This window comes from Dendrobates tinctorius, unplaced genomic scaffold (assembly GCF_039654945.1).
Source record: "Dendrobates tinctorius isolate UK_male_01 unplaced genomic scaffold, ASM3965494v1 ptg000158l, whole genome shotgun sequence".
Taxonomy (NCBI): domain Eukaryota; kingdom Metazoa; phylum Chordata; class Amphibia; order Anura; family Dendrobatidae; genus Dendrobates; species Dendrobates tinctorius.
In genome coordinates this window covers 29,605,205-29,749,383 of record NW_027361825.1, presented here as the reverse complement: position 1 = coordinate 29,749,383, position 144,179 = coordinate 29,605,205, and the positions used below count along the sequence as shown (strand labels likewise).

General features: G+C 43.6%; 4 protein-coding genes across 4 annotated transcripts; 3 read left to right on the top strand and 1 right to left on the bottom strand.

Moving 5' to 3' along the window:
• Positions 1–10,481: 10,481 nt before the first annotated feature.
• LOC141051701 (interferon lambda-3-like) lies at positions 10,482–12,148 on the top strand. Its single transcript, XM_073548693.1, has 5 exons — positions 10,482–10,622; positions 11,240–11,317; positions 11,460–11,603; positions 11,713–11,793; positions 12,059–12,148. Exons 1-5 carry the CDS (start codon positions 10,482–10,484, stop codon positions 12,146–12,148), a joined length of 534 nt encoding a protein of 177 aa, XP_073404794.1.
• Positions 12,149–20,713: 8,565 nt separating this feature from the next.
• On the top strand, positions 20,714–22,369 carry LOC141051700 (interferon lambda-3-like). The gene is made up of 5 exons (XM_073548692.1): positions 20,714–20,854; positions 21,461–21,538; positions 21,681–21,824; positions 21,934–22,014; positions 22,280–22,369. The coding sequence occupies exons 1-5, from the start codon at positions 20,714–20,716 to the stop codon at positions 22,367–22,369; spliced, it is 534 nt and encodes a 177-aa protein (XP_073404793.1).
• A 20,758-nt stretch (positions 22,370–43,127) lies between these two features.
• Positions 43,128–44,806, top strand: LOC141051699 (interferon lambda-3-like). The gene is made up of 5 exons (XM_073548691.1): positions 43,128–43,268; positions 43,899–43,976; positions 44,119–44,262; positions 44,373–44,453; positions 44,717–44,806. Exons 1-5 carry the CDS (start codon positions 43,128–43,130, stop codon positions 44,804–44,806), a joined length of 534 nt encoding a protein of 177 aa, XP_073404792.1.
• Positions 44,807–67,075: 22,269 nt separating this feature from the next.
• Positions 67,076–130,688, bottom strand: LOC141052035 (cytochrome P450 2G1-like). The gene is given in 11 exon segments (XM_073549214.1): positions 67,076–67,544; positions 67,652–67,721; positions 67,723–67,794; positions 69,493–69,680; positions 75,672–75,813; positions 87,224–87,400; positions 88,036–88,196; positions 95,038–95,187; positions 95,312–95,474; positions 96,602–96,809; positions 130,579–130,688. Coding segments are annotated over 10 exon segments (1,458 nt in total). The 5' UTR covers positions 96,782–96,809; positions 130,579–130,688; the 3' UTR covers positions 67,076–67,389.
• Positions 130,689–144,179: the final 13,491 nt, after the last annotated feature.

The following is a 144,179-nucleotide window of genomic DNA, read 5'->3' as shown; positions in this document are numbered from 1 at the left end:
CAATTCTACACTTGGCATAGTCTAACAGTACGGAGGAGACAGATAAGCAGTTGGGGTGAGCCCTAGGTCCAGTATCTCTCTGGGGGCAACGTTGAACAATCTCCTTAAGCTTATGGGGCGTAATACCATGTTATGGAGCTGGACTGAACGCCTTAGAGGGATGATGAAGATGCACCCCATGACATGATAGAGATGCCAGAGATTCAGTCATGTTACGACCCCCCAGAGAGTGATACACCTATAACAAGGTGCTTCAAATTTTGGAGGACACCCATGCGGACCATGTACATGAACGCTCTTCAAGAGATCCATACTGCTATCATTAGAAAAGACGGCATAGGCGTAGGGCACACTGACGCATTGCTGCGAGGTCAATTAGTGACAGGTTTCTGGGACATGCTGACGAAACAGGCTTTACGGGAACGTTTGCGGGTGAATCTTCGCATGACCTTTTCAGAGAAAGGCAGTGAACACGCACGCAAGAGCAAGGGATGACTGTCCCGATAGGGAAGGTCCAGAGTGGAGAGGTATCTGTAAACATGATCACCGAACCACAGTGGATGGATGAATTGCAGAAAGAAATCCAGGATATTCGAGGAGAGTTGGCTGATGGAAAGAAGAAGCCAGTAGGTGCATTGAATCCGCCAGGGGTTAGAGATGGCCCCGAACCTTGCCGAGAGACAAGGATGTTCCGTCGAGAGAGACCTCGCACCTGTTATAACTGTGGAGAGATTAGACATATGGCTCGGGAGTGCCCATAACGGGGTAGGCCCTTTTAACATTACCCATTAAACTAGAGTGCTCCGAGCCCGGGGGACACCGCCCAGAGTCTGAACAGTCACGAAGGAGTAACAGAAGTCACTCTCTACATGCCTTCTCATCTTGGCCGAATTGGTCGGTCGAGCAGTACGTTGTCTGGTGGATACTGTATATATATATATATATATATATATATATATATATATTTGCACATTTCCAAACTAATTATTGTATTATATTTATTATATTTTTATTTTTTCTATTTCCATATTAATTTCATAGAAATATTGGAATAAAATTATTTATCATAAACACTGACCTGATGGTGATTATTACTGATAACATGCTCTTTTTCATTTCTATTGATACATAAAGTGTATCCCTAAAGAATTTTCTCACTTCTGCAATTTCATTTTCTAATTCTATTTTTTTTTTCAAAAGACCTTTTATTATACTCACCTGTGAAGCTGCCCAGTCTGAGGGATGTCGCTGTTCTTGGTCCGACCCCTGAGCGTCTCCCTTCCTCCTGCGATGTCATGTCTTGATTTTTGAGAAAACACATACCAACCTCATTCACACAGTCTAGCCAGAATCACGATCCTGCACATACCTCACTACGCCAACTAGAGCAGAGTAAAGTACTTCAGTGCGAATATGCGGGGGCTCTTTGACTTTTCCAGGCACCTAAGTACTGCATTACTTTGCTCTGACCTCATCAAGGCAGAGAAGCATGCCTGCCCAGGAGTGAGATGCCGGGGAGACTGTGTGGATGATGTAGGGACGTGTTTTCCAGAGAAAGAATGTAGAGAATGGATGAGTTGAGCTGAATGGAATTTTATGGGAAATTATTCCATTAGTGCTTAGACCCACAGCAGAATCTTTTGGTAGTTTACTGGGTTAGTCCTACTTTGCCAAAACCACTATTCGGCTGCCATCTTGAATTCAGCATACACCATAGAATTGCTTTTTCTTACATACTCACATCTCCTCCTGCAAAATCTCTGGAATCATCTCAATTTAACATTGACTTCTTAACCATTTCTCAATTGGAGCTTTTCTTTTTCGCATAATTTCAATAGGTAAATTAATTTGCTTTTATTAAAGTTACAATTTTCAGAACAGAAAACTAGAATTCAAATAAATATAAATTACATATTTAGTCTCATGAGCCCAATATCCAATAACTTTTACCACCAGCGAGATAAGACTCAGTAGCACTGCTTCCTGGAGACATTGCAAGGATTCCTATAAAATGATATGAAAAATGTTTATTAATAATAATAATAATAATAATCTTTATTTTTATATCACGCTAACATATTCCACAGTGCTTTACAGTTTGCACACATTATCATCACTGTCCCCAATGGGGCTCACAATCTAAATTTCCTATCAGTATGTCTTTGGAATATGGGAGGAAACCGGAGTACCCGGAGGAAACCCACGCAAACACAGGGAGAACATACAAACTCCTTGCAGATGTTGTGCTTGGTGGGATTCGAGCCCAGAACTCCAGTGCTGCAAGGCTTCAGCGCTAACCACTGAGCCACCGTGCTGCCCATTATGCTTGTTATGGATTCCGCATTACCTACAATTTCTACTACACTATATAACATTAAATATATGTATATACCAATGGCGCTAAAGCGTACACCCACAGAACACAAAGCAGCAAGTAATAAGACAACACACCACTCAAGTTGTCTCCATAAAATAATAATAATAAATAAACCTGATAGAAACTTGCGCTAATTAAATGTGTCTTGGTTAAATAAAGATATCTTATGAAGAAATCTATTACCTTTACTGAAGCTAAAAACTGGCGAGGCAGGGAAAAGGGTCTTCAGAATGCAGGGTGGATTTCCAGGTCCTTTCCCAATAATACTCCCCTACACAGGTATATAAAAAGTTACTGGAGCTAAAGGGTGCTACCTCCTAGCATGCCGCCGTCCCGGCCGGTGACTGGCGCGCAGCTGGAGGTGTATATCGGCAGGCTGTAAGAGTACCAGCCGCCGCTTGCAAAAGCAGGCCTGCAAGGTCCAAAAAAGCTGAAGGACCTTGCGTGACGTCACAGTCACGTGCTAGATCACGTGACAGGCAAGAAAGCCCTATGGGGCGCTGATGGGGCCAGAAAGCAATGGCAAATCCTACGCGTTGCGGAATTCACTGATTCCTTCTTCAGGGATGGCCCCCTAGAGCAAGAGGAACCCTTATATAGCCTCCAGTATATAGCAATGGAGCATTATACTATGCATTAAAAGCAAATAGCTCAATCTCGCTATTTAAACCATTTGGGATCAGAGTATTCAATTCAAATATCCATTTACTTTCCACCCTGGACATCTGATGGATAAAATTACCTTTCCTGATACTTCTTTTAACTATTTGAATCCCAGTCACTTTAGTGTCCCTTAGGGAGCTCCCATGATGTGTAAGATAATGATTAGAGAGAGGGTGACCTGTGAATTTCTTACAAATATTCCGTAAATGTTCCTCAATTCTGACATTTAAGGGACGTATCGTTCGACCTATATATAATTTATCACATGGACATGTGATACAATATATCACCCCCTTCGTGTCACAGGTGATAAAATCACGAATCTGAATCTCCATGGATTTATTTATAATAGAGAATTGTTTCTTACTGCCTAATTTTCTGCAAGATACACATTTTTTGCAGGGAAAAAAACCTTTTAATTGCTGTTGTGAATGAGAATTGGGGCCTTTTTTAGATATTGAAATAGAATGGGCTACCAGGTTACCTAAATTATTTGCCCTTCTAAAGACAAACCTAGGGCGGGCTGGTAGAACTTCCCCTATGATTTTATCATTCTTCAAAATACCCCAGTGTTTATTTACAATTTTTCTGAGAATTTGACTATTTGAATTATACTGGGTGATGATAGGAATCTCGTCTATACTAATATTTTCTTTATTTTTTATTTTATGTCTGAGGAATTGTTCCCTTGGTATATGTCCAATATATTCCCTGGTTGCTGGCAGGGATTGGGTATCATAACCTTTTTGACAAAATTTTTTGATTAGAGTTTCAGCCTCAGTTAAATAGTCCTGTGACTTGGAACAATTTCTATGAGCCCGTATGAATTGGCTCTTTGGAATATTAAGAAGCCAACTTGGGAGATGACAGCTTTCTAGCGAAATATAATTGTTTGAATCAGTGGGTTTGTGAAATAGTTGTGTCTGAATGGTGTTGTCCTCAATAAAGATTTTTAAGTCTAAAAAGTTAATCTCCGTGAGACTAGTAGTTGCGGTAAATTTTAAAAAATAACAATTTTTATTCAATTCATCAATAAAATCTGTTAAAAGAGTAGGCCCACCAGACCAAATAAAAATAATATCATCTATGAAGCGGTGCCAGAGTACCAGATTCGCGCGCAGCCTGCCCTCAGGAAAGATGGTTTCATGTTCCCACTTGCCAACATACAAATTTGCATAACTGGGCGCGAATCTGGTACCCATAGCGGTCCCCCACTTCTGGGAGTAGTAGTTCGCTCCATAGTAAAAATAGTTGTGGGTGAGTATAAAATAAATACAATCGACAATAAAAGCAATTTGGTCGCTGGGAAAGCTTTTAGCCTCTGACATAAAGAATTCCGCAGATTTGCAACCCTTTTCATGTTCAATAACTGTGTAAAGGGAAGTTATATCTAAAGTCCCTAAGATGAAATGATCTTTCCATTCTATAGTATTTAAAACCTGTAAAACATGAGTAGTGTCCTTCAAATAGGCTGGAAGGGCAGGGACTAATTGCTGTAAATGGTAGTCCACAAACTTAGAAAGATTAGCCGTCAGGCCGCCAATAGCCGATATTATTGGTCTGCCCGGGGGTTTGATCAAACTCTTATGTATCTTTGGGATGTAATAAAAATATGGTATCCTAGGGTGAGTGGTGTTGATAAAGTCAAATTCCTCTTTCTTAATGTACCCCTTATCGAAACCACATTTGATGAGGACCTGCATTTCTGCAAGGTACCTTTCTGAAGGGTCACTGTCCAATAATTCATAGGTACGTGAATCCGATAGTATCCTCAAAGACTCTTCCTCATAGTCAGAAGTGTTCAAAATTACTATGCTGCCCCCTTTGTCAGCCGGTCTTAGTGTAATTGCATGATTTGTCTGAAGCCGTTTAATAGCTGAACGTTCACTGCTAGATAAATTATATTTAAATTTTCTGCATCTTTTATCAGATATACTCCTAATATCCTGTATCACGTTATTCTGAAATGCCTCAAAGGCTTCTGAGTATTCTTGAATCGGATTGAAATTGGATTTCTTCTTTAGACCGGTATGCTGATAAGGGTCTATAATTTTCAAACGGATTCGTGACGTCGCTAGAAATCACTCTTTTTTTCATATAGAATTTTTTTATGGCTAATCTCCTCATAAAAGTTTTGATACCAATAAACGCCTGGAACTTGTTAAAACCCACACTGGTTGCAAATTTGAGGCCTTTACTCAGTAATCTTTTCTCATTATCCTTTAAACTGTAGTCACTAAGATTAAAAAATTTTTGTTCTGAATGGCTCACTTGATCCTCTGGTATTTGTTGTTTATTCTTTTTTTTGGTAAATTTCCCGCCCCTACATCCCCTCTGCCATATTTTTTTGGACCCACCTGAAAAAACGGCAAATGGCTTTGTTTAGTTTTAGGTTTATTTTTTGTGAGAAGAGGACCCTCATTGAGGTCTGGGGGTAATTGATTGGGATTGTTATTAGAAGTAGAAGGATGGTTAACTGTACTTGCAAGAGGAGAATATCTATTTTGGGTGGGATTAGCTTTTTTTCCCTGCAAAAAATGTGTATCTTGCAGAAAATTAGGCAGTAAGAAACAATTCTCTATTATAAATAAATCCATGGAGATTCAGATTCGTGATTTTATCACCTGTGACACGAAGGGGGTGATATATTGTATCACATGTCCATGTGATAAATTATATATAGGTCGAACGATACGTCCCTTAAATGTCAGAATTGGGGAACATTTACGGAATATTTGTAAGAAATTCACAGGACACCCCCTCTCTAATCATTATCTTACACATCATGGGAGCTCCCTAAGGGACACTAAAGTGACTGGGATTCAAATAGTTAAAAGAAGTATCAGGAAAGGTAATCTTATGCATCAGATGTCCAGGGTGGAAAGTAAATGGATATTTGAATTGAATACTCTGATCCCAAACGGTTTAAATAGCGAGATTGAGCTATTTGCTTTTAATGCATAGTATAATGCTCCATTGCTATATACTGGAGGCTATATAAGGGTTCCTCTTGCTCTAGGGGGCCATCCCTGAGGAAGGAATCAGTGAATTCCGCAACGCGTAGGATTTGCCATTGCTTTCTGGCCCCATCAGCGCCCCATAGGGCTTTCTTGCCTGTCACATGATCTATCACGTGACTGTGACGTCACGCAAGGTCCTTCAGCTTTTTTGGACCTTGCATGCCTGCTTTTGCAAGCGGCGGCTGGTACTCTTACAGCCTGCCGATATACACCTCCAGCTGCGCACCAGTCACCGGCCGGGACGGCGGCATGCTAGGAGGTAGCACCCTTTAGCTCCAGTAACTTTTTATATACCTGTGTCGGGGAGTATTATTGGGAAAGGACCTGGAAATCCACCCTGCATTCTGAAGACCCTTTTCCCTGCCTCGCCAGTTTTTAGCTTCAGTAAAGGTAATAGATTTCTTCATAAGATATCTTTATTTAACCAAGACACATTTAATTAGGGCAAGTTTCTATCAGGTTTATTTATTACTATATAACATTGGCTTCTTTCTTGCATCTTTGTTCTGTTGATATTCAGTTGTATAATGTCATCAACTTTAGTCTCCATTCAGAACATTATGGGGTCGCTCAAGTCAAGGTTAACCCTCATCTATTGTTCAAGTCCAGTGTCAATTATGGTATTTCCTCCTTCAAGAAAAGACGGGATGATATTAGTGCATCTGTAGATTACGGTAGTGTAGGACACTTACCTCTTCTATAAAGTGCTGGAGATGATGCAGCCATGGCTTTAGCTCATCAGAAAGTGTTTTACTGTGTCCTAGTGATTCTTTCTGAATGTGAAAAATGCAAGATAATGATTAGTTATGAATCAATATTTCCAATATCAGCAAAGAAACATAAAAGCACAATCCATGCTGTCAATGAACAGGAGGACCATATGAACTTACACAGATCAAAAGGTCTTCTCTGATTTTGAGGAACATCCCGAGTGACTATGATGCCAGGTCACGTACAACAGATGTGGACAGATTTGTCAGAATTTCTGTAGTTACAGTAACTCGCTCCAGTGTCAGAATGAGATGGTCATTGGTCTGTAGAAGTGAAGAAGAGGGAACTATTAGGTGCATCTAAATATCTGACTAGGTAAGTTGGGTTTTACTTTCAAGAACTATTTCAAGGCCAGTAATGGAATAAAGTGACAGATCTGCATTTACCTTTAGGTCACATACAGATGGCTTGTGTCTCATCATTCTTCTGTAACATTTGATTGCACTGGTGGATATGGTCTTCTCTTGTTGACAGATAAAGCAGGTTTTGTTTTAGATGTACTGTACATGTATATAGAATATTATAAATTAACTCATGCAGAATATACTTCCGTACAGTGTAATAATTGATGTCTACTGTATAGAGTGAGTCAAAACGTCAAGAACCAACCATAAATGGATCATCTCATCATGTACCAGATCAACAGTAGTACTAATCAATTAATCAATTTAACCTACAATTGTACCACCAAAAGTTATCAAGTAAAACATAATGGAAAAGATTAGATTAATTGTCTTTTACACTTGTTGTGGTTCTTCACTTGTAACAAAACACATGTCAAAGCACCCTGACTTCTGACTCTATAGATGTGCATCTACAAAAAATATATAAAACAGTCTCCCTTCTTACATGTTCATTCTGCAGTTGTTTGATCATCCTCATGTTACCAGAAGATACTGATTCATATATGGACATGGGGCAGTGTCTCCGGTGTGGACGTCCGGTGACTGCGGCAAGTAAGACTGAAGACCACCAATCTGATTTCCATGGCTGGCTTATTGGGGCTGGTCTGGAGACTTTCTTATCTTCCAAAGGATCAGTGTGTAAGATATATACATGCATAGAACATTATTATTTTATATAAACTTATCATGTAGACGTAAACAGCATTAATATTTTATACAAGCATCCAGAAGAAGAAGCTCACCTGCCCATTTGTGTTGCGTCTACCTGCTGCTTTGAGCTCTGACTTTTGTATTCTCATGTTTCTCCTTTTTTGCTTCAATGTAAAGTAACAGGAGAGAAATTTCTTCATTTTCAGGATGTGGAGAAAGCTTCGCTCTGCGATTAGAATTCAAGTGACAGAAGTCATGGGAAATCCTTACAGCTTTCAGTTTCTTTAGTATGTAGCTATGAAGATAACGTCAGGTAAGTGGGAGGAGACTCCTCCACTACTACAGGTGACTGGAGGAATCCCTACTATATGCAAAGATATTACGTTTAACAATGTAAAACAGATTATTCGACTGTTTATGTCATCTATCCTCCCATCACTCAGTAATTTCCTCATGCTGTTATATGTAATATCTCTGTATACAGCAGGGATTCCTCCAGTCACCTGTAGTAGTGGAAGAGTCTCCTCCCAGTTACCTGAAGTTACATTCCTACCTACATACTAAGGAAACTGAAAGTTGATAGATTTTCCCACAGCTGTAGACACTTTTCTCATGTCATTTCAATTCAGAACATAGAAAGAAAATTTCTCCATGAGAATGAAATATAAAAGGAGAAACATGGGAAGACAAGAAACAGAGCTGAGAGCACCAGAGAGACGCAAGTCAACCGGACAGGTGAGCATCTTTTATTTGGTGTATATGCAGAACAGCATGGAGGAGGGGAGAGGATGCACCACCAGTCAAGTAACATATAGAAAAATGGTGCTATATCATGTGGAGAGAGGAAATGGCAATAAGAGAAAAGGAAAAGACAGCACATGAAGATATGCATACCTAAATATCATAGCAAACCCCAGGCAATAATATGCCAATTCAATATGCAGCATTGCACATCGATCATTATTTGAAGGTAGATTTATCCAGCCAATAGGACAAACATGGTAACCGGAACCCCAATGTTGTTACCGAAGAATATATATTTCTGTTATACCAACAATACATTTTTCTAATGAAATGTATACCATATGCATCTAGACTACATATGTGGAAAAAGGTCCATATGTGTGCATAGAAATCCCCCCAATGGAGAAGAAAGGTACAATCCGAAGGGTAATACTCAAGGGAATACCAAAAAAACAGTAAATTCCTCCAATATATGGCGCCATCTATTTAATGTGTCCGGGAGATCATATAGGAGGACCATAACAAGTATACACCAATAAAGTACATGTTGTAATATAAGCTGATAGAAATAAGTATATATGAAATCATTATGACAAAATAGCTAAAGCAGAATTTCTTTAGAGAACAAAGAAGTAGAAGCCCATGGTATGAGTCTCAGAGTAAAGAGAGAGATGCCATGGAAGCACGATGTTAAAGCATATAGTGAAGGAGGATCAAGTTATATATGATGTTGTGATTTGGTGTGTGGGATATCATTCTGTCTGTGATCATATCTTTACTGATTTTAGGGGTGTTGCCTCGTTGTTCTGCATTATTCTATGTATTCCCTCTAATGTGACGACACATAATTTAATGTTAATTATCCTGACGTCTTTTTTCAGTAGATGAAGAACCATAGACTGCTGTCATTTGAGTTTTAAAAGTTTATTCTTGATATTTTTTAATGGCTGCCGCTTGCCTCTTACATCATCTCCTATAGGGTATTGTCTACTGTCTTTGCAAGACAGGGAGGCAAGATCATTGAACAATGTCTGATAATATGTTGATTGACTATTGTGTGGTTCCCTATGGATTGTTGACCTGCAGAGCAAGGACAAACTATGCATATTGATTAACTTCTCAAACAATGTGACATGAACCCCTGCCACCTCCCCCTGACCTGTGGAGAATGACCTGTAACAGAAATGTGGGTATAAAGAGAATATTTCTCTCCTTCTGAGGAGAGAGACAAGTAAGATAGATCCTATGTGGGATGCTGAGGCTACGACCAGCACCCCAGAGAGACTTGGAGAAACCTGGATTTCCCTAGAAATACTGCTAGTGGAGCCTATCTGGAGATGTATCTGGAGCTAGATTGCCATATGGATCTCTAAGAGGAGGATTGTGACTCTCATTCCCTGGGGCATTTATCCCATTACTAGTACTCCTGGACTATTTTATCCACTGTGTTGTGGATTGTTTTATGGACCTTTCGGTTTGCATGTAATAATGGTTCTTGGGACTGTTCACTCATCTCTCGCTCTGTGTGATACCAGAGTAGGACCCTGCGACAGTATACCTGCTGGCACATATACAAAAGCCCAGGAGGGGTCCTGTATCAATCATAGGGGATGCCAAAAAGGGCCCCATGCATATCGCTGTGAGCCTGTGACGCGCACAGCTTTGTCAGGGGAATATAATATATGATATGTGCATATCTTTAAGTATTGTCTTTTTTTTTTTTCGTATATGTAGAAGAGGACATTTGCATGATGAGTTTATGTGCAAGAATCATGTTCTATGTTTTATTATTGTATACACAGATTCATAGGAAGAGAATAAATTCTCCAGGTCTCCACAAATACTTTAGCCATGGACTTCAGATTGGTGATCTTCAGCATTGTTCTTGTAGCAGTGACTGGACATCCACACAAGAGACGCTGCCCCATGTCCAGACATCAATCAGTATCTTCCGCTGACATCAGGGTCATCAAGCAACTGCAGAATGAACATGTAAGGAGGGAAATTGTTTTATATTATTTTTTTATAGTTTTACATCTATAGAGTCAGAAGTCAGAAACTAAGGGTGCTTTTACTTTGTGCTTATCTTCACGATCATGGGTCGCTTTGGGGCATGCGTTTGAATACCTCCTCAAAGCGAGCAGCGGACACCCAGACATAGTCTACTATGTATGACTATCCACCTCCAGTAGGTGTATACATCCACAAATTATGCACTATAGAGCTCATATTCGCTCTTCCGACACCATTTTAGTCTATAATTGGTGAAGACATTCGAATCCTGTTTTGCAGTGGAGTTTGGACGCAAGCCCTAATGGGACTGTTGATTGTGAAGATAGGCACCTTGCAATACAAATCTTTAAAGAAATTGATCTCCTCTTTTCAATTAAAAATTTATAATATATGAAGGTTTTTAATATTGTGGTAGGGTAGGTTAAATTAAGTAATTGGTACTGACATTTGTCTAGTCAATGATGAGAAAAAGCATTCATGGTGGGTTCCTGACTTCTGCCACACTATATAGAAAGATATTCTGGATGACTTTATTTAAATTCAGTGTACTTAATATTATTTAAAGCTTCAACAAATTCTGCTCAATCTGTCCACAGGAGAAGAACATGTCAAACAGTGCAATCAAATGCTACAGAAGAATGATGAGACACAAGCCATCTGTATGTGACCTAATGGTAAGTACATATCTGGCATTATCTTCTATTGTAGTGTACACCACTTTCTTTTATAAACGTTCTGTGAAATAAAATGTTCTTACATCCTAATATACTTGAGGAACCATTGTTCGACACATATTTTTCTTATTTCTTTCTTCAGGCCGGTGATCGTCTGATTTTGACCTTGGAGCGAGTTACAATAACTACAGAAGTTCTGGCAAATCTGTCCACATCTGCTGTACCCGACCTGGCATCACAGTCACTCGGGATGTTCCTCAAAATCAGAGATGATCTTCTGCTCTGTGTAAGTCCATATGGTCCCCTCTTTATATTTATTATTTTCGTAGTACATGCTTTTTTGTTTTTGTACAAATACCTATAACTTATAACCATCTTGTATATCTTGTAATCAGAGAGAATCACCAGGACACAGTAAAACACCTTCCGAGAAGCTGAAGCCATGGCTTCACCATCTCCACCACTTTATAGAAGAGGTAAGTTTCTTTCGGTAACAAGTAGATGTGTGATCCTGTCCTCCATACTGGAGTAGATAAGTGACCCTGTACATAAACAGTCAATGAGGTCCTGCTCATGTCTAGAGAGGATCATTTTTACAATAATCTGTTCTACATAGACAAGACAAAAAGGAAGAAAAAAAACCCATAGAAGGCAGACAGAGGAGATAACAGAAAGACAATATTTGTTGTTACTGGTGAATTTTCAACATGCATATTAATCACATTACATATTATTTTGTAGGCATCTCGACAATGTCTCCAGGAGGCTGTGTTACACAGTCTCATCCCATTAGTCGTGGAAGATATTGGGTGCTGGGCTCTTGGGAAGTAACTACAAAGAAGCTTCAAATGAAAAACATAAATCTACAATATGTTCCTCAAATGTGGAAACAACTCCTATGCAAATCACCAATATTTCCCTTCCTCCAATGATTCATGATCATTGTGAAGAACTGGTTAAGAAAATACAAGAAAAAACCAATAAGTTAACACTACAAGTGGATTTTCAGCCACCTGTCGAGGAGCTTCAAAATACGACCTCAGAATCCAGAAGAATATCCCTCTATGAACTTTCTTAAACCTGAATACTCTAGAAATGTTTTTAGAATTTGAAATATATATATTTATTAATATTTATTTAATTACATATATAATTCTTAATTTAAGTTATTGGATTTATTTCTATTTTGGTTTTCTGCTGAATAAAATTATATTTTTTTATGTAAGAAAAGTATGAGTTTCTGTATTATACTCTTCTCAAAAAGTTAAACTTTGTTTGACAACTTGTTAAAAAGTTTATCTTGATTTATTGACAATCCCACTCAATGTATAAGAAATAACCAGAGATATAAGAAAAACATAAAAAGTGAGCATCATCTGCACAATATGAACATTAGGTACCACAGACCCAAATATTCGACAAAACATATTCAGCAACGCTAAGAAAGCAGAGCTACTGTATATAGTTTTCTTGCAGTATGAGGTATTCTCTTGAGTGTGAGCTCATGGGTAAATTTTCTGACATTTTCCTTTGCAATTTGCTGGTGTAATTCAGATTTCACTGTGTTATCATTGGTGACAAGCTGTCCTACCCGAGATGCAGCAAAACAGGCCCAATCTACCACCACCATGTTTTACAGATTGCATGGAGTTTATATAGTGTAATATAGTGTTTTTCTTTCTCCAAACATAATGCTTCTCATTTAGAGGAGAAACCTTTATTTCATGTCAACATTGCACTAATACCCTTCTGACTTATCCAAGTGATCTTTATCAAACTGCAGACAGGCAGCAATGGTCTTTTTGGATAAAAGCAGCTTTCTCTTTACAATCCTACCATGTTCACCATTGTTTTTCCGGGTCCTCCTGATGGTGGACTCATGAGCATTAAAATTAGTTCATGTGAGAGCGGACTAGTTGCTTAGATGTTATCTTGGGTTCCTTTGTGACCCTGCAGACTATCATACACAGAGTTCTTGGAGTTATCTTTGTTGGTCGACCTCCTCTCGGTAGTGTAATTTACTCTTGAATTTACTCCATTTGTATAGAATGTGTCTGACTTGGATTGGTGGGGTCCAAATTCTTTAGAAAATGATTTGTAACATTTTCCCACCTGATGATTATGCCCATGTTTGTTCTGAGGTCCTCAGATATCTCATTTCTTCATGCCATTATACACTCTCACAAACATGTATTGTGAAGACTAGACTTTGAAAGGTACCTGTATTTATGGTTCTATAAATATGGGCACTAATGTTTAGTTCTAATTTGTATGCTCTTTACCAAGGGGGCGTTGCTCACAGGATTCTCTGGGGGGGTTAGGTTGCTCTACATTATTGGCCTGTGAGCACCACTACCCATAGTTTCCATGTCTCTGCAACTATATGGTGGACTTAAAAAAAAACAAAAAAAAAACACATTTTCAGGGGAGCAGCGGGAGGATTTAAATAAGATCAAATATGTCCCACTTTTGACTTAATGGTTGGTCCTCTTTAAATATAAGGCTACTTTCACACATCAGTTTTTTGCCGTCAGGCAGGATCCGGCTATTTTTAGAAAAAACGGATCCGGCATAAATTTTGGAGAACTGTAGAAACGGATCCGTTTTTTTGCTGGATCCATCTAGCAGGTTATATCTGTTTCCTGGGGGCTGGCCAATTGGATCTGAGAATGCGCAGACTTAAAAAAACGGATCCGGTGGCTGGATCCATCTTTTTCTGGATCCGGCGCATTCCGGCGCCCATAGACTTTCATTGAAGCAAAAAGCTGGAAGCGCCGGATCCAGCGCTTCCGGCTTTTTCGCCGGAGACAAAAAACGTTACAGTAGCCGTTTTTTCCAGACGCCGGAATGAGACAAGTTGCCGGATCCGGCAAAAAACGGATGAAACGCAATGCCATCCGGCGCGATCTGGCGCTAATGCAAGTCAATGGGGAAAAACTGGATCCGGCATTGCATTTTGCCGGATCCGGTTTTACAAAAAAAAGCCGGATCGCGCCTGACGGCAAAAAACTGATGTGTGAAAGAGGCCTTAGAGGTCACCCACTCACACCTGATTGTCATCCTGTTGATTGAAAACATAAATCTCTAACTTCATCTTCACAGTATCTGCTAATACTAAATATTCACATAGTTTTGACACTCACATGATATCGGATATTTTTCATTACGTAAAAAATTATAAAGTCTATTAGTTTGACCCATTTGTTCTATTTGCTTCTCATTATCTAGTTTTAGAATATATTTGAAAACTAATGTAGTTTGAGGCCAATTTAAGAATTTATGTAAACATTTTAAGGGGTTCGCAAACTTTCAAAGACAATTGTATATTACTAGGTGACAATGGCTAAAAATGGGTTGACCCCAGCTAAAACCAGGTACAATTTATTTTAACTTCTGTAATGTCTGTGAAAACAGGGGACCCTAAGCAGGTTCACACTACGCATGAAAAAAAAGGAACTAAGCAGAGAGGTTCCACACACTCAATGCTACACACACTATTTGCTCCCTACTCCATTGCATATTTAATCCCAAAGTAGCATTTATGAACTATAATTATGTGTATGCCAGCTTGGCACTCTCCACAAGGAGAAACTCCCTTTATACGTTAAATCACTAAACAAAATCAAATCTCCTGCTTTGCCCTGAGGAGGGGCACACGCCTCCAAATACATGTGTGCAAATAGATTACATGGTTTGGCTTCTTATCCAAAATCATGTGGCAAGGCTTTGTAAAGGTGTCGTCACACACAGTGAGATCGCTGATTTTGTGATGCCACAGCGATCTCGCCAGCGATCTCACTGTGTGTGATGTGCATCAGCGACTGGCCCCCCCGCTCCCTGCTGGGTATCGCTGATCGTGCTGGAACGTCCTGGGCCATTTTTTGATTGTTGGTCTCCTGCTGGTCAGCGCGCATAGCTGCATGTGACAGCGAGAGACCAACGATCAAAAAATGGCCCAGGACGTTCCTGCACGATCAGCGATGCTGGGAGCTGGTATCCAAGGTAAACAGCGGGTATCTAAGAGCCGCAGCAGAATCCTTTGGTACTTTACTGGGTTTGTCCTACTTTGTCAAAACCACTATTCGGCTGCCATCTGGAATTCAGCATACACCATAGAATTGCTTTTTCTCCCATACACACATCTCCTCCTGCAAAATCTCTGGAATCATCTCAATTTAACATTGACTTCTTAACCACTTCTCAATCACAGCTTTTCTTTTTCAGATAATTTTACGAACAATAGGTAAATTAATTTGCTTTTATTAAAGTTATAGTTTTTAGAACAGAAAACTAGAATGCAAATAAATATAAATTACATATTTAGTTTCTTCGCATGAGCTCAATATCCAATAACTTCTACCACTAGCGAGATAACACTCAGTAGCACTGCTCCCTGGAGTCATTGCAAAGATTCCTACAAAATAATATGAAAAACGTTTATTATGCATGTTATGGATTCTGCATTGCCTACAATTTCTCCTAGACTATATACCATTGGCTTCGTTCTTGCATCTATATTCTGTTGATATTCAGTTGTATAATGTCATCAACTTTAGTCTCCATTCAGAACATTATGGGGTCGCTCGAGTCAAGGTTGACCCTCATCTACTGTTCAAGTCCAGTGTCAATTATCTCCTCCACCAAGAAAAGACAGGGATATTAGTGCATCTGTAGATTAGTGTAGGACACTTACGTCTTCTACAAAGTGCTGGAGAGGGTGCAGGCATGGCTTCAGCTCATCAGAAGGTGCTTTACTGTGTCCTAGTGATTCTTTCTGAATGTGAAAAATGCAAGATAATGATTAGTTATGAATCAATATTTCCAATATCAGCAACGAAACATAAAAGCACAATCCATGCAGTCAATGAACAGGAGGAGCATATGAACCTACACAGATCAAAAGATCTTCTCTGATTATGAGTAACATCCCGAGTGACTATGATGCCAGGCCACGTACAGCAGATGTGGACTTCAGAGCTTCTGTAGTTACAGTGAGGGCGTGTGCACACTTTGCGGATTCTGCTGCGGAATTTTCCGTGCGGATTTGTCTGAATCCGCAGGTAAATCCGCTGGTCAAAAGACCGGCGGTTTATCTGAGGATTTTCTGCGGATTAACCTGCGGTTTTCCCCTGCGGTTTGACACCTATCATGGAGCAGGTGCCAAACCGCAGCGGAACCTGCACAAAGAAGTGACATGCTGCGGATTTAAAACCGCAGCAAATCCGCGTGGAAAATTCCGCAACGTGTGCACTGCGGTTTTCATTTTACATAGATTAAAAGGTACAACGCAGCAGAAACTGCTGCAGATCCGCAGCAGAATCCACAGCGAGTGCAAACTGTGCACAGACCCTAACTCACTCCAGTGTCAAAATCAGATGGTCACTGGTCTGTAGAAGTGAAGATGAGGAAAATATTAGGTGCATCTAAATATATGACTAGGTAAGGTGGGTTTTATTTTCAAGAACTATTTCAAGGCCAGTAATGGAATAAAGTGACAGATCTGTATTTACCTTTAGGTCACATACAGATGGCTTGTGTCTCACCATTCTTCTGTAACATTTGATTGCACTGGTGGATATGGTCTTCTCCTGTTGACAGATAAAGCAGGATTTGTTTTAGATGTACATGTATATAGTATATTACAAATTAACTCATCCAGAATATACTTCCTTACAGTGTAATAATTGATGTCTACTGTATAGAGTGAGTCAAAAAGTCAAGAACCAACCATAAATGGATCATCTCATCATGTATCAGATCAACAGTAGTACTAATCAATTAATCACTTTACCCTGCAATTGTACCACCAAAAGTTCTCAAGTAAAACATAATGGAAAAGATTAGATTAATTGTCTTCTACACTTTCTGTGGTTCTTCACTTGTAAAAAAACACATGTCAAAGCACCCTGACTTCTGACTCTATAGATGTGCATCTACAAAAAATATATAAAACAACCTTCTTACATGTTCATTCTGCAGTTGTTTGATCATCCTCATGTTAGCAGAAGATACTGTTTGATATCTGGACAGGGGCAGCGTCTTCGGTGTGGATGTCTGGTCACTACAACAAGCACAAGACTGAAGACCACCAATCTGATTTCCATGGCTGGAGTATTGGGACTGATCTGGAGACTTTCTGATCTTCCAAAGGATCAGTGTGTAAGATATATACATGCATAGAACATAATTATTTTACATAAACTTATCATGTAGACGTCCACAGCACTAATATTTTATACAAGCATCCAGAAGAAGAAGCTCACCTGCCCATTTGTGTTGCGTCTCCCTGCTGCTTTGAGCTCTGACTTTTGTATTCCCATGTTTCTCCTTTTTTGCTTCAATGTAAAGTAACAGGAGAGAAATTTCTTCATTTTCAGGATAAGGAGAAAACTCCGCTTTGCGATTAGAATTCAAGTGACAGAAGTCATGGGAAATCCTTACAGCTTTCAGTTTCCTTGGTATGTAGCTGGGAAGATAACGTCAGGTAAGTGGGAGGAGACTTCTCCACTACTACAGGTGACTGGAGGAATCCCTACTATATGCAAAGATATTACGTTTAACAATGTAAAACAGATTATTCGACTGTTTATGTCATCTATCCTCCCATCTCTCAGTAACTTCCTCATGCTGTTATATGTAATATCTCTGTATACAGCAGGGATTCCTCCAGTCACCTGTAGTAGTGGAAGAGTCTCCTCCCAGTTACCTGATGTTACATTCCTACCTACATACTAAGGAAACTGAAAGTTGATAGATTTTCCCACAGCTGTAGACACTTTTCTCATGTCATTTCAATTCAGAACGTAGAAAGAAAATTTCTCCATGAGAATGAAATATAAAAGGAGAAACATGGGAAGACAAGAAACAGAGCTGAGAGCACCAGAGAGACGCAAGTCAACCGGACAGGTGAGCATCTTTTATTTGGTGTATATGCAGAACAGCATGGAGGAGGGGAGAGGATGCACCACTAGTCAAGTAACAGATAGAAAAATGGTGCTATATCATGTGGAGAGAGGAAATGGCAATAAGAGAAAAGGAAAAGACAGCACATGAAGATATGCATACCTAAATATCATAGCAAACCCCAGGCAATAATATGCCAATTCAATATGCAGCATTGCACATCGATCACTATTTGAAGGTAGATTTATCCAGCCAATAGGACAAACATGGTAACCGGAATCCCAATGATGTTTCCGAAGAATATATATTTCTGTTATACCAACAATACATTTTTCTAATGAAATGTATGCCATATGCACCTAGACTACATATGTGGAAAAAGGTCCATATGTGTGCATAGAAATCCCCCCCAATGGAGAAGAAAGGTACATCCCGAAGGGTAATACTAAAGGGAATACCAAAAAAACAGTAAATTCCTCCAATATATGGTGCCATCTATTTAATGTGTCCGGGAGATGATATAGGAGGACAATATCAAGTAAACACCAATAAAGTACGTGTGGTAATATAAGCTGACAGAGATAAGTATATATGAAATCATTATGACAAAATAGCTAAAGCAGAATTTTAGGGGAGAGGATGCACCACTAGTCAAGTAACATATAGAAAAAAGAGTGCTATATCATGTGGAGAGAGTAAATGACAGTAAGAGAAAAGGAAAACACAGCACATGAAGATATGCATACCTAAATATCATCTAGTATAAAAAAAAGTCTATTGAGACCTAAAAGACATTTAAAACCATCAGTACACTATAAGCAAACCCCAGGCAATAATATGCCAATTCAATATGCAGCATTGCACATCAATCACTATTTGAAGGTAGATTTATCCAGCCAATAGGACAAACATGGTAACCGGAACCCCAATGATGGTTCCGAAGAATATATATTTCTGTAATACCAGTACATTTTTCTAATGAAATGTACACCATATGCATCTAGACTACATATGTGGAAAAAGATCCATATGTGTGCATATAAATCCCCCCCAATGGAGAAGAAAGGTACAATCCGAAGGGAATATCAAAAATCAGTGAATTCCTCCAATATATGGTGCCATCTATTTAATGTGTCCGGGAGATGATATACGAGGACCACATGAGGACCATATCAAGTATACACCAATAAAGTACATGTTGTAATATAAGCTGACAGAGATAAGTATATATGAAAGCATTATGAAAAAACAGCTAAAGCAAAATGGCTTTAGAGAACAAAGAAGGAGAAGCCCATGGTATGAGTCTCAGAGTAAAGAGAGAGATGCCACGTAAGCACGATGTTAAAGCATATAGTGAAGGAGGATCAAGTTATATGTGATGTTGTGATTTGGTGTGTGGGATATCATTCTGTCTGTGATCATATCTTTACTGATTTTACCGGTGTTGTCTCATTGCTCTGTATTATTCTATGTATTCCCTCTAATGTGACGACACATAATTTGATGTTAATTATCCAGACGTCTTTTTTTCAGTAGATGAAGAACCATAGACTGCTGTCATTTGAGTTTTAAAAATTTGCTCTTGATATTTTTGAATGGCTTCTCCTTGCCTCTTACATCAGCTCCTATAGGGTATTGTCTACTGTCTTTGCAAGACAGGGAGGCAAGATCATTGAACAATGTCTGATAATATGTTGATTGACTATTGTGTGGTTCCCTATGAATTGTTGACTTGCAGAGCAAGGACAAACTATGCATATTGATTAACTTCTCAAACAATGTGACATGAACCCCTGCCACCTCCCCCTGACCTGTGGAGGATGACCTGTAACAGAAATGTGGGTAAAAAGAGAATATTTCTCTACTTCTGAGGAGAGAGCCAAGTAAGATAGATCCTATGTGGGATGCTGAGGCTACGACCAGCATCCCAGAGAGACTTGGAGAAACCTGGATTTCCCTAGAAATACTGCTAGTGGAGCCTATCTGGAGATGTATCTGGAGCTAGATTGCCATATGGATCTCTAAGAGGAGGATTGTGACTCTCATTCCCTGGGGCATTTATCCCATTACTAGTACTCCTGGACTATTTTATCCAATGTGTTGTGGATTGTTTTATGGACCTTTCGGTTTGCATGTAATAAAGGTTCTTGGGACTGTTCACTCATCTCTCGCTCTGTGTGATACCAGAGTAGGACCCTGCGATAGTATACCTGCTGGCACATATACAAAAGCCCAGGAGGGGTCCTGTATCAATCATGGGGGATGTCAAAAAGGGCCCCATGCATATCGCTGTGACGCCCACAGCTTTGTCAGGGGAATATAATATATGATATGTGCATATCTTTAAGTATTGTCTTTTTTTTTTTTCGTATATGTAGAAGAGGACATTTGCATGATGAGTTTATGTGCAAGAATCATGTTCTGTTTTATTATTGTATACACAGATTCATAGGAAGAGAATAAATTCTCCAGGTCTCCACAAATACTTTAGCCATGGACTTCAGATTGGTGATCTTCAGCATTGTTCTTGTAGCAGTGACCGGACATCCACACAAGAGACGCTGCCCCATGTCCAGACATCAATCAGTATCTTCCGCTGACATCAGGGTCATCAAGCAACTGCAGAATGAACATGTAGGGAGGGAAATTGTTTTATATTATTTTTTTATAGTTTTACATCTATAGAGTCAGAAGTCAGAAACTAAGGGTGCTTTAATTTTGTGCTTATCTTCACGATCATGGGTCGCTTTGGGGCATGCGTTTGAATCCCTCCTCAAAGCGAGCGGCGGACACCCAGATATAGTCTACTAAGTATGAGTATCCACCTCCAGTAGGTGTATACATCCAAAAATTATGCACTATAGAGCTCATATTCGCTCTTCTGACACCATTTTAGTCTATAATTGGTGAAGACATTCGAATCCTGTTTTGCAGTGGAGTTTGGACGCAAGCCCTAATGGGACTGTTGATTGAGAAGATAGGCCCCTTGCAATACAAATCTTTAAAGAAATTGATCTCCTCTTTTCAATTAAAAATTTATAATATATGAAGGTTTTTAATATTGTGGTAGGGTAGGTTAAATTAAGTAATTGGTACTGACATTTGTCTAGTCAATGATGAGAAAAAGCATACCTGACTTCTGCCACACTATATAGAAAGATATTCTGGATGACTTTATTTAAATTCAGTGTACTTAATATTATTTAAAGCTTCAACAAATTCTGCTCAATCTGTCCACAGGAGAAGAACATGTCAAACAGTGCAATCAAATGCTACAGAAGAATGATGAGACACAAGCCATCTGTATGTGACCTAATGGTAAGTACATATCTGGCATTATCTTCTATTGTAGTGTACACCACTTTCTTTCATAAACGTTCTGTGAAATAAAATGTTCTTACATCCTAATATACTTGAGGAACCATTGTTCGACACATATTTTTCTTATGTCTTTCTTCAGGCCAGTGATCGTCTGATTTTGACCTTGGAGCGAGTTACAATAACTACAGAAGTTCTGGCAAATCTGTCCACATCTGCTGTACCCGACCTGGCATCACAGTCACTCGGGATGTTCCTCAAAATCAGAGATGATCTTCTGCTCTGTGTAAGTCCATATGGTCCCCTCTTTATATTTATTATTTTCGTAGTACATGCTTTTATGTTTTTGTACAAATACCTATAACTTATAACCATCTTGTATATCTTGTAATCAGAGAGAATCACCAGGACACAGTAAAACACCTTCCGAGAAGCTGAAGCCATGGCTTCACCATCTCCACCACTTTATAGAAGAGGTAAGTTTCTTTCGGTAACAAGTAGATGTGTGATCCTGTCCTCCATACTGGAGTAGATAAGTGACCCTGTACATAAACAGTCAATGAGGTCCTGCTCATGTCTAGAGAGGATCATTTTTACAATAATCTGTACTACATAGACAAGACAAAAAGGAAGAAAAAAAACCCATAGAAGGCAGACAGAGGAGATAACAGGAAGACAATATTTTTTGCTACTGGTGAATTCTCAACATGCATATTAATCACATTACATATTATTTTGTAGGCATCTCGACAATGTCTCCAGGAGGCTGTGTTACACAGTCTCATCCCATTAGTCGTGGAAGATATTGGGTGCTGGGCTCTTGGGAAGTAACTACAAAGAAGCTTCAAATGAAAAACATAAATCTACAATATGTTCCTCAAATGTGGAAACAATTCCTATGCAAATCACGAATATTTCCCTTCCCTTTCTCCAATGATTCATGATCATTGTGAAGAACTGGTTAAGAAAATACAAGATAAAACCAATAAGTTAACACTACAAGTGGATTTTCAGCCACCGGTCGAGGAGCTTCAAAATACGACCTCAGAATCCAGAAGAATATCCCTCTATGAACTTTCTTAAACCTGAATACTCTAGAAATGTTTTTAGAATTTGAAATATATATATTTATTAATATTTATTTAATTACATATATAATTCTTAATTTAAGTTATTGGATTTATTTCTATTTTGGTTTTCTGCTGAATAAAATTATATTTTTTTATGTAAGAAAAGTATGAGTTCTTTATTATACTTTTCTCAAAAAGTTAAACTTTGTTTGACAACTTGTTAAAAAGTTCATCTTGATTTATTGACAATCCCACTCAATGTAAAAGAAATAACTAGAGATATAAGAAAAACATAAAAAGTGAGCATCATCTGCACAATATGAACATTAGGTACCACAGACCCAAATATTCGACAAAACATATTCAGCAACTCTAAGAAAGCAGAGATACTGTATATAGTTTTCTTGCAGTATGAGGTATTCTCTTGAGTGTGAGCTCATGGGTAAATTTTCTGGCATTTTCCTTTGCAATTTGCTGGTGTAATTCAGATTTCACTGAGTTATCATTGGTGACAAGCTGTCCTACCCGAGATGCAGCAAAACAGGCCCAATCAACCACCACCATGTTTTACAGATTGAATGGAGTTTATATAGTGTAATATAGTGTTTTTCTTTCTCCAAACATAATGCTTCTCATTTAGAGGAGAAACCGTTATTTCATGTCAACATTGTTCTAATACCCTTCTGACTTATCCAAGTGATCTTTATCAAACTGCAGACAGGCAGCAATAGTCTTTTTGGATAAAAGCAGCTTTCTCTTTACAATCCTACCATGTTCACCATTGTTTTTCCTGGTCCTCCTGATGGTGGACTCATGAGCATTAAAATTAGTTCATGTGAGAACGGACTAGTTGCTTAGATGTTATCTTGGGTTCCTTTGTGACCCTGCAGACTATCATACACAGAGTTCTTGGAGTTATCTTTGTTGGTCGACCTTCTCTCCGTAGTGTAATTTACTCTTGAATTTACTCCATTTGTATAGAATGTGTCTGACTTGGATTGGTGGGGTCCAAATTCTTTAGAAAATGATTTGTAACATTTTCCCACCTGATGATTATGCCCATGTTTGTTCTGAGGTCCTCAGATATCTCATTTCTTCATGCCATTATACACTCTCACAAACATGTATTGTGAAGACTAGACTTTGAAAGGTACCTGTGTTTATGGTTCTATAAATATGGGCACTAATGTTTAGTTCTCATTTGTATGCTCTTTACCAAGGGGGCGTTGCTCACAGGATTCTCTGGGGGGTTAGGTTGCTCTACATTATTAGCCTGTGAGCACCACTACCCATAGTTTCCATGTCTCTGGAACTATATGGTGGACTTAAAAAAAAAACAAAAAAAAAACACATTTTCAGGGGACCAGCGGGAGGATTTAAATAAGATCAAATATGTCCCACTTTTGACTTAATGGTTGGTCCTCTTTCAATATAACAGGTCACCCACTCACACCTGATTGTCATCCTGTTGATTGAAAACATCAATCTCTAACTTCATCTTCACAGTATCTGCTAATACTAAATATTCACATAGTTTTGACACTCACATGATATCGGATATTTTTCATTACTTAAAAAATTATAAAGTCTATTAATTTGACCCATTTGTTCTACTTGCTTCTCTTTATCTAGTTTTAAAATATATGTGAAAACTATTGTAGTTTGAGGTCAATTTAAAAATTTATGGAAACATTTTAAGGGGTTCGCAAACTTTCAAAGACAATTGTATATTACTCGGTGACAATGGCTAAAAATGGGTTGACCCCAGCTAAAACCAGGTACAATTTATTTTAACTTCTGTAATGTCTGTGAAAACAGGGGACCCTAAGCAGGTTCACACTACGCATGAAAAAAAAGGAACTAAGTAGAGAGGTTCCACACACTCAATGCTACACACACACTATTTGCTCCCTACCCCATTGCATATTTAATCCCAAAGGAGCATTTATGATCTATAATTATATGTATGCCAGCTTGGCACCCTCCACAAGGAGAAACTCCCTTTATACGTTAAATCACTAAACAAAATCAAATCTCCTGCCTTGCCCTGAGGAGGGGAACACGCCTCCAAATACATGTGTGCAAATAGATTCCATGGTTTGGCTTCTTATCCAAAATCATGTGGCAAGGCTTGGTAAAGGCCCCGTCACACACAGCGAAATCGCTAGCAAGATCGCTGATTTTGTGATGCCACAGCGATCTCACCAGTGATCTCACTGTGTGTGACGCGCATCAGCGACCGGCCCCCCCGCTGGGTATCGCTGATCTAGCAGGAACGTCCTGGGCCATTTTTTGATTGTTGGTCTCCCGCTGGCCAGTGCGCATAGCTGCATGTGACAGCAAGAGACCAACGATCAAAAAATGGCCCAGGACGTTCCTGCACGATCAGCGATGCTGGGAGCTGATATCTAAGGTAAACAGCGGGTATCTAAGAGCCGCAGCAGAATCCTTTGGTACTTTACTGGGTTTGTCCTCCTTTGTCAAAACCACTATTCGGCTGCCATCTGGAATTCAGCATTCACCATAGAATTGCTTTTTCTCCCATACACACATCTCCTGCAAAATCTCTGGAATCATCTCAATTTAACTTTGACTTCTTAACCACTTCTCAATCGGAGCTTTTCTTTTTCAGATAATTTTACGAACAATAGGTAAATTAATTTGCTTTAATTAAAGTTATAATTTTTAGAACAGAAAACTAGAATGAAAATAAATATAAATTACTATTTAGTTTCTTCACATGAGCCCAATATCCAATAACTTCTACCACTAGCGAGATGACTCAGTAGCACTGCTCCCTGGAGTCATTGCAAAGATTCCTACAAAATAATATGAAAAACGTTTATTATGCATGTTATGGATTCTGCATTGCTTACAATTTCTCCTAGACTATATACCATTGGCTTCGTTCTTGCATCTATGTTCTGTTGATATTCAGTTGTATAATGTCATCAACTTTAGTCTCCATTCAGAACATTATAGGGTCGCTCGAGTCAAGGTTGACCCTCATCTACTGTTCAAGTCCAGTGTCAATTATCTCCTCCACCAAGAAAAGACAGGGATATTAGTACATCTGTAGTTTAGCGTAGGACACTTACGTCTTCTATAAAGAGCTGGAGATGGTGCAGCCATGGCTTCAGCTCATCAGAAGGTGCTTTACTGTGCACTAGTGATTCTTTCTGAATGTGAAAAATGCAAGATAATGATTAGTTATGAATCAATATTTCCAATATCAGCAACGAAACATAAAAGCACAATCCATGCAGTCAATGAACAGGAGGAGCATATGAACCTACACAGATCAAAAGATCTTCTCTGGTTATGAGGAACATCCCCAGTGACTGTGATGCCAGGTCACGTACAGCAGATGTGGACAGATTCGTCAGAACTTCTGTAGTTACAGTGAGGGTATGTCCACACTTTGCAGATTCTGCTGCTGAATTTTCCGTGCGGATTTGTCTGAATCCGCAGGTAAATCCGCAGGTCAAAAGACCTGCGGATTATCTGAGGATTTTCCGCGGATTAACCTGCGGTTTTCCCCTGCGGTTTGACACCTTTAATGGAGCAGGTGCCAAACCACTGCGGAACCTGCACAAAGAAGTGACATGCTGCGGATTTAAAACTGCAGCAAATCCGCGTGGAAAATTCCGCAACGTGTGCACTGCGGTTTTCATTTTACATAGATTAAAAGGGTACTGTACAACACAGCAGAAACTGCTGCAGATCCGAAGGGCCAATTCCGCTGCGGATCCGCAGCAGAATCCGCAGCATGTGCACAGACTCTAACTCGCTCTAGTGTCAAAATCAGATGGTCACTGGTCTGTAGAAGTGAAGAAGAGGAAACTATTAGGTGCATCTAAATATCGAACTAGGTAAGTTGGGTTTTATTTTCAAGAACTATTTCAAGCCCAATAATGGAATAAAGTGAAAGATCTGTATTTACCTTTAGGTCACATGCAGATGGCTTGTGTCTCACCATTCTTCTGTAACATTTGATTGCACTGGTGGACATGGTCTTCTCCTGTTGATAGATAAAGCAGGATTTGGTTTAGATGTACTGTACATGTATATAGTATATTATAAATTAACTCATCCAGAATATACTTCCTTACAGTGTAATAATTGATGTCTACTGTATAGAGTGAGTCAAAAAGTCAAGAACCAACCATAAATGGATCATCTCATCATGTACCAGATCAACAGTAGCACTAGTCAATTAATCATTTTAACCAACAATTGTACCACCAAAAGTTCTCAAGTAAAACATAATGGAAGAGATTAGACTAATTGTCTTTTATACTTGCTGTGGTTCTTCACTTGTAGCAAAACACATGTGAAAGCACCCTGACTTCTGACTCTATAGATGTGCATCTACAAAAAAATATATAAAACAGTCTCCCTTCTTACATGTTCATTCTGCAGTTGTTTGATCATCCTCATGTTACCAGAAGATACTGATTCATATATGGACATGGGGCAGCGTCTCCGGTGTGGATGTCCAGTCATTGCGGCAAGTATAAGACTGAAGACCACCAATCTGATTTCCATGGCTGGAGTATGGGGGCTGATCTGGAGACTTTCTTATCTTCCAATGGATCTGCGTGTAAGATATATACATGCATAGAACATTATTATTTTATATAAACTTATCATATAGACGTCCACAGCACTAATATTTTATACAAGTATCCAGAAGAAGAAGCTCACCTGCCCATTTGTGTTGCGTCTACCTGCTGCTTTGAGCTCTGACTTTTATATTCCCATATTTCTCCTTTTTTGCTTCAATGTAAAGTAACAATAGAGAAATTTCTTCTTTTTCAGGATGTGGAGAAAACTTTGCTCTGCGATTAGAATTCAAGTGACAGAAGTCATGGGAAATCCTTACAACTTTCACTTTCCTTGGTATGTAGCTGGGAAGATAACGTCAGGTAACTGGGAGGAGACTCTTCCACTACTACAGGTGACTGGAGGAATCCCTGCTGTATGCAAAGATATTACGTTTAACAATGTAAAACAGATTATTCGACTGTTTATGTCATCTATCCTCCCATCACTCAGTAACTTCCTCATGCTGTTATATGTAATATCTCTGTATACAGCAGGGATTCCTCCAGTCACGTGTAGTAGTGGAAGAGTCTCCTCCCAGTTACCTGATGTTACATTCCTACCTACATACTAAGGAAACTGAAAGTTGATAGATTTTCCCACAGCTGTAGACAATTTTCTCATGTCATTTCAATTCAGAACATAGAAAGAAAATTTCTCCATGAGAATGAAATATAAAAGGAGAAACATGGGAAGACAAGAAACAGAGCTGAGAGCAGCAGAGAGACACAAGTCAACCGGACAGGTGAGCATCTTTTATTTGGTGTATATGCAGAACAGCATGGAGGAGGGGAGAGGATGCACCACTAGTAAAGTAACAGATAGCAAAAGGGTGCTATACCATGTGGAGAGAGGAAATGGCAATAAGAGAAAAGGAAAAGACAGCACATGAAGATATGCATACCTAAATATCATAGCAAACCCCAGGCAATAATATGCCAATTCAATATGCAGCATTGCACATCGATCACTATTTGTAGGTAGATTTATCCAGCCAATAGGACAAACATGGTAACCGGAACCCCAATGATGTTTCCGAAGAATATATATTTCTGTTATACCAACAACACATTTTTCTAATGAAATGTATACCATATGCATGTAGACTACATATGTGGAAAAAGGTCCATATGTGTGCATAGAAATCCCCTCCAATGGAGAACAAAGGTACAACCTGAAGGTTAATATTCAAGGGAATACCAAAAAAACAGTAAATTCCTCCAATATATGGCGCCATCTATTTAATGTGTCCGGGAGATGATATAGGAGGACCATATCAAGTATACACCAATAAAGTACGTGTGGTAATATAAGCTGACAGAGATAAGTATATATGAAAGCACTATGACAAAACAGCTAAAGCAAAATGGCTTTAGAGAACAAAGAAGTAGAAGCCCATGGTATGAGTCTCAGAGTAAAGAGAGAGATACCACGGAAGCACGATGTTAAAGAATATAGTGAAGGAGGATCAAGTTATATGTGATGTTGTGATTTGGTGTGTGGGATATCATTCTGTCTGTGGTCATATCTTTACTGATTTTAGGGGTGTTGTCTCGTTGTTCTGTATTATTCTATGTATTCCCTCTAATGTGACAAAACATAATTTAATGTTAATTATCCTGATGTCTTTTTTTTAGTAGATGAAGAACCATAGACTACTGTCATTTGAGTTTTAAATGTTTACTCTTGATATTTTTTAATGGCTGCTGCTTGCCTCTTACATCAGCTCCTATAGGGTATTGTCTACTGTCTTTGCAAGACAGGGAGGCAAGATCATTGAACAATGTCTGATAATATGTTGATTGACTATTGTGAGGTTCCCTATGGATTGTTGACCTGCAGAGCAAGGACAGACTATGCATATTGATTAACTTCTCAAACAATGTGACATGAACCCCTGCCACCTCCCCCTGACCTGTGGAGGATGACCTGTAACAGAAATGTGGGTAAAAAGAGAATATTTCTCTCCTTCTGAGGGGAGAGAAAAGTAAAATAGATCCTATGTGGGATGCTGAGGCTACAACCAGAACTCCAGAGAGACTTGGAGAAACCTGGATTGCTCTAGAAATACTGCTAGAGGAGCCTATCTGGAGATGTATCTGGAGCTGGACTGCCATATGGATCTCTAAGAGGAGGATTGTGAATCTCATTCCCTGGGGCATTTATCCCATTACTAGTACTCCTGGACTATTTTATCCACTGTGTTGTCGATTGTTTTATGGACCTTTCGGTTTTGATTTAATAAAGTTTCTTGGGACTGTTCACTCATTTCTCGCTCTGTGTGATACCAGAGTAGGACCCCGCGACAGTATACCTGCTGGCACATATACAAAAGCCCAGGAGGGGTGCTGTATCAATCATGGGGGATGTAAAAAAGGGCCCCATGCATATCGCTGTGAGCCTGTGACGCGCACAGTTTTGTCAGGGGAATATAATATATGATATGTGCATATCTTTAAGTATTGTCTTTTTTTTTTTCGTATATGTAAAAGAGGACATTTGCATGATGAGTTTATGTGCAAGAATCATGTTCTATGTTTTATTATTGTATACACAGATTCATAGGAAGAGAATAAATTCTCCAGATCTCCACAAATACTTTAGCCATGGACTTCAGATTGATGATCTTCAGCATTGTTCTTGTAGCAGTGACCGGACATCCACACAAGAGACGCTGCCCCATGTCCAGACATCAATCAGTATCTTCTGCTGATATCAGGGTCATCAAGCAACTGCAGAATGAACATGTAAGGAGGGAAATTGTTTTATATTATTTTTTTATAGTTTTACATCTATAGAGTCAGAAGTCAGAAACTAAGGGTGCTTTAACTTTGTGCTTATCTTCACGATCGTGGGTCGCTTTGGGGCATGCGTTTGAATCCCTCCTCAAAACGAGCAGCGGACACCCAGACATAGTCTACTATGTATGAGTATCCACCTCCAGTAGGTGTATACATCCAAAAATGATGCACTATAGAGCTCATATTCGCTCTTCCGACACCATTTTAGTCTATAATTGGTGAAGACATTCAAATCCTGTTTTGCAGTGGAGTTTGGACGCAAGCCGTAATGGGACTGTTGATTGTGAAGACAGAGGCAATGTGAAAGCACCTTGCAATACAAATCTTTAAAGAAATTGATCTCCTCTTTTCAATTAAGAATTTATAATATATGAAGGTTTTTAATATTGTGATAGGGTACGTTAAATTAAGTAATTGGTACTGCCTTTGGTGTCTAGTCCATGATGAGAAAAAGCATTCATGGTGGGTTCCTGACTTCTGTCACACTATATAGAAAGATATTCTGGATGACTTTATTTAAATTCAGTGTACTTAATATTATGTAAAGCTTCAACAAATTCTGCTCAATCTGTTCACAGGAGAAGAACATGTCAAACAGTGCAATCAAATGCTACAGACGAATGATGAGACACAAGCCATCTGTATGTGACCTAATGGTAAGTACATATCTGGCATTATCTTCTATTGTACTGTACACCACTTTCTTTCATAAACGTTCTGTGAAATAAAATGTTCCTACATACTAATATACTTGAGGAACCACTCTTAGACACATATTTTTCTTATTTCTTTCTTCAGGCCAGTGATCGTCTGATTTTGACCTTGGAGCGAGTTACAATAACTACAGAAGTTCTGGCAAATCTGTCCACATCTGCTGTACCCGACCTGGCATCACAGTCACTCGGGATGTTCCTCAAAATCAGAGATGATCTTCTGCTCTGTGTAAGTCCATATGGTCCCCTCTTTATCTTTATTATTTTCGTAGAACATGCTTTTATGTTTTTGTACAAATACCTAACTTATAACCATCTTGTATATCTTGTATTCAGAGAGAATCACCAAGACACAGTAAAACACCTTCCGAGAATCTGAAGCCATGGCTTCACCATCTCCACCACTTTTTGGAAGAGGTAAGTTTCTTTCGGTAACAAGTAGAAGTATGATCCTGTCCTCCATACTGGAATAGATAAGTGACCCTGTACATAAACAGTCAATGAGGTCCTGCTCATGTCTAGAGAGGATCATTTTTACAATGATCTGTACTACATAGACAAGACAAAAAGGAAGAAAAAAAACCCATAGAAGGCAGACAGAGGAGATAACAGGAAGACAATATTTTTTGCTACTGGTGAATTCTCAACATGCATATTAATCACATTACATATTATTTTGTAGGCATCTCGACAATGTCTCCAGGAGGCTGTGTTACACAGTCTCATCCCATTAGTCGTGGAAGATATTGGGTGCTGGGCTCTTGGGAAGTAACTACAAAGAAGCTTCAAATGAAAAACATAAATCTACAATATGTTCCTCAAATGTGGAAACAACTCCTGTGCAAATCACCAATAATTCCCTTCCCTTTCTCCAATGATTCATGATCATTGTGAAGAACTGGTTAAGAAAATACATAATAAAACCAATAAGTTAACACTAAAAGTAGATTTTCTGTCACCTGTCGAGGAGCTTCAAAATACGACCTCAGAATCCAGAAGAATATCCCTCTATGAACTTTCTTAAACCTGAATACTCTAGAAATGTTTTTAGAATTTGAAATATATATTTATTAATATTTATTTAATTACATATATAATTATTAATTTAAGTTATTGGATTTATTTCTATTTTGGTTTTCTGCTGAATAAAATTATATTTTTTATGTAAGAAAAGTTTGAGATCCTGTATTATACTTTTCTCAAAAAGTTAAACTTTGTTTGACAACTTGTTAAAAAGTTCATGTTGATTTATTGACAATCCCACTCAACTTATAAGAAATAACTAGAGATATAAGAAAAGCATAAAAAGTGAGCATTATCTGCACAATATGAACATTAGGTACCCCAGACCCACATATTCGACAAAACATATTCAGCAACTCTAAGAAAGCAGAGCTACCGTATATAGTTTTCTTGCAGTATGAGGTATTCTCTTGAGTGTGAGCTCATGGGTAAATTTTCTGCCATTTTCCTTTGCAATTTGCTGGTGTAATTCAGATTTCACTGTTGTATCAATGATGAAAAGCTGTCCTGGCCGAGATGCAGCAAAACAGGCCCAATCTACCACCACCATGTTTTACAGATTGTATGGAGTTTATATAGTGTAATATAGTGTTTTTCTTTCTCCAAACATAATGCTTCTCATTTAGAGGAGAAACCTTTATTTCATGTCAACATTTTTCTAATACCCTTCCGACTTATCCAAGTGATCTTTATCAAACTGCAGACAGGCAGCAATGGTCTTTTTGGATAACAGCAGCTTTCTCTTTACAATCCTACCATGTTCACCATTGTTTTTCCTGGTCCTCCTGATGGTGGACTCATGAGCATTAAAATTAGTTCATGTGAGAGCGGACTAGTTGCTTAGATGTTATCTTGGGTTCCTTTGTGACCCTGCAGACTATCATACACAGAGTTCTTGGAGTTATCTTTGTTGGTCGACCTCCTCTCGGTAGTGTAATTTACTCTTGAATTTACTCCATTTGTATAGAATGTGTCTGACTTGGATTGGTGGGGTCCAAATTCTTTAGAAAATGATTTGTAACATTTTCCCACCCCTGATGGTTATGCCCATGTTTGTTCTGAGGTCCTCAGATATCTCATTTCTTCATGCCATTTTACACTCTCACAAACATGTATTGTGAAGACTAGACTTTGAAAGTTACCTGTATTTATGGTTCTATAAATATGGGCAATAATGTTTAGTTCTCATTTGTATGCTCTTTACCAAGGGGACGTTGCTCACAGTATTCTCTGGGGGGGGTTAGGTTGCTCTATATTATTAGCCTGTGAGCACCACTACCCATAGTTTCCATGTCTCTGGAACTATATGGTGGATTTAAAAAAAAAAACAAAAAACACATTTTCAGGGGAACAGCGGGAGGATTTAAATAAGATCAAATATGTCCCACTTTTGACTTAATGGTTGGTCCTCTTTAAATATAACAGGTCACCCACTCACACCTGATTGTCATCCTGTTGATTGAAAACATCAATCTCTAACTTCATCTTCACAGTATCTGCTAATACTAAATATTCACATAGTTTTGACACTCACATGATATCGGATATTTCTCATTACTTAAAAAATTATAAAGTCTATTAATTTGACCCATTTGTTCTACTTGCTTCTCTTTATCTAGTTTTAAAATATATGTGAAAACTAATGTAGTTTGAGGTCAATTTAAGAATTTATGGAAACATTTTAAGGGGTTCGCAAGCTTTCAAAGACAATTGTATATTACTCGGTGACAATGGCTAAAAATGGGTTGACCCCAGCTAAAACCAGGTACAATATATTTTAACTTCTGTAATGTCTGTGAAAACAGGGGACCCTAAGCCGGTTCACACTACGCATGAAAAAAAGGAACTAAGTAGAGAGGTTCCACACACTCAATGCTACACACACACTATTTGCTCCCTACTCCATTGCATATTTAATTCCAAAGGAGCATTTATGATCTATAATTATATGTATGCCAGCTTGGCACCCTCCACAAGGAGAAACTCCCTTTATACGTTAAATCACTAAACAAAATCAAATCTCCTGCCTTGCCCTGAGGAGGGGAACACACCTCCAAATACATGTGTGCAAATAGATTCCATGGTTTGGCTACATATCCAAAATCTTGTGGCAAGGCTTGGTAAAGGCCCCGTCACACACAGCGAGATCGTTAGCAAGATAGCTGATTTTGTGATGCCACAGCGATCTCGCCAGTGATCTCACTGTGTGTGACGCGCATCAGCGACCGGCCCCCCTGCTGGGAATCGCTGATCGTGCAGGTGTAGGGTCGGTGGGCCGAGCAGGGGGGTGTTTCCTCTTCTTACCGCGCAGAGATAAAAACAGCGACAAGATGGAGGCAGAATCTGGGTGCAACAGGTCCAAGTTTATTTCATTCGCAGTCCGTCTGACGGCCTCAGAGGACACTGCACTTTCTTTACCTCACGGCCCTCCGTTTCCAGGGCCGCTTCTCACACACCGTACGTTACACTGGGGACGTGTATGCATACACCGTCCCCCCTTCGCTCGTCGACGCTCCTGACAGGTTCCATCACTGTGGCCGCATTAGGCCCGTAAACCAACAGCGCTTCCACTGATCAGTCGTCGTGTCAAATATGGTGTCTCACACCCAGTGCCTCGTCCCTTCTGCGGTTCTTCCTGTCAGGACCACCCCCCTGACGTTCTCTCTCCTCAGTCCCCCTGGTTTAGATTCTCCTCACAGCGCACAGGCTGTCACAGTCCTCCTATCACTGGAGCTCAGTATTTATAGCTCTCCCGGTCCCCTGTCACTGTAACCCCGCCCCCATGACCAACGGTTTCTAAAGCCCTAAGCTGTTGTCAAGTCCTTTGCTCACACTCCTCCCTGCCATCTAATGGTCAATCCAAGGTACTGCACGTCCACTACACTTTCCTAGCTGTTTCCCCACTGTAATAACTGACACCTACCTACACTGTGCAAACCTTTCCTTCTTCACTCTGACTAGTCCGTCCGTCCATCAGGTCACCTTCCCTACACTCTCCCTTCCTTTGTCCATTGTCGTCCTCGACAATCGTCATCCCTGCCTTCGTTGTTCTGAAGCTACACCTGCACTCTGTTGTCGGACAAGTTGTTGGGCCAAACCCACTATCTGCGGGGGGCCGAACCATACTGGGAGCACTATGCTCTGAGCAGCCTTCTGCTACTCACCAGCGCGCACGCCACATGACAACATCTTTCAAATTGGGCTAGGTACACCCATATTCTCTCTATGGCGTGTACCTTCCCCTACTCTCCCCTACTGTCACCTTCCACTATTCAGTATGCCATGATCGAGGTCTCATACCTTCCAGATCATTACCAGCACCCGCCTTCCTCCTTCAGGGGTGTCCGTGTTGTTGGGGACCTGACCTAGGACGGCTGTCTCTCTCACGTCTTCCAACTCATTTACCCTTCTTTCAATTACATATCATGGTCGGCGTCCCGGTCTCCCAGACCTCCTCAACTCTTAGATCCCTACCGGATCTCACACTTTCCTTTGGTCCCGCAGACTTTCCCTTACCCGGACCTGTTGCATTTTACTTTGGCATATTATACATTAAACAACTTTATAATAGCACAAGTACCCATTTTTATATTTTTTTTTTTCATTTTCTTTTGCTCATTTTAAAACCAACATATAGCAACATAACATTGCAGATCCCCTTTCGTCCTCCCCCTTCCTTGGACCTGGACACTCCTCCGCTTTTCTGTATCCCCGTTCTGTCAGGCAAACATATTTAGGTATACTTTCCATACAAGGAACATAGAAAGAAGAAAGAAAGAGAGAAAAAATAGTTGCATCAGATAAACAACAACAAAAACATTTTTTTTTTAAACGCAACTGTTATTATAACCTGCACAACGCTGCTACGAACTCCTGACAGTTCAATCAACCTTCTAGTGGTCAGTAGTGAGGGACCCCACAGCTGTGGAGTTCTGGGAATACTGAGGGTGTCCATTCAAGTCCTCTTTACGGGGGTTCGCTTCCTTCGGGCTCCGCTAGCACTGCCACCACATAATACCCGCGGGGGCAGTAGTCTTTATAGTAGGAAACCAAGTCCCCTTCCTTAAGCGCCTGACCATGCCGTATGGAGGCCACATTCACATATACCCTCTGGGCGGTCGTGTCACGGATGAAGCCGTACCCCCTGTCGACGTTGGTGTATACCAGCCGTCCCCGTGATCTCTGCACTGCCATGCCAGCCTCCCCCTTTGAGTGGAGCAGGCTCCATACCTCCTGCTACTGAACTTTCTTCTGTTTGATCACCTCCGCGACCTGAACGGAGGGTGCTGTGCCAGTCCCAGAGTCCGATGGGCGGGACTTCGCTGTAAAAGCGTGTGGGGCAGAGGTGGCCGATGATATCTGCGGCCCACCAGCCACTGGGGCCAGGTGGCAAATGGGGACAGCCGGGTCTTTGAGGGCTGGAGTCACAAGGCCTGTCAAACAGGGCGCAGCTGGTTCTAACACTGGCATAACCACGGCCGCAGGGTAGGCCGCATCCAAAACTTCCAGCAGAGCCGGAGTGACGGCCGGTACTGGTGATGGAGTTTTTTCCGGCCGAGGGAGCACAGCCATGTCTTCTGCAAACGAGCTCCGCCCTGGTGACTCCAGGCGGGATGGCTCAGGGACGGGGGCAGGGGCCTCGCTCAACTCCGCATATACCATAGGGCCCTCTGCAGCCAGACCTTCCGGTACGCCGGAGACTGCTTGCTGTGGCAGAATGATAGGGGCCGCTTAGGAAGCTGCCAGCAGAGCCGGGGGAATTCTCACCTTCCCCAGCGCCGCGGTCTCCGTCACGTCACCACGTGGCTCCTCCCGCAGTCTCCGCTCTCCAACTCGGTGTTCAGCGGGCCTAGCCTCCAGGCTCAGGAGCTCCATGGGGAAGTTCTCCGCCGGTATCAATGGCGGCCGCTCCTTCTGGCTCCGCACGGGCTCCGCACCAGCTCCGCTTCTTGTCCAGGGACCCGAGAATGACGTGTTCTGGCGCAGTCCATTCTCTCGCCGCCATCGCCACTCCAGGCGGCAGATGCCCCGACACCCGTAGCGTCTCATACTGTCCGGTGGGCAGCAATCAAATGGCGCCAAGCAGCCGCACCCCAGCTTTCCCTTGGGGTCACTCCCTCTGTGGGGTGGGGCATCGGCAGGCCTTTCCACCCATCTGCCAGGGTCCAGTACATGGGAACGTCAGCCTCCGGGCACATACTGCTGTCCACCGGGGTACGTTGGAGGGGGCCCCAGTCCATTCAACACGACTGTAAACACTCGGACCTCTCCCCTGCGTTGTAGCCATGCCGCCATCTTGCGCAGCACCTGGCACCACCCCGGATCTTCTGTCAGCACCACGGAGACACCACAGCGCTCCCAATTTGCAATCCACAGGTAAGCCAGTTGTAATCCACAGACGTTTATAATCCAAAATAGAGCAGCCCAAGTTTTTCTCAGTCCTTCAGACGCAGGCCTGCCGCAGAAGATAGCGTATTAGCGGCGGCGATCTTGCCGACTACTCCAAATGTAGGGTCGGTGGGCCAAGCAGGGGGGTGATCCCTCTTCTTACTGCGCAGAGATAAAAACAGAGACAAGATGGAGGCAGATTCTGGGTGCAACAGGTCCAAGTTTATTTAATTCGCCGTCCGTCTGACGGCCTCAGAGCACACCGCACTTTCTTTACCTCACGGCCCTCCATTTCCAGGGCCGCTTCTCACACACCGTACGTTACACTGGGGACGTGTATGCATACACCGTTCCCTCTTCGCTCGTCGACGCTCCTGACAGGTCCATCACTGTGGCCGCCTTAGGCCCGTAAACCAATAGCGCTTCCACTGATCAGTCGTCGTGTCAAATACGGTGTCTCACACCCAGTGCCTCGTCCCTTCTGCGGTTCTTCCTGTCAGGACCACCCCCCTGACGTTCTCTCTCCTTAGTCCCCCTGGTTTAGATTCTCCTCACAGCGCACAGACTGTCACAGTCCTCCTATCACTGGAGCTCCCCCTGGGGACTGGAACATTCGGGAATCCTCCCTCAGTATTTATAGCTCTCCCGATCCCCTGTCACTGTAACCACGCCCCCATGACCAACGGTTTCTAAAGCCCTAAGCTGTTGTCAAGTCCTTTGCTCACACTCCTCCCTGCCATCTAATGGTCAACCCAAGGTACTGCGCGTCCACTACACTTTCCTAGCTGTTTCCCCACTGTAATAACTGACACCTACCTACACTGTGCAAACCTTTCCTTCCTCACTCTGACTAGTCCGTCCATCCATCAGGTCACCTTCCTTACACAGGAACGTCCTGGGCCATTTTTTGATTGTTGGTCTCCCGCTGGCCAACGCGCATAGCTACATGTGACAGCGAGAGACCAACGATCAAAAAATGGCCCAGGACGTGCCTGCACGATCAGCGACGCTGGGAGCTGGTATCCAAGGTAAACAGCGGGTATCTAAGAGCCGCAGCAGAATCCTTTGGTACTTTACTGGGTTTGTCCTACTTTGTCAAAACCACTATTCGGCTGCCATCTGGAATTCAGCATACACCATAGAATTGCTTTTTCTCCCATACACACATCTCCTCCTGCAAAATCTCTGGAATCATCTCAATTTAACTTTGACTTCTTAACCACTTCTCAATCACAGCTTTTCTTTTTCAGATAATTTTACGAACAATAGGTAAATTAATTTGCTTTTATTAAAGTTATAATTTTTAGAACAGAAAACTAGAATGCAAATAAATATAAATTACATATTTAGTTTCTTCGCATGAGCTCAATATCCAATAACTTCTACCACTAGCGAGATAACACTCAGTAGCACTACTCCCTGGAGTCATTGCAAAGATTCCTACAAAATAATATGAAAAACGTTTATTATGCATGTTATGGATTCTGCATTGCCTACAATTTCTCCTAGACTATATACCATTGGGTTCGTTCTTGCATTTATGTTCTGTTGATATTCAGTTGTATAATGTCATCAACTTTAGTCTCCATTCAGAACATTATTGGGTCGCTCGAGTCAAGGTTGACCCTCATCTACTGTTCAAGTCAAGTGTCAATTATCTCCTCCACCAAGAAAAGACAGGGATATTAGTACATCTGTAGATTAGTGTAGGACACTTACGTCTTCTATAAAGAGCTGGAGATGGTGCAGCCATGGCTTCAGCTCATCAGAAGGTGTTTTACTGTGTCCTAGTGATTCTTTCTGAATGTGAAAAATGCAAGATAATGATTAGTTATGAATCAATATTTCCAATATCAGCAACGAAACATAAAAGCACAATCCATGCAGTCAATGAACAGGAGGACCATATGAACCTACACAGATCAAAAGATCTTCTCTGGTTATGAGAAACTTCCCCAGTGACTGCGATGCCAGGTCACGTACAGCAGATGTGGACAGATTCGTCAGAACTTCTGTAGTTACAGTGAGGGTGTGTGCACACTTTGCGGATTCTGCTGCGGAATTTTCCGTGCGGATTTGTCTGAATCCGCAGGTAAATCCACAGGTCAAAAGACCTGCGGTTTATCTGAGGATTTTCTGCGGATTAACCTGCGGTTTTCCCCTGCGGTTTGACACCTTTCATGGAGCAGGTGCCAAACCGCAGCGGAACCTGCACAAAGAAGTGACATGCTGCGGATTTAAAACTGCAGCAAATCCGCGTGGAAAATTCCGCAACGTGTGCACTGCGGTTTTCATTTTGCATAGATTAAAAGGGTACTGTACAACACAGCAGAAACTGCTGCAGATCCGAAGGGCCAATTCCGCTGCGGATCCGCAGCAGAATCCGCAGCATGTGCACAGACCCTAACTCGCTCCAGTGTCAAAATCAGATGGTCACTGGTCTGTAGAAGTGAATATGAGGAAACTGTTAGGTGCATCTAAATATATGACTAGGTAATTTGGGTTTTATTTTCAAGAACTATTTCAAGCCCAATAATGGAATAAAGTGAAAGATCTGTATTTACCTTTAGGTCACATGCAGATGGCTTGTGTCTCACCATTCTTCTGTAACATTTGGTTACATTGGTGGACATGGTCTTCTCCTGTTGATAGATAAAGCAGGATTTGTTTTAGATGTACTGTACATGTATATAGTATATTGTAAATTAACTCATCCAGAATATACTTCCTTACAGTGTAATAATTGATGTCTACTGTATAGAGTGAGTCAAAAAGTCAAGAACCAACCATAAATGGATCATCTCATCATGTACCAGATCAACAGTAGCACTAGTCAATTAATCACTTTACCCTGCAATTGTACCACCAAAAGTTCTCAAGTAAAACATAATGGAAAAGATTAGATTAATTGTCTTTTACACTTGCTGTGGTTCTTCACTTGTAAAAAAACACATGTGAAAGCACCCTGACTTCTGACTCTATAGATGTGCATCTACAAAAAATATATAAAACAGTCTGCCTTCTTACATGTTCATTCTGCAGTTGTTTGATCATCCTCATGTTAGCAGAAGATACTGATTGATATCTGGACAGGGGCAGCGTCTCCGGTGTGGATGTCTGGTCACTACAACAAGCACAAGACTGAAGACCACCAATCTGATTTCCATGGCTGGAGTATGTGGGCTGATCTGGAGACTTTCTGATCTTCCAAAGGATCTGTGTGTAAGATATATACATGCATAGAACATTATTATTTTATATAAACTTATCATGTAGACGTCCACAGCACTAATATTTTATACAAGCATCCAGAAAAAGCTCACCTGCCCGTTTGAGCGGCGTCTACCTGCTGCATTGAGCTCTGACTTTTGTCTCTCCATGTTTCTCCTTCTATGCTTCAATCTGCAGGAGAGAAATTTCTTCATTTTCAGGATGTGGAGAAAACTTCGCTCTGCGATTAGAATTCAAGTGACAGAAGTCATGGGAAATCCTTACAACTTTCAGTTTCCTTGGTATGTAGCAAGGAAGATAACGTCAGGTAAGTGGGAGGAGACTTCTCCACTACTACAGGTGACTGGAGGAATCCCTGTTGTATGCAAAGATATTACGTTTAACAATGTAAAACAGATTATTCGACTGTTTATGTCATCTATCCTCCCATCACTCAGTAACTTCCTCATGCTGTTATATGTAATATCTCTGTATATAGCAGGGATTCCTCCAGTCACCTGTAGTAGTGGAAGAGTCTCCTCCCAGTTACCTGACGTTACATTCCTACCTACATACTATGGAAACTGAAAGTTGATAGATTTTCCCACAGCTGTAGACACTTTTCTCATGTCAATTCAATTCAGAACGTAGAAAGAAAATTTCTCCATGAGAATGAAATATAAAAGAATAAACATGGGAAGACCAGAAACAGAGCTGAGAGCACCAGAGAGACGCAAGTCAACCGGACAGGTGAGCATCTTTTATTTGGTGTATATGCAGAACAGCATGGAGGAGGGGAGAGGATGCACCACTAGTCAAGTAACAGATAGCAAAAGGGTGCTATACCATGTGGAGAGAGGAAATGGCAATAATAGAAAAGGAAAACACAGCACATGAAGATATGCATACCTAAATATCATCTAGTATAAAAAAAAGTCTATTGAGAACTAAAAGACATTTAAAACCATCAGTACACTATAAGCAAACTCCAGGCAATAATACGCCAGTTCAGTATGCAGCATTGCACATCAATCACTATTTGAAGGTAGATTTATCCAGCCAATAGGACAAATATGGCAACCGGAACCCCAATGATGGTTCCGAAGAATATATATTTCTGTAATACCAGTACATTTTTCTAATGAAATGTATACCATATGCATCTAGACTACATATGTGGAAAAAGGTCCATATGTGTGCATATAAATCCCCCCCAATGGAGAAGAAAGGTACAATCCGAAGGGTAATACTCAAGGGAATATCAAAAATCAGTGAATTCCTCCAATGTATGGTGCCATCTATTTAATTTGTCCGGGAGATGATATACGAGGACCACATGAGGACCATATCAAGTATACACCAATAAAGTACATGTTGTAATATAAGCTGACAGAGATAAGTATATATGAAAGCATTATGACAAAACAGCTAAAGCAAAATGGCTTTAGAGAACAAAGATAGAGAAGCCCATGGTATGAGTCTCAGAGTAAAGAGAGAGATGGCATGGAAGCACGATGTTAAAGCATATAGTGAAGGAGGATCAAGTTTATGTGATGTTGTGATTTGTTGTGTGGGATATCATTCAGGTGTGAAATTGAGTCCTATGGTTAGAGATTGAAACATAATTATAAATTTGAACTCCCAGATTTTTCTTTCTCTGTCACTATTAAAATGACCTTTCAATATTAGGACTTTTAGATCTGCCAAGCTGTGTCCAGGTCTAGAGAAGTGTATCCCTAGAGGTGTGTCCAGCTCATTTTTATTAGTGTGTCCATGCAGATTCATCCTTGTTTGTAGTTTTTGCTTAGTTTCCCCGATGTATGTCCCTGTATTGCACCTTGTACACTGTATCATGTACACTACATTGGAGGATGTGCATGAAAAAGAGTCCATGATCTTATAGTCCTGATTTGTGTTGAGTATGGAGACTTTATCTGTTGGTGATATGTGGGTGCAGGTTTTGCATTTCTTACTGTTACAAGGGACTGTATCTATGGATTGTTGGCCTGCAGAGCAAGGACAAACTATGTATATTGATTAACTTCTCAAACAATGTGAGATGAGCCCCTGCCACCTCCCCCTGACATGTGGAGGATGACCTGAAACAGAATTTAAAGATAATTTTTCTCTCCTTCTGAGGGGAGAGACAAGCAAGATAGATTCTATGTGGGGTGCTGAGGCTACGACCAGCACCCCAGAGAGACTTGGAGAATCCTGGATTGCCCTAGAAATACTGCTAGAGGAGCCTATACGGAGAATATCTGGAGTCATATCGATCTCTAAGAGGAGGATTGTGACTCTCATTCCCTGGGGCATTTATCCCATTACTAGACCCTATCTCTACTCCTAGACTATTTTATCCACTGTGTTGTGGTTTGTTTTATGGACCTTTCGGTTTGCATGTAATAAAGGCTTTTGGGACTGTTCACTCATCTCTCGCTCTGCTGATTGTGTCATACCAGAGTAGGACCCCACGACAGTATACCTGCTGGCACATATACAAAAGCCCAGGAGGGGTGCTGTATCAATCATGAGGGATGCAAAAGAGGGCCCCATGCGTATCGCTAAGTCGCGCACAGCTTCGTCAGGGGAATATATTACATGATATGTACATATCTTTAAGTGTTGTCTTTTCTTTTTTCGTACATGTAGTAGAGCAACACCTTGGACATTTGCATGATGAGTTTATGTGCAAGAATCATGTTCTATGTTTTATTATTATATACACAGAATCATAGAAAGAGAATAAATTCTCCACGTCCCCACAAATACTCTAGCCATGGACATCAGATTGGTGATCTTCAGCATTGTTCTTGTAGCAGTGACCGGACATCCACACAAGAGACGCTGCCCCATGGCAAGACATCAATCAGTATCTTCTGCTGACATCAGGGTCATCAAGCAACTGCAGAATGAACATGTAGGGAGGGAAATTGTTTTATATTATTTTTTTTCTAGTTTTACATCTATAGAGTCAGAAGTCAGAAACTAAGGTTGCTTTCACTTTGTGCTTATCTTCATGATCATGGGTCCCATTGGGGCATGCGTTTGAATCCCTCCTCAAAACGAGCAGAGGACACCCAGACACAGTCTACTATGTCTGAGTATCCACCTCCATTAGGTGTATACGTCCAAAAATTATGCACTATAGAGCTCATATTCGCTCTTCCGACACCATTTTAGTCTTCAGTTGAATCCCGTTTTTCAGTGGAGGTCGGATACAAGCCCTAATGGGACTGTTGATTGTGAAGACAGAGGCAATGTGAAAGCACCTTGCAATACAAATCTGTAAAGAAATTGATCTCCTCTTTTCAATTAAGAATTTATAATATATGAAGGTTTTTAATATTGTGGTAGGGTAGGTAAATTAAGTAATTGGTACTGTCATTGGTCTAGTCCATGATGAGAAAAAGCATTTATGATGGGGTGGGTTCCTGACTTCTGTTTAATAGTCACACTACATAGAAAGATATTCTGGATGACTTTATTTAAATTCAGTGTACTTAATATTATGTAAAGCTTCAACAAATTCTGCTCAATCTGTCCACAGGAGAAGAACATGTCAAACAGTGCAATCAAATGCTATAGAAGAATGGTGAGACACAAGCCATCTGTATGTGACCTAATGGTAAGTACATATCTGGCATTATCTTCTATTGTACTGTACACCCCTTTCTTTCATAAATGTTCTGTGAAATAAAATGTTCTTACATCCTAATATACTTGAGGAACCATTCTTAGACACATATTTTTCTTATTTCTTTCTTCAGGCCAGTGATCGTCTGATTCTGACCTTGGAGCAAGTTACAATAACTACAGAAGTTCTTGCAAATCTGTCCACATCTGCTGTACCCGACCTGGCATCACAGTCACTCGGGATGTTCCTCACAATCAGAGATGATCTTCTGCTCTGTGTAAGTCCATATGGTCCCCTCTTTATCTTTGTTATTTTCGTAGTTCATGCTTTTATGTTTTTTGTGCAAATACCCATAACTTATAACCATCTTGTATATCTTGTATTCAGAGAGAATCACCAGGACACAGTAAAACACCTTCCGAGAATCTGAAGCCATGGCTTCACCATCTCCACCACTTTATGGAAGAGGTAAGTTTCTTTTGGTAACAAGTAGATGTGTGATCCTGTCCTCCATACTGGAGTAGATAAGTGACCCTGTACATAAACAGTCAATGAGGTCCTGCTCATGTCTAGAGAGGATCATTTTTACAATAATCTGTTCTACATAGACAAGACAAAAAGGAAGAATAAACCCTTAGAAGGCAGACAGAGGAGATAACAGGAAGACAATATTTTTTGTTACTGGTGAATTCTCAACATGCATGTTAATCACATTACATATTATTTTGTAGGCATCTCGACAATGTCTCCAGGAGGCTGTGTTACACAGTCTCATCCCATTAGTCGTGGAAGATATTGGGTGCTGGGCTCTTGGGAAGTAACTACAAAGAAGCTTCAAATGAAAAACATAAATCTACAATATGTTCTTCAAATAGTGAAACATGTCCTATGCAAATCATCAATAATTCCCTTCCCTTTCTCCAATGATTAATGATCATTGTGAAGAACTGGTAAAGAAAATACATGATGCAACCAATAAGTTCACACTACAAGTGGATTTTCAGTCACCTGTCGAGGAGCTTCAAAATACAACCTCAGAATCAAGAAGAATATCCCTCTATGAACTTTCTTAAATATGGATACTATAGAAATGTTTTTAGAATTTGAAATATATATTTATTAATATTTATTTTATTACATATATAATTATTAATTTAAGTTATTGTATTTATTTCTATTTTAATTTTCTGCTGAATAAAATTATATTTTTATGTAAAAAAGTTTGAGTTCATGTATTATACTGTTCTCAAAAAGTTAAGCTTTGTTTGACAACTTGTTAAAAAGTGCATGTTGATTTATATACAACCCCACTCAGAAATAACTAGAGATATACAATAGCATTGAAAAGTTTAGGGTCACTTAGAAATCTCCTTATTTTAGAAAGAAAAGCACACTTTTTCCAAAGAAGCTAACACTAAATGATTCAGAAATATACTCTATACATTTTTAATGTGGTAAATGACTATTCTAGCTGCAAACGTCTGGTTTGCAATGCAATATATTCATAGGTGTATAGAGGCCCATTTCCAACAACCATTACTCCAGTGTTCTTATGGTACTTTGTGTTTGCTAACTGTGTAAGAAGGTTAATGGATAGTTAGAATACACTTGAAATCCCTTGTGCAAGTATGTTAGCACAGCTGAAAACAGTTTGGCTGATTAGAGAAGCTATAAACCTGACCTCCCTTTGAGCTAGTTGAGAATCTGGAGCATTACATTTGTTGGTTCCATTAAACTCTCAAAATAGCCAGAAAAAAAGGACTTTCATGTGAAACTCAACAGTCTTATCTTGTTCTTTGAAATGAAGGCTATTCCATGCGAGAAATTGCAAAGAAACTGAAGATTTCCTACAACGATGTGTACTACTACCTTCAGATGGGAACACAAACAGGCTCTAACCAGAGTAGAAAGAGAAGTGTGAGGTTCCGCTGCACAACTGAGCAACAAGACAAGTACATTAGAGTCTGCAGTTTGAGAAATCGATGCCTCACAGTTCCTCAACTGACAGCTTCATTAAATAGTACACAAAAAAAATGCCAGTGTCAACTTCTACAGTGAAGAGGCGACTCCGGGATGCTGGCCTTCAGGGCAGAGTGGCAAAGAAAAAGCCTTTTCTGAGACAGGCTAATAAAAGGAAAAGATTAATATGGGCAAAAGAACACAGACATTGGACAGAGGAAGATTGGAAAAATCTGTTATGGACAGACGAATCCAAGTTTGAGGTGTTTGGACCACACAGAAAAACATTTGTGAGATGCAGAACAACTGAAAGATGCTGGAAGAGTGCCTAACGCCATCTGTCAAGCATGGTGAAGATAATGTGATGGTCTGGGGTTGCTTTGGTGCTGGTAAAGTGGGAGATTTGTACAAGGTAAAAGGGATTTTGAATAAGGAAGGCTATCACTCCATTTTGAAATGCCATGCCACACCCTGTGGACAGCGCTTGATGGGAGCAAATTTCATTCTACAACAGGACAATGACCCAAAGCACACCTCCAAATTATGCAAGAACTATATAGGTAATAATCAGGCAGCTGGTATTCTATCTGTAATGGAGTGGGCAGCGCCATCACCAGATCTCATCCCCATTGAGCTGTTGTGGGAGCAGCTTGACAGTATGGTAAGCAAAATGTGCCCATCAAGCCAAACCAACTTGTGGGAGGGGCTTCTTGAAGCATGGGGTGAAATTTCTCCACATTACCTCGGCAAATTAACTGCTGGAATGCCAAAGGACTGCAATGCTGTAATTGCTGCAAAGGGAGAATTCTTTGACGAAAGCAAAATTTGAAGGAGAAAATTATTATTTCAAATATAAATTTTTTTTTGAACCTTGTCAATGTCTGGACTAGATTTTAAATTAATTTGGCAACTCATTTGATTAATAAAAGTATTAGTTTTCATGGACAACACAGAATTGTCTGGGTTACCCCAAACATTTGAATGGTAGTGTAAGAAAAACATAAAAAGTGAGCATCATGTACACAATATGAACATTAGGTACCACAGACCCACATATTTGACAAAACATATTCAGCAACTCTAAGAAAGCAGAGCTACTGTATATAGTTTTCTTGCAGTATGAGGTATTCTCTTGAGTGTGAGCTCATGGGAAAATATTCTGACATTTTCCATTGCAATTTGCTGGTGTAATTCAGATTTCACTGTGTTATCATTGGTGTCAAGCTGCCCTAGCTGAGATGCAGCAAAACAGGCCCAATCTACCACCACCATGTTTTACAGATTGTATGGAGTATATATAATGTAATATAGTATTTTTCTTTCTCCAAACATAATGCCTCTCATTTAGAGGAGAAACCTTTATTTCATGTCAACATTGCACTAATACCCTTCTGACTTGTCCAAGTGATCTTTATCAAACTGCAGACAGGCAGAAATGGTCTTTTTGGATAACAGCAGCTTTCTCTTTACAATCCTTCCATGTCCACCATTGTTTTTCAAGGTCCTCCTGATGGTGGACTCATGAGCATTAATAAAATTAGTTCATGTGAGAGAGGTCTTTAGTTGCTTAGATGTTATCTTGGGTTCCTTTGTGACCCTGCAGACTATCATACACAGCGTTCTTGAAGTTATCTTTGTTGGTTGACCTCCTCTGGGTATTGTAATTTACTCTTGAATTTACTCTATTTGTACAGAATGTGTCTGACTTGGATTGGTGGGGTCCAAATTCTTTAGGTAAGGTTTTGTAACATTTTCCTGCATGATGATTATGCCCATGTTTGTTCTCAGGACCTCAGATACCTCATTTGTTCATGCCATTATACACTCTCACAAACATATATTGTGAAGACTAGACTTTGAAAGGTACCTGTTCTTTTAAGAGAACCTGTCACGAGGCCAAAAGTGGGCAATTTTACTCTTTTTTTTAATTACCGCTTCTCCCATAAGTATTTCACATTATATTTTAAATATTCCATATGGTTCTATAAATATGTGCACTTATGTTTAGTACTAATTTGTATGCTCTTTACAAGGGGGCGTTGCTTACAGGATTCTCTGGGGGGGGTAGGTTGCTCTACATTATTAGCATGTGAGCACCACTACCCATACTTTCCATGTCTCTTGAACTATATGGTGGACTTAAAAAAAACCAAAAATACACATTTTCAGGGGAGCAGTGGGATTTAAATAAGATCAAATATGTCCCGCTTTTGACTTATTGGTTGGTCCTCTTTAAATATAAGAGGTCACCCACTCACACATGATTTTCATCCTATTGATTGAAAACATCAATCTCTTACTTCATTTTCACAGTATCTGCTAATACTAAATATTCAAATAGTTTTGACGCTCACATACATGATATCGGATATTTTTCATTACTTTAAAAATTATAAAGTCTAATAATTTGACCCATTTGTTCTATTTGCTTCCCTTTATCTACTTTTAGAATATATTTGAAAGCTAATGTAGTTTGAGGCCAATGTAAGAATTTATGGAAACATTTTAAGGGGTTTGCAAACTTTCAGAGACAATTGTATATTGCTAAGTGACAATGGCTAAAATGGGTTGACTCCAGCTAAAACCAGGTACAGTATATTTTAACTTCCGTAATGTCTGTGAAAACAGGGGACCCTAAGCAGGTTCACACTACGCATGAAAAAAGGAGCTAAGTAGAGAGGTTCCACACACTCAATGCTACACACACTATTTGCTCCCTACTCCATTGCATATTTAATCCCAAAGGAGCATTTATGATCTATAATTATATGTATGCCAGCTTGGCACCCTCCACAAGGAGAAACTCCCTTTAGATCAGAGACCTCTCATTAAACAAAATCAAATCTCCTGCTTTGCCCTGAGGAGGGGCACATGCCACGAAATACATGCGTACAAATAGATTCCATGGTTTGGCTTCTTATCCTAAATCATGTGGCAAGGCTCGATAAGGATCAGTGTTTAATTTTAGAATTGCTGATTTCAATAGGTGGCACAAGAATTCAATTCATCTTCCTCTCTGATGAAAGAGGCTACTGAATTCTTAATATTCCACAATCACATTTAATGTTACACACACAATCCATGCTTACATATACACACACAAACACCTTGTTACATGCACACAAACACATACTTTACGTTATACACATAAACACATCATGCTACACACTATAGGCTTCACATACTATCTTACAGCCATCTACACACACACACCCGCACACACTGTATTTTGTATGTCATACACACAGGCTAGCTTGCTATGTCACTGTCACTACTGACCAGGTTGTACCCTTTTGGTCATGTTACGTATTGGACATATACAGTACAATTGAAAGAAAGTAGAAGGTGATGATATCAAACACACATAGCCAACAGGTAATTTAACCCCTTCATGACATGCGCCATATATGTACGGCATTGCTTGAGCTGCGTTACCTCCATAAATATACAGCATGATGACGGCGCGTGCCCACACCAATTAGCCCCCCTGCAGCAATGCCCCCCTCAGTGGGCATTGCAGAGGGAGCTCCCTTTCTGCTCCCATCACCACAAAGCAATTGCGATCGTGTTGTGTGAATGGTCTCCATGGTGACCCCAAGCCAAAAGATGGTGGCAGAGTCACACAGGAACGGTAGCCTGTATGCTCCTGCTCAGAGCAGGAGCTGACTCATCTCTTTACTGCCTGCAAGATGCTGATCTACTGCACTGCATGCAAAAGCATTGTAGAATATTAGATCAGTGATTATGGCAGGAAAAGTAGATGTCCTATCTTGGGACAAGTTAAAAAAAATTAAAAAACAAATTATAAATAGTTGTAAAAATATAAAGAAAAATCAAAAAGTAACGAGCAAAAAAGATGAAAAAAATTAATCCAATAAATATATTTATTTATTTAAAAAAAATAAATAAAAGAACGTACACATATTTGGTATCACCGCAACTGGAATGGCGTGACCTATAAAACTGTCACATTTGTTAATTCCTTAATTGGACACCGTAAAAACAAACAAAAGAAACATGCTTTTTCATCATAATGCCAAACAAAAAATGAATGGAAAAAAATGCAATCGAAAAGACAAATCTAAATAAAAATGATATAGCTGAAAACTTCATCTTGTCCCTCAATACAGCTCCTTCCATGAAGATATAAAAAAAGTTATCGCTCTCAGAATAAAGTGATGCAGAATCAATTCTTTTTTTGCAGAAAATAGTTTTTATTGTCTAAAAGCACCAAAACATTAAAAAATGATATAACTGAGGAATCGCTGTAATAATATTGACCCAAAGAATAAAGCTGCTTTATCAATTTTACCATATAGTGAATGATATATATAAAAAAACAATTTGAATTGCTGCTTTTCGTTCATTTTGTCTTCCAAAAATCGGAATTGATAGTGATCAAAAACGTTGTGACCAAAAATGTAAATTCTTCCCACAAAAGACAAGCCCTCACATGACTCTGTTGGGAGAAATATAAAAAAATTATAACATTCAGAGTATGGCAAGCCAAACATAAAAAACAGTATAAATCCATTATCGCTGTAATCACACTGACCCGAAGAATAATGTCACCTAATCTCTTCTACTGCACCAGGAATGGCATAAAAAATTAAATAAAACCAATTCTTTACATGCTGTTGATTTGTTCATTCCTCCTCACAAAGATTGCAGTAAGGCTCAGCGCACAGTTATCTTGCGCTCTGCACTGAGCACTAACAACGGGGTTTTAATGTAAATCTATGAAATATGTGATTCCGACTGAACCCTATAATGATTCAGATGGGGATGCCGTCTGTTTCATGATCCGGTAATGTCTATCTTTTTAAGTGTGCATAAAAGCACTGTAAACTACAGTTTTGTGCGCCAAAAAAGTACACCGTTGAACACAGGCCAGACAGATTTCAAAGTAACTCTGCTGCCTCATTATAGTGAATGGATCCCTCACGGTTTTTTTCTGAATCATTTTACTTGGAGATAAAGATTAAATCCCTAATACAAGTGCTCAGCATAGAGAGCAGGATAAATGTGGTCCCAAATGTTATGTAAAATGTTCCCAACTAGAGCTTGAACTCAATCCACAAAAAATGGAAAACAAAAAAGTGAGACACAACAATGCCCAAATAGTAATTATACAATCTTTTTTAAAAATTATATAAAAACGTGTTAAAACTGAGGAAAGTGCAGAAGTGTCTGTGCCATTGAAGTCACCACGTAAATTACTGACCTCTAGTAGTCAATCAGAATAGAGAAGCAACTTTAATGCTAAAAAAGCTGAATAACAACAATACAAGTCTATTAGCGTGCAAAAAAAGTTTTGTTGAGAAAAAAACAGGGAGATTATGCATAATAAACTTTCCACTGCATAAATATAAAGTGGTAAGCACACTACCCAAGCCCATTTCCTTCACAGAGGAGTGAGCCACACTTTAAATATCAATAGAACATACTGATCCATGTAGAAATTAAACTACATGCAGATCAAAAAAGTGTGATGGAAACAGTAATTAATTAAAATACAATTTTTTTTATTTCAACAACATATAAACATTTAATAAAACAAGATGCCTCATACCATAGAAAAATCAGAGTTTAGCATATGCACAAGTTAGGAAACATAGGAAAAATAAACAGCATATTTTTATCAATATATATCTGTCAGAATTTTATGTATACAGTCATGATAATAAGAATATTTCCTTTTAGCGCTCAAAAGAAATAAAAAACCCCATGGCCTCATAAGATATGATTTGCATGCCACTGAATAATTAGAATGGCACTTTAATACAAAAGTATAATATTGCAAAAAAACCCGCAGGGTCTCCCAAACTGCATTTGCATAATTTTGCACATAGGTAAAGGGCGCACCATTCAGCTGCAAATACTAACAAAAACAACCGGAGAAAAGTCTCCTCCTTTTATTTTTTATGTGTGCTCATAGTATTAGAAAAAATTCATTATTTAGCGCTCCTTTTTTAAATTATATTGCAACATGCCACATGACCTCATAAGTTATAATTTGCATAACATGCACTATTAAAATTAGCTCTCCAATACAAAACATAATATTGCAGTAAACCGCATAGCTTTATGAAGTGCATGCCTTGCACATGGGCTAATGAGCGCACTTAGACAGCTGCAAATACTGCCGTGTGCTTCACATATTACTGAGCCATATCGCAGCTCACCAACAGATGTATTGAAAACACTTTTTTATCTCATAAAATACATATTACCTGTTCCCAACTTTTTGCACGTGTAGATGCCAAGTGGCCCGCTCAAACTCCTGAACCCCGATGCGCATTTCGTGGTCAATGCTTCCTCCAGGGGGTGTCATTAAAAATATAAAATGTGCATAGAAAGGTTATTAGTGTAAAGGAAAAATGTATGCCTCCTTATGAGTAATATGGTATTTATCAGACTTGGAGAGTAGTTATATCAGCAATGACAATGACAGTACATTGAAAGTATTACCTTAGTGTCACTGTCATTGCTGACATAACTACTCTCCAAGATTGATGAATACCATATTACTTATATGGAGACATATATGCTTGCTTGACACTAATAATCTTTCTATGCACACTTTATACATTTATTGCACTAGCACTTTATATTAATACAGTGGAAATTTTATTAAATGCAAAATCTCCCTCATTTTTGTCTTGACAAACCTCTTTTTTGCACTGGCAGTCTAATAGACTTGTCTTCTTGCTATTCAGATTTTTTTGCATGAAAATTGCTTCTCTATTCTGATTGACAACTAGAGGTCAGTAATTTATGTGGTGACTTCAATTGCACAGACACTACTGCACTTTTTTCATCAATTTTAACATGTTTCAGTATGTTTTTTCAATAAATATTATAGCTTTTACTATTTGGGCCTTTTTGCTTTCCATTTTTTTTGGTTTCTCGTGTATTTATGGAACTGCCCACTACTTACTATACACATGGGAAGGATAAACAGATGCTACAATTACTTACTAAATGGGAAACTGCTGGGGAAATCAGACAATGAAAAAGACTTAGGCATCTTAGTCAATAAGAAGCTAAATTGGAGTGTCCAGTGTCAGGCAGCTGCCACCAAAGCAAATAGGGTCATGGGATGCATTAAAAGAGGTCTGGGGACACGAGATGAAAACATAATTCTCCCTCTGTACAAATCACTCGTCAGACCACACTTGGAGTATTGTGTGCAATTTTGGACGCCGGTGCTCAAGAAAGACATTACTGAACTTGAAAGGGTTCAAAGGCGGGCTACTAAAATAATAAAAGGAGTTGGTTCATTGCAATACCCAGAAAGGTTATCAAAGTTAGGTCTATTTACTCTAGAAAAGAGAAGACTTAGGGGAGACTTAATATACAGTATATGTACAAGTATATCAGAGGGCAGTCCAGAGATCTCTCCAATGAACTGTTTGTACCAAGGACTGTGAAAAGAACAAGGGGGCATTCTCTTCGTTTGGAGGAAAGACAATTTCTGCACCAGCATAGAAGAGGGTTCTTCACGGTAAGAGCAGTGAGGCTCTGGAATTCTCTTCCTGAGGAAGTGGTGATGGCCAACTCACTGAATGAATTTAAGAAAGGAATGGATGCTTTTCTTGTGATTAACAGTATAGAAGGTTACGAATAACAGAATATTATAGGTAGATGGTTGACCCAGCTTAGGGGAAGGAATTTTTTTTCCCTATGGAGAAAATTGGCTTCTACTCTGTGGGTTTTTTGCCTTCCCCAGGATCAACAATGCAGAACAGCTGCTCTAAAAATAGGCTGAACTAGATGGACATAAGGTCTTCCTTCAGCCTTCAAAACTATGTTACTATGTCACTATGTATGTTACTTTTGGTCTTGCATCGCTTGATATCAATCCACAAAAAAGCAAGTCCCCACTCAGGTCAGACATCTGTCAATGGAGATATAGGGGACTTCCACCTTACTGGTAGTACAAAGGCTTTGGAAAAGCAAAATGGCTTATCGCCCCCCAAAAGAAATCCAGAAAATTCTGCAATTCCAAATCCAAAACCCCCCACAGTTAATATCCACATTTGGCTTTTCTGTAGCGATGAGAGCCAGCCTAACTTACAGGTGCATGTCTCCAGAAGCTCAAGCTGAGTACAATGTACAGGCACTACAATGTATAGGCACTACACTGCCAGAAGTAAGCAGCAGTGAATATTGCTCAGTAAAAATTGCAAATCTGCCAAACACCCATGGAGAGAAAATGGTCACTACACCTGTAGATAAATTGTAATTTCCCAAATAAGGTCACTTGAGGGGGGATTTTCCTCTTGTGGCACCTAGGGGCATTATATATGTAGCCCGCTAACTATTTTACAACAATTTGTTATCCAAGAGTCAAATAGCTCTCCTTCCTCCCCAGCCTCGCCATGTGGCTAAGCAGTACAATACAACCACTTATGAGGCATTGCCACGTTCACCAGAAATTGTGTGAGAAAATTTGGTGCCATTTGTACTCATTTCCTTGTGTGGAAATGTAAAATCTGGGGCTAAAATAAATATTTTATGATAAAAATGAATTTTTTTTTTTATTCACCACCCAATGGTGTACGCTTCTCTGACACTCGTTGTGTCAATCTAAACACTGCACTCCTAAATAAATGCATTGAAAGGTGTAGCTTGTAAAATGAGGTTACTTATGTGGGGTGCTGGGTGTGATGACATAGCATTGTATCTTAATTACTCAGATGACTATTTTTAGCAAATCAAGAAGAATAGGCTACCTGTATGTTGATGTTTGAATTTAAGCATTTCTTTCTGGCTGGTCAACAGAACAGACTTTTTGTGGTGTAAGCCTGAAATATTGACTTGTAAGCTGGTATCTGATATAACATAATGTGCTCTTATCCTTAATGACTAGTGATTAGTGTTGAGCGATACCGTCCGATACTTAAAAGTATCGTATCGGATGGTATCGGCCGATCTAAAAAAAATATCGGGTATCGCCGATTCCGATACCGGAAGTTCCATTCAAGTCTATGGGACTTCCGGTATCGGAATAAGAAAAACCCTATTTTTGCCTTGTACAGCCTCTCTGGGGTCTGTACGGGCCCTTCGGGGGGCTGTGCCGGCCTGCTGGGGGGTCTGTGCAGGCTCCGGTGGTCTGTGCCGGCCTGCCGGTGGTCTGTGCAGGCTCCGGTGGTCTGTGCCGGCCTGCCGGGGGGGCTGTGCCGGCCTGCCGGTGGTCTGTGCAGGCTCCGGTGGTCTGTGCAGGCTCCGGTGGTCTGTGCCGGCCTGCCGGGGGGCTGTGCCGGCCTGCCGGTGGGCTGTGCAGGCTCCGGGGGTCTGTGCCGGCCTGCTGGGGAGCTGTGCCGGCCTGCCGGGGAGCTGTGCAGGCTCCGGTGGTCTGTGCCGGCCTGCCGGGGGGCTGTGCCGGCCTGCCGGTGGGCTGTGCAGGCTCCGGGGGTCTGTGCAGGCATCGTCCGATGGGACTACAAGTCCCATCGGGCGATGCCTGCTACCATGACAGTGATTGACACATTAGCCAATGATGGGACAGTAGTAGTCCCATCATCCGGCTAATGTGTTGAATGTAAAAAAAAAAAAAAAAAAAAAAATTACATGCTACATACATGCTACATACATGCTACATACATACAACATGCATACTATATATATACTACATGTAACATAAATACTACATGCAACATGCATACTACATACATGCTACATACTACATGCATGCTACATACATGCTACATACTACATACATGCTACATACATACTACATACATAATACATATATACTACATGCATGCAACATACATACAACATATATACTACATGCATGCAACATGCATACTACATATATACTATATATACTACATGTAACATACATACTACATATATACTACATGCTACATACATGCTACATACTACATACATAATACATATATACTACATGCATGCAACATACATACAACATATATACTACATGCATACTACATATATACTATATATACTACATGTATCATACATACTACATGCTACATACATGCAACATACACACTACATGCTACATACATGCAACATACACACTACATACATGCTACATACATACACACTACATGCTACATACATGCAACATACATACATGCTACATACTACATACATGCTACATACCACATGCATGCAACATGCATACTACATATATACTGCATATATACTACATGCATGCAACATACATATATACTACATACAATACATACATATAGACATACAGTACATATAACATAGAGTACATACTCACCGTCACTTGTCACTTTGATCCCCGAAGCCATTGTCCCCTTGAGGAATAAATATCAAAATAAAAAAACACCAATATACTTACCCCGATCCGCAGAAGTCCACGAGGGTCCCACGTCCATCTTGCGTGGAGAACAGCAGCATCAGCTGATGCTACCATTCTCTACCAGCTCCAGGAATAAAATGACGGAAGGTAGGTATCCTTCCGCACTGTATTCCTCCACCACTGTAAAAAAAAAGTCCCTAGTCTCACTTTATGCCATTGCTGCATGGGAATTTCACAGCCCCCCCGAAGGCCCGAACTGACGGCGCATCATGATGCGCACAGACAGCGCATCATGATGATGTCATTTCGGCAGCCAATCAGAGCCACAAAAGTGGCTCATTGCATTTTGGAGTTCCGATTCCGGTATCCGATACGAAAAAAGTATCGGTACTCGGTATCGGAATTCCGATACGGCAAATATCGGCCGATACCCGATACTTGCGGTATCGGAAAGCTCAACACTACAAGTGATGTATACTGATATGCTAATTATGCATTGGGTAGCCCAAATAGTGTGTTGGTTTTTAAAAGAGAGGAGGAAAATCTATGCAAATAGATTACATAATCAAACAAAACGACTTGGTTGTCACCATTCTTCCCCTTTTCTGTGATGCTGGACTGAAGGACACTTGTTAAATACAAAAAGAGATGATATTCCTTTGTTTAGTCTGACAGAGACTCAGAGACAGAGAGAGACAGTAGGAGATTCTGCCAAGACATACATACATCCAAAAGGACCAAGAGACAGGAGAGCAGCCAATTCACCAGGGCTCAATACGAGGGACACATATCTATCACTCCACAGGAACCAACCTAGGGGTTCTCGGCTCCGGTTGGTAGAATACAGATCTGCTCCATTGACCATCGCTGAACCATGGATATGTTTGGAGAAAGCCAGGAGGATTGGGACCTGCCAGTCGCCTGGCTCCATGGAGATGTTTGGAGAAGCCAGGTTGTGACCCTCGGGTCAACTGGCCTTGTACCTCAACAGACTGTCATCTTCCTAAGCTTGTCGTTACCTTCACTCTGTGTGTGTGCTACAGGTGGGGTAGTCGACCCTGAGAGCTCTGATGTAACAGCTGCCATTATCCCAGCGAGTCAGCAAAAGGGTGAGACTCTGTAATGTGCACCATCTTGGAGTATTTTGCTGGGAGTGTTCTATGTGTTTTCCGCTTGTTTTGAAGTTCAATAAAGCATTGCCACTCTGTTTTAACCTCTCCCTGTGTTGTCTGAGTAGCATTATGCCCACATTTAAAGGGAGAGTGGGCGTTCGTCGGGTTGATCCCTGGTCCATGCGGTTCAGGCTAGCAGACCGGAGCGCCCGCCAACCCCTGGTGTTGCCAGCAAAATGTGCTCTACAATATAGTGATCCTTTCATTCAGAGCTTTGCACTTGTGCATTAATGCCTTAAAAGTAGTTTTCGTTCACATATGAAGTACTGACACACTCAGGAGAAATTGCATAACATATTTTGAAGTCAATATTCTACTATTATTCTTGAATACTGAAAGTTTGATGCCAAAATAAAATTTTATTAGAAAAATTAGCAATTTTCCATTGACTAAGCCCAATGTTACATAATTCTGTGAATCGTTTGGGGGTTAGAATTGCACAATACACCACTAGATGATTTCCTCAAGACATGTACTGTATATACTCATGTATAAGCCGAGTTTTTCAGCACATTTTTTTGTGCTGAAAATGCCACCCTTGGCTTATACATGAGTCAATTGTCACAGAGGGACGGCGGGGCAGGGGGAGCAGCAGAGCAGCAGGTCACAGGAGGCAGGAGCCGGCAGCTGTAATGGTGCCCGCTGCTAAAAAGAAATGAATATTCAGTTCTCTTATAGCAGCGCACAGTGACAGCTGCCGGCTTCAGGAGACAACCTACTCACCCACCAGTGTGCCTTCGCAGTATCATGGTGATCCCGACGTCTTTGCAGCATTTCCATGGTTCCAACTTCCAGCAGCTCTTGTGGCACCCACAGGAGTATGGTTGCCACACTGGCATTGCCTTCCTCCAGGGAGGGTGATGTCAGGCTTGAAAGCAGTCTGTCTAGCAGTTAACCATGTCATGCAACACAGTTCCCACTCCAGGCCAGCAGAGGGAGCTCTGAACCAATACTAAGGGGAGGAGTGCTCTCTGAGGGCCAGGAAGGGAAATTAGTCAGTTAGTGTGAGGAGGGCAATGTGTGTAGACGTGTGGAGAGAAGCTGGAGGTCGAGCTAAGGATAGAGAGCTCCCTCCCAGTGATAGCGCATGATCTGGAGCCTGGTCTCCATGGTTGTATGGATACTAAAGGTCCTGCAACAGAAACCAGAGGAATAGGAAGCTGTAAATGCTCTATTCCCACCTAAGACTCGGAGGCACAACAGCGACGGGTGAGCCAAGAGAAATAGAGGGCTACAGCTGTCTGCCAAACAAGGTAGATCCAAAAGGGAAGAAGAAGGAGGAACTTCAGTGTAGCACAGTACTGCATGTACCTCAAGTAAGCGCTAGGGAGGAGACTACACAACTCATCTGAGAGAGATTCCTAAGTTGCTTCCAGGCTAATCATCTCCTGTGCCATCTGTAATCTGGACCCTGGACTGCACTTACAAAGTAAAGGTAAAGAAACTACATTCTGCTGTGTCCTTGCCTTCTTTCTGCAACTTCTTCAGCACTGCTACAACTCTGTGCCAGACACTGCACCCTCTTCCTCAACACCTATTCTCTTCATCAACTCTGCCCTGGGACTACAGCCCTGCCTGTGGAGGGCTATAACATCACCGCTGCACCCCACCATCTGTCCCAGAGGATCTATCTGCAGTGTCGGCTTAACACCTCCCTTGTCGAACACCACAGGTGGCGTCACGAATCACTCATAAACTTTATTTCTTCACTCAAATCCTCTTTTAAATGGGGGCCCAGGGCAACGGACCGGGTCATCGCTGCTGTGACATTCCCCTCTGAAGGACAGGCCCTGTACCGAGTACCCCACAGCCCTGGGAGGGCGACCCATTTTGGCGTCACAAACAGGATTACGGAGCCCGGCATCCCCGGGTCCTGTGTGCCAGAGACTGTGTTGTGTGCTATAGACTGTGAAATTGCCACCATTACCCCGCTGCTTGGCGCGCGCGAGAAACCAAAGAGGTGGGCAGAGCCTGCCGAATAGCGCAAGGAAGTGAAGTGGGAGGAACTGAGGCCTGCAGCCGGTAAGCCTGCTCAACCCCAGGGCCTGGCTAACATTAACTAGGGGGGAGAAGAGAATGTCTGAGGCAAGCGCAATGCAGCGGCGGACGCCCCCGCAAACCCCTCAGCGCCGCAAGATGCCGGACTCAATGCGGCTGCGGCTCCAATAGTGCCACTGAATCCAGCAGCCAGTGTTGCCTCCAGGACACCTCAAGAAACAGCACCCACCGCAGCAGTCCCCATAATGCCGCTGTCTATGCCTTACATACCGAGAGCAGCCTGGCTACCGCAGTATTCAGGGGAGTACCATACCCTGAGTGACTTCAAAGAGAGACTGTGCAGTTTGTTTGAGGTGTATCCTCTGTCTGAAAGCCAGAAGGTGAACATCCTTATTGGGCAGCTAACAGGTGCAGCACAGAGGGAAGTAATAGCCTGGCAGGACACTGATAAAGAGACTGTTGCAAAGATTCTGGCCAAGCTAAGAAGCACCTTTGACACTCACCTGCAGCAGAAATCAAGATGAGGCTCTTTGGATGTAAACAGAAAGCGCAGGACAATATAAGGGACTATGCTCTTAACCTGCAGGAGGCGCTGCGAGCCGTCAAGCAGATTGACCCTGACAGTGTGAAAGATGGAGACGGACTGCTAAAGGAGCAATTTATTGAAGGACTCCTATCTAGTACCCACAGAGCACAGCTGCGGATCATAACCCTGCAAAACCCTGACCTGGACTTTGCAGACTTCAAGGACTGGGCTATCCGGGTACTGCAGGAACCAACTGTCAGCCATCCAGCGCCCCCTAGGCACCCAGCGATCACATACCACCAGGAAGCAACATCTTTCCCTTAAATCCCTGTGGAGGCTGATGCAAAGACTCTGGACAAAGATCCCTCTGTAGACCTGCATCTTCAGGTCCAGGAGTTGACCAAGGGCATGGCTGCACTTGCTAAAACCGTGCAGTCCCTGCAGGTGTCCCCCAAGGAGAAGATCCAGCTTGCTTCCAGTCCAGAGGATGTCCCGTGGCTACGGAAGAAGAGGATCCTGCCACTCCGAGGGAGAAACAACAATCGCTATGACCAGGACGGCCGTCCCATCTGTCGTCACTGCCACAAGGCAGGCCACATCGCAAGATTCTGTCATTTAAACGAGCAACCCCTGGGGCTGAGGGCCAACCCCCGGAGTAGGACCACAAGGCCCAAAGAACTGACGAACCAAGTATGATGGAGGGAGACCGATCCTTCCAGTGGTGATTGACGGCATCCCCATGAACGCTTTGCTGGACACTGGCTCTCAGGTGACAACTATGCCGTATTTCCTTTACAAGTGGTATTGGGCTGACTCTGAACTTACCCATGGTCCAAGTGATGAACTCACAGTAGTTGCCTGTAATGGTCAGTCTTTACCACAAGTAGGATGTAAAGAAATTACTGTTAAAGTGGGGAGGGTGGAGTTAAAATCTCACGGTCTGATAGTTGTGGATATTGATAGACGAGAATGTAATCCCATGATGACTCTTGGTACAAATGTAATTGAAAATTGTCTTTCCGAGGTTATTGTCTTGTTGCAACAGGTGGCTGAGACTGCTGGTTCCAGAGAACAACGAGTCCTGCAGAATGAGATCACGGCCCTGATGCAAAGACAGCAGGTAGAACTCTCTGGCGGAGAAATTGGCAGCGTCAGAGTTAGTGATTCTTTCCCCATTGCAATACCCCCCAGATGTGAAATGTTGATTTGGTGTCGGGCAGTCATAGGCCTTAGAGGAAAAGATTACCAGGCATTGGTAGAACCAGTGTACTCTGATAGCAGGCCCACTGTCCTGACAGCCAGAGGGGTAGTTGATGTCCGCAAAGGGAGAGCACCTGTACGCCTCTTGAATTGTGGGTAGGAGGAGGCCACAATACCTCGGTATGCCACAGTTGCTAAGCTGCTCACTGTCAGCAACAACGCCATACAGGCAGCAGAGCCCTTGGTCTCATCCGACCAGGTGGAGGACAATGGCTCTGTAAAGCAGCTGGAGGAGTGGTGGCAGCAACTGCAGGTGGGAACTGACTCCACCCCTTCATACCAAAAGAATGGGGTTTACAGAGTGACCCAGGAGTATGAGCGGGTATTCAGTAAACACCCTCTAGATTTTGGGAAGGCAAAAGGGGTTCAACATCATATCCCCACTGGAGATCATCCACCCATTAAATTAAGATACCGGCCTATACCCCCAACACAATACCAATGTGCCAAAGGAATGTTGAGAGAGATGAAGGAAGCTGGGGTGATCAGAGACAGTTGTAGCCCCTGGGCAGCTCCCATAGTTTTTGAAAAGAAAAAGGATGGTACCATGAGAATGTGTGTTGATTACAGAAAAATTAACGGCATTACACATAAGGATGCCTACCCATTACCCAAAATTGAGGAATCATTAGCTGCACTTAAAACTGCTAACTATTTTTCCACCCTGGATCTCACTAGTGGGTATTGGCAGGTTCCTGTGACAGAGGCAGACAAGGAGAAAATGGCCTTCACCACCCCAATGGGACTCTCCGAGTTCAACTACATGCCATTCGGGCTCTGCACCACTCTTGGGACATTCCAACGGCTGATGGAGTGCTGTCTGGGACACAAGAACTTCGAGACAGTCTCGTTGTACCTGGATGATGTCATTGTTTTCTCCAAAACTTACAAAGACCATCTGAAGCACCTGGCTGAGGTGTTTGAAGCCTTGTCCAACTTTGGCCTGAAGGTGAAGCCTTCCAAATGCCACCTCCTGAAGCCCAAGTTGTAACCTCGGTCATGTAGTAGTGAGTGCAGAAGGTGTGGCACCAGATCCTGACAAAGTCACTGTCGTCCGGGACTGGCAGAAGCCCAGCAACCTCCATGAATTACGTTGATTCCTCGGGTTGGTAGGCTACTATTGAAGGTTCATCAAAGGCTTCACTGAGATAGCCACCCCTATGCAAAATCTTCTGGTGGGCCAACCCAAGAAAACCAGAAAGCAGAGTCCTACATTCGAATGGAATGAGGAACTGGAGAGGTCCTTCACTCGACTGAAGATGGCTCTCACAGGAGATGAAGTTCTGGCCTACCCAGATTATAACCAACCATTTGTGTTGTATACTGATGCCAGCAACGTTGGACTGGGAGCAGTACTGTCACAGGTACAGAATGGCAAGGAAAGAGTGATCTCCTACGCCAGCAGGAAGCTTCGTCCCACTGAAAGGAACCCTGACAACTACAGTTCCTTCAAGCTGGAGTTCATCGCCATAGTCTGGGCTGTAACTGAACTATTCAAGCATTACCTAGCTTCAGCCAAGTTTACCATCTTCACTGATAACAACCCGTTGACTCACTTGGAAACTGCCAAACTAGGTGCACTGGAGCAGCGATGGATGGCTCGGCTGTCTAACTATGAATTTACCATCAAGTACCGAGCAGGGCACAAGAATGCCAATGCGGATGCACTGTCCAGAATGCCTAATCTGCCAGATGCAGGAGAAGACCCTGAGGCACTTGAAGAAATCAAGTTACCTGCCTTCCACCGGCCAATTGCGGCCCAAAGTGCCCAAGGAGTGAGAAACAGACGGTCTTGCTTGAAAGAGGCCACCCTACATCTATTGCCTCATCATGACTGGACAGAAATGCAGGATAGCGACCCAGCAGTCCGCCTGGTGAAGGAGCAACTGTCACAAGCTGACTCACGCCCAGAGTCGGATGCTCCTGAAGAAACCCAGCAGTTGTGGAAGGAGAGAGGCAAGGAAAGCTGTGTCGGAGGAGTATCAATGCCCGCACTCATGAGTTGGTCTGGCAGGTGGTAGTCCCAAAGAGAGAGGCATCAATGGTCTTAGAAGCCTATCACAATGGAGCTGGACACTTTGGATGGAAGAAGTTAGAGGCCTTGCTCCGGGAGAGATTCTACTGGGCTGGTATGAGGAAAGCCATTGAATATTGGTGCAGGGAGTGTGGACAATACAACCTGCGCAGAAAGGACCGTAACAGCCAGCAAGCTCTTATGCAGCCAATAATAACCAAACAGCCACTCGAATTGGTAGCCCTGGACCATGTGAAGCTGGTTCCAAGCTGTTCAGGCTACATTTATGCTCTTACCATCGTTGACCACAAATCAAGATTCCTGGTAGTAGTGCCTGTCAAGGACCAAACAACCAGGACAGCAGCCAGAGCATTCCAACAGCACTTTTGTCGACCACACGGATATCCCAAGCGAGTGCTTACAGATCAAGGTCCAGCCTTTGAGGTGGAAGTGTTCCAGGAATTCTGTAACTTGTACGGTTGCAAGAAGATCAGGACAACACCCTACCATCCACAGACCAATGGCATGTGTGAAAAGATGAACCAGGTGGTGATCGACCTACTGAAGACCTTGCCTTTGGAAGAGAGGAATCTGTGGCCAGAAAAGTTGCCAGATCTGGTTGACCTCTACAATCACATTCCTGTGAATTCCACCAACTGCACTCCAGTCTACCTAATGAGAGCGAGGCCTGGCAAGTTGCCTATTGATTTGGATATGGGAGTCCTTACACCTGAGGTAACATCACCAGTTGCTGACTGGGATACAGAATGGCAGCAGCAGTACCGTAGAGTACAAGAGTGTGTGGAAAAGAGTCTAGCCCAGGCAAGACTAAAACAAGAAAGGCACTACAATCAACATGCACCCGCAGTTCCCTTGTCACCAGGAGAACAAGTCCTAAAAAGGAAGAGGAGGATGCATAAATTAGATGACCAATGGGAAGCTGAACCCTACACCATACTACCCTCAAACTTTGACAATACCAAGGTGTGCCTTATTAGTAAAGATGGAGGAGAAACCTCAGCAGCAATATCGAGGGATCATTTGAAATTATGCCCTGACCAGTTAAAGGAAAGAATGGAAGAACAAAATAACATCCAACCCATAGAGGAAGAAAAGGTCAGCACTATACTTGGAAAATTCCCTGTGAATTGGACTTAAGTAAATGATGTTATAGTGGTGCCAGTGTTGACATTTCCCCAACTGGTAGTACAAGAAGAAGTAACTCATGAGAACTCTGAGAATCAGGAAGTTCAAGCAGTGGATGCCACACCAGCAATGGAGCCCGAGAATCCTCGCCCTGCCAGTGGTGAATCTGTCATGCCCACAGTGAGTAGAAGTGGTCCTAGGAAATCTAGTTTCCCTGTGCTACGCAGAACCAACAGTAATGTAGCCAGTACAACACACACTACACCAGTAATAGTTAACAAAAGGCATCCAGTAAGGTCCCCAACAACACCAGTGTTATGTAGATCTACCCGTACTACTCAAGGTATACCACCCATCAGATTCTGCATATAACTAAGTTAAAGTAATGTAAGTTTTAACATGTATATATGTAACTGTTCAAGTTTTGTGCCTACAGATACTCTGTAAGAAATCCCTTTTTGAATATTCCAGTTTTGTTTTGATGGACATTTTGGCCACAAGACTGTGTGTGGTCACTAACTTTGTACATAGTTCACCATTTGCCCAGGAATGGACCATGGACATTGATGTATGGACTTACCATCACAGGACTATTTTTGGAGCCTTTGGTTTTTGCAATTTTTCATTTCTCTAAATTTTGTACATTTATACTTGTTTATTTGTTTATATGTTCATATGTTTTCTTTTATCAGTCCAGGAGTACTGAGTTGCACTAGGGGGAATGTGGTTCCCCCAGGAGTATGTTCGCCACACTGGCATTGCCTTCCTCCAGGGAGCGTGATGTCAGGCTTTTAAGCAATGAAGAGTCTCTCTAGCAGTTAACCATGTCATGCAACACGGTTCCCACTCCAGGCCAGCAGAGGGAGCTCTGAACCAATACTAAGGGGAGTAGTGCTCTCTGAGGGCCAGGAAGGGAAATTAGTCAGTTAGTGTGAGAAGGGCAATGTGTGTAGACGTGTGGAGAGAAGCTGGAGGTGGAGCTGAGGATAGAGAGCTCCCTTCAAGTGATAGCGCATGATCTGGAGCCTGGTCTCCACGGTTGTATGGATACTAAAGGTCCTGCAACAGAAACTAGAGGAATAGGAAGCTGTAAATGCTCTAGCATGTACCTCAAGTAAGCGCTAGAGAGGAGACTACACAACCCATCTGAGAGAGAGAGTCCTAAGTTGCTTCCAGGCTAATCATCTTCTGTGCCATCTGTAATCTGGACCCTGGACTGCACTTACAAAGTAAAGGTAAAGAAACTAAATTCTGCTGTGTCCTTGCCTTCTTTCTGCAACTTCTTCAGCACTGCTAAAACTCTGTGCCAGACACTGCACCCTCTTCCTCAACACCTATTCTCTTCATCTACTCTGCCCTGGGACTACAGCCCTGCCTGTGGAGGGCTATAACATCACTGCTGCACCCCACCATCTGTCCCAGAGAATCTGTCTGCAGCTTCGGCTTAACACCTCCTTTGCCGAACACCACAGGTGGCGTCACGAGTCACTCATAAACTTTATTTCTTCACTCAAATCCTCTTTTACATGGGCGCCCAGGGCCACGGACAGGGTCACCGCTGCTGTGACATTCTCCTCTGAAGGACTGGCCCGGTACCGAGTACCCCACGGCCCTGGGAGGGCAACCCCCTCTGCCGGCATGATCACGTGGTGCCGCTCACTAAGGTAATGAATATGCATGCATCTCCACTCCCATAGGCATGGAGCGCAGTGATAAGGTAACAATGCATACCCGGCTTATACTAGAGTCAATAAGCTTACCCAGTTTTCCGTGGCAAAATTAGGTGCAGTTTTGGCATGTCAGGGGCATTTGCAATCTGTTCCAGCTAAAAATGTGCTCCTGAATTAAATTGGTCGTCCTACCCTTCCAGGCCCTGCCATGTGCTCATGCAGTAGTTTTCCACCACAAATGAGGCATCTGTATACTCTGGAAAAATTGCACAACAATTTGCAAGGTGCCTTTTCTCCTATTACCCTTGTGAAAAAGTCAAATTTGGGTCTAAAGTAACATTTTTGTGGGAAAAATGTATTTTTTCATTTTTGTGGCTCAACAACACAAAATTCTGTCAAGCACCTGTTGGTTAAAGGTGCTCACTACACCTCTAGGTAAATTCCTTGAGGGTGGGAGTAGTAATTTTCAAAATGGAGTTGTATGGTGGGATTCCCTTGTTTGGGCACATCTGCAAACATGCATGGCATCTGCTATCTAACTCAGCCAATTTTACATTACAAAAGTCAATTGGTATGCCTTCCCTTCCAAGCCCTGCCGTATTCCCAAACTGCAGTTTTCCCCATATATGGGGTATTAGCATATTCAGTCGAAATTGCTGAACAAATTTTGGGGTACATTTTCTCTTGTTATTCTTGTGAAATTAAAAAAATTGGGGCTAAAGTAAAATTTTCGTGAAACAAAGTAAAATCATTCTTTCTTTCCATATTGTATTAATTCCTGTGAAGCACCTGAAGGATTAATAAACTACTTTAATGTGGTATTCAGAACTTGAATGGTGCAGTTTTTAGACTGGTGTCACTTTTAGGTATTTTCTGTCATATAGACCCCTCAAAGTCACTTCAAATGTGAGGTGTTCCCTAAAAAAAGTTTTGTAAATTTTGTTGGAGAAATGAGAAATTGCTGATCAACTTTTAAACCCTCTAAGTTCCTAACCCCAAAAAATTGGGTTTCAAAAATTATTCCAATGTAAAGTAGACATGTGGTAAATGTTATTTATTAATGATTTTGTGGGACATAGCTCTCTTTATAAAGGCATAAAACTGAAAAGTTTGAAATTTGCAAAATTTAAAAAATGTTCTCCAATATTTCCTTGTATTTTCACAAATAAACAACATTGCATTGAACAAATATTATCACTATTATGAAGTACATTTGCCACAAGAAAACATTCTCAGAATCACTAGGGTCCGTTTAAGAGTTCCAGAGTTATTACCTCACAAAATTACACTGGTCAGAATTGAAAAAATGGAGCAAATTTGTATAAGTTCCTTCACTTCCACCAACTGTAGCTATCAGCGGGGCACAAAACGTATTTTATAAGGTAGAGGGGTAATGTCAATATCGGAAGGGTTCTCATCTGTTTTCAAGTTGAAATGTTGCAAGATGAAGGTGAGAAAAAGAAAAATCTCCATTCTTGCCATTCCTTCTCCTAGGCAAATTCTCTTCCCTATAAAGAAAGGGGAAAAAATATATTTTTACAATTCAAAAATCGAATATTCAATTTTGACTTTAGTAAGAAATTATTATTTTGGATCATCATTGCCTCAATAATACCTGCTGAGAATGGTAGGAAAGCTTCGTTCTTCTGAAACTCCCCTTTCTCGTTCAGAAAATGTCCTGGGTTCAAATTTTGATGGGTTCTTGAAGTATTTGGGGTCCTTCAGTACAGAGGACAGGAAAACGAACACGGTGGTGTCCTTCAATGCAATAATAAGAGACAACATGCAATAGGGATAAGAGTATAGTAGGTAGTTCATAAAAAGTTAGATAAGTCCTTTGCTCCTAAAAATAAGCTAATCTTTAGAGTATATTGCCACTCTTGTCCCCAAACATCAGCATTAATATGTAGGGGAACAAGCCAACAAGATTTCCATTCCTACACAGCAACCCGAGGAGAAATGAAGTATTACATACTAATCATTAAAATGCTTTCAGTGTTTCCATTCCGCTCCCCTTCTCAGTGATGTCACCGCTCTGTAGACTCTCCGGGTTATACTGCGTTCCATTACATGAAAGTTGTTTTTACATTTTAAGCCTATCGGCTTCATAGGCTCACATTGTAAAAGAGACTTTCAGCACATGCATAGAGTGATCCAAAAAGACTGAATAGCAGTGATGTCTCCCAGAAGAGGACTGGACCAGCATTGGATGCTGGAGAAGATGTCGATAGCTGAATATCTAATACACTGGCACTACAAGTACAGAGTTAATGGAAAAAAAGTTCACGGAAGAGCTGCTTTAAATACATCTATTTGGAGGTAAAAATAATCTTCATAATTGGGTTTTATTAAACATTTAGGACAATTTGACTTTTACAGGGTATTTTTCCCCTGCACGTTCAACATTTGATTTGTAATAAATCAGCTGACAAGAGCTTAGAAAAAGATAGATAAAAGAGCTACATCCAATCCTGTCAGAATGTAAGAATGAGCTCACTGATAGATTTTCAGTTGACTCATTCTGCAGCCAGCAACAAGTTTAATTAATAAACAAATATTTAATAAAGCCCAGTTGAAAAAATGATTTTAAGCCCAAAATGCACTCATTTATGTTAAAATAAAAAGGTGTATGAAAAGGTGTATGAAAGGTGAACAACACTTATAAAAGGGGATGATTTGAAACTGACATTGATTTTCATTCTAAATGTCTTCCTATTTAATGTAATAATCTAATCACTTTTCTATTGTACTTCAATGAGAAAGTCCCTACCGTTACCTCACTACTCTAGCTGCTTTATATTTATTTTTATTTTTTACCTATATCCGGTTTGATGACATTTCATTTGAGAATCCCCAGTGCATGCTGGGATACTCAGGTGAGACATCATCAAGTGGCAGACGCTGCAGTCACTTGCACAGCCTCTCTCTCCACCCTGAAACGAAGCGTCACCAGTAGCCTAGTCCCTGCTTTAATATGCATGCGTCGCTTGGCAAATCCAATGTATGGTCAGTACAAGTACCTTTCTCACTGTGTGATATTCTTTTAAAGGTAAAGTGCACTCCCTTGCCGACTCTAATGAAAAATTATGAGCAGGCAAGAGAGTGTACTGTTAGTGCGCATTGTAAGGAGAGAGTACAGAGCACAGGGAGAGCAGAGACCAGACCTGCTCCCCAATATAGACGTCACTTTTGAGGATGGGGATGATCTCTGCCGTCCCTGCTGCTCTTCTTACATGTGCACTGACAGTTCGCTCTCCTAGCCGGCTTATCACTCCCTATTAGAGGCGACATTTCATATGAAAATCCATGTTAGTTTCAGACTACCACTTTAAATTTCACAGCTGTAAGTGTTGACACTAGGCAGGGGAAAATTCAATTTGGTACATTAAGCTCAATGCATAATGCCTATGTCTGTAGAATATGGCCTGATGTATTAATGAGCAAATTTCCTCTGACCTTGGGGATTGTGTGCCCCCTGAAGTTGGTGGTCTCAGATGCTGCATGAGGCAAACCCAATGGGACAATGTCTGAATATCTCTGGATCTCATGAATCACAGCCTCTGTATACGGCATCTTGCTCCGATCCTCTAAAGAAGGGCATCGCTCCTGACCAATCACTACATCAATTTCTTTTTGAACTTTAGCTGAGAAGACAAGAACCAATATTTTGGTAAAATTAATTTGATTTTTACTAAATGAAGATTTTTTAAGGCTGTGGCCACTTTCACATAGAATAAATTATCTATTGTGTTGCAATGGGTTGATTGCAGCAGTGCGCACAGGAAACTACACATTTAAAATGCCGCTGTTAGTGATTGACAGCTCTTAAATAATTAACAGAAGCGACACAAATGGCAGCTGTGTAATACAGCTGGCATCTACTGTGTGTGGAGGAAGATCAGCTCCTGAGCCCCTAGAAACACATGGAAACTCATCATCAACTCATCACAATGAGTGTACATGATATTGCATGAAGTGGTTAAAGGAGATGTCTCTTTTACATGAGTAACATAGCAAAATGCTTGAAAAAAACATACAAACTTGCAATTTATTTATTAAAGTCCTCTCCATTTTGAAATTGGAATTCTTCTTAACTCATTGTCTAGGTTACTGGCAGCCAATAAGCAGTGGCTGGTTTCCTAGGCAAACAGCGCAACGCTTGTGAGCGGTACAGCACTACTTTGAAGCTGGCCAAATCACTGCTGCTTCTTGCAGCATCAGAGAGCACACAACCGTTGTCAGCAGATGGACCATGCTGCTTGTCCAGTCTGTTACTCATCTGGAGCGCTCTGCTTCTGAGCAAATAGGAAGCTGGGAGGAAAGTGGTGCTCTCCTGAAGGAAGAAGGTGAAAATCTGCAACTCGATTTATGCAGCCCAAACTACAGACAGCTTGGATCAGAGCCTGGCTGTATGATTGCAGAAAGTATGTATTTCTCCGGAACACTTCAGTGTTTCAAAGAAAACATAGTTTGAATCGCATGGAGAAGCAGGCTGATGGCGGCAACCAACTAGACTGTTCTTTCCCTATAGGTCCCTGCTGGTTTCTCCCAGTACTGCTCTAGTTGATTGACAGGTCTCTCCCTATGTACACACATGGGTCAGACCTGTCAATCAGCTAGAAAAGGATAGGGAGAAGGCTGAACCTGTCAATCAGCTGGAGAGGGATGGGGAGAAGCCAGCTGAAAATGGCATCTAACTAGTCTCTCCTTTCCCTATAGTTCCCTGCTAGTTTCTCCCCACACTGCTCCAGTTGATTGACAGGTCTCTCCTTTTGGACACACATGGGAGAGACCTGTCAATCAGCAGGAGAGAGATGGGAAGAAGCCAGCTGAGAGTGGCATCTAACTAGTCTCTCCTTTCCCTATAGTTCCCTGCTGGCTTCCCCCCCCTGCACTGCTCTAGTTGATTGACAGATCTCTCCCTATGTACACACATGGGAGAGACCTGTCAATCACCTGGAGAAGGGTGGGAAGAAGGCTGAACCTGTCAATGAGCTGAAGAGGGGTGGAGAGAAGCTTGCTGAGAGTGGTATCTAACTAGTCTCTCCTTTTCCTATAGCTCCCTGTTGGCTTCCCCCCTGTACTGGTCTAGTTTATTGAAAAGTCTCTCCCTATGGACATATATGAGAGAGATCAATCAATCAGCTGGAAAGGAGTCTTATCTCTCCCTAGAGTCTCCAGTGGGCTCTTCAAACAGTTTCTCTGAAATGCTTCAACATTGCAGAGAAAAAACTGGCCTGAGTCATTCATAGTGACAATATATTTTTTTCTTACTGTAAAATCTGTTTATCATAGTCTTCATTGGGGGAAATATAAACATTGAATAGTTAGGGGCCAAATGAAGGCTGACTCTATTATTGCAATTAAATAAAATTGGCTCCTCCCCAGCAGAGTACACCCTGCCTGCTGGAGCAGGCTTCCTCAGTCTTGTGAGAAAGCAGAAGAAGGAGAAAAGAAAGAAATAAGGCAAGAAGAAACATAACTGAACGACCAATTGAGTGATCAAGGGAAGGTGCTGTGTCCCCCAATTAAGACTACGAGAAACAGATTTTACAGGAAGTAAAAAAAATCTATTTTTCTCCTTCATCTTATTGAGGTATACAGAACCACCTGTATTGCAGCTTTCAATATCTACTCACCAAGGCTTGCATCTGCCGAGGTAAAAGTGTGCATCCTGTTAAAGTTAGAAAAAGCATACACCAATGCCCAGACAGAGCTCAGAGACTCTCCTAAAAGAAGCGATGGCTATAAAAAAAGGTTACCTTATAAAAAAGAAAAAGAGCAGAGCTCTCACTGATTGGCTCAATAGGCGGAGACTGATGAGCATCCAAAACAAAATTGAGGTCCAAACAGTCCAAAGGATCCCGATTGGGTGGCTTAACATGTGCCACCCCCTGGAGAAAAGTCTTGACCTGGGACAAAGATGCTAAATCAGTTGGAAACAGAAAATTCTGGGAAGATACTTGACCCTGGAGGGAGTTCAGTGCCAGCCTTGCTTACAAGCTTGCAATCCAGACTGTAAGAAGGAGAGCAGCACTAGAAGAAAAACTATAGGTGAAGAACTGGTAGACTCCCCATAGTAAAAATAAGTCCTCCAAGTGGGGAGGTAGACTCGTAAATGAGGATGTCTCTAACCATCATCTGGATGACTGTTTCAGACAGACCTGCTGTCCTCTAAATCGCAGGTTCATCATCAATTTCATCAAATTGAGCACCCATAAATTTGGATGGAAGAATAGACCATGTGACAGAAGGTCCGGGTGATCCAGAAGAGCCCATGGGACATCTGCCAGGAGATTGATCACATCCAAATACCAGGCACTACAAGGTCAATCTGGAGCAATGAGAATGACTGGAACACCTTCTACCATGATCTTTTTGAGAAGTCTGGGTAAAAGCGGTAGAGATGGAAAGAGATAAGGCAGAGAAAAAGACATCACTAGGGTGTCGACTGCAATCGATTGTGGTTCCTGAGACCCTGTCACATATTTTGACACCTTGTGATTTAGTCTGGGTGCCAATAGACCTACATCTGGCGTATTCCAACAGATCTGGCCAAATACCTATGGGTGAAGAGCCCATTCTCCTGCAAGTAGCTGCTGATGACTTAAAAAGTCTGCTTCCCAGTTGTCTACCCCTTGTATATGGACTGCAGATATTAGAGGAACCTTGTCCTCTACTCACTCCAGAATTCCTGTGACTTCCCCCCTGTCTGATGGGCTTCGTGTGCCCCCTTGGTGATTAAAATAGGCCACAGCCGTAGCATTGTCTGATTTAACTCTTATTGGCAACTCCTGGAGGTGTTGCTAATGTAAAATAGCCAGACAGATAGCTCCAGCTTCCGCACATTGATTGGGAACAGTCTCTCCTGCCTGCTCCAAATCCCTTGGATCTTCAAGTGACAGAAAATTGCTACCCAGCTGGCATCCTTGGTGAGCATCTGCCACTGAATGGGCGGATTCTGAACTGGGAGAAAATCCACTGGGAAGTGGAAAGGGAATCTCGGTGCCTCCCCTGTGAAGGTGACTGGGACAAGGAAATATCCCTGGACCACTTTCGTAACCGGCCATATTGGTGCAGGGTGGCTCTCTGGGTGGCAGTAGCCACTGGCAATCGCTCCACAACATTAATCAGCGTCCTGGACACATTGGATAGTTTGGCTACAGATTGAACTAAATGATGAGCCCAGACAGGTGGGGCCACCTCAGGGGACCTAGAGGTACCCTGTGTGGCTAACAGCAAGGAAGCAGGAGGGATACAAGTGGTAAAATAGGCCTCAGACTGACCGGTGGGAAACTTATTATTGCAAGTCACATAAGCATAGTAAGTGATAAGTGTGGGCTATGCTAATGGGCATGTAGGGTCCTCTCTAATCTCAGATATTATAAGTTATAGAGAAAAGTCAAAATCAAAAAAATATGCCTGATATCAGTACCCAGTAGCCAACAGCCTACCACATCCACATTGCAGTAATCTATGTCCCCTTTGAGCTTACTATCCCAAGAAGAGGAAGACGCCGAGGTGCTTCTGTGTCACACTCCTCTTAAAATTGCCACCACTGAAGCCTGGAAGAGGAAAGTGCGGAGTCATGGAGAGGGGAAACCAACACACTGAAACACTGCCGCTGATAGGTTGCAAGCCCGGCCACTGCGATAGGCCAGGAGTAACATGGCCAACATTTGGCTGGAAACATTCGGCCCAGTGATTGGCCGCGCGGCCATGCAACATGTCATGACCACACCTACACTAGATACTGCAATCCAGCCACTGCCAATGTGAGGCACCACTCCCTGCCAGTCTACCGCTGAACCACTAAGGCCAAGGCACAAGCTGGGTGAGTAGGACCCCCATCAGCAGCACCTGCCCAATACACAGCTTTTGTTATCACCACCCTGAAAACATGGAGAAAGGGGGGAAAAGATAAAGACGGTGGAAGAGTGTTTATGGGGTCATGACAGGGTTTTGCTTTCCTGTCCTGAAGTTCAGGATCCCTTTATCCTCTGCTCTATGCAACCATGGCTATGTGGGGCAGTAGGAAAGAGTTAGGTGGCTTACGGACCTCTGGCCTATTACCTGCATCAACTGTGTCAGGGTACCTTAGTCCGGCCACACCGACTCAAGAGGACACAACTGAACACTAACAGCCTGTACTTTCCATCGCTTTGAGGGTGAAACAGAAAGCACAATTACACTCTGTTACCCTGAGATATTCATCTGAAAACTAAAAACAAAGTGGTTAGTGCCTAACATAAGACAGGTCTGTGACAAACCTTTCCTCCAACTAACACTACACTAAACTGAGCAAGCCTTCTCGAGCAGGCAGGGTATACTATACTATAGAGGAGCCAATTTTATTTAATTGCAATAATAGTGTCAGCCTCCAGAAAATCTAGTGACATGATGTTTCATTGTTTGTCTGCAGAATGTAGAAAACCATTTATGGCAAACAGTAATCTGCCCATGGGGCTGCAAACTTCTTACAGGTCAAGGCTATGTTTCCATCTTCGTTATGGCTTTCTGATGGAGGGTCTGTTAAGATTTCCATCACTGTTTATCCTTGAGTACACAATGTAGCACTTTTCTTGCCTTTAAAATGACCTAATGGGGTTTTTCATGAAAGATTTTAATTATTTACCCCCAAGATAGGTGACTAATGTTTTATTGCTAAAAACCCTCATACACATTAGACTAATGTCAGCTGAACCCTTTTATTTTGACAGGTTCAGCTGATGGTTTATTGTTTTTGGCGATGTCAGTGACTGATTTATTAAGAGAAATGTTGATTGCTCATGTCCCATTTTGGACTGCTGATTGTATTTTTCTCCCGGAGATAAGTCGATGGTCGACATGTCAGTTGGTAGCTTTCTCTAAGAAAATACAGAAGAGCTCGGACGAACGAGCGCTCCTGTCTATGGGCAAGTTGGCTGAGATGGCTGTCGGCCAAATGATCGGTCGAAGCATCGTTGAACCTGCAGGCATTTAATGTGTATGGCCAGCCTAAAGGTACTGTCACACTTAGCGATGTACCAGCGATCCCGACCAGCGATATGACGCGGTCAGGATCGCTGGTACATCGTTAAGTGGTCGCTAGTGAGCTGCCACATAGGCAGATCTCACTAGCGACATCGCTGGGGACGGGGGTCGCTACTTACCTGTCACACCAGGCGATCCTGCGTCCTCCCGCCCGGCTCCACGCGTCGCTCGTCCTCACAGCAGGAAGCGCCACAGGAAGCTGACGACGAGAAACAGTCCTGAACGTTCTCGCGTGATCAGCGATAACCAGCGGGGGAGCCGGTCGCTGGTAAGTATCAGACACAGAGATATCGCTAGCAATATCGCTATAACGTCACTAGTTATAGCGATATTGCTAGCGATATCTCTTAGTGTGACAGGCCCTTAAGAGTGCTACTGCTGGAACACAACCAGCCTCTAAATCTGGAATCCAGATCTCCTGTCCCTCCTCACTGTTTTCAGGATTGCATAGAACAAATGGTCATGCACTTCGACTTCGACTTCTTTCAGTGTTTATGGGATACTCTTGGCCAGTGGCTAGTTACCTCCATCACTCTCATAGACACGAATGGAGAGTCTCAAGTAGAAACACATCTTCTATACATCTTACTGTATACATCTACCTTGAACGTCAGCATGCTTGAGCAACATTCTTAAGCCGTGTCTTAACGTAGAGCTTGTGGTTTCTGTTCCAGCAAAGAAGAGATTCAAAACACTGACAAACAAGTTGTCAAAATGGAATTCTGTATTAGGGTTTCCTTTTTCCTAGGGTACAAATGGAAAAAAAAAAGTTTTAATGGAGGCCTATAGCACTCGGCGTACTTGTCACTTATATACAATATTATTAACCATATTGCAGAGAAGTTAATCCTTAAGCATGTAGTGATACAGAGGTGTTGTTTTTTTGGTTTGTTCTGTTTCCGGGGACTATAAATTCCCAGTATCAGCCTGTCTATCACAACACAAGTACTGGTAAGGCCTCTTTCACACATCAGGTTTTCGGCATCAGGCGCGATCCGGCGCTTTTGACTAAAACCGGATCCGGCGAAATGCAATGCCGGATCCGGTTTCCCCCCATTGACTTGCATTAGAGCCGGATCGAGCCGGATGGCCATGCGTTTCATCCGATTTTCGCCGGATCCGGCAATGTGACGCGATCCGGCGTCTGGAAAAAACGGCTACTGTAACGTTTTTTGTCTCCGGCGAAAAAGCCGGACACGCCGGATCCGGCGTGTCCGGCTTTTTCATACAATGAAAGCCTATGAGCGCCGCAATGCGCCGGATCCGGTTTCTTTGGTCTGAGCATGCTCAGTAGCTCTGCCCACAGGACATATATAAAAGCAAGACAATGGGACCCTCAGCCACACCCAACATGCCACCCAAGCCAAGAACCAGGAGCAGGAGAAGGCAGCAGACATCTGCAGCAGCAGCACCATCAGCACCACCCCAAATGGAGCAGCATGCTGAACAATGGGAGGGGAGTCCAGCAGCAGATGAGAGACGGTAATTATCAAATCCCCCATTCCTCCAAACTAGGGCTATGGAATATCAAGATATTCATTGGCCCTTTGTTTCTCTTTATTCAACAGCCGCCCAATAGATGCAGCAGCAGCAGCAGCAATGGCAGCAGCAGAAACACCACCCACAGCCATGGAGTCTGGCCATGAGGAAGACAGCACATCTTCTGGGAGCCCTCCCTCGCATCGTCAGCGTTTGACGGTAAGTTTTTATTTCCAAAATCCATCATCTCTGTAATATATGTGTATTCATTGCCTTTTATTTCAAAACAGGAATCACAAGATGAAGAGGAGCTCCCAGAAGAAGAAGGAAGGGGTGGACAGACACTTGGAGTGGGCTCACAATTGGTAAGTTTTTTGCATCAAACGCAGAAACACAACATCACACTACACACAACACATAGAAAACAATGTTCTGCAGACCACACACAGCAAACAAATGCCTACATCCAAAGACATAACATTTTTTGTTTTCTTCTCTAGTCTTCCCAATCTGGTGCTCGGCCAAGAGGTCCTCGCAGTGCCTCCCAGGGTCGTCGGCGACAGCAACGCGGCGGTCACCAGCGTGTAAGTATAAATATTTTTGCTTTGTTTTTTTTGCACTTTTTATTTCATTTCTTTTGTGGAGGCTAATTATGTTATTTTTGTCTTTTTCTTTAACAGCCTTCACAGCGTGCTCCCGACTCTGACGGTGAGGATGGAGGGATTGATGTGGACCGCCTCATCGATCTCGTCAGAGAAAGGGAGCCGCTCTGGAATATGGCTGACCGCCGCCACGCTGACCTGATCATTACCCGACGACTCTGGGAGGAAATCTGTTCGCTCCTTGTGGACCGCTGGGAGGACCTCGAAGCTCGGGCCCAGATTAAAGAGCGTAAGTATATACAGTACCGGTTGCTTGATTTAAACCAGTGTTTCCCGAACTCCAGTCCTCGTGGTCCCCACGGATCATGTGTTCAGGATTTCTATTTACTTTGGAAATCCTGAAAACATGACCCCTGGGGACCATGAGGACTGGAGTTTGGGAAACACTGATGTTGTATACTAACCACTTTGTCCTTTCTCGTTTCAGGGGAGAGAATTGTGAAGCGGTGGCGGTCTGTGAGGGATCGTTTCAAGAAGGAGTTCAATAAAGAGATGCGGGCCCCGAGTGGATCTGGAGGACGCAGGAGCAAGTACAAGTACGCACGAGCCCTGTCATTCCTCCGGGAGACAATGCTCACCAGAAGGTAAATATTACACACCACATGTGACAAAAAAATGTTTAGATGTAACTTTTTTTTTTCAGCCAGGGCCATACCATGTCACTATGTTAATTGTTTTTTTTTCTCTTTATTCCACAGAACGGTGAGCAGCACTCGGGAGCCTGCACGATTGGACCCTTCTGAGGCGATCCCTGAGGAGACCGGCACCGAGGGACACTTCGACCGCCCCGGTACATCTGCACCTTCCCAGCCTTCCCACACATTCGACCCATCTGTCCCATCCACCAGCACAGGAGCATCGTGGCCGCCTACATTACATGAAGCTGCTGGTGAGGAGATCGCTTTCCCTTTACCCCACCTTCTGCCCCTGCCACCTCTAGTACACCTGCGGGTACTGGGCGGCAGCGGCAGAGGGGTCAGGAAAAGACTTATGCGCCAGAGTTCTTGCATCTGAATGCATCTTTCCAGAACTGTCTAAAAGTCTTGTCAGAGCAAATCTCCGCAGGCTATCAGCAGATCAACTCCAGCATTCTGGAGGTGAAGACACTTCTGCAAACCATGCATTCAGAAGCAAGATCTTCGCCAAACCACACCTTTTTCAGGTCTGTTGTGGAGCGCATGGAAACGCTCTCTCCTGCCCAGCAGATGCATGTAATGCATTCATGCCACGCTGCTCTCCAGCAAGTTACCTCCCAACCTCCTCCTCCCACCACAGTAGTTCCTCCACCTGCACCCCCTCCAGCCACTTTCCATCCTCCCCCTCCTATTACATCTACACCCCCTCCAGCCACTTTCCATCCTCCCCCTCCTATTACATACCATCCACCTCCCCAGCACCAGCAACCTCCCCAGCACCATTAACCTCCCCAGCACCAGCAACCTCCCCAGCACCAGCAACCTCCCCAGTACCAGCAACCTCCCCAGTACCAGCAACCTCCCCAGTACCTGCAAACTCCCCAGTACCAGCAACCTCCCCAGTACCAGACATCTCCCCACTTCCAGCAACCTGCCCCGTACCAGACATCTCCCCACTTCCAGCAACCTGCCCCGTACCAGACATCTCCCCACTTCCAGCAACCTGCCCCGTACCAAACTCCTCCCCACTTCCAGCAACCTGCCCCGTACCAAACTCCACCCCACTTCCAGCAACCTGCCCCGTACCAAACTCCTTCCCCATACAACTTGCCATCAACATCATCTGCTCCTACAGTCCCTGCCCAACCCTCCACTCCACCACCCACCACCTCTTCTGCTTCCCACATGTCCACCCATTCTGTAGTTTTTTCCACACCTTCACCTCTAACTGTTCCTTCCCCACCACGATCCCAGTCCTCTCTCCACACTCCCAGTGTCGAAGTGTCCCGCAGCCCCTCCAGCAGTATTTCCACCACACACTACACAGATTTATAATGTGTGTATTTAAATAAAAATGACCAGTTTTATGGTTTCAAAGCTTTATTAAACAAGTTTATTAAAATTTTAAAAAAGTTTACTAAGAAAAACATTTTTCAATAAAAGTTAAATTATTTTCCACTGGTTGTCTGTCATTTCTTTCTGCGGCGAAAAAGGTTAAATACAGGGTATTTAAAAGGTGAAATGGTATTCAAAACTAGGTATATAACTGTGGGTAAATTTTAGCTTTTTGCCACAGTTGTATTCCTGGTTGTGTTTGAAGCAAAGTATTTCACCTAAAAAGTTGTGTTTATTGTTGGTGATTTCCTAACAATGTACACAACTTTTGTTAAAAGGTGAAATACTTTGCATAAAACACAACCAGGTACACACCTGTGGCCTAAAGCTAAAAATAGAGACCATGACAAGATAGCCAACTTTGGTTGGCAAAGGTATATACTGTTGGTACAGAAGGTACACAAGTTTGGTTAGGGCACAAATCTTTCACACTCTGTCATCCTGCCAGTGTACTCTGCCTTGAGGTGACATAAAGTATAGTGCAAAATTGTCCCTCATTACTGAAACCGTCACAGAACTTCTAGTGGTAATGTCATGGTAATCTTGCAAGGTGGTTTCTTCAGAAGTGTCCTCAATGGAAATGGGTTCCTTGCAGATAACAAAATTGTGGAGTACCACGCACGCTTTGATTACCTCGTCCACAGTTTCTGTCTTGAGGTTGATCGCAGTCAATAGGACCCGCCATTTGGCTGTCAGAATACCAAAGGTACATTCAACCATTCTTCTTGCTCTTGTGAGGCGGTAATTAAAAATGCGTTTTGGTCTTGTCAATCCTCTGCTAGAGTACGGTTTCAAAAGGTGTTCTGAAAGCTGGAAGGCTTCATCCCCTACACAGACAAATGGCATAGGTGGACCAGATGTTTGCGGCAGCGGTCTAGGTGGTGGGAACTGGAAGGTGTTTCCATACAGTTTACGCCCCATGGCAGACAGTTTGAAAACTTGAGAGTCATTGGAGCGGCCATAGGCCCCAATATCAACCGCAATAAATTTGTATTCCGCGTCAGTGATGGCCATGAGGACAATTGAAAAATATTTCTTGTAATTGAAATATTCCGATCCCGATCCAGCTGGCTTTACAATGCGGATATGTTTCCCGTCCACAGCGCCCAAGCAGTTGGGAAACTGACATATCTGTTGAAACTTGTCAGCAATTTCAATCCACCTCTCTGTTGTGGGCTCTGGTAAAAACTCTTCAGCTAAGGAGTCCCACAGTGCACGGCATGTGTACTTCACAATTCCAGATATGGTGGAAATCCTGAGTCTGTACTGGAAATGCAGTGACGAAAGGGATTCTCCAGTTGCAAGAAATATGTGGGGAATTAAAAAACAATAAATTAGTTTTAAATCACAGCATTACATACCAAAACTCAGCTATAACACTTGGAGATACAAACTACCACCAACAAGATTTCAGTGAAAGTGTGCTCTGATGCGATCACATCCAATAAATGTGGCTTACCTTAAAGTCACCATCAGACGCTCTGCGGGTGAAACAGAGAAGCGGCAATAGGTGTCCGCTTCTCTTATGAGGTGTGCAATGCCCTCCACCAAGTAATCAAAATTCTCCATTTTCATCCTAACTAGAGTTGAGCGATACCATCCGATACTTCAAAGTATCGTATCGGATGGTATCGGCCGATCTTTAAAAAAAGTATCGGTATCGCCGATTCCGATACCGGAAGTCCCATTCAAGTCTATGGGACTTCCGGTATCGGAATAAGAAAAACCCTTTCCTGCCCTTGTACAGCCTCTCTGGGGTCTGTACGGGCCTTTCGGGGGGCTGTGCCGGCCTGCCAGGGGGTCTGTGCAGGCTCCGGTGGTCTGTGCCGGCCTGCCGGTGGTCTGTGCAGGCTCCGGGGGGCTGTGCCGGCCTGCCGGGGGGCTGTGCCGGCCTGCCGGGGGGCTGTGCCGGCCTGCCGGGGGGCTGTGCAGGCTCCGGGGGGCTGTGCCGGCCTGCCGGGGGGCTGTGCCGGCCTGCCGGGGCGCTGTGCCGGCCTGCCGGGGGGCTGTGCCGGCCTGCCGGGGGGCTGTGCAGGCTCCGGGGGTCTGTGCAGGCATCGTCCGATGGGACTACAAGTCCCATCGGGCGATGCCTGCTACCATGACAGTGATTGACACATTAGCCAATGATGGGACAGTAGTAGTCCCATCATCCGGCTAATGTGTTAAATGTAAAAAAAAAAAAAAAAAAAAAATTACATGCTACATACATGCTACATACATGCTACATACATGCTACATTCATACTACATACTACATACATGCTACATTCATACTACATGCAACATACATACTACATATATACTACATGCATGCTACATACATACTACATATATACTACATGCATGCTACATACATACTACATGCTACATACATACCACATACATACTACATATATACTACATGCATGCTACATACATACTACATATATACTACATGCATGCTACATACATACTACATGCTACATACATACTACATACATACTACATATATACTACATACATGCTACATACATACTACATGCATGCTACATACATACTACATGCTACATACATACCACATACATGCTACATATATACTACATGCATGCTACATACATACTACATATATACTACATGCATGCTACATACATACTGCATGCTACATACATACTACATACATACTACATGCTACATACATACCACATATATACTACATACATACAATACATTCATACAATACATACATAGACATACAGTACATATAACATAGAGTAACATACTTACCAATACTTGTCACATTGTTCCCCGAAGCCATTGTCGTCTACGGAATAAATATTAACATAACAAACCACAAAAATACTCACCCACGATCCGAAGCAGTCCACGAGTGTGTCCCACGACGATCTTGGGTAGAGAACTGCAGCATCAGCTGTTGCTGCCGTTCTCTACGGGCTGCAGGAATCCAATGACGGAAGGTAGGTATCCTTCCGCACTGTATTCCTCCGCCACTTAAAAAAAAAAAAAGTCCCTAGTCTCACTTTATGCCATTGCTGTGTGGGAATTTCCCACACAGCAATGGCATAAAGTGAGACTAGGGACTTTTTTTTTTTTAAGTGGCGGAGGAATACAGTGCGGAAGGATACCTACCTTCCGTCATTGGATTCCTGCAGCCCGTAGAGAATGGCAGCATCATCTGATGCTGCAGTTCTCTACCCAAGATCGTCGTGGGACACACTCGTGGACTGCTTCGGATCGTTGGTGAGTATTTTTGTGGTTTGTTATGTTAATATTTATTCCGGAAAGACAATGGCTTCGGGGAACAATGTGACAAGTATTGGTAAGTATGTTACTCTATGTTATATGTACTGTATGTCTATGTATGTATTGTATGAATGTATTGTATGTAGTATATATGTAGTATGTATGTAGTATGTATGTAGCATGCATGTAGCATGTAGTATGTATGTAGCATGCATGTAGTATATATGTAGTATGTATGTAGCATGCATGTAGTATATATGTAGCATGTATGTAGTATGTATGTGGTATGTATGTAGCATGTAGTATGTATGTAGCATGCATGTAGTATGTATGTAGTATATATGTGGTATGTATGTAGTATGTATGTAGTATATATGTAGTATGTATGTAGTATATATGTAGTATGTATGTAGCATGTAGTATGTATGTAGCATGCATGTAGTATATATGTAGTATGTATGTATGTAGTATGTATGTAGCATGCATGTAGTATGTATGTAGCATGTATGTAGTATGTATGTGGTATGTATGTAGCATGTAGTATATATGTAGCATGCATGTAGTATGTATGTGGTATGTATGTAGCATGTAGTATATATGTAGCATGCATGTAGTATGTATGTAGTATGTATGTAGTATGTATGTAGCATGCAGTATGTATGTAGTATGTATGTAGTATATATGTAGTATGTATGTAGCATGCATGTAGTATGTATGTAGCATGTATGTAGTATGTATGTAGCATGTATGTAGTATGTATGTAGCATGTAGTATGTATGTAGTATTTTTTTTTTTTTTTTTTAACATTTAACACATTAGCCGGATGATGGGACTACTACTGTCCCATCATTGGCTAATGTGTCAATCACTGTCATGGTAACAGGCATCGCCCGATGGGACTTGTAGTCCCATCGGACGATGCTTGCACAGACCCCCGGACATCAGCACAGCCCCCCGGCAGGCCGGCACAGCCCCCCGGCAGGCCGGTACAGACCCCCACAGGGTGCACAGCCCCCCGGCAGGCCGGCACAGCCCCCCGGCAGGCCGGTACAGACCCCGGGCAGTCCACACAGCCCCCCGGCAGGCCGGCACAGCCCCCCGGCAGGCCGGCAGAGACCCCCGGAAGGCCCGAAATGACGGCGCATCATGATGCGCACACACCGCGCATCATGATGACGTCAGGCCGTCAATCAACTGAACTTCCGATTCCGATGCCGAATTCCGATATTGAAAAAATATCGGAAGTCGGTATCGGAATTCCGATACAGCAAGTATTGGCCGATACCCGATACTTGCGGTATCGGAATGCTCAACACTAATCCTAACATATCCAAAAAATGTATCCGGGTTTCGTCGAAGGTCCATGCAGAGTGTAGAATAGACCCCACGCGTCATTCTCTTGGCTGTGATGGGGTGGATCCACAAACGTCGTCTACGATGCCTGATGCGCTGCTGTCTCGCTCTCTCCTTCTCCAGAACAATCACCCTCAAACGATTCGCCTCCGCTCTAAAATCCGCCAAATTCTTCAAAATATTTCCAATGACAACATCCATCTTCGCCAGTAACTTGCTCTTCTCTCCAACCTGCACTTTCTCCTCTACAACCTGTCAAAGAAGGGCTGTAGGAACATGCTATATATAGTTTTCCAGTAGCCAATCCCGTTCGGAAGGCCACAAGGGTCAATTTTAAAAACCGGATCCGGCGTAATCCGTCGAAAAACGGATAGAAAAACGGATGAACCGGATGAGACGGATCCGGTTTTGTCAGTCAAGAAAAAGACGGATCCGGCAGAAAACCGGATCCGTCACATCCGGTTTTACTAAACATTTGCCGGATCCAGCATTCCGGCACGACGCCGGATCGCGCCTGACGCCGAAAACCTGATGTGTGAAAGTAGCCTAATCTAGAAGTAATCAAATGTTTTATAGAATGTCAAATGTTTTTGGAAGCTTTTAAGAAATCTATCTTTGGAGCTTTTGTGACCCAAAATGTTTTGCTTTATCTACCCAAGTGACGGCCATACCCATCAAACATCTATTGACTTGACCATTTAACTAAATACTTTAGAACAGAAAATAACTATGAGATTATTTTACCTATTATTGACCATTTTTTCCTTAGAAATAAAATGATATCAGCAATCAGGACCATTTTTGGAAAAGAATAAAATTGGTTTTCTCTAGAAAAAAAAAAGTGGACTGGAAAAAAAAGGAAAAACAAAAAATAAATTCACCATAAAAAGGCTCTGGTCATGATACTACAATATAACGATAACATTTTTTATTTGGGGACTTGACATCTAACTGAACTTTTCAGTTTTTTAAATGTTGTAACTGTAAGGAAGTGGAGGTGTTGCCCACATCTCCCCTTGAAGATATGTGTTATTTAATGCATTTCACAGATATAAATGTGATTTTGTCTGTTTGGTAGTTTGCATGCACTTAGTTGGGGAATAGATATAGTTACTAGCTGGGATTAGCCCAGAATTGGAGGGGCTATATGGGAAGACAGAACACAACTTCCTGGTAGTGAGTCAGAGCTCAGTGTTCAGCAGAGACAGACTTAGGGTATGTTTCCATGGTCAGTAAACGCTGTGGATTGGACGCTGCGTACAACCGCAGTGCCCAATCCGCAGTGGCCAGATGTTACAGCATAGTGGAGGGGATTTTATGAAATCCTATCTCCACTATGCATGCAGGGATGCCTCAGGCTTCCCTGCATAAACGGATATGCGGCGCGTCTTTCCAGACTGCAGCGCGTCTATTTATCTTGCGGAGATGCTCAGTCTCCACAAGTTAAATATCACTGTCCTATGTATAGGATGCGGTAATTCCACATGGTTCAATGAACACATGCGGAATCACCACACGTCCAAAGCGCTGCCAATACTGAACATGGAAACATACCCTTAAGGTCTTACAGCTCGTAGACTGACATGTTATAGTATGTTGTGTGTGAAGAGGGAAGTCCACAGGACATCAGATAATAAGTCCTATTGACTAAAGGCCCCGTTACACATAAAGATGCACCAGCAATCCTGACAACGATACACTAAGCAGTGCGTGTCACTTAGTTACCCGATGTGTACCTTAGATACCAGCGTCCTCGCTGGTGCTGATCGCTGGTGAAGCTGCCTGTTTGGCAACGATGAAAAAATGGTCCAGGACGATGCTGCACGATCAGCGATACCCGGTGGGGGGGTCGGTCGCTGATCCCCGTCACACAGCGCGATCTCGCTGGTGAGATCGCTGTGGTGTCGCAAAATCAGCGATCTCACTAGCGAGATCGCTGTGTGTGATGGGGCCTTAAGGAAATGACAAGAGATATTGGACAAAGATTTGAAAGACACATTTGACAGATTGGAATTCAGGCTAGACAGGTCACGTAAATGGTACAGAACTTAACCCAGGGAGAGTGGAAGGCCCACTTAAAGGGGATTGAACAAGAAGGAATTGCATCAGCAGGACTTTAGCGAACTACAGTGAAAAGGGAACTCAATTGTGAGTATTGAAAGGAAGCAATAGTCACCAATTTGGGACTTAAAGTCTCCTACGGAGAACAGAGGACTTTCAATATTTTATTGAGGAGTCGTATTGATGTACCTCAAGCAAAGGGATCCTCATTAGTCAGTTAGGAACTGAAAGTATCAGGGAGTGGCCGTAGGATTACACTTCGACCTGTGCAACCACCTCATGGGAAGACAAAGTCTGCCATAATTGTTTGCTGGATTATTAAGAGATGCAAGAGCATGAAGTACAAGTGAACTGAAGTGTTATTAAATATAACTGAAAAGTGTCCACGCCTGCTTAAAGCAAGAGAAACCTTTGTGAAGAAATCTATTACCAGATATACATAGTTCTTATCAAGGTCATGTTCAGTAAATACAAGTTTAATGTGGGACTTTTGCCTCCCTCAATTCATTCCCTAATTCCCCTGTGCGCTGCCAGGGGCCCCTGTGTGCTGCCTGGGACCCCATTCGCTGCCTGGGGCCCCCGTTTGCTGCCTGGGGCACCTGTCTGCTGCTTGAGACCTCGTTCGCTGTCTCTGCTCCCCCGTGTACTGCCTGGGGCCCCATGTGCTGCTTGGGCCCCGTTTTTGATGGCTCTCAAACGCGTGAAAAATCTGATCTACAGCAGCTGGGGTATATTCTGACCAGAAGGGGTATAATCTGGCCTAGGCCAATTTATACCCAGGGGTATAGTTTGGCCTAGGCCATAATATACCCGGGGTATATTCTGGCCCAGAGGGGTATAAACTGGCCTAGGCCACTTTAACCAGGTTTATTTTGGTCGGGGGGTTAATCTGGCCTGTTACACTGGTACAGGACCGGTACCCACGGCCCAGTTCTCTTCCTTACACATACACCATCTTGTAAGGACTTAGTGCTTCTGCCTGATGACATGAGCACTTCTGCACAGTCTACATAATGTTTAACATCATGAAACAATCACTGACCTCAGGGAGACCAGTCAAAGAAAACACTGTGGCAGCCGGCAAAGGCGTTCAATCAGTGAAATCCTAGGTGCATTGCTCCCTGGGAAATACGAATATGCAAACAAAGTCCGTGGAGCCTCATTTAAGAGTCTCAAACACGGGGCTCCAAGGACTTTATTTATTTACATAATGTTTAAGGCTGTCTTACAAAATCTGTTCTACATATCATTACTATCACTTATTTTACATCTCAAGAATTTCAAGATACTTCACTAACTTTATTTATTCCCATGATAATATCCTTACCTCCTTCATCTTGATAAGGAAACAATCTATAAAATCCCTGGCACAGTTTGGATCCAATGTCTCCTGATGATCCTTCACTTTATCCTGTACGAATGATTTCAGAGCTTTTATATTTTGGTATACTCTCTGATGTGGTCCTGGAATTTTATTAAGGAGTTGGGGGAAGGCGTTAAGCAGCTGTAAAATAAAGAAAAATCAATACTCTGAAAACTTGCTGAAGACAACCAGGTGAAACCATCACCACCCATTTTCCATATTTTTTAGGATGCCATAGTGTCAAAGTTTTTTACTTGACAAAAGTCTCCTCTTGTAATTACAATATTGTTATCAAAGTTGGGGACAAAAGTTGGGACACAAATTTGGCTCATAAATTTGGCAGCAGTGAGGGCTGTTCTTCCCCCTCTAACACATCATAGGAACACATGAGCTAGCATATCTACCAACATCATTAAAAATCTTTTAACGCAGCTCAATACATTGCTTTTTAGGTAATTACTGGTCAAGGTTTATGTACTTTAAGCTCATTTTAGTATATTTTAGCTTAATTACTACAATTTTTTTTTAATTATTTTGATTTTAAATGTTGCTTTTGTGGCATTTTCTTTTGTACCACGATTGGCTTTCTGTCGTTCAGTCTTTTAGTGGTTATTTGTACTCTTTGACATCATACAGTATGTGACCAAGATATAGTCAAGGACTGAAAATCCCAAGAACGCCTGTAAAAACCTCAGATCCCTTAAAATTTCCTTGTATATGAAAGAAGTAAATGAGAAAATGAATCTAGGAAAGAAAGGAAGAAGAAAGTGGTTTACCTGTCCTGTTCTGGAGTTTATTGTAGAGAAAGTATCTTTTATTAAGGCAAGAAGTCGAAGAAATTTCTTGTCATCATATTCAAAACGTTCACCATAAACAATGGAACATATCACGTTGGAAACCGCCAAGGTCAAAAAGTACGTTGGATCACAAGATTGGCCTGGGATAAGGATAAAATCTTATAAAGACATGGTCATCCACTTTTCATCACAATGTTAACGTTCTGTGGCATGCTGATTAATAAAATGTTTTGAAGCTTGTGATATTCTTTTGTTTGTATTTTTGCAGTTGTTGATATCATACAGATGCTCTCTGAAGCAATTGTTTAATTGACGTGTAGTGCATCCTGCAGATTTCAGGTTACATTCTTAACATTCTATATGATATAAACCACAATGTTGAATGACAATCAAAAATGATTTGATTTCAAAGTGTTCGTATCATCCATGGAGTTGCTGAATGTTTAACTTTTTTTTACATATGCATAACTATAACAAACTTTTAATTCACAATTAAAGAAACCCTTGGTAGATCACCAATCGGTTTTGGTTCTTGGAATAATTAGAGGACTGAGTGACAGAGTCAGTATAATGTGTCCCACATCTCTCCACACATTATGATGGCCTCGATATAACTCTCCACACAGTATGATCAACCTCACACAAACCTCCACACTGTTTCCCTCCAAATAGTATAATGACCCACAACATAGCCTTGCAAACAGCATAATAGCCCCTCACATAGCACTGCAAACAGTATAATGATCTCCATACAGCCCTGAAAACTGTATAGTGCCCCCCACATAGGCCTGCAAACAGAATAATGGCCCCATATAGCCTTCCAAACAGTATAATGGTTCCCACATAGCCCTCCAATAAGTATAATAGCCCCCACATAGCCCTCCAAATATTTTAATGGTCCCCACATATCCCTCCAAAAAAGTACAATGGCCCCATATAGCCCTGAAAATATAATAATGGCCCTCACATAGCCCTCCAAATAGTCTAATGGCCCCCGTATAGTCTTCCATATAGTATAATGGGCCCAACATAGCCCTCCAAATAGTTTAATGGCCCCACATAGCCCTCCATATAGTTTAATGGCCCCCACATAGCCCTGCAAATAGTTTAATAGCATAATGTCCCCCACATGTGCTCATTGATTAAAAAAATACCTCTTTTCATTCCCCTGCTGCTCTAGTCTCTTCAGAGTGTCTTTAGAAGCTCTGCATGATGTAGTGATGTCATTGCGCCCGCTGCAATGAGATATCAGAGCTCAGATGCAGAGGGAGAATGATGGAGGAGGGAGCAGACTGCCCCCTGTTCCATCATTGCTTTCAACTACACTGACAAGCAAAAGGGTAGCAATATTTTCAACTTTTGATTTTCCGGCTCCATATCTCACAATCCACTACCGTTTCCAACATGAGATTAACATAATTTTATATACAATTAACTTGGCTATCTCATACATAGATTTGACTTGCAACTATTTTACATATGATTAGTTATGCAAATTCTTGTCTTGTCACTGCATTGTTACTGTTCTGCTCCTAAAAATCTAAATTTTAGTTTTTATTATTTTGTCAGTATTTTGTAAATCCACCTTTGGCTTTCAACACTGCCTGAAACCTTCTGGGCATGCTCTCAATCAGATTCAAATATTTCTCAATCACGTTCCAATAGTTGGTGCTTACTCGTTGACTGACTTGCACAAGAGCCATTTTGCCCAGCTTGCACATACCGTGCAGCACCTTTCTGAACCCTGCTCATGTAGGTATTGTTCACATGATCAGGTTTTAAATACATTAGATAGGACTGCTCCAAGAAGGGTTTACCGTGACGTGGTGGAGTGGCTTCGTATACATTTTTTGCAAAAAAAAATATCAACTAAATACCCTGTTCTTGTTATCATTTTTTACTAGCACTGGCTGTCTACTGTTATACATTTTTTACAGCAGAGTATGTTTGCATGTTTGTCATACTGTGTTTTTTCTTTGTGTTTCAGTCTTTAGGTGGTGTGAACAGTTTCTAATTGACCTGTTCATTCTTGTGCATGTCTCATGTGTTTTTAATCTTGGGTGTTTATACAGTTTTTTGTTCTCCTCTACCCACAGTGTTCAATTAGATTAAGCTCAGCACCTCTACTTAATTGACAGTGAACCATTTTTTTCCAATCTTCACATATGGTTTGGGTCGTTGTCCTTCTGGAACACTATGTCGTTCTTTTCATACCCATAGTACTCAAGTGTATGAAGTAACTCATCTTGTAAGATACTCACATGTAGCTCAGCATTGAGACCACCACCTCACCTGGTCAAGTACCCAATGCTTTTGGTTGTGAGACAACCCCATATCATCAGGCTTCCTTGATCAAACTTGACAATTTCTTCAATTTTTCCATCCGTTTTTGCTTTGTTTCTGCCAGACCCATTTGCACCTATCAGAACCTAGTCTATTGACTTTTGTCTCATCTCTCCAAATCATCCATTTTCAGTCATCTATTGTCCACATTTCAGACTTTTTTGCAAACTCAAACCAACGCTTCTTATGATGATATTGAAGTCGAAGCATCTTCACTTTTATTGGGCCATGCTTCCAGACTGTGATCTCACTATTACAAAGCATGTGAGCCACCTCCACTGCTGTGTTTGTTGTGCCAGAACTGATGCACTTTGTGATGAGTCAACTTGTTGACTCCAATATTTTGCCTGAACATCCACCTCTTGGCTTTTGAACAGATAGATGGACGTCATTCTTCCAACTGTCATTGCACTCACATGATGCAGTTTGGCAATTTGCATGACAGAGAGGCCACTATCGATGAGCTGGATAATGCTGTTTCTGTTTTCTTGGGAAAACTTCCTGGCTGCTCCTCGATTTGAACCAGTGACCTTTTGCTTGGGAAATAATACACTGAGCTATTAGGGAATGTAGGAACAGGTTGCCTTTTTGCAGTATACTGGAAGAAAATGATTTTTACACCATACATAAATTTGACTTATACGTGTACTACAGCACATACCGATCTAAAGTTAGTACATATATACTCAAAATGTACACAAGATATCAGGGTACAAGTATAAAAGGGCATATAGCCTCAAAAATAGAGTAAATGTACAGCATGAGCATAAACCAATATGTACATAAATGATGTAACTGATAGATATGCAGAACAGTGTTGAATTAAGACAGTGTCCAGCCAAATAATACTAATGCTGAAATTGTGAAAAATGACCACAGTATAACTGTCTCAGCGACCTAATCAGTACTAGGCATAACCGCTAACAGTCGAAAAGTACAGACTGCATAAAGGAAATATACAACCTTGTGAGGCAGAGGTCCCCAGTACTATTTGGCTGAACACTGTCTTAATTCACCACTGTTCTGCATATCTATCAGTTACATCATTTATGTACATATTGGTTTATGCTCATGATGTACATTTACTCTATTTTTGAGGCTCTATGCCCTTTTATACTTGTACCCTGATATCTTGGAGACTATGTGTACATTTTGAGTATATAGGTACTAACTTTAGATCGGTATGTGCTGTAGTACATTTATATGCATTGTGCATTTATTGTCAGTGGCCATTTCACTATGTATTTTTCTCACTATTATACATGATTGCTCATAGGGATTGAGTTTGGTCTACTATATTGGTCACTATATGCCATATTAGTACTATTTTTGAAAATTTCCCATGTAGATTTATTATCTTATTTGTATGCAGACTGTATGTATATAGGAGTTATAGACACCATTTAGGCAACTATGTTGGCACATTAGTCTATAATTATATTCACTTTTTGCGTCTTTTTGGTGTCTATCTGCCATTTGGTAGTACGTGTATATACGGTACTTACATTGTGAGGCTACATTGGACTTATATCTCTGTTTTTATAGCATTTTTATTTGTTTGGCTATTATGCTATCATATTAGAAGCAGTAGTGAATGGTGAGATATGGAGCCTGAAAGTGAAAAGTTCAAAAAATTGTTAACCTTTGTTAACCTCAGTGTATTGTATCCAGGATGCCGATACAGCTGAAAGTGCAATGCCAGATGGGGGGGTCGAACCTCATAGAAGATGCATGGTCTGGTACACCACTGTCTATGCACTCTCGAGACTCAGGAGCATACAAGGCTAAGTGGTTAGCACTGCAGCTCTGGGGTCCTGGGTTCAAATCCCACCAAGGATAACGTCTGAAAGGAATTTGTATGTTCTCCCCGTGTTTGTGATGGTTTTCGCTGGGTATTCTAGTCTCTTCCCTCTCTCGAAAACATACTGAATGGGAATCTAGATTGGGAGCTCTAATGGAGACAGTGCTGATAATGTCTGAAAAGCATTGTGGAATCAATAGTGCTATATAAGTGAGTAAAATAAATATATACAGAGTTATAAAATTAAATAAAAATTATACTCACCCCACCATTCACTCATCCAGGGGCCTCAGATCCATGCCTGATCCTCAGCCAGCTCTCTTCATCCATCTGGCTTCAATCTTTTCAAGTATTCACTCTTTGGCTCCCTTGGTGCTGACTAGACCTCAATAGAGACGAGCAGATCTTTTGGAATTCAAATTTTCTGACCTTACTGAATTTTTCCCCAAAATTTGATTTCCAATTAATAAATTTGTGCAAATCTCAATATTTGTAACTCCGCGGAAATTGACATGTGGAGGAGACGAGAGAGAGGACACCGCTGAGCATAAGAGCTTACATTCTACAGGAGAAATAGCACTCTGCTGACCATAAGAGCTTCCACTCTACAGGACCGAGAGAGAGGACCCTGTTGACCAAAAGAGCTAACACGCTAGAGCAGGGGTCTCAAACTCAGGAGAGAAAATGGGCCGCACATAGAAAAAAAATTTAAGCTGGCGGGCAGTATTCCTTCCAAACTTAATACAGCTCTTACACACAGGGCTCATCTCCATACACCTTGTACACACACAGCTCCAGTCCGTACGCCTCGTACACACACGGTTCTACTCCGTGCACCTCGTACACATGCGGCTCCGCTCCGTACACCTCGTACACACGCGGCTCCGCTCCGTACAACTCGTACACATGCGGCTCCTCTCTGTAGACTTTGTACACACAGGGCTCCGCTCCGTACACTTTGTACACACGCAGCTCCGCTACGTACACCTAGTACACACACGGCTCCTCTCTGTACACTTCGTACACACACAGCTCCTCTCCGTACACCTCGTACACATGCGGCTCGGCTTCGTACACACATGGCTCCGCTCCGTACACCTCGCACACACATACACACACGGCTCCGCTCTATACACCTTGTACACACATGGCTCCACTCCGTACACCTCGCACACACACAGCTCCTCTCCGTACACCTCGTACATACACGGCTCCTTGCCGTACACCTCGTACACACATGGCTCCTCTCCGTACACATCGTACACATGCGGCTCCGCTCCATACACACACGGCTCCTCTCCATACACCTCGCTCCGTACACTTCATACACACATGGCTCTGCTCCGCACACCTCGTACACACAGCTGTGCTCCATACACTTTGTAAACACACGGCTACGCTCCGTACACACACTACTCTGCTACATCCACCCTGTAAACCCCTCCTGGCCCCACACATAAACTTACCTTCATCCAGCACCTCTGTACACACACTACTCTGCTACATCCACCCTGTAAACCCCTCCTGGCCCCACACATAAACTTACCTTCATCCAGCACCATGACACCCAGCACATACAGCAGCGTCCTGCATACACTGAGGCCCCTGATCAAATGACCCCTGACTTCTCCCCCTCCTGTGACCTCATCCCAGGTTCTGTGCACACAGAACAGCCATCGCGCGCTCCTGTATGCGCGCCTTCCACCTGCCTCAGGGAGTGAGACATGTGGTGCACCGCGGGCCGCAGATGCCTGCCTCAGGGGCAGCATGCGGCCCGCAGGCCACGTGTTTGAGACCTCTGCGCTATAGAGTGCCCCACCTACCATAAGAGCTTACACTCTACAGGAAGGAGAGGAGCCTACAGACCATAAGAGTTTACACTCTAGAGGAGAGAGAAGACCCTTCTGACCATAATAGCTTAAACTCTACAGAAAAGAGAGGACCACACTGATCTTAAGAGCTTATACTTTAGAGGAGAGAGAGGTAACTCCGTTAACCAAAGGAGCTTACACTCACCAGGAAAGAAAGAGAGAGAGGACCCCACTGATCATAAGAGCTTACACTCTACAGGAGAGATACTTACCCAGTGACAACAACTCTACCTTACAAATTGTGCTCCACTGGGAACCACTAATCTGTGAAGAACTAGGTACTGACCACCATTGTGCAAGATATGATAGTCTATTAGATAGCTGCAGGGCCTCATGGGGAGGCCCGCGCGGCCCCACAAAAAGACATTGACTGCTCGCTGATGTTTCAGCAGTGTGGAAAATTGTGTTGGACAACTTTTTTCTTGTGAACCGCAAATAGAATCTCAAAATGTTCGAATTCGTATGAAACCACAAATTTCAGGAAATTCTACTCAAACTCGGTCATCCATGGATTGATCCGCTCATCTCTAAGCTTCGAGTGTAGTCATAATGTGTCTCAAAAGAACTGAGCACCAGAGATTTTGAAGAGTAAAGAAGACTAAAGACAAATTAGAAGACTGGAGGTGAAAGGAGGAAGTGATCCAGTGAAGACCTCTGTGGGGAGCTGCTGCAGGAGGACAGCTAAAGGGTAACATAAGTATTACATTTCTATTTTTGAACTCATTCTGGACCATGAAAAGATTTAAACAAAATAGCAATCATAAGACCTCTATTTTGCTTGATGTGAGTGAATCAAATTCTAAAAAAAAAATCAGGTTCTAGCTAATCTGATTTTTTATTGTGAATTATGAAATTTGAAAATTTGAATTGCCTCAAATTGATTTGCTCATCTCTTTTCAACATTATTATCAAAATCATGCGTTTCATCCAGACAAAGTGTCTCTTATTACATTTCTTCTTACTAACCTTTCATTTTGCTAAACTCATCTTTTAGGTACTGGGCTTCTTCTTGAATCCGTTCCTCAAGACTTCTTTTCCCCATTCCAAAATTTCTCAGGGTGGTGAGGGAAAAGCGACGGAGCTGCTTCCAGCGTTCTCCATTGCTTAAAATAATTCCTATTGAAAGAGGAGATTGAATATGTGAGTATAAATCATGTTGAGTTGTAGGGGAACATTTTAATTCACAAATTCCATCTATAGCCTGCAATCAAAAAATGGATGTCTAAGATAGAATACTTACCAAAACTTTTAAACAAAATTTCAATTGCAGGAACTCTCCCTCTTTGGCTGAAGACATGAGCATTGTCTATTAACGCCTCCTTAACTGCATCACATCCGTGAAGGATGACCACTCTCCTGGGACCCAAATAAACAGTGAATACATCTCCATAAATTTTGGCAAGCTATAGCAAAAAAAGAAGACAATATGTAAATTAAAATCTTTCTGTGTATAGAATTTGTCAGTTTTCACACAGATGGCTTTGTTTTTTCTACACATATCTCAATAGCTCATACCTATGAAATAAGATTGGATATTTGAGAAGAAAAATCATATCCCTACAGTTGCTAATTAATTTTGCGATGTACAATCGTTAAGGAGTAATCGTTGTTTTAATTTTTATTTCATATATGAGTACTATGTTTAAAAATGAGTAGCTTTGTAAAATATCTTATAAGAGAAATCTGCTTCTTTCACATCTTGGATTGATCCTTCACTCTCAAGTCATGGGTAAAATCTGTGATTAGAGAAGGTTGATCCTTCCATTTCTGTAAAAGGATATGACAGTTGGTGTTTATAAGATCCTATGGAGGAGCTAGGAGGAGCTAGAAGCCAACATATAGACACTATGCTGCAAGTTCTCCTGAAATGACAGGTACAGTTCTCCACAGAAACACCAACTGTCATGTCTTAGTAATGGGGAAATCTGTTTTCATTAGAGACACATTTTATCTGTGAACTTAGTCTTTAAGATGTTGTACAAGTAAAGAACAGTTTCTCCAAAGCTAAACTCCTGTTTCTTGAACTCTTTGTTTGTACTTATCACTATGCTGGGGATCAGTGCTTTCGGCATTACCCAATATAATCCACTAGTTTGGATTAATGTGAAGAGTGTGTAGTTTGGACATCGCTACTTTGATCTCATCTGATCAGATTATCTTCTTCTCAATGCCATATAGGAGACACAGCTAGCATATAACAGAAGGTGCTTTACTCACATGAGGCCAAAGTAGATCTTTTTGGCCTTAATACAAAACGCTTTGTATGGTGGAAAACTAACACCGCACATCACCCTGAAAACACCATCCCCACCGTTAAACATGGTGGTGGCAGCATAATGCTGCGGGGAGGTTTTTCTTTGGGGCAGCTGGCCACAGTTGAGGGGGAAATGGATGGGGCTAAATACATGACAATCCTTGAGGAAATCCTGTTAGGGACTGCAAAAGACTTTAGACTGAGGCGTACGTTCACCTTTTAGGAAGACAATGACCCTAAACATCGGTCGTACACAAGAAATGTCATTGTTCTCACTTTTATTAATGACATGGGCAATTCTTTCATGTTCACTTGTAGAATATTTCCAAGAAAAGGCAGTGGAGTTGGTCCAGGTGGTAATCTCTTTCTCTTATTATTCTCTAACCACATGATGAGAAAAATGAGGCATGTGACGCAAAAAGTAAGTATTAGTGATCCAAATCCTCCAAAATCCATTATTGCAGGTCAGCAGTAGTAAATTTCCCTAAAATACACAAAGTACAAAAAGTGAACTGGTTTATATTGATCATAAGTCCCATGAAGTCGTCATTGAGTTGCCGTATAATTTTCCATATTCCTCCACCAATAAACCATTTATGAAAAAAAAACCACAAATGATATTTGTAAAGTTGCAATGGTCTGAGGTGTTGAAGACTTGCTTTCAGCAGCAGATCATATATTAGAAACCTTACCCCTAACTGATCACATAGCCAGAGGTAAAAACCTACAATTAACATGTACCTTCGATCAACACATTTTACAATTTGCAAATTCATTAGAATTAAGCAGGATCACCAGGTCGTAATCATAAAGGGTTCAAAGATTACGGTTAGATGAGTTGTCTCAGTATCATAAATGGGAAAAATTGCAAAGTGCTTTTAAAATCAATTTACTTGTTAAAAATCTGTACTCAAGAATGGAGGGATTTCTAGTCTTAATAGTTTACTGCTCATTGCCTAGTTTACAGGGCATCTCTGCAGCCAAATTCCTAGAGCAGGAGCATAGCGTTTTCAAACCCTTTGCTTTGGAACTTGAAGCTGGCAGATCTTCACTGTCTCTGGGCACCTTCAAAGAAGGCAGCCTCTGCTTGCAGCATCAAAGAGAACACAGTTTGTACCAGCAGTATGACAGTGCCACTAGCCCTATTGATCAATCAGAAGCGTACTAACTCTGACAATCAGGAAGTTGGCAGACAGTGGAGTAGAGCACACCTGATTGAGAACTTGAGACAACCTTTTAAGCAATTAGATAGTGGAACCTGAGAGATCTTAAATGGAACTACCGCTTCTTATAAATAAATCACTATTTTAAAGACATGTTAGAGCAGGAGTCCCAAACCTGTAGCTCGGGAGCCACATGTGGCCCATGGTTCCATGAATTGTGGCTTGCGACTGCCAGCTTGGTACATTAGGTCCAGGTCTAACAAACAGATATGAAGAGTACATCTCAAAATGGTGAATTGTGTGAGTAGTCCTTCACAGAAGACCAGATCTTGATGCACATTTACTGGTCTTAGGAGTTTAGAGATGTTTTAGGTATTGTACGCTGGAGGATATTACTACCTGTTAGAGGAGGTGCTCAAAGCTGGATGTGACAGTGTTTTGGGAGTCCTTGATGGGAGAATACTGAATGGGAGTAGAGTTGAGCGACTTTTGGTTTTTTAGGGTCGCGTTTCGTTTCGTGAAACCCGACTTTTCCAAAAGTCGGGTCGAGCAAGATCGTCCGATTATAGGGAAAAGTCGGGGTCGTACCGAAACACGAAACCCAATGTAAGTCAATGGGGAATAAAAGTCGGCAGTGAGAGGAGGACAGGAAACACACCAACAGTGCCCATTTGAATGCCAAAAGCATCAATTCTTCTTACTTAAGCTTGTCAACCTTAATTAACTTCATAATACAAGTTACGCACTGAAAAATGGGGGTTATTTGGCTACAGTTGTGGGGGGTAGGGCTGGCTCCAGGTTTTCATGTGCCCTGGGCGAAAGAGCGCCCCTTTAACACATACCACAACTCATCATGCTCCGATACGGCAGAGAAATAGCGGTATAGTACAATGAAAAATACTTCACTTTTTACATCTCATGACGAGGCCCATCTATTTCTCCATACAGAATCATTGGTCCCATATAATGTTTGAAACAGTATATGATGAGCTCCACATAATGCTACAGTATATGTTGGTCCCCATGGATGAAGCTCCACTGTCTTATGGGCCCAAATAATGCTCCAAACATAATGGGCCCCATTTCTAATGCTCTAGTGTATAATGGGCCCTGTAAATGCTGCTCCAGTGTCTGATGTCCACCTTTGGAATGTTCCAGTGTATGGTGGGCCCCATCTATCATTCTCCAGAGTATAGTGCTCCCCAAAAATTGCTGTCCCAACATTGAAAACAATCAAATAAGTCTCCTCGCTAGGGAATCCCTGTACTTGTCTGGACTCCTCGTCGTCCCCATCTTCCATCTCACAGCACAGTATTTCAACTTTGCAAGTGCTGTGATCCTGAGCAAGCAGGGGGGGCCCACTCGTTGGCGACGGCACTGGCACAGGGCCCCTGATAGTACGGTGGTGTGTCTGATGGCGGGTGGGCCGAACCTACACTTTCATCTGCAGCTTCCTCTTTGTCACCGTGTAAGATGGAACTGTATATGGGAAGGGTAACCTGAGTTTAATCAGGGTCAGATTCAGGCCGTGTAGCGTGCGAGGGAAATGTAGTGGTCTGGGTCAATGTACCAGCAGATTCATCGAGCAGTGGCTGGGCATCAGTGCACTTGTGTCGCCCCCAGGAGTATGGTCGCCACAGTGGCATTACCTTCTTCCTAGGGAGTGTGATGTCATGCTTGGGAGCAACGAACGATCTCTCTAGCAGGTTAACTGATTGGGCGGCGTTATTCCCACGAGTCATGACCCTCCAAACAGCATTCATGAAGGCAAAGTGTTTGTTTTACGTGGGCAGTATGGTTGCAAAGCTGAACCTTAAAGGAATGTCCAGAAGGGCACCACCAGGAGTGGAGCCTACGGTTAAATTCGACTCCACCTGGGAAACCTCAACCATGCCAGCTACAGAACAGATGCACACATTGCAAGCTTAATTCTGTTAACGAACGAGACTCCGTCATGCCCCGCGGTCCGAGTCCGGCTTACTAGAGGGACACGTGAGGCTCTGGCACATGAGATTGGCCAATAACTCGTGTGTCATGCCCTTACATGTCCGTGGCTGCATGTGCGCTACACTGAAAAGGCCAGCGTTTGTCGCTTACAGGTGCAGATAACCCGCTGAACAACGTTAGTGATGGGGATCACTGATTACAGTTATTACCCGCGAACAATGATTTCCCAGTAAGTGCAGGTCAACCGCAGTTCCGGAATTAGGCCTAACCGTCATTCCTGAAAAAATGAAAAACTTACGTATGCAAACCACAGGTGCTGTAGCTTGCTTAACAGCTCGCCAGCCGTTCTCACGCCCAGTATGGATTACACGTGATTTCACAAAGGTGAGAAAGGGTACCGTATCCCCAGATAACATGTATGGATAGCGTACACATTCAAAATATATGTCTATACATCAGGAGGCAGGCTCAGATGGTGTTAGGCCCAGTATGGATTGCACGTGATTGCACAAAGGTTAGAAAGGGTACCGTATCCCCAGATAACATGTATGGATAGCGTACACATTCAAAATATATGTCTATACATCAGGAGGCAGGCTCAGACGGTGTTAGGCCCAGTATGGATTGCACGTGATTGCACAAAGGTTAGAAAGGGTACCGTATCCCCAGATAACATGTATGGATAGAGTACACATTCAAAATATATGTCTATACATCAGGAGGCAGGCTCAGATGGTGTTAGGCCCAGTATGGATTGCACGTGATTGCACAAAGGTGAGAAAGGGTACCGTATCCCCAGATAACATGTATGGATAGCGTACACATTCAAAATATATGTCTATACATCAGGAGGCAGGCTCAGATGGTGTTAGGCCCAGTATGGATTGCACGTGATTGCACAAAGGTGAGAAAGGGTACCGTATCCCCAGATAACATGTATGGATAGTGTACACATTCAAAATATATGTCTATACATCAGGAGGCAGGCTCAGACGGTGTTAGGCCCAGTATGGATTGCACGTGATTGTACAAAGGTGAGAAAGGGTACCGTATCCCCAGATAACATGTATGGATAGCGTACACATTCAAAATATATGTCTATACATCAGGAGGCAGGCTCAAACGGTGTCAGGCACAGTATGGATTTGACGGCCCAGACTACACAGCGGAGGAGTAGGGAGAGGTAAAGATTGCAAATGCTGGGGCCCTGCTCAAGCAAGGGGGGCCCACTCGTGGGCGTCGGTACTGGCACTGGGCCCCTCATAGTACGGCGGTGTGTCTGACGGCGGGTGTGCACCACCACCGTCAGAGACACTTGATTGCACTATGAGGGACCCTGTGCCAGTGCCCGCGCCCAAGAGTCAGCCTACCCACCTGTCCAGGGCAACGGCACTCGCACGGTGTCGTGCGCTAGGTGGTGACCCCGGCCATGGGGGGGGGAGGCAGCACAGTTAGGGAGTTTTAGAAAGTGGCATATGTTGATGTTGGACATTCAGCTGATGCAAAAGGTGAAATAGGTCAAGTCCCAGGAAGAGGTGGACCAAAGCAAGCCATTTTTCTGTCACCCTATGTGTCATCAGGGGAAGGTGGGACAAAATCCTTGGAAACCCATGCGTGGTTCATTTTAATGAAGGTTAGATCATCCACATTTTGGGTTGACAGACGGGTCCTTTTTTCTGTCAGGATTGATCCAGCTGCACTGAAGACTCTTTCCGATAGCACACTTGCAGCTGGGCAAGCGAGCTCCAGTAAGGCATATTGTGCCAATTCAGGCCAGGTGTCCAGTTTAGCGGCCCAATAGTCAAAGGGGAATGACCTGTGTGGGAGAACATCGATATGGGAGGAAAAATAGTTTGTAACCATAGTTGACAACTGCTGTCTCCTGTCACTTTCCATCGATGCAGTATTACCAGTTGTGTGAGCGGTACTTGAAAAATCAGTCCACAACATTGTCATGAAACCCCTGTCTCCAACGCCACTTCTGCTGTGTGCACCACGAACACCTCTGCCAAGCTGACCCCGGCCCGTACGGCTCGTGTGAGAACCATCACCGCTGCTGTGTGCTGGGAATGCCTCAAGCAACCGATTTACCAGAGTTGCTTGTTTATTAGCCAATATTAGGTCAAGGTTCTCCTGCGGCATGATGTTTTGTAATTTGCCTTTATAGCGTGGATCCAGGATGCTGGCCAACCAGTAGTCGTCATCGTTCATCATTTTGGCAATGCGGGGGTCCCTTTTTAGGATCTGCAAGGCATAATCTGACATGAGGGCCAATGTTCCCGGTGTCAATGATGCACTGCGAGTGCTGGTTGGAGGAGCACTTTCTGGCAAATCCACATCCCTCCAGTCACGCACAAAACCTGTACAAGACCTTGCCACGCCAACATTTTCACTTGCCCCACGAGATGCATCCTCCTCCCCTAAGTAATCATCCCCATCTTCTTCCTCCACCTCGTCCAGGAGAGGTCCCTGAGCAGACAATGGCTGAATGTCATCAAGGATTCCCTCCTCCTCTTCCTCCTCATCAACATTGGCTGCAGAAGCCTGCTCCTTAAGGTGCGTCAAAGTTTGCATGAGCAGACGCATAAGTGGGATGCTCATGCTTAGGATGGCGTCGTCTGCGCTTACCAGCCGTGTGCATTCCTCAAAACACTGAAGGACTTTACAGAGGTCTTTCAGCTTCGACTACTGCACACCTGTCAACTCCATGTCTGCTCTCAAAGTGCCTGGCCGTGTATCCTCCCACAAATGCATTATGGCCTGTCTCTGCTCGCACAGCCGCTCCACCATGTGCAGGGTGGAGTTCCACCTTGTTGCAATGTCGATAATGAGGCGGTGGTTGGGAAGGTGGAGCAATCACTGCAGCTTCTGCATACGAACGGAGTGTACAGGCGACCGGCGGATGTGCGCGCACAGTCTTCGCACCTTCTGGAGCAGGGCTGTTAACTCCGGATAATTTTTGAGGAAGCACTGCACCACCAGGTTCAAGGTGTGAGCCAAGCAAGGTATGTGGCTGAGTTTTGAAAGGGCTATGGCTGCCACAAAATTATGGCCGTTATCACTAACTACCTTGCCTGCCTCAAGATGTACACTGCCCAGCCATGACTCAGTTTGTCGCTTCAAGTACTCGGCCAGCACCTCGGCGGTGTGTCTGTCGCCCAAACACATCATCTGCAACACAGCCTGCTGACGCTTTCCACTAGCTGCTCGATAGGGGGACACCTCGTGTGCAACAGTGGCAGCTGCAGATGGAGTGCTCGTAAGACTGCGCTCTGTGGACGAGCTTTCGCTTCTGGAGGAGGAGGAGGAGGAGGGTCGAACGCCTACAGCCAACTGTTTCCTATACCGTGGGCTAGGCAGCACTGTCCCACCACCGCTGTCCCCTGTGGACCCTGCATCCACCACATTAACCCAGTGCGCAGTGATGGACACGTAACGGCCCTGGCCATGCCGACTGGACCATGCATCAGTTGTGAGGTGCACCTTTCCGCTCACTGACTGCTTGAGTGCATGGACAATGCGGTCTTTCACATGATGGTGGAGGGCTGGGATGGCTTTGCGAGAGAAGAAGTGGCGACTGGGTAGGTCATAGCGTGGTACTGCATAGGTCATGAGTTCGCGGAAAGCTGCGCTTTCCACCAACCGAAAGGGAAACATCTCAAACGAGATTAGTTTGGCAATGTGGGCGTTCAAACCCAGTGTACGCGGATGAGAGACTGAGTACTTTCTTGACCTACTCATAGTGTCTGGGAGGGTGAGCTGGACTTGAGAGCTGCATATGGTGGACAGGGCGGACTGAGAGAGGGTTGATGATGGTGATGGAGTTGGTGTTCTTTCTGATGGCCTAGAATCAGTCTTTCGTTGATATAACAGTGGGATTCCCTGACTGCTATGGCCTTGCAACGACACCTCAACATTTGCTGCTGTGCTAACCGGTGGGCTTACAGTGGGGGAAACAATGTAGCGTTGCTGACTACCTTCGTTGTGATCAGTTGCACATGTGGCACTTGAGGTTTGGTGTTGTGTCCACACTTGCAAGTGCATGGTGTTTAAATGTCTAAGCATGCAACTGGTATTCAAATTTTTCAGATTTTTCCCTTGGCTAAAGGTCTTTGCGCACTTCTTAGGCTACTTTCACACATCAGGTTTTCGGTGTCAGGCGCGATCCGGCGTCGTGCCGGAATGCCGGATCCGGCAAATGTTTTGTAAAACCTGATGTGCCGGATCCGGTTTTCTGCCGGATCCGTCTTGTTCTTGACAGACAAAACCGGATCCGTCTCATCCGGTTCATCCGTTTTTCTATCCGTTTTTCGACGGATTACGCCGGATCTGGTTTTTAAAATTGACCCTTGTGGCCTTCCGAACGGGATTGGCTACTGGAAAACTATATATAGCATGTTCCTACAGCCCTTCTTTGACAGGTTGTAGAGGAGAAAGTGCAGGTTGGAGAGAAGAGCAAGTTACTGGCGAAGATGGATGTTGTCATTGGAAATATTACCACTAGAAGTTCTGTGACGGTTTCAGTAATGAGGGACAATTTTGCACTATACTTTATGTCACCTCAAGGCAGAGTACACTGGCAGGATGACAGAGTGTGAAAGATTTGTGCCCTAACCAAACTTGTGTACCTTCTGGACCAACAGTATATACCTTTGCCAACCAAAGTTGGCTATCTTGTCATGGTCTTACTATTTTTAGCTTTAGGCCACAGGTGTGTACCTGGTTGTGTTTTATGCAAAGTATTTCACCTTTTAACAAAAGTTGTGTACATTGTTAGGAAATCACCAACAATAAACACAACTTTTCAGGTGAAATACTTTGCTTCAAACACAACCAGGAACACAACTGTGGCAAAAAGCTAAAATTTACCCACAGTTATATACCTGGTTTTGAATACCTTTTTACCTTTTAAATACCCTGTATTTAACCTTTTTTTTAAACATATTTCGCCGCAGAAAGAAATGACAGACAACCAGTGTAAACAATAATTTAACTTTTATTTAAAATATTTTTTTTTGTGTAAACTGTTTTTAAAGTTAAAAAAACTTTTTTAATAAAGGTTTGAAACCAACCAAATGGGCATTTTTATTACAGAAAAAACATTATAACTCGGTGTAGTGTGGGGTGGAAATACTGCTGGAGGGGCTGCGGGACACTTCGACAATGGGAGTGTGGAGAGAGGACTGGGATCGTGGTGGGGAAGGAACAGTTAGAGGTGATGGTGTGGAAAAAGCTACAGAATGGGTGGACATGTGGGAGGCAGAAGAGGTGGTGGGCGGTGGAGTGGAGGGTTGGGCAGGGACTGTAGGAGCAGATGATGTTGATGGAAAGTTGTATGGGGAAGGAGTTTGGTACGGGGAAGGAGTTTGGTACGGGGAAGGAGTTTGGTACGGGGCAGGTTGCTGGAAGTGGGGAGATGTCTGGTACTGGGGAGGTTGCTGGTACTGGGAAGGTTGCTGGTACTGGTGAGGTTGCTGGTATGTAATAGGAGGGGGAGGATGGAAAGTGGCTGGAGGGGGTGCGGATGTAATAGGAGGGGGAGGACGGAAAGTGGCTGGAGGGGGTGCAGATGTAATAGGAGGGGGAGGATGGAAAGTGGCTGGAGGGGGTGCAGGTGGAGGAACTACAGTGGTGGGAGGTGGAGGTTGGGAAGTAACCTGCTGTAGAGCACCGTGGCACGAATGCATTACATGCATCTGCTGGGTAGGAGATAGTGTTGCCATGCGCTCTACAACAGACCTGAAAAAGGTGTGGTTTGGCGAAGATCTTGCTTCTGAATGCATGGTTTGCAGAAGTGTCTTCACCTCCAGAATGCTGGAGTTGATCTGCTGAAAGCCTGCGGAGATTTGCTCTGACAAGACTTTTAGACAGTTCTGGAAAGATGTATTCAGATGCAAGAACTCTGGCGCATAACTCTTTTCCTGACCCCTCTGCCACTGCCGCACAGTACCCGCAGGTGTACTAGAGGTGGCAGGGGCAGAAGGGTGGGGTAAAGGGAAAGCGATCTCCTCACCAGCAGCTTCATGTAATGTAGGCGGCCACGATGCTCCTGTGCTGGTGGATGGGACAGATGGGTCGAATGTGTGGGAAGGCTGGGAAGGTGCAGATGTACCGGGGCGGTCGAAGTGTCCCTCGGTGCCGGTCTCCTCAGGGATCGTCTCAGAAGGGTCCAATCGTGCAGGCTCCCGAGTGCTGCTCACCGTGCTGTGGAATAAAGAGAAAAAAAAACAATTAAAATACTGACATGGTATGGCCCTGGCTGAAAAAGAAAAGTTACATCTAACATTTTTTTTCACATGTGGTGTGTAATATTTACCTTCTAGTGACCATTGTTTCCCGGAGGAACGACAGGGCTTGTGCGTACTTGTACTTGCTCCTGCGTCCTCCAGATCCACTCGGGGCCCGCATATCTTTATTGAACTCCTCCTATTGAAACGATCCCTCACAGACCGCCACCGATTCACAATTCTGTTCCCTGAAACGAGAAAGGAGTGGTTAGTATACAACATCAGTGTTTCACAAACTCCAGTCCTCATGGTCCCCAGGGGTCATGTTTTCAGGATTTCCATAGTAAATAGAAATCCTGAACACATGATCCGTGGGGACCACGAGGACTGGAGTTCGGGAAACACTGGTTTACATCAAGCAACCGGTACTGTATATACTTACGCTCTTTAATCTGGGCCCGAACATCGAGGTCCTCCCAGCGGCCCACAAGGAGCGAACAGATTTCCTCCCAGAGTCGTCGGGTAACGATAAGGTCAGCGTGGCGGCGGTCAGCCATATTCCAGAGCGGCTCCCTTTCTCTGACGAGATCGATGAGGTGGTCCACATCGAGTCCTCCATCCTCACCGTCAGAGTCGGGAGCACGCTGTGAAGGCTGTTAAAGAAAAAGACAAAAATAACATAATTAGCCTCCACAAAAGAAATGAAATAAAAAGTGCAAAAAAAACAAAGCAAAAATATTTATACTTACACGCTGGTGACCGCCGCGTTGCTGTCGCCGACGACCCTGGGAGGCACTGCGAAGACCTCTTGGCCGAGCACCAGATTGGGAAGACTAGAGAAGAAAACAAAAAATGTTATGTCTTTGGATGTAGGCATTTGTTTGCTGTGTGTGGTCTGCAGAACATTGTTTTCTATGTGTTGTGTGTAGTGTGATGTTGTGTTTCTGCGTTTGATGCAAAAAACTTACCAATTGTGAGCCCACTCCAAGTGTCTGTCCACCCCTTCCTTCTTCTTCTGGGAGCTCCTCTTCATCTTGTGAATCCTGTTTTGAAATAAAAGGCAATGAATAGACATATATTACAGAGATGATGGATTTTGGAAATAAAAACTTACCGTCAAACGCTGACGATGCGAGGGAGGGCTCCCAGAAGATGATGTGCTGTCTTCCTGGTGGCCACACTCCATACCTGTGGGTGGTGTTCCAGCTGCTGCCATTGCTGCTGCTGCTGCTGCATCTATTGGGCGGCTGTTGAATAAAGAGAAACAAAGGGCCAATGAATATCTTGATAATCAATAGCCCTAGTTTGGAGGAATGGGGGATTTGATAATTACCGTCTCTCATCTGCTGCTGGACTCCCCTCCTCAGCATGTTCCATTTGCTGCTCCATTTGGGGTGGTGGTGGTGCTGATGGTGCTGCAGTGGTCTCCTGCCTTCTCCTGCTGCGCTTGGTTGCTTTCTTGGGTGGCATGTTGGGTGTGGCTGTGGGTCCCACTGTCTTGCTTTTATATATGTCTTGTGGGCAGAGCTACTGAGCATGCTCAGACCAAAAAAAACGGATCCGGCCACCGGATCCGGCTTTCGCCGGATCAGGCGCATTGCGGCGCTCATAGGCTTTCATTGTGTGAAAAAGCCGGACGCGCCGGATCCGGCGTGTCCGGCTTTTTTGCCGGAGACAAAAAACGTTACAGTAGCCGTTTTTTCCAGACGCCGGATCGCGACACATTGCCGGATCCAGCGAAAACCGGATGAAACGCATGGCCATCCGGCGCGATCCGGCGCAAATGCAAGTCAATGTGGGGGACACCGGATCCGGCATTGCATTTCGCCGGATCCGGTTTCTGTCAAAAGCGCCGGATCGCGCCTGACGGCGAAAACCTGATGTGTGAAAGAGGCCTTACAGATAACCTTGGCCTGATCATGAGGATTTTGTTAAAAAAAGTGCCACACTGCACTCTTCCTACTTTGGCAGACATTTTGCGGCCTAGCACGCTGTGATCTTTTGACCCTCTGGACAAGCTGTCCAGCAACTCTTTTGATTTTTGGAGCCTGTCTTTGGAGTGCTCCGGGCCTGCCAGATAACAGCTGTTGCGATGTCGATGTCTGCTGTGGATGCTCCTCATCTGAGCTATTGGAAGCAGCACCCTCTTCCCCCAATGGATGCCAATCTGGGTCAACAACTGGGTCATCCATCACCTCCTCTTCAATGTCATGTGCACCTTCCTCTGTGTCACCGTGTATGGTGGTATAGTGTGCGGGAAGGGGCACCTGAGTCTCATCAGGGTCAGAATCTGGCTCTGTACACTGCGAGGACAATGTAGTGCTCTGAGTGAATGTACCAGCAGAATCATCCATCAGCGGCTGTGCATCAGTGCACTCCATGTCAGATTCATCTTGGCCTGGGTAATTCACCATTTGACTTGATAATCCAGGCATGGTATGTGAAAACAGCTCCATGGAGTAATCAGTAGTATGGCCTGCGTCATCCTTCAATCTTGGTTGGGGTGAAGGACACAAGGAAAGGTGTGGTTCATGAACATGAGCCTCCAATGACGACTCAGTGCTTTTACTTTTTACAACTGAAGAAGAGGAGGCGATAGAGCTGGAGGCTGAGTCAGCAATGTAAGACAAAACTTTTTCCTGATGCTCTGGCTTTAAAAGCGGTTTGCCAACTCCTAGAAAACTAAGCCTTCGAAGCCTTATGGAGCCAGATGATGACGCAGGCTCAACACCTCCTGCATTCGGTCCTATTTTGCTCTTGCCACTACCATCAGATCCACCACCAACACCATCATTACCAGCTGCCAACCCCCGCCCAATTCCATGGCCTCTTCCACCAGCCTTCCTCATTTTTGGTAGAAATGTAGACAAAATCCAACAAACTATATAGTAATGTAAAACAAGGTACAAGGTGTCTATAGGACAGGGGAGATTTTGAATTTCTGCTCACACTAGTGGACACTGGACACTTTTGGATTGTGTGAGGCCCACTGAATATCTGAGCGCTATGTCACAGGTTCGATGGCACAGCTGTGACCAAAGTGACTAGAGGATAAGTGAGATTTTGAATTTCTGAAGACACTTGTGGACTCTGGACACTTTTGGATTGTGTGAGGCCCACTGAATATCTGAGCGCTATGTCACAGGCTCGATGGCACAGCTGTGACCAAAGTGACTAGAGGATAAGTGAGATTTTGAATTTCTGCAGACACTTGTGGACACTGGACACTTTTGGATTGTGTGAGGCCCACTGAATATCTGAGCGCTATGTCACAGGCTCGATGGCACAGCTGTGACCAAAGTGACTAGAGGATAAGTGAGATTTTGAATTTCTGCAGACACTTGTGGACACTGGACACTTTTGGATTGTGTGAGGCCCACTGAATATCTGAGCGCTATGTCACAGGCTTGATGGCACAGCTGTGACCAAAGTGACTAGAGGATAAGTGAGATTTTGAATTTCTGCAGACACTTGTGGACACTGGACACTTTTGGATTGTGTGAGGCCCACTGAATATCTGAGCGCTATGTCACAGGCTCGATGGCACAGCTGTGACCAAAGTGACTAGAGGATAAGTGAGATTTTGAATTTCTGCTCACACTAGTGGACACTGGACACTTTTGGATTGTGTGAGGCCCACTGAATATCTGAGCGCTATGTGACAGGCTCGATGGCACAGCGGTGAACAAAGTGACTAGAGGATAAGTGAGATTTTTAATTTCTGCAGACACTTGTGGACACTGGACACTTTTGGATTGTGTGAGGCCCACTGAATATCTGAGCGCTATGTCACAGGCTCGATGGCACAGCTGTGACCAAAGTGACTAGAGGATAAGTGAGATTTTGAATTTCTGCAGACACTTGTGGACACTGGACACTTCTGGATTGTGTGAGGCCCACTGAATATCTGAGCGCTATGTCACAGGCTCGATGGCACAGCTGTGACTAAAGTGACTAGAGGATAAGTGAGATTTTGAATTTCTGCAGACACTTGTGGACACTGGACACTTTTGGATTGTGTGAGGCCCACTGAATATCTGAGCGCTATGTCACAGGCTCGATGGCACAGCTGTGACCAAAGTGACTAGAGGATAAGTGAGATTTTGAATTTCTGCAGACACTTGTGGACACTGGACACTTTTGGATTGTGTGAGGCCCACTGAATATCTGAGCGCTATGTCACAGGCTCGATGGCACAGCTGTGACCAAAGTGACTAGAGGATAAGTGAGATTTTGAATTTCTGCAGACACTTGAGGACACTGGACACTTTTGGATTGTGTGAGGCCCACTGAATATCTGAGCGCTATGTCACAGGCTCGATGGCACAGCTGTGACTAAAGTGACTAGAGGATAAGTGAGATTTTGAATTTCTGCACACACTTGTGGACACTGGACACTTTTGGATTGTGTGAGGCCCACTGAATATCTGAGCGCTATGTCACAGGCTCGATGGCACAGCTGTGACCAAAGTGACTAGAGGATAAGTGAGATTTTGAATTTCTGCAGACACTTGTGGACACTGGACACTTTTGGATTGTGTGAGGCCCACTGAATATCTGAGCGCTATGTCACAGGCTCGATGGCACAGCTGTGACCAAAGTGACTAGAGGATAAATGAGATTTTGAATTTCTGCAGACACTTGAGGACACTGGACACTTTTGGATTGTGTGAGGCCCACTGAATATCTGAGCGCTATGTCACAGGCTCGATGGCACAGCTGTGACCAAAGTGACTAGAGGATAAGTGAGATTTTGAATTTCTGCAGACACTTGTGGACACTGGACACTTTTGGATTGTGTGAGGCCCACTGAATATCTGAGCGCTATGTCACAGGCTCGATGGCACAGCTGTGACCAAATTGACTAGAGGATAAGTGAGATTTTGAATTTCTGCAGACACTTGTGGACACTGGACACTTTTGGATTGTGTGAGGCCCACTGAATATCTGAGCACTATGTCACAGGCTCGATGGCACAGCTGTGACCAAAGTGACTAGAGGATAAGTGAGATTTTGAATTTCTGCAGACTCTTGTGGACACTGGACACTTTTGGATTGTGTGAGGCCCACTGAATATCTGAGCGCTATGTCACAGGCTCGATGGCACAGCTGTGACCAAAGTGACTAGAGGATAAGTGAGATTTTGAATTTCTGCAGACACTTGTGGACACTGGACACTTTTGGATTGTGTGAGGCCCACTGAATATCTGAGCGCTATGTCACAGGCTCGATGGCACAGCTGTGACCAAAGTGACTAGAGGATAAGTGAGATTTTGAATTTCTGCAGACACTTGTGGACACTGGACACTTTTGGATTGTGTGAGGCCCACTGAATATCTGAGCGCTATGTCACAGGCTCGATGGCACAGCTGTGACCAAAGTGACTAGAGGATAAGTGAGATTTTGAATTTCTGCAGACACTTGTGGACACTGGACACTTTTGGATTGTGTGAGGCCCACTGAATATCTGAGCGCTATGTCACAGGCTCGATGGCACAGCTGTGACCAAAGTGACTAGAGGATAAGTGAGATTTTGAATTTCTACAGACACTTGTGGACACTGGACACTTTTGGATTGTGTGAGGCCCACTGAATATCACAGCGCTATGCACAGGCAGAAATTGGCTAGTGTATCACAAACTACAAGGTGTATGTAGAAGTGGGCAGAGTAGGAATCTCCCTAGAGTGCAGGTCTGCAAGAACGGAACATGTCCTCGACTTATTCTCACAGAGTGACACAGATAGCTTCACTGTGGCTGTGATAACAGCCGTTACATGGTACTGTGTGAGGAGCGTACACCGCTGTATGGTGTGAAAAAATGCACGCTCAGTACCTCAGCAGGACAAAAAAAAAAATTGGGATTGCTTTTAAAAAAGCAGTTTGCAGCTCAGTACCTCAGCAGGACAAAAAAAAAAATTGGGATTGCTTTTAAAAAAGCAGTTTGCAGAGCAGTGGGTAAACAGCAATGCAGCTGTCAGGAGGCCTTAGAAGGCAGCCCAACAACCAACACCACTGATACACCACAATATAGCCTCCCCTTGCACTGCACACACAGTGACTGGTGTGTTGTACAGGCACAATCGCTAGCAGCAGAAGCAGTTTTTTTTTCTTCTTCCCTGCCTAACACTCTCCCTACAGAATCAGCAGCAACCTCTCCCTATGCTAAGATCGGCAGAAGTAAGATGGCGGTCGGCGTGCACGCCCTTTTATACCCCCTGTGACGCCCACCAAAGCAAGTCAATCACTTGCATGCCCTTCTGAAAGATGGTGGTGACCCGTGCCTATGTCATCACGTTGCCCACAGTGTCCGTGGATCCTGATTGGCTGAAATAGAGCGCAAAACAAACTTTTGAAACGCGACTAGGGTCGGGTTTCGTTTCATGAAACCCGACTTTGCCAAAAGTCGGCGACTTTTGAAATTTTTCGACCCGTTTCGCTCAACTCTAAATGGGAGTATTGTGGTAACCCCTGGATCTCAGTGTACTGCTTTGGTGTGATTTCTGTGGAAAAGCTTTGGTTATCATTACACCTTAATGGAGGCTTTGGTTGACACTACTTTGAAGGTGGGTGGGAGCTGGATGTGGCTCGCGACCCTCTCTCAGTGCTGAATGTGGCTTGCGACCCGCTCTCAAGGTCAGAAAAGATGGAGACCACTGTGTTAGGGTATGTTTCCATGGGCAGTAAACGTTGCGGGTTGGATGCTGGCGTACAGCCACAGCATCCAACCCGCAACGGCAAGATGTTACAGCATAGTGGAGGAGATTTCATGAAATCGCATCTCCACTATGCATGCAGGGATGCCTCTGGCTTCCCTGCATAACTGGACATGCGGCGCATCGTTCCAGACTGCAGCATGTCTATTTATCTTGGGGAGAAACTCTGTCCCCGCAAGATGAGGTTACCGATACAATGTACAGGATGCGGTGATTCCGCACGGTTCAATAAACACAAGCGGAATCACCGGCGTTCAAAAGCCGGCAGCACTTTGGACGGAGTGGACATGTGCTGCGTCCAAAGTGCTGCCAATTACTGACATGGAAATATGGAAATATACCCTTAGTGTGGGGGCACTATTAAATATTTTGCATTTAAACATTTTAGCTGTTACACACCTATCCCAGGATTGAGCTTTGCTCCCCTCACCACAGTCCTCTGAACTATCTTGTGCTCCACATAGGGCTTTGCAGGTGGCCAGGCGTACTCCCATGTGATCGTCTGCCTGGGCCTATATAAGGCTGACCAAGACAAACACCTGTGTCTTGGTATTAAGGTATTTAGTGTTCCGGAGTACTGTCTACCTGTGGCCTCCAGTATCTCTGCTACCTCCTTTCCAGTCTCCTCTCTGCTTATGGCCTCAAGTGCTCCAACTACCCGTTTGCCGTGTGCCTCAATTGTCAGCTTGACTGACGTCTATGGCCTACCCGGACCTTGGGCTTAGAGGACAGACCTCAACAGGAGCTCTAAAGAATTAGTCTACTTTCTAGGTGAATTTCAAAAATATCCTTAACTACTGTAGTTTCGCTGTTGTTTTCTATCATATAAATAGAGGGAAATTGGCGTGCACACAGTAGTGAAGGCAAGATGCAGGTGGAGCGAGGTTATTGGCCCCTTGGACATCCAGGTAGTCAAATTCACCACAAACTCTGTTAGGATGGCGGAACACACCAAATAATAAAATGATAATGAGGTGCGTTCACAGCCTGGGGTCCACTGTGCAGAGATGGCAAACTGCAGCTCGGTAATGGCGGAGACTATGTGGCAAAGTAATAGATAAACACACGCTGGTTAAAGTCATCTAGTGTGTACAGTGGCGAGTTCTGTTGCTTCATAGAACTGCCTTTCCGCAGAGTGTAACTACCAAAGCTTGTTAAAACTCAAAGGCCTTGGTTGGATGAGCGCTAGAATACGGTCACAGGACTCTGCCCCAGAGGCACAGGGTTAGAGTCCCTCTAGACCACTAGTGCTCGGTGCCGCAGCTGCGGTGCCGGAGAGAGCAAATGATATATAAGCACGCTAGGTGCGTGCTGCACGCTCTGGCAGACGCCACTAACCTTCCTGATTAGGGCAAGGAAAGCGCATAACTTGCACACGGTGCTGCTACTGGCGTTTGCAGCTACTTGAAGCGGTACAGTGATGCCTTATAGCTTGGCGCCCACTGGCACTAGCATGGGTGAGGAGCAGGGAGCACTCACTCCTCATAGTCTGGTAATGCAGTCTATAATAGCACATGGCTGAGCGGCCATGCAAACCTTTTATAGCCGCGTCCTTCCGGGACCTTCCTGGCCTTTCTGATGGTCAAATCAGAGCTGTAGAAGGACCTGAGCATGTGACCTCCGATCTCCAATGAGAGATCATCTCACGGGCATACTCAGTAGACTGAAAGGAGGACTTAGTCCCTGGAGTTGCTCGCTGCTGACCAGCCTGCATTGCTATAGCTGGACCAGAGATGGCAGCAACCAAACCCAAAGTGCTAGTCTGAGCAGAGTGCCCGGATCGACAAGTCTGCTAAGCAGCCTCCTCTGCGGCTGAAGAGGAATGCGAGACCCCCGAAGGCAAGGTTGGGATTCCTGCTGTGCAGTGACAGGATCCTGACGTTTAACACACTCTGATGATGAATGCAGTTTCTTTTTATTTAAGTGTAGGTAACATCAGCTCAGAGCAAACAAGTTAATTATGCGACATATAGTGTTTTAACCCTATCAAGGTGTAGGGAAGTGGACTGACCTATGGACCTGTCTGAAGGGGAACAGTGAATGTAAGATAGGCAGTAAATATACTTGACATTAATTTTGTATATGTGTATGGGGAAACAGCAGGAATTAGGAAGAGATGGTGTAGGACCGGGTTTTGGCCAGAATTCCAGGAAAAAGAGACGGTGCAGTACTGAGGTTTGGCCACTAGAGGGAGACAAAAGAAAGCAGGGAAAGGACATAACAGCTGTTAATGCTTAAGAAACCGCAAAGTCATGGTGGGCGGCGTTACGGGGACTCGGGAGGGGAATTCCCAGGAAAGAGGTTAAAAAGAGAGAGAGAGAGGCCGGGGCAGAGAGAGATAATCCAGTCCAGGAGAAGTTCAGCACAGCTCAGCTCAGGAGGAGACTGAAGAAGGATGAGCTCCGGAAGGGACTTGAAGGAGAGACAGTCAGGGGGGTGGCCCTGACAGGATAGCCACAGGACAGAGAACGTCTGGGGTACCAGACAGATGGACTCGGTCAGGGGAAGCGCTGTGGTGGTGGGCCTAAGGCAGCCACAGTGAAAGAACCGCGAGGGACGTCGCTTTAGGAGAGAGGAGGAGGTGAAAGGTACCTGGGCCTGTGCGTAGGAGCTGTTGTGGTGCTGTTGTCATCGAGAGAATGGCCAATAAAGAGGACCTGCTTGAACACACGTTGGTTTCTGTCTCCAGTCTATTTGCGGCCGAAAGGGACCACCCCCTGTCGGCGCACATACCTACAAAGGGATATTATACATGTGAGTCCAACTTTTTGTGGTTTACATTGTCAAATGCCCCCGTGGGCCCCTCTACATTGGTGAAATGCCATACACAAGTCCACCATTTGCTGTGGCAAGACTTGGTTACCTCTTCCCTTCCGCTTCTCTAAAGCTGGACACACAGTATCACAACTACGTTTCCTGGTTCTGGAACAAGTCCCTAAACCTCATCGGGTGGGCAATTACATTCAAATTCTTATGCAAAGGAAGGCCTTCTGGATTCATAAGTTAAAGACTCTGGCCCCCTTGGACCTCAACAGAGAATTAGACTTATTAACGTAATTAATATTTTTGCCTCTCATACAGAACTGTTAGACCACATGAACCTTCCTCTCTCACTCTTGTGGCCTTTACAGCGTAAGTTACTCACACTTGTTTGTTGCTTTTCTGTTTCTTCCATTTTCCTGAGTTTTGTACATTTTACTCCTCTTTTTCTCTTTTCTCTTCTCCAACTAATGCACTGACTCTCACTTCCTTACCAGTTACCCTCACTCTCTCGCACTTCTAAAACCTCTGTCCCCCACCACCTGTCCCACAACACACACAACCATCTCCTACCTTTCCCCTTCTATGTCCACACACCACATAGCACCATGCTTAGCCTCTTCTCACCCTCTACAACTGCTCTCTTCACCATTTCCTCATTGCTTTCTCTATCTACCCACCATTGCTCCTGCAATCTTTAAAGTATTACATTACATCTCCTTCAAATCTGCAATACACGGGTCAGCAGGATGCACACACCAGCGTCACACGTTCCTATGACAACCTGTTCACATGACATGTGACGCTGTATCACATGGCACTGATGTCATCTCTACTCCGCCCCTTCCTTGACGCGCGCCCCATTTTGTCTCTATGTTAATCTATGTATTTACCTTGATGCTTAATTATTTTCTTTGACTGCTGAAATAATATAGACCCATATTTGAGAACCCATTGCATTGCTATAACCATGTTGGGACATGCACACTATGTTTGCTGCTGCTACTCCAATGTATTCAACTGAGTCACCTATTTAGGTCTCTTGATTTATTTTATATATTTTATATATGTAAATATTGATTATTATCATTGTTTGTATATTTTCACTAACAATATGCTCATTTCTTCCCCTCACCCCAGAGGAACTTTTGTGAACAAGTCCCGGGACAGGGTCGAAACGTTATATGTCTGATGTATAACTTGCTTGCTCTGAGATGACGTTACCTACACTTGAATGAAAAGAAATTGCATTTATCATCAGAGGTTGCAGTGAATTTGACTTCCTAGATCTTACCATATCAAGACCCTCTGCTACAGATGAGACCACGGTGTAAAAACTTAGCTGCCACGTCCATAGCACTTAAGACCTCCATGTGTCCGATTCTACGTAAGTGCTACAATTTCTCAGCGCATGTGATGATATAGAATGCAAAATGTCATGTGCAGAAGAGGTTTAAGCTAGAGAGGCATTCAGTAGGGTGAAATATTGTGACTGCCAACATCTTACCACCAAACATTACTTACACCATTGGTCCATGGGCAGTAGGAGGCTTTGGAAGCAGAGTTGACTAAAAATTGATATTTATTATTGTTCAAAACACAACTGGTTGCGAATTTTAGCAATGTGGCCAACCTTATAAAAATTGATCTGCATGAGTGCTTTGCTCTTCTGCCTTTTGACTTCGGACTTTGAAGAAGCACTTACAGATCTCTAGAACTTATTAAGCACTGATTTCCTTACCTTCAAGAATGGCCACCACTGGTAAACTGCAGCAGTGGCTGGTAACCTAGGCAATTAGTTTTAAACAATACTATTAAAAATCTTTATGTTCTTGAGAACAAGTAGAACTATTTATAATGTTGAGAAAATCCTTTTTTTAGTTTATGCCAATTCTTGATTGGCAGAAGGTTATTGGATACTGATAGGCAAAAATTTCCCCAAAAACAGTGTCATATAATGCCAACATAAACTGGCCATAGATATTACATAAGATACTTGTAATTGCTGGCAGCGCCCACTCTTGTTGAGCGGTTTCCATTAAAATCAAAAGGGTTTGAGGAAAGCAGCAGCGTCCACTAGTGTTGGGAGTGAGAAGACAGGCTTTTGAAGGTTTATCATAAATTCCTTAAGTATGAGTAAGCAGGAGATAAGCACGCCTGAGATATCTGCCTATATTCTGTTCACAATAAGCAAACATGTTTAACCATAACTTCTTAAGGCTCATTTAGTCGCGCCAATAATCATGAAAGCTCGTTCGCCAATTATTAGCTTGTGTGCCGGCAGATGAATGAGCGAAATGCTCGATTGTGAGATGATCAGATCGTTCACACGGGCAAAAAAAATCATTGTTCTCAGCAGCACAACATCCCTTGTAAACAGGACATGTGCTGCCGATAATTTGCTATGCACACAGAACAATTAAATTAACAATCTTTCTGTACACTTAGAATTCTGGTCTGCCTGTCTAAATAGAGTAAAATGGCCGTATTAGGTTTCTGTAAACGGGACCTTAGATTTTAAATAGAATGCAGCAGAACGGTAAATCCATCCCACACATCTGGTCGAGGTTATTTCTGCAGCAGGTGCATGGATTTCTGCAAGTTCACAGGAATGGGACAACTGCAGAAATGTCTGTATCAAATTTTGCCAGCATGTTAATATATTGCAATCTTTTCAAACTCCTATGGCTTACAGCCAAAATGGTTGGAGATCTTTGTGTCTTTCCTATCATATTATGCACCCTGGCAAAATGAAAGAAAAAACTATACCAAACCCCAAAAGCAATTGGTGTAACATAGAGGAAGCTTTGGCCTTGGGACATTACTTACTGAAGAGATAGTAAAGGGGTATTAAGAGATTTTGGAAAGTTGATAACTGCTAGATTGGCGAGATCTGACTTCTGAGCTCACAACCAATTGCCAGAACGGAGTCTTGTGTCCTCCGTTTAACTATAATGGTGGTCACACTTGTACTATTTACTCTCTATGAGATTGATGAAAAAAGCAGACCTTTTGGTACTCAGCTCCAGCCGTCCCTTGGAGTAAAAAATGGAAAAGCCGTATACATTTTGTCAATTGGTAGGGCTTTCAGAGATTGGACCACTCCATCGATCTAGCAGTTATTACTAGAGTTGAGCGAAACGGGTCGAAAAAATTCAAAAGTCGCCGACTTTTGGCAAAGTCGGGTTTCATGAAACGAAACCCGACCCTAGGATGAGGTCGGTCGCGTTTCAAAAGTTTGTTTTGCGCTCTTTTTCAGCCAATCAGGATCCACGGACACTGTGGGCAACGTGATGACCTAGGCACAGGTCACCACCATCTTTCAGAAGGGCATGCAAGTGATTGGCTTGCTTTGGTGGGCGTCACAGGGGGTATAAAAGGGCGTGAACGCCGACCGCCATCTTACTTCTGCCGATCTTAGTATAGGGAGAGGTTGCTGCTGATTCTGTAGGGAGAGCGTTAGGCAGGGAAGAAGACAAAAAAACTGCTTCTGCTGCTAGCGATTTGGCCTGCACAACACACAAGTCACTGTGTGTGCAGTGCAAGGGGAGGCTATATTGTGGTGTATCAGTGGTGTTGGTTGTTGGGCTGCCTTTTAAGGCTTCCTGACACGCTGGCATTGCTGTTTACCCACTGCTCCGCAAACTGCTTTTTTAAAAGCAATCCAATCTCCCTTATCCTCTAGTCACTTTTGTCACAGCTGTGCCATCGAGCCTGTCACATAGCGCTCAGATATCAGTGGGCCTCACACAATCCACAAGTGTCCAGTGTCCAAAAGTGTGCGCAGAGATTCAAAATCTCCATTATCCTCTCGTCACTTTGGTCACAGGCAGCTGTGCCATCGAGCCTGTCACATAGCGCTCAGATATCAGTGGGCCTCACACAATCCACAAGTGTCCAGTGTCCAAAAGTGTGCGCAGAGATTCAAAATCTCCATTATCCTCTCGTCACTTTGGTCACAGGCAGCTGTGCCATCGAGCGTGTCACATAGCGCTCAGATATCAGTGGGCCTCACACAATCCACAAGTGTCCAGTGTCCAAAAGTGTGCGCAGAGATTCAAAATCTCCATTATTCTCTCGTCACTTTGGTCACAGGCAGCTGTGCCATCGAGCCTGTCACATAGCGCTCAGATATCAGTGGGCCTCACACAATCCACAAGTGTCCAGTGTCCAAAAGTGTGCGCAGAGATTCAAAATCTCCATTATCCTCTCGTCACTTTGGTCACAGGCAGCTGTGCCATCGAGCGTGTCACATAGCGCTCAGATATCAGTGGGCCTCACACAATCCACAAGTGTCCAGTGTCCAAAAGTGTGCGCAGAGATTCAAAATCTCCATTATCCTCTCGTCACTTTGGTCACAGGCAGCTGTGCCATCGAGCCTGTCACATAGCGCTCAGATATCAGTGGGCCTCACACAATCCACAAGTGTCCAGTGTCCAAAAGTGTGCGCAGAGATTCAAAATCTCCATTATCCTCTCGTCACTTTGGTCACAGGCAGCTGTGCCATCGAGCCTGTCACATAGCGCTCAGATATCAGTGGGCCTCACACAATCCACAAGTGTCCAGTGTCCAAAAGTGTGCGCAGAGATTCAAAATCTCCATTATCCTCTCGTCACTTTGGTCACAGGCAGCTGTGCCATCGAGCCTGTCACATAGCGCTCAGATATCAGTGGGCCTCACACAATCCACAAGTGTCCAGTGTCCAAAAGTGTGCGCAGAGATTCAAAATCTCCATTATCCTCTCGTCACTTTGGTCACAGGCAGCTGTGCCATCGAGCGTGTCACATAGCGCTCAGATATCAGTGGGCCTCACACATTCCACAAGTGTCCAGTGTCCAAAAGTGTGCGCAGAGATTCAAAATCTCCATTATCCTCTCGTCACTTTGGTCACAGGCAGCTGTGCCATCGAGCGTGTCACATAGCGCTCAGATATCAGTGGGCCTCACACAATCCACAAGTGTCCAGTGTCCAAAAGTGTTCGCAGAGATTCAAAATCTCCATTATCCTCTCGTCACTTTGGTCACAGGCAGCTGTGCCATCGAGCGTGTCACATAGCGCTCAGATATCAGTGGGCCTCACACAATCCACAAGTGTCCAGTGTCCAAAAGTGTGCGCAGAGATTCAAAATCTCCATTATCCTCTCGTCACTTTGGTCACAGGCAGCTGTGCCATCGAGCGTGTCACATAGCGCTCAGATATCAGTGGGCCTCACACAATCCACAAGTGTCCAGTGTCCAAAAGTGTGCGCAGAAATTCAAAATCTCCATTATTCTCTCGTCACTTTGGTCACAGGCAGCTGTGCCATCGAGCCTGTCACATAGCGCTCAGATATCAGTGGGCCTCACACAATCCACAAGTGTCCAGTGTCCAAAAGTGTGCGCAGAGATTCAAAATCTCCATTATCCTCTCGTCACTTTGGTCACAGGCAGCTGTGCCATCGAGCGTGTCAAATAGCGCTCAGATATCAGTGGGCCTCACACAATCCACAAGTGTCCAGTGTCCAAAAGTGTGCGCAGAGATTCAAAATCTCCATTATCCTCTCGTCACTTTGGTCACAGGCAGCTGTGCCATCGAGCCTGTCACATAGCGCTCAGATATCAGTGGGCCTCACACAATCCACAAGTGTCCAGTGTCCAAAAGTGTGCGCAGAGATTCAAAATCTCCATTATCCTCTCGTCAGTTTGGTCACAGGCAGCTGTGCCATCGAGCCTGTCACATAGCGCTCAGATATCAGTGGGCCTCACACAATCCACAAGTGTCCAGTGTCCAAAAGTGTGCGCAGAGATTCAAAATCTCCATTATCCTCTCGTCACTTTGGTCACAGGCAGCTGTGCCATCGAGCCTGTCACATAGCGCTCAGATATCAGTGGGCCTCACACAATCCACAAGTGTCCAGTGTCCAAAAGTGTGCGCAGAGATTCAAAATCTCCATTATCCTCTCGTCACTTTGGTCACAGGCAGCTGTGCCATCGAGCGTGTCACATAGCGCTCAGATATCAGTGGGCCTCACACATTCCACAAGTGTCCAGTGTCCAAAAGTGTGCGCAGAGATTCAAAATCTCCATTATCCTCTCGTCACTTTGGTCACAGGCAGCTGTGCCATCGAGCCTGTCACATAGCGCTCAGATATCAGTGGGCCTCACACAATCCACAAGTGTCCAGTGTCCAAAAGTGTGCGCAGAGATTCAAAATCTCCATTATCCTCTCGTCACTTTGGTCACAGGCAGCTGTGCCATCGAGCGTGTCACATAGCGCTCAGATATCAGTGGGCCTCACACAATCCACAAGTGTCCAGTGTCCAAAAGTGTGCGCAGAGATTCAAAATCTCCATTATCCTCTCGTCACTTTGGTCACAGGCAGCTGTGCCATCGAGCGTGTCACATAGCGCTCAGATATCAGTGGGCCTCACACAATCCACAAGTGTCCAGTATCCAAAAGTGTGCGCAGAGATTCAAAATCTCCATTATCCTCTCGTCACTTTGGTCACAGGCAGCTGTGCCATCGAGCCTGTCACATAGCGCTCAGATATCAGTGGGCCTCACACAATCCACAAGTGTCCAGTGTCCAAAAGTGTGCGCAGAGATTCAAAATCTCCATTATCCTCTCGTCACTTTGGTCACAGGCAGCTGTGCCATCGAGCCTGTCACATAGCGCTCAGATATCAGTGGGCCTCACACAATCCACAAGTGTCCAGTGTCCAAAAGTGTGCGCAGAGATTCAAAATCTCCATTATCCTCTCGTCACTTTGGTCACAGGCAGCTGTGCCATCGAGCCTGTCACATAGCGCTCAGATATCAGTGGGCCTCACACAATCCACAAGTGTCCAGTGTCCAAAAGTGTGCGCAGAGATTCAAAATCTCCATTATCCTCTCGTCACTTTGGTCACAGGCAGCTGTGCCATCGAGCCTGTCACATAGCGCTCAGATATCAGTGGGCCGCACACAATCCACAAGTGTCCAGTGTCCAAAAGTGTGCGCAGAGATTCAAAATCTCCATTATCCTCTCGTCACTTTGGTCACAGGCAGCTGTGCCATCGAGCGTGTCACATAGCGCTCAGATATCAGTGGGCCTCACACAATCCACAAGTGTCCAGTGTCCAAAAGTGTGCGCAGAGATTCAAAATCTCCATTATCCTCTCGTCACTTTGGTCACAGGCAGCTGTGCCATCGAGCCTGTCACATAGCGCTCAGATATCAGTGGGCCTCACACAATCCACAAGTGTCCAGTGTCCAAAAGTGTGCGCAGAGATTCAAAATCTCCATTATCCTCTCGTCACTTTGGTCACAGGCAGCTGTGCCATCGAGCCTGTCACATAGCGCTCAGATATCAGTGGGCCTCACACAATACACAAGTGTCCAGTGTCCAAAAGTGTGCGCAGAGATTCAAAATCTCCATTATCCTCTCGTCACTTTGGTCACAGGCAGCTGTGCCATCGAGCCTGTCACATAGCGCTCAGATATCAGTGGGCCTCACACAATCCACAAGTGTCCAGTGTCCAAAAGTGTGCGCAGAGATTCAAAATCTCCATTATCCTCTCGTCACTTTGGTCACAGGCAGCTGTGCCATCGAGCGTGTCACATAGCGCTCAGATATCAGTGGGCCTCACACATTCCACAAGTGTCCAGTGTCCAAAAGTGTGCGCAGAGATTCAAAATCTCCATTATCCTCTCGTCACTTTGGTCACAGGCAGCTGTGCCATCGAGCCTGTCACATAGCGCTCAGATATCAGTGGGCCTCACACAATCCACAAGTGTCCAGTGTCCAAAAGTGTGCGCAGAGATTCAAAATCTCCATTATCCTCTCGTCACTTTGGTCACAGGCAGCTGTGCCATCGAGCGTGTCACATAGCGCTCAGATATCAGTGGGCCTCACACAATCCACAAGTGTCCAGTGTCCAAAAGTGTGCGCAGAGATTCAAAATCTCCATTATCCTCTCGTCACTTTGGTCACAGGCAGCTGTGCCATCGAGCGTGTCACATAGCGCTCAGATATCAGTGGGCCTCACACAATCCACAAGTGTCCAGTGTCCAAAAGTGTGCGCAGAGATTCAAAATCTCCATTATCCTCTCGTCACTTTGGTCACAGGCAGCTGTGCCATTGAGCCTGTCACATAGCGCTCAGATATCAGTGGGCCTCACACAATCCACAAGTGTCCAGTGTCCAAAAGTGTGCGCAGAGATTCAAAATCTCCATTATCCTCTCGTCACTTTGGTCACAGGCAGCTGTGCCATCGAGCGTGTCACATAGCGCTCAGATATCAGTGGGCCTCACACAATCCACAAGTGTCCAGTGTCCAAAAGTGTGCGCAGAGATTCAAAATCTCCATTATCCTCTCGTCACTTTGGTCACAGGCAGCTGTGCCATCGAGCGTGTCACATAGCGCTCAGATATCAGTGGGCCTCACACAATCCACAAGTGTCCAGTGTCCAAAAGTGTGCGCAGAGATTCAAAATCTCCATTATCCTCTCGTCACTTTGGTCACAGGCAGCTGTGCCATCGAGCCTGTCACATAGCGCTCAGATATCAGTGGGCCTCACACAATCCACAAGTGTCCAGTGTCCAAAAGTGTGCGCAGAGATTCAAAATCTCCATTATCCTCTCGTCACTTTGGTCACAGGCAGCTGTGCCATCGAGCCTGTCACATAGCGCTCAGATATCAGTGGGCCTCACACAATCCACAAGTGTCCACTGTCCACAAGTGTGTGCAGAAATTCTAAATCTCCCCTGTCCTATAGACACCTTGTACCTTGTTTTACATTACTATATAGTTTGTTGGATTTTGTCTACATTTCTACCAAAAATGAGGAAGGCTGGTGGAAGAGGCCGTGGAATTGGGCGGGGGTTGGCAGCTGGTAATGATGGTGTTGGTGGTGGATCTGATGGTAGTGGCAAGAGCAAAATAGGACCGAATGCAGGAGGTGCTGACCCTGCGTCATCGTCTGGCTACATAAGGCCTCGAACGCTTAGTTTTCTAGGAGTTGGCAAACCGCTTTTAAAGGCAGAGCATCAGGAAAAAGTTTTGTCTTACATTGCTGACTCAGCCTCCAGCTCTATCGCCTCCTCTTCTTCAGTTGTAAAAAGTAAAAGCACTGAGTCGTCATTGGAGGCTCATGTTCATGAACCACACCTTTCCTTGTGTCCTTCACCCCAACCAAGATTGAAGGATGACGCAGGCCATACTACTGATTACTCCATGGAGCTGTTTTCACATACCATGCCTGGATTATCAAGTGAAATGGTGAATTACCCAGGCCAAGATGAATCTGACATGGAGTGCACTGATGCACAGCCGCTGATGGATGATTCTGCTGGTACATTCACTCAGAGCACTACATTGTCCTCGCAGTGTACAGAGCCAGATTTTGACCCAGATGAGACTCAGGTGCCCATTCCTGCACACTATACCACCATACACGGTGACACAGAGAAAGGTGCACATGACATAGAAGAGGAGGTGATGGATGACCCAGTTGTTGACCCAGATTGGCATCCATTGGGGGAAGAGGGTGCTGCTTCCAATAGCTCAGATGAGGAGCATCCACCGCAGACATCGACATCGCAACAGCTGTTATCTGGCAGGCCCGGAGCACTCCAAAGACAGGTTCCAAACATCAAAAGAGTTGCTGGACAGCTTGTCCAGAGGGTCAAAAGATCACAGCGTGCTAGGCCGCAAAATGTCTGCCAAAGTAGGAAGAGTGCAGTGTGGCACTTTTTTGAACAAAATCCTCATGATCAGGCCAAGGTTATCTCTAAGAAGTGCGCAAAGACCTTTAGCCGAGGGAAAAATCTGAAAAATTTGAATACCAGTTGCATGCTTAGACATTTAACCAGCATGCACTTGCAAGCGTGGACACAACACCAAACCTCAAGTGCCACATGTGCAACTGATCACAACGAAGGTAGTCAGCAACGCTACATTGTTTCCCCCACTGTAAGCCCACCGGTTAGCACAGCAGCAAATGTTGAGGTGTCGTTGCAAGACCACAGCAGTCAGGGAATCCCACTGTTATATCAACGAAAGACTGATTCTAGGCCATCAGAAAGAACACCAACTCCATCACCATCATCAACCCTCTCTCAGTCCGCCCTGTCCACCGCTACTTCCACCATATGCAGCTCTCAAGTCCAGCTCACCCTCCCAGACACTATGAGTAGGTCAAGAAAGTACTCAGTCTCTCATCCGCGTACACTGGGTTTGAACGCCCACATTGCCAAACTAATCTCGTTTGAGATGATGCCCTTTCGGTTGGTGGAAAGCACAGCTTTCCGCGAACTCATGGCCTATGCAGTACCACGCTATGACCTACCCAGTCACCACTTCTTCTCTCGCAAAGCCATCCCAGCCCTCCACCATCATGTGAAAGACCGCATTGTCCATGCACTCAAGCAGTCAGTGAGCGGAAAGGTGCACCTCACAACTGATGCATGGTCCAGTCGGCATGGCCAGGGCCGTTACGTGTCCATCACTGCGCACTGGGTTAATGTGGTGGATGCAGGGTCCACAGGGGACAGCGGTGGTGGGACAGTGCTGCCTAGCCCATGGTATAGGAAACAGTTGGCTGTAGGCGTTCGACCCTCCTCCTCCTCCTCCAGAAGCGAAAGCTCGTCCACAGAGCGCAGTCGTACGAGCACTCCATCTGCAGCTGCCACTGTTGCACACGATGTGTCCCCCTATCGAGCAGCTAGTGGAAAGCGTCAGCAGGCTGTGTTGCAGATGATGTGTTTGGGCGACAGACACACCGCCGAGGTGCTGGCCGAGTACTTGAAGCGACAAACTGAGTCATGGCTGGGCAGTGTACATCTTGAGGCAGGCAAGGTAGTTAGTGATAACGGCCGTAATTTTGTGGCAGCCATAGCCCTTTCAAAACTCAGCCACATACCTTGCTTGGCTCACACCTTGAACCTGGTGGTGCAGTGCTTCCTCAAAAATTATCCGGAGTTAACAGCCCTGCTCCAGAAGGTGCGAAGACTGTGCGCGCACATCCGCCGGTCGCCTGTACACTCCGTTCGTATGCAGAAGCTGCAGCGATTGCTCCACCTTCCCAACCACCGCCTCATTATCGACATTGCAACAAGGTGGAACTCCACCCTGCACATGGTGGAGCGGCTGTGCGAGCAGAGGCAGGCCATAATGCATTTGTGGGAGGATACACGGCCAGGCACTTTTAGAGCAGACATGGAGTTGACAGGCGTGCAGTGGTCGAAGCTGAAAGACCTTTGTAAAGTCCTTCAGTGTTTTGAGGAATGCACACGGCTGGTAAGCGCAGACGACGCCATCCTAAGCATGAGCATCCCACTTATGCGTCTGCTCATGCAAACTTTGACGCACCTTAAGGAGCAGGCGTCTGCAGCCAATGTTGATGAGGAGGAAGAGGAGGAGGGAATCCTTGATGACATTCAGCCATTGTCTGCTCAGGGACCTCTCCTGGACGAGGTGGAGGAAGAAGAGTAGGAGGAGGAGGATGATGGGGATGATTACTTAGGGGAGGAGGATGCATCTCGTGGGGCAAGTGAAAATGTTGGCGTGGCAAGGTCTGGTACAGGGTTTGTGCGTGACTGGAGGGATGTGGATTTGCCAGAAAGAGCTCCTCCACCCAGCACTCGCAGTGCATCATTGACACCGGGAACATTGGCCCACATGTCAGATTATGCCTTGCGGATCCTAAAAAGGGACCCCCGCATTGCCAAAATGATGAACGATGACGACTACTGGTTGGCCAGCATCCTGGATCCACGCTATAAAGGCAAATTACAAAACATCATGCCACAGGAGAACCTTGACCTAATATTGGCTAATAAACAAGCAACTCTGGTAAATCGGTTGCTTGAGGCATTCCCAGCACACAGCAGCGGTGATGGTTCTCACACGAGCCGTACGGGCCGAGGGCAGCTTGGCAGAGGTGTTCGTGGTGCACACAGCAGAAGTGGCGTTGGAGACAGGGGTTTCATGACAATGTTGTGGACTGATTTTTCAAATACCGCTCACACAACTGGTAATACTGCATCGATGGAAAGTGACAGGAGACAGCAGTTGTCAACTATGGTTACAAACTACTTTTCCTCCCATATCGATGTTCTCCCACACAGGTCATTCCCCTTTGACTATTGGGCTGCTAAACTGGACACCTGGCCTGAATTGGCCCAATATGCCTTACAGGAGCTCGCTTGCCCAGCTGCAAGTGTGCTATCGGAAAGAGTCTTCAGTGCAGCTGGATCAATCCTGACAGAAAAAAGGACCCGTCTGTCAACCCAAAATGTGGATGATCTAACCTTCATTAAAATGAACCACGCATGGGTTTCCAAGGATTTTGTCCCACCTTCCCCTGATGACACATAGGGTGACAGAAAAATGGCTTGCTTTGGTCCACCTCTTCCTGGTACTTCACCTATTTCGCCTTTTGCATCAGCTGAATGTCCAACATCAACATATGCCACTTTCTAAAACTCCCTAACTGTGCTGCCTCCCCCCCCATGGCCGGGGTCACCACCTACCGCACGACACCGTGCGAGTGCCGTTGCCCTGGACAGGTGGGTAGGCCGACTCTTGGGCGCGGGCACTGGCACAGGGTCCATCATAGTGCAATCAAGTGTCTCTGACGGCGGTGGTGCACACCCGCCGTCAGACACACCGCTGTACTATGGGGGGCCCAGTGCCAGTACCGACGCCCACGAGTGGGCCCCCCTTGCTTGGGCAGGGCCCCAGCATTTGCAATCTTTACCTCTCCCTGCTCCTCCGCTGTGTAATCTGGGCCGTCAAATCCATACTGTGCCTGACACCGTCTGAGCCTGCCTCCTGAGACATATATTTTGAATGTGTACGCTATCCATACATGTTATCCAGGGATACGGTACCCTTTCTAACCTTTGTGCAATCACGTGCAATCCATACTGTGCCTGACACCGTCTGAGCCTGCCTCCTGAGACATATATTTTGAATGTGTACGCTATCCATACATGTCATCCAGGGATACGGTACCCTTTCTAACCTTTGTGCAATCACGTGCAATCCATACTGTGCCTGACACCATCTGAGCCTGCCTCCTGAGACATATATTTTGAATGTGTACGCTATCCATACATGTTATCCAGGGATACGGTACCCTTTCTAACCTTTGTGCAATCACGTTCAATCCATACTGGGCCTAACACCGTCTGAGCCTGCCTCCTGAGACATATATTTTGAATGTGTACGCTATCCATACATGTTATCCGGGGATACGGTACCCTTTCTAACCTTTGTGCAATCACGTGCAATCCATACTGGGCCTAACACCGTCTGAGCCTGCCTCCTGAGACATATATTTTGAATGTGTATGCTATCCATACATGTTATCCAGGGATACGGTACCCTTTCTAACCTTTGTGCAATCACGTGCAATCCATACTGGGCCTAACACCGTCTGAGCCTGCCTCCTGAGACATATATTTTGAATGTGTACGCTATCCATACATGTTATCCAGGGATACGGTACCCTTTCTAACCTTTGTGCAATCACGTGCAATCCATACTGGGCCTGACACCGTCTGAGCCTGCCTCCTGAGACATATATTTTGAATGTGTACGCTATCCATACATGTTATCCAGGGATACGGTACCCTTTCTAACCTTTGTGCAATCACGTGCAATCCATACTGGGCGTGAGAACGGCTGGCGAGCTGTTAAGCAAGCTACAGCACCTGTCCAGACAAGTACAGGGATTCCCTAGCGAGGAGACTTATTTGATTGTTTTCAATGTTGGGACAGCAATTTTTGGGGAGCACTATACTCTGGAGAATGATAGATGGGGCCCACCATACACTGGAACATTCCAAAGGTGGACATCAGACACTGGAGCAGCATTTACAGGGCCCATTATACACTAGAGCATTAGAAATGGGGCCCATTATGTTTGGAGCATTATTTGGGCCCATAAGACAGTGGAGCTTCATCCATGGGGACCAACATATACTGTAGCATTATGTGGAGCTCATCATATACTGTTTCAAACATTATATGGGACCAATGATTCTGTATGGAGAAATAGATGGGCCTCGTCATGAGATGTAAAAAGTGAGGTATTTTTCATTGTACTATACCGCTATTTATCTGCCGTATCGGAGCATGATGAGTTGTGGTATGTGTTAAAGGGGCGCTCTTTCGCCCAGGGCACATGAAAACCTGCAGCCAGCCCTCCCCCCCCCCACAACTTTAGCCAAATAACCCCCATTTTTCAGTGCGTAACTTGTATTATGAAGTTAATTAAGGTTGACAAGCTTAAGTAAGAAGAATTGATGCTTTTGGCATTCAAATGGGCACTGTAGGTGTGTTTCCTGTCCTCCTCTCACTGCCGACTTTTATTCCCCATTGACTTACATTGGGTTTCGTGTTTCGGGACGACCCCGACTTTTCCCTATAATCGGACGATCTTGCTCGACCCGACTTTTGGAAAAGTCGGGTTTCACGAAACGAAACGCGACCCTAAAAAACCAAAAGTCGCTCAACTCTAGTTATTACCAATTTCCTTTTACTGCAATAAACTATAATCTTTATATCTGATGATGCAAAGGCAACATGGGTTATTCAATTCGCCCATCTAACCATAAAAACAACATATCAAGGTTATATTTGGAAAGTAGCACCAACGTTCTAATTGAAAAGTAGCGCCAAAATTGGCGGGCTTAGATCTGCACTATAGCTTCTGCCAACTTCTAGCACACTTACTGTAAACTTTCCTCACCACTTATGAACCTGCCACTGATGCTAAACTTTGCTGTTGCAAATTATTGTGCACATATAATGTGCAACAAAATTGGAACATTTTTGGTAAACATGAGTGATAAACTCCCCTCCAAGACACCAATATGTAGTTAAATATATTACATTATGCAAACGATAAAGGGCTCGCACACATCAAATACAAGAGTCTGATAAAGGTACAGTAGAGCTACACTTTTGCTAGCAAGGATGAAAGGTGACCACCAAAAAAAGCAAAAAAGTGGTCCTTTGGAGGGAGAGAGGATCTCGAGAGTGAGTTTGACCCTTAGGCTACGGTCACACTATCAGTATTTGGTCAGTATTTCACATCAGTATTTGTATGCCAAAACCAGGAGTGGGTGATAAATACAGAAGTGGGGACGTGTTTCTACAATACTTTTCCTCTGATTGTTCCTCTCCTGGTTTTGGCATACAGATACTGATGTAAAATACTGACCAAATACTGATTATGTGAAAGTGGCCTTACAAAAAAATATCTCTGCTCTGGCAAATTGACTTTCGCCCCAATTCAGGAATTCTCCTGTTTTTGCTAATACATATGGGACGAAATGTCCACATCAGGCAATAAAGGTATAAAAAAAAAACAAAAAAACAGAAAACTAAGTAATTCCCTAATTTTCTTTAGGCAAGGTACTTAACCAAAAGTTTCTCTGTGCTTTCCCACCATAGCACTGGTTCTCTGCTTACCTTAGATGTGTGATCATTGAGTGTATCTAGGAGGTGTGCAGAATTCCAGGACAGTCTGCATGTGATATTGTTTTGTTCAACTCCCCACCCGTACGCATTCAGACCTTTACCCTAGTGACAAACCTCTCAATGAGCTTTGGATTTCTTCCATTAAAAGGCAAAAAATGCTGCGTCACAGGCAATTACATCTAACAACTGCAGGGATATTCCGAACACACACAATAATTAAGTAAAGGGACTCCATAGGAGCAAGATAAGCAAATAAGTTGCCCAGCTGGTCCGGCATTAGGCATGTAGGGGATGGGGATAAAGCGAGGAGTTGCCATTATAAATAAAAACTTCATGGATCCATGGAGGAAGGAGGCAACAGAATATATTTAACCCTGTTTGTTTTTCTCCTTAGTTTTCTCATTAGCACATTCCAATGGTTCAATTTTTTTTTTCTGAAGAAATCCCTAAAGAATTTACCCAAATAATGTATCAGGAAATTTGTTCAACTTTAATCAGGAGTATTTTTCCACGATTTGCATTTTTCAGTGACACCATTATGTTCATTCTCTGGGTTAGAATGTATTTAAATGTATTAATTTTAGATTTTTTACTACTTTTGCACAATAGATTTGATTATCTATTTTTACATGCTACTAGAGTTGAGCGAAACGGGTCGGTCATATTCAAAAGTCGCCGACTTTCGCTGAAGTCGGGTTTCATGAAACGAAACCCAACCATAGCGTGAGGTCGGCCACGAGGTCGGCGACCAGAGCGCCAAAGTCGCGTTTCAAAAGATGCTTCCAGCGCCCTTTTTCAGCCAATGATGGAGGACGCACACTGTGGGCAACGCGATGACATAGGCATCGGTCACCACTATCTTTGAGAAGGGCATGCAAGTGATTGGCTGGCTTTGTGTGGCGTCACAGGGGCTATAAAAGGGCGTGACCGCCGACCGCCATCTTACTTATGCCGATCTTAGCATAGGGAGAGCTGCTGCTACTGCTGATTCTGTAGGGAGAGCGTTAGGCAGGGAAGAAGAACCAAAAAACTGCTTCTGCTGTTAGCGATTTCCACTTACAACACAACACTTTGTGAGCACTGACAGGGGAGGCTATATTTTTGTGCATCAGCTCTGTTGGTTATTAGGCTGCCTTATAAGGCTCCCTGATAGCTGCATTGCTGTTTGCACACTGCTGTGCAAACTGCTTTTTTAAAAGCAAAAATACTTTTCTTCCTCTTTTCTGCACAGTTACCAAGCGTTCATTTTCCCACCCTTTTGTGTGTGCACTGTGCAGCAGTCCTGCTTATTAGGCTGTCTGCATCCATACTTGGACTGAGAGCATCATTGTCAGCGTCCTCAAATCTCTAGTGAGATCCAAAATCTCACCAATCCTATAGACACCCTCCACCTTGTCATACACCATCCAATTTCAGCCTGTAACATTGAGGTGTAATCTCTCCTGGTCCTGAGATAATAGTTCTGCGTCCTCAAATCTATAGTGAGATCCAAATTCTCACCAATCCTATAGACACCCTCCACCTTGTCATACACCATCCAATTTCTGTCTGTTACATTGAGGTGTAATCTCTCCTGGTCCTGAGACAATAGTTCTGTGTCCTCAAATCTATAGTGAGATTCAAATTCTCACCAATCCTATAGACACCCTCCACCTTGTCATACACCATCCAATTTCAGTCTGTTACATTGAGGTGTAATCTCTCCTGGGCCAGAGACAATAGTTCTGTGTCCTTAAATCTATAATGAGATTCAAAATCTCACCAATCCTATAGACACCCTCCACCTTGTCATACACCATCCAATTTCAGTCTATTACATTGAGGTGTAATCTCTACTGGGCCTGAGACAATGTAGTTCGCGCCCTCAAATCTCTAGTGAGATTCAAATTCTCACCAATAGTAGATACACCTTCTACCTTGTTTTACAGTACCATATAGCTGGTGGTATTTTGGGTACATTTTCACAAAAATGAGCAAGTATGGTGGAAGACGCCATGGAAGTGGGCGGGGGTTGCCAGCTGGTCCTGATGTTGGTGGTGGTGTTGCATCTGTTGGTAGTGGCAAAAGCACAGCAGCACCTAAGGCAGGAGGTGTTGAGCCTGCGTCATCGTCTGGCTCCACAAGTCCTCGAAGGCTCTCTTTTCTGGGAGTAGGTAAACCGCTTTTAAAGCCGGAGCTTCAGGAACAAGTTTTGGCTCACATTGCTGACACAGTCTCCAGCTCTCTCGCCACCTCTTCTGAAGTTTCAAAAAATAAAAGCACTGAATCGTCATTGGAGGCTCCTGGTCAGGAACAACATCTTTCCTTGTATCCTTCACCCCTGCCAAAAGTGAAGAATGTGGCAGGCCACACTACCGATTACTCCATGGAGCTCTTTTCACATACCATGCCTGGGTTAGCAAGTCAAATCGTGAATTCCCCAGTCCAAGATGAATCTGACATGGAGTGCACTGATGCTCAGCCACTGCTAGATTTTTTGCTGGTACATTCACTCAGAGCACTACATTGTCCTAGCAGTGTACTGAGGCAGAATCAGACCATGATGAAGCTCAGGTGCCCCTTCCCGCATACTATACCACCTAACACGGTGACACAGAAGAAGGTGCACATGAAATTGAAGAGGAGGTGATGGATGACCCAGTTATTGACCCAGATTGGCATCCATTGGGGGAAAAGGGTGCCGCTGCCAATAGCTCAGAAGAGGAGGAGGATCTGCAGCAGGCAACGACATCGCAACAGCTGTTATCTGGCAGGACTGTAGCAGTCCAAAAACGTGTTACAAAAACCAAAAGAGTTGCAGGACAACTTGGCCAGACGGTCAAATTAGCACAGCATGCAAGGTCTCAAAATGTCTTCCATAGTAGGAAGAGTGCAGTGTCGCACTTTTTTGAACAAAATCCTAATGATCAGGCAAAAGTTATCTGTAAGAAGTGTGCAAAGACCTTTAGCCGAGGGAAAAATCTGAGTAATTTGAATACCAGTTGCATGCTTACACATTTAACCACCATGCACTTGCAAGCGTGGACGGACTACCAAATCTCACGTACCACATGTGCACCTGCTCCAAATGAAGGCTGTCAGCAACGCTACATCGCTTCCCCCACTGTAAGCCCACCGGTTAGCACACCACCAGCAGCAAATGTCGAGGTGTCGTCGCAAGGGCAAAGCAGTCATGGAATCACAATGTTATTGCTATGAAAGACTGAATCTAGGCCATCAGCAACACCACCAGCAACATCACCAACCCTCTCTCAGTCCGCCCTGTCCACCGCTAGTTCCACCATATGCAGCTCTCAAGTCCAGCTCACCCTACCAGAGACTCTGAGTAGGACAAGAAAGTACTCATCCTCTCATCTGCGTACACTGGCTTTGAACGCCCACATTGCCAAACTAATCTCATTAGAGATGATGCCCTACCGGTTGGTTGAAAGCAAAGCTTTCCATTAGCTCATGGCCTACGCAGTACCTCGCTATGACCTACCCAGTTGGGACTTCTTTTCGTGAAAAGCCATCCCAGCCCTCCACGCGCATGTGAAAGAAGGCATTGTCCGTGCACTCAAGCAATCAGTGAGTGGATAGGAGCACCTCACAACAGATGCATGGTCCAGTAGGCATGGCCAGGGCCGTTATGTGTCCATCACTGCGCACTGGGTTTATGTGCTGGATGCAGGGTCCACAGGGGACAGCGGCGGTGGGACAGTGCCGTCCACAGAGCGCAGTCGCATGAGCACTCCATCCGCAGCTGCTAGTGTTGCACACAAGGTGTCCCACTATCGAACGGCTAGTGGTAAGCGTCAGCAGGCTGTGTTGAAGATGATGTGTTTGGGAGACAACATACACACCGTGGAGGTACTGGCCGACTACTTGCAGCGACAAACTGAGTCAAGGCTGGGCAGTCTACATCTTGAGGCATGCAAGGTAGTTAGTGATAACGGCCGGAATTTTGTGGCAGCCATAGCCCTTTCAAAACTCTGACACATACCTTGCCTGGCTCACACCTGGAAACTGGTGGTGCAGTGCTTCCTCAATCATTTTCCTGAGTTAACACCCCTGCTCCATAGGTGCGAAGACTGTGCTCACACATCCGCCGGTCGCCCATACACTCCAGTCGTATGCAGAAGCTGCAGCGATTGCTCCACCTTCCCAAGCACCGCCTAATTATCGACGTTGCAACAAGGTGGATCTCCACCCTGCACATGGTTCAGAGGCTGTGCAAACAGAGGCAGGCTGTAATTCATTTGTGGGAGGATACACGGGCAGGCAGTTGGCAGGCAGACATGGAGTTGTCTGGTGTGCAGTGGTCGAAGCTAAAAGACCTTTGTAAAGTCCTTCAGTGTTTTGAGGAATGCACACGGCTGGTAAGGGCAGACAACGCCATCATAAGCATGAGCATGCCACTTATGCGTCTGCTCATGCAAACTTTGACGCACATTAAGGAGCAGGCATCTGCAGCCGTGGAGGAAGAGGAGGAGGGAAGCCTTGATGACAGTCAGCCATTGTCTGGTCAGGGAAGTCTCGTGGACGAGGTGGAGGAAGAAGAGGAAGAGGAGGAGGATGATGGGGATGATTATTTTGGGGAGGAGGATGCTTCTCAGGGGGTAAGAAAAAATGTTGGCATGGCAAGGTCAGGTACAGGGTTTGTGGGTGACTGGAAGGATGTGGATTTGCCAGAAAGTGCTCCTCCACCCAGCACTCGCAGTGCATCATTGACACCTGGAACATTGCCAAAATGATGAACAATGACCACTACTGGTTGGCCAGCATTCTGGATCCACGCTATAAATGAAAATTCCAAAACATCATGCCATAGGAGAACCTAGAGCTAATATTGGCTAACAAACAAGCAACTCTGGTAAATAATAATAATAATAATAATAATAATAATAATAATAATCTTTATTTATATAGCGCCAACATATTCCGCAGCGCTTTACAGTTTAACAGTTTCAAAACACAAGTCATAAGTAACAACGTTAAGAATACAATAATTAAAGCAAAATAAGATGACCCTGCTCGTGAGAGCTTACAATGAGGTGAGGGAGATACAAAGTACAGGTGTGTATTTACAATTGTGTATTTACAATGAAGGTCCAGCCATCTTGAGGGAGTGAAGGATGGATGGAGATAGTGAATGGGCTACACAGGCACACTTACACAGAGAATGACTTTGATTAGTGAACGTGATAGGCCGCTCTGAACAAGTGTGTTTTGAGGGAGCACCTAAAACTATGCAAATCGTGGATAGTCCTGATTTCTTGGGGTGGAGCATTCCAGAGGATAGGAGCAGCATGGGAGAAGTCTTGGAGTCGGGAGTGGGAGGTACGGATTAGTGCAGAGGTTAGTCGAAAGTCGTTTGCAGAGCGCAGCGATCGGCTAGGCCGATAGACAGAAATGAGGGAAGAGATGTAAGGGGGTGACGCACTGTGGAGAGCTTTGTGGGTGGGAACAAGTACTTTGAATTGGATCCTATAATGTATGGGCAGCCAATGTAAGGACTGGCGAAGAGCGGACGCGTCCAGTATGGACTGGAGAGGGGATAGTCGAGTGACGGGGAAGCCAATTAATTGAGCGTTGCAGTAATCCAGGCGGGAGTGAATCAATGCAACAGTGAGGGTTTTTGTTGTTTCCATAGTGAGAAAAAGGCAGATTCTAGAGATGTTCTTTAGGTGTAAGCGGCAAGAGCGGGCAAGAGATTGTATATGGGATGTGAAGGAGAGATTGGTGTCAAACATAACACCCAGACAGCGCGCCTGCTGCCGGGGTGTTATTGTGGTACCACCCACGGAGAGGGAAATGTCAGATTTAGGGAGGTTAGTAGACGGCGAGAGCAGAAGAAGTTCAGTTTTAGAGAGGTTGAGTTTCAGATAGAGAGTGGACATGATATTGGAGACTGCGGACAGACAGTCACTGGCGTTCTGTAGTACAGCGGGGGTAATGTCGGGGGAAGACGTGTATAGTTGTGTGTCATCAGCATAAAGATGGTACTGAAAGCCAAATCTGCTGATGGTCTGTCCAATTGGGGCCGTGTAGAGAGAGAAAAGAAGGGGGCCAAGGACTGAGCCCTGAGGTACCCCGACAGCAAGAGGAAGAGGAGATGACGTGGAGTCACAGAGCAAAATACTGAAGGAGCGGTCAGAGAGATAGGAAGAGAACCAGGAGAGTGCAGTGTCCTTAATGCCTAGTGACTGGAGCCTAGAGAGTAGGAGATGGTGGTCAACAGTATTGAAAGCTGCAGATAGGTCAAGAAGAATGAGCAGAGAGTGGTCACCATTACGTTTTGCTGTCAGAAGGTCATTGGTCACTTTGATGAGTGCAGTCTCAGTCGAATGCAGGGGGCGGAAGCCGGAATGTGAAGGGTCTGGAAGGGAGTGAATGGAGAGGTAACGGGTAAGACGGGAGTAAACTAGGCGTTCCAGAAGTTTAGAGATGAAGGGGAGATTGGAGACTGGTCTGTAGTTGTTTGTGCAAGATGGGTCGAGAGCGGGTTTCTTTAGTAATGGAGTAACAATGGCGTGTTTGAAGGAGGATGGGAAAATTCCCGAGGAGAGGGAGAGATTAAAGATTGTAGTTAGGTGGGTTGTGACCTTGTAGAGAGAGACTGGAGCAGATGTGAGGGCATGGGGTCGTTAGTGCATGTAGTCGGAGGAGAAGAAGAGAGGAGTCTGGAGACTTCTTCTGTGATGGGATCAAATGTGGAAAGTGAGCCAGGGGAGATGCAGGAAGGGATGGGAGTCACAGCTCTCGGTGGTTGGGAGCAGATAAACAGTTTGTTTGAGGCATTCCCAGCACACAGCGGCAGTGATGTTTTTCCAACAAGCCGTAGGGGGCAACATGGAAGAGGTGTTTGTGGTGCACACAGCCGAAGTGGCGTTGGACACAGGGGTTTCATGACCATGTTGTGGATTGTTTTTCAAGTACCGCTCACACGACTGGTAATACTGCATCGATCGAAAGTGACAGGAGACAGCAGTTGTCAACTATGGTAACAAACTACTTCTCCTCCCATATCGATGTTCTCCCTCACCGGTCATTCACCTTTGACTATTGGTCCAGTAAACTTGACACCTGGCCTGAATTGGCACAATAGGCCTTACAGGAGCTCGCTTGCACCGGCTGCTAGTGTGTTATCTGAATGAGTCTTCAGTGCTGCTGGATCAATCCTGACAGAAAAAAGGACCCATCTGTCGACCCAAAATGTTGATGATCTAACCTTCATTAAAATGAACCATGCATGGGTTTCAAAGGATTTTGTCCCACCCTCCCCTGCTGACACGTAGGTTGCCAGAAAAATGGCTTGCTTTTGTCCTCTTCTTCTGCGGACTTCTCCAATTACTCCATTTGCAGCTGCTGAATATCCAGCATCAACATATGCCAATTTTTCCACCACCCTATCTGGGCTGCCTCCCCCCACAGGGCCGGGGTCACCACCTGGCGCACGCACCCGTGCGAGTGCTTTTGCCCTGGACAGGTGGGTGAGAACACTGTTTGGCAACGGCACTGGCACAAGGTCCCTCATAGTAGAATCAAGTGTCTCTGACGGTGGGGGTGCATACCCGCCGTCAGACACGCCTGCATACTATGAGGGGCCCTGTGCCAGTGCCGTCGCCAGCGAGTGGGCCCCCCCTGCTTGCTCAGGATCACAGCACTTGCAAAGTTGAAATACTTACCTCTCCCTGCTCCACCGCCGTGACGTCTTCCGCGTTTCCTGACAGTGACATTCTGGTCAGAGAGCGCGATGACATCACGTCTGTACATCCACTGCCTAAACAGTCCAAGTGCAGTGAGATGGAAGATGGGGACAACGAGGAGTCCAGACTAGTACAGGAATTCCCTAGCGAGGATACTTATTTAATTGTTTTCAATGTTGGGACAGCTATTTTTTGGGAGCACTATACTCTGGAGAATGATATATGAGGCCCACCATACACTGGAGCATTCCAAAGGTGGACATCAGACACTGGAGCAGCATTTACCAGGCCCATTATGCACTGGAGCATTAGAAATGGGGCCCATTATATATGGAGTATTATTTGGGCCCATAACACAGTGGAGCTTCATCCATGGGGACCAACATATACTGTAGCATTATGTGGAGCTCACCATATACTGTTTCAAACATTATATGGGACCAATGATTCTGTATGGAGAAATATATGGGCCTCATTACTCTGTATAACGCACTATGCGGTGGACATAATACTGTATGGAGTAATATACTGTCCGTTTTTGGAGCTATTGGAGAATTTAAAATGGATATCAGTAATGAGATGTAAGAAGTTAAGTATTTTTCATTGTACTATACCGCTATTTCTCTGCCGTATCAGAGGATCATGAATTGTGGCATGTGTTAAAGGAGCCCATTGACACTCTTTGGCCCTGGGCCCACGAAAATCTGGAGCCAGCCCTACCCCCCCACAACTTTAGCCAAATAACCCCCAGTTTTCAATGCCTAGCTATTATTATAAAGTAAATTAAGGTTGACAAGCTTAAGTTATACAAATTGATGTTTTTGGCCTTAAAATGGGCACTGTAGGTGTGTTTCCTGTCCGCCACTCACTGCCGACTTTTCTTCCCCATTGACTTGCATTGGGTTTCGTGTTTCAGTCGGCCTTCCACTTTTCACGATAATCGGCTGATTGCGTTCGACTCGACTTTTGCGAAAGTCGGGTTTCATGAAACCTGACTCGACCCAAAAAAAGGCAAAGTCGCTCATCTCTACATGCTACCTGTTTTGAGGTATTATTTTTGGGCTACTAGTGTCGTTTGTGTACCTTTTCCCTATCCTTTACACATTTAGGCTTTTTTTCGGTGTAAGGCCTCTTTCACACTTCAGTTTTTTACAATCAGTCACAATCCGCCAGGTTTTGAAAAAAACGGATCCGCAATTTTCTTTTGAGGATCCGTTTTTTTCCCCATTGACTTCCATTATTGGCGGATTGTGACGGATTGCAGTCCGTTGCATCCGTTTTTTTTGCGGATCCGCAAAAAGTTGCTGTCCGTCACCATCCTCAAAGATTTCAAAACGGAGCTTGCAACGTTTTTTTCTCTGGCGGATCCTCCAGACACTGATTTAACCCGAAATTCTTTCTGGGTGCCGGACAAAAAAAAAATTCTCTCTCTCTCGTCCTTTTGGCGGATTTTGACTGATGCAAAAAACTGAAGTGTGAAAGAGGCCTAAGACACAGGACCCTTATTTATTTGGAGTGAGTATCAGCCCTCTCATTTTCTTTTCTGATTGCTTTAGTGTCAGCGGAAGTGCTTAGGTTTTGCTGGACAACCTTTAGTTATTATTATCTCCCTTTTGGTTAACGCATGAATTTTGGCAAACTGTTTACTCATTTTTCAGGGGACTGGATGAAAAAAAAGCAATTCTACCTTTTTTTTCTTAAAGGGTTTGTCCAGGACTTTAACATTGATGTCCTAACCTAAGGATAGGTTATCAATGTCTGATAAATGGAAGTGCGATTTCTTGGCACCTCCACCGATCAGCTATTCCTTGTGTTGAGGAGCTGCACAGCACTGCTTGATCAGCGTAATATTGGCTGCGGCCGGAAGCTGAACATCTGCTCCCTATTGATTTGAGTAGGGTGTGGATGTGCAGTGCTCGGCCACTGCCACTGTACAGTTGATGGCGCTCTGCTTTGCAGTTCAGTAACTGAGAAGCTCTGGCCACCACTGACACCAGGATCGGCAGGAGGGTGCCGGGTGTCAGACCCCGACCAATGAGACACTGATGATCTATTCTATGGATAGGCCATCAATGTTAAAGTCCGGGACAACCCCTTTAACTTTTTTTCACAGCAGTTGCTATGCACATATGTAAAATATAAACATGTCAGTACATTTTATAAGTTATTTTTCATGTAAAACTGGTAAAACATAAAACATTTGTTATCAGAGAATACAGTTAAAATGTAAAAATATGTTTTTATATTTAAATATCTAAACATATTTTTACATTTTAAATTTATTCTCCGCCAACAATATTTTTTTTATTTTACCAATTTCGTCCAAAAAATAACTTATAAAATAAATGTATTGAAATGAACTGGTCCCATCTGTGTAACTGAACTGGAAAGAGTATCATGTTTAACTGACCACTTTTAGGATGCCCAATTTTCTATAGGATCGGGCCATAATGAAGACATTTTAGTGATACTATAAAGTCATCTGTATGTGGATAGCAACACCGCAGAAGAAATGCTAGTCTGAGAGTGTCAGATTCCTTGTAGGAATGCTCGGACCTGACACCCATGATGTGGTGGTGCACCATCCTGCTGGAAACACTCAGGGAACGTGCCATCTTCAGTGCATAAAGAGGGCAACACATCATCATGTAGTAATTTCAGATATCCAGTGGCATTGATGTTTCCATTGATGAAGAATGGCCCCACTATCTTTGTACCCCATATTCCACACCATAACATCAATTATGAGTGAAGGGGTTAATTAGTGCTCTTAATATGTTATTTTTTTACTGTCTTTCCTCAGGGAGTGGTACTCACAGGGTAATTATGCAGAACCTCTCAAATACACACCCCAGAGTATCCTGTGACCATTGCCCTCTTGTAAAGATCATAAAACTTACCATTGAGAACAATAAATTAAAGGTCTTCTCTCTGTCTATAATATAATGGTGGGAGTGTCATTCTGTCTGAAGCCTTTATAGACTGCGCAAGCGCTGGGCACCTGCACAGTCTGGACCCCACAGAGTGATGCATCCCCCCAGGAGATCGCGGTATGTGTAAGCACTGAACGCGTACCGCGATCTCCGCGAAACCTTACCCAATCCGGCATTGCTGCTACCGGCGGGGTCTTGCGTCTTCAGGTGATGTCTGGACAGGCTGGGTTGTAGTGCCAGAATCGGTGCATGCGCAGTCCGCGCTTACCACCGCCATTTTGTAGAAGACACACTGCAGTGTGTCTTCAAGAAAATGGCAGACGAAAGCGAGTACTGCAAAGGCGCCAAGTCGGGCACCACAACACGCCCACTCCAGACATCATGGAACAACAAAACGATCGTCGGGGTCTGGCGTCTTCAGGTGATGTCTGGACAGGCCGGGTTTTAGCGCTGGAATTGGCCCGTGCGCAGTCCATGCTTACCGCCGCCATTTTGTAGAAGACACACTGCAGTGTGTGTTCAAGAAAATGGCAGCGGAATGCGAGGACTGCGCAGACGCCGAGTCCGGCACCACAACACGCCCACTCCAGACATCATGGAGCAACAAAACAATCGGATATTGATGCGGGCCCTCTCCTGACATCACGGCTAGACCCTGCATTAATTCGATCATTACGTTGTTAGGCCGTGATGTTTGGATAAGGTTTGTTGTAGTGCCGGACTCTGTGCCTGCGCAGTCTTCGCTTATCGCCGCCATGTTGTAGAAGACTACAGTGTGTCTTCAACAAAATGGCGGCTGACAGCAAGAACTGCGCAGGCGCCGAGTCCAGCATCACAACACGCCCTCTCCAGAAATCACTGCCCAACAATGTCATGATTGAATATTGATGCGAGGTCTTGCAGTGCTGTCAGGTGATGGCGGGTTGTGGTGCAGGATTACGGCAGAACAATAACGCACGTCACAACTAAACCCCGCGGCAAAAAATGTGTCTGCCAGAAATGGCACCGGACATCGAGGTCTGCACAGGCGCGCATTCCGGCGCCAATGTCAAAAAATAATATGTCACTGAAAAAAAACCACCTCGCCGCCATTTTGAAAGCCCTGCTCTGTCTGCTTACAGCACAAAGTAATTTACATATCTGCCCTGCTCCTTCTGCTTACAGCACAAAGTAATTTACATATCTGCCCTGCTCCGTCTGCTTGCATCACAAAGTAATTTACATATCTAACTGATGCCCGCATTAAAAAAAAAAAACTGTGCCACACAGTGTCTATCAGACAAATAAAAGTTGATTATATACACATAGATAACACATAATACATCAGCACAGCAATCCAGGGACATGATACTGAATAAATATATATAATACGTCAGCGGAGCAATCCAGGGACATGATACTGAATATATATATATAATACGTCAGCGGAGCAATCCAGAGACATGATACTGAATATATACAGTTAGGCCCATATATATTTGGACAGAGACAACATTTTTCTAATTTTGATTCTAGACATTACCACAATGAATTTTAAACAAAACAATTCAGATGCAGTTGAAGTTCAGACTTTCAGCTTTCATTTGAGGGTATCCACATTAAAATTGGATGAAGGGTTTAGGAGTTTCAGCTCCTTAACATGTGCCACCCTGTTTTTAAAGGGACCAAAAGTAATTTGACAGATTAAATAATTGTAAATAAAATGTTCATTTATAGTACTTCGTTGAAAACCCTTTGTTGGCAATGACTGCCTGAAGTCTTGAACTCATGGACATGGTTGATGCCTATTGCAAAACCAAGGCAAACCATTTGAATTGGGTGTGGAAAAATCAAAGTACTGTAAGAGCTGAACAATATGATATCCTTCAACAATTCGTAAACAACCACCATTTCATGGACATAGATAACCATCCCTATAAAAAAAGTCATATTGCCATCAACTTTCCAAGGAAGTTTTCCAAGAAATATGGCGCAAAATTACCAAGATGCCATGGCAATGGTCAGGAAATATGGCAAACCAGACCTATTTGTAACAGTAACGTGCAATCCAAACTGGACGGAAATCAGAGAAAATTTACTTCCCAGTCAGGAACCATGCGACAGGCCGGATTTAGTAGCACGAGTGTTTAACATGTAACTAAAATTACTACTTGGAGACTTAACCACATACCACAGATTTGGACGTGTTAATGGTATGGTGTATGTAATTGAATTCCAAAAGAGAGCACTCCCTCATGGACACATATTGGTATTTATGGCCCCGGAATACAAAGCCTGGGATAAAGAAAGAATTGACAAAATTGTTTGTGCCGAGCTCCCGCCCAAAAACACTCATCCAAAGCTTTATGAAACTGTAAAATCTTGCATGATACACGGTCCATGTGGTCCACGTAAACCAAATGCACCTTGCATGGACAATGGGAACTGTACCAAAGGCTTTCCCAAAGATTTCTGTTCTGAAACTAATAGTAATGTAAATGGATACCCTAAATACCAACGCCGGGATGATAATAACTTTGTTGCACTTGGTGAAAACAAAATTGATAATAGATGGGTTGTACCTTACAATCTTTATCTTTCCTTAAAATACAATACCCACGTTTAACATTGAAATTTGCAGTTCTATACAAAGTGTAAAATATTTGTTCAAATACGTTTACAAAGGGCATGATTGTGCAAATATCCAGTTTGTAACTTCTGCCACTGAACAAGAAGCTATGGTTGAGTGGGATGAAGTTAAAAATTACTTAGAACTCGATATGTAAGTGCACCTGAAGCATGCTGAAGACTGAGGGAATATAAAATGCACCATCAAACTGATCATGTAGAAAGATTAAATGTCCACCTTGAAGACAAGATACAATATGCTTCATACCAGGTAAAGAAGCTGAAGCTTTGAAGCAGAAAAACACCAGGTCTAAACTTCTTGCTTGGTTTAAACTAAATAGGGAAGATGCTAATGCTCAACAAT

What these genes read in the sequence shown, in the direction of transcription:
- LOC141051701 (XM_073548693.1), top strand. Translation starts at nt 10,482, where the DNA reads ATGGACTTCAGATTGGTGATCTTCAGCATTGTTCTTGTAGCAGTGACT. An exon ending in AGCAACTGCAGAATGAACAT is followed by an intron (nt 10,623 to 11,239) that starts GTAAGGAGGGAA and finishes ATCTGTCCACAG; the next exon opens with GAGAAGAACATGTCAAACAG. An exon ending in GAGATGATCTTCTGCTCTGT is followed by an intron (nt 11,604 to 11,712) that starts GTAAGTCCATAT and finishes TCTTGTAATCAG; the next exon opens with AGAGAATCACCAGGACACAG.
- LOC141051700 (XM_073548692.1), top strand. Translation starts at nt 20,714, where the DNA reads ATGGACTTCAGATTGGTGATCTTCAGCATTGTTCTTGTAGCAGTGACC. An exon ending in AGCAACTGCAGAATGAACAT is followed by an intron (nt 20,855 to 21,460) that starts GTAGGGAGGGAA and finishes ATCTGTCCACAG; the next exon opens with GAGAAGAACATGTCAAACAG. An exon ending in TCCACCACTTTATAGAAGAG is followed by an intron (nt 22,015 to 22,279) that starts GTAAGTTTCTTT and finishes ATTATTTTGTAG; the next exon opens with GCATCTCGACAATGTCTCCA.
- LOC141051699 (XM_073548691.1), top strand. Translation starts at nt 43,128, where the DNA reads ATGGACATCAGATTGGTGATCTTCAGCATTGTTCTTGTAGCAGTGACC. An exon ending in GAGATGATCTTCTGCTCTGT is followed by an intron (nt 44,263 to 44,372) that starts GTAAGTCCATAT and finishes TCTTGTATTCAG; the next exon opens with AGAGAATCACCAGGACACAG. An exon ending in TCCACCACTTTATGGAAGAG is followed by an intron (nt 44,454 to 44,716) that starts GTAAGTTTCTTT and finishes ATTATTTTGTAG; the next exon opens with GCATCTCGACAATGTCTCCA.